This window comes from Nicotiana tabacum, chromosome 3, assembly GCF_000715075.1.
Source record: "Nicotiana tabacum cultivar K326 chromosome 3, ASM71507v2, whole genome shotgun sequence".
Taxonomy (NCBI): Eukaryota; Viridiplantae; Streptophyta; class Magnoliopsida; order Solanales; family Solanaceae; genus Nicotiana; species Nicotiana tabacum.
The window spans coordinates 152,082,891-152,224,278 of NC_134082.1; the positions used below are offsets into that span (position 1 = coordinate 152,082,891).

The 141,388-nt window shown below is 36.7% G+C and overlaps 5 protein-coding genes across 9 annotated transcripts; 2 read left to right on the top strand and 3 right to left on the bottom strand.

The window, feature by feature from the left end:
• Positions 1–32,370: 32,370 nt before the first annotated feature.
• On the top strand, positions 32,371–34,196 carry LOC107830887 (uncharacterized). Its single transcript, XM_016658561.2, has one exon. The coding sequence runs from the start codon at positions 32,383–32,385 to the stop codon at positions 33,820–33,822; it is 1,440 nt and encodes a 479-aa protein (XP_016514047.1). The 5' UTR covers positions 32,371–32,382; the 3' UTR covers positions 33,823–34,196.
• Positions 34,197–37,167: 2,971 nt separating this feature from the next.
• LOC107799743 (putative arabinosyltransferase ARAD1) lies at positions 37,168–54,296 on the bottom strand. 2 transcript variants are annotated; one of them, XM_075250084.1, is made up of 4 exons: positions 53,625–54,295; positions 52,489–52,776; positions 38,983–39,348; positions 37,168–37,812 (listed from the first exon to the last, which is right to left on the bottom strand). In XM_075250084.1, exons 1-4 carry the CDS (start codon positions 54,228–54,230, stop codon positions 37,624–37,626), a joined length of 1,449 nt encoding a protein of 482 aa, XP_075106185.1. In that variant the 5' UTR covers positions 54,231–54,295; the 3' UTR covers positions 37,168–37,623. The 2 variants fall into 2 exon arrangements, with proteins under 2 accessions (XP_075106185.1, XP_075106186.1); XM_075250085.1 differs by lacking the exon at positions 37,168–37,812 and adding an exon at positions 38,240–38,869 and having other exon boundaries at positions 53,625–54,296.
• A 26,431-nt stretch (positions 54,297–80,727) lies between these two features.
• LOC107812415 (14 kDa zinc-binding protein-like) lies at positions 80,728–89,110 on the bottom strand. Of its 2 annotated transcripts, XM_075250088.1 has the most exons (6): positions 88,954–89,110; positions 88,783–88,878; positions 83,109–83,189; positions 81,919–82,066; positions 81,243–81,360; positions 80,728–81,000 (listed from the first exon to the last, which is right to left on the bottom strand). In XM_075250088.1, exons 1-6 carry the CDS (start codon positions 88,986–88,988, stop codon positions 80,933–80,935), a joined length of 546 nt encoding a protein of 181 aa, XP_075106189.1. In that variant the 5' UTR covers positions 88,989–89,110; the 3' UTR covers positions 80,728–80,932. The 2 variants fall into 2 exon arrangements, with proteins under 2 accessions (XP_075106189.1, XP_075106190.1); XM_075250089.1 differs by lacking the exons at positions 88,783–88,878; positions 88,954–89,110 and adding an exon at positions 86,686–86,767 and having other exon boundaries at positions 83,109–83,193.
• Positions 89,111–94,664: 5,554 nt separating this feature from the next.
• LOC107764730 (sulfiredoxin, chloroplastic/mitochondrial-like) lies at positions 94,665–97,187 on the top strand. Its single transcript, XM_016583334.2, has 5 exons — positions 94,665–94,824; positions 95,987–96,141; positions 96,616–96,649; positions 96,765–96,858; positions 96,984–97,187. The coding sequence occupies exons 1-5, from the start codon at positions 94,752–94,754 to the stop codon at positions 96,997–96,999; spliced, it is 372 nt and encodes a 123-aa protein (XP_016438820.1). The 5' UTR covers positions 94,665–94,751; the 3' UTR covers positions 97,000–97,187.
• A 440-nt stretch (positions 97,188–97,627) lies between these two features.
• Positions 97,628–118,179, bottom strand: LOC107825514 (protein NAP1). Of its 3 annotated transcripts, XM_016652374.2 has the most exons (25): positions 117,822–118,049; positions 117,397–117,472; positions 116,810–117,275; positions 116,633–116,707; positions 115,627–115,707; positions 115,319–115,399; positions 115,107–115,189; positions 112,822–112,906; positions 112,153–112,278; positions 111,882–111,989; positions 111,374–111,418; positions 111,136–111,278; positions 105,053–105,185; positions 104,483–104,593; positions 104,289–104,367; positions 103,718–103,911; positions 103,217–103,362; positions 102,597–102,678; positions 102,255–102,365; positions 101,147–101,272; positions 100,925–101,064; positions 100,742–100,838; positions 99,502–100,493; positions 98,768–98,980; positions 97,628–98,376 (listed from the first exon to the last, which is right to left on the bottom strand). In XM_016652374.2, the coding sequence occupies exons 2-25, from the start codon at positions 117,435–117,437 to the stop codon at positions 97,890–97,892; spliced, it is 4,245 nt and encodes a 1,414-aa protein (XP_016507860.2). In that variant the 5' UTR covers positions 117,438–117,472; positions 117,822–118,049; the 3' UTR covers positions 97,628–97,889. The 3 variants fall into 3 exon arrangements, with proteins under 3 accessions (XP_016507860.2, XP_075106181.1, XP_075106182.1); XM_075250080.1 differs by lacking the exon at positions 117,397–117,472 and having other exon boundaries at positions 117,822–118,179; XM_075250081.1 differs by lacking the exon at positions 117,397–117,472 and having other exon boundaries at positions 117,898–118,043.
• Positions 118,180–141,388: the final 23,209 nt, after the last annotated feature.

Sequence of the window (141,388 nt, forward strand, 5' to 3'; positions counted from 1 at the left end):
TCTTTTTTTCGATTTTTGATTTTTGAAAAATGATAAAAAGTGCTAAATCTTTTTGAAGTTCCCATGCTCTTTTTCCTTAATAAAATGTAACAAAAATATAATTGGGCCCTACTCGCTTCATCCTCACACTTCAGCCTCTCTTTTCTATTTTTTTTCCTCTTTTTTTCATTCGCCCTCAATTGTCATTGGTCCGCCAAATGACCCTTTTACCCTTGAAGAAATGCAACATGTAGCACATAGGATGCATCAAAATGGTCTGTTATTTTGGGTACACCTGTCCTAGACGGACCCAACCCTTGTGTTGAGTCCCCTAAGTCAAATGTACGTGATGCAGACAAATGTTGAGTCCCCAAAATTATATACAATTATAATATAAAAATATAAAACTAATTTTGATTAATTAAACTAAACTGTATTAAAAATGAAACTATTTTTGTATTTTCAAGATTATATATAAAAATAAAAATAAGCTACTAGTTTTGTATATTTTTATTTAAATTCATGAAAGATGTGTAAACTAAAATATTTTTTGTAAGTTTCATTTTCTTGTGATAAAATAAGGTAAAAGAGTAAAAATGAGTTGAAATAGCTATATTAGGCCTAAATTAAATATTTACGTGCTAAAATATAAAAAATCTTGGGAAGGGTCAAAAATCACATGTCTACAGGACCCTCAAAATTCCAAAGTGATTTCAGCCAATCGTCGCAAACAACAGTCAGAAGCATCAACCCATTAAACTGGGGCAGAATTTTGAGGAGCGCCCTCAAAATTCTGTGGCAAGAGAGGTTGCAATGTCCTGAACCACGTCACAATCGTCGGTTCATCTAAAAGTTTTTTTTATTATACATTTATGTCATATTTTTTACAAAATCATGCATGTTTATTATTGAAACTGCCTTGTTTAGCAACGCTAACCCAATGATACGTACAGTATCACCTGATCAAAGCCGAGCAGGTCAAGCAAAGCCAGCGGGGATACGAACTAACCTCCCCCTTTACAAAACTCACAATTTTTCTTTGGATACAGGCACTTGAGTTACAAAATCATCAAATATACTATACACTCACGAGACAAACATTGTTCAGGAATACAACTCTCAGAACCATTGCACTTACTCACAGTTGTTATCCGCACAGAATAGTGTCCCCAGCAGGCACAATGTCCCCGACAATCATAATGTCGCGATCTGCTATCAGCTAAGAAAGCGCTATTACCATTTGCCATTTTATTTCTTGCATAAGGATATCATTCTGCCTTCCAAGACTAAGCTCTGTCTCCATCTGCATTTCTGCATTACATAAGGCTACCATTCTGCCATTCGAGGTTAAGCTCTACCTCCATCTGCATCTGCATGGCTGAAAGATCGCCACCTTATTTAAATTTGCTTGGCTGAAAGATCAACACCTTTACATTTGCATGGCTGAAAGATCGCTGCCTCTATATTTGCATGGCCGAAAGATCGCCACCTCTACATTTTCATGGCTGAAAGATCGCTACCTCTACATTTGCTTGACTAAACGATCGCCACCTCTACATTTGCATGGCTAAAAGATTGCCACTTCATTTGCATGACTGAAAGATCGCCACCTCTACATTTACATGGCTGAAAGATCTCCACCTCTACGTTTGCACGGCTGAAAAATCACCACCTCTACACTTGCATGGCTGAAAGATCGCCACTTCATTTGCATGGCTGAAAGATCGCCACCTTCTGCATTGCATAGGCTGAAAGATCACCAAATACTGCATCTCATGGGCTGAAAGATCTCCAAATTATCCAAAGGCGTCATTGTTCGGAGGCACCATTTTCATAGCCCGAGAACACCATGTCATGGCCTGAGGACCCCTTTTAATCTTTTGCATATCATTATTCAAAGGCATCATGGTTCGGAGGCATCATTCGCATAACCTGAGAGCGTCATTTCATAGACTGCGAATCTTTTATTATATGCTTCATGGCCCAGGAAATCATGGTCTGAGGACGTCATCCTAACCGTCCAAAGACAACATTCATGGTCTGACGGGAAATTGCATCATGTTTAAATTTACGCACAATATATGCTTGTGTTACTTATTTGCAGGTGAACCAGCGAGCAACAGTCATCTCGGCAGGAGCGATCCCGCTCCAGTTCCCACAGCCCCATCAGATTTCAACCATTCACCCCATCCTAAATACCGCGTTCGTTCTTTAAAGTCTCCATCGGCTACTCCGCCGACGGATCCTAAACTGCATATGGCATGATTCCTGTAAGACCAGGGATATGTCGGCAGCTCAGGAACCTAGATTACGGCCTAAGTCTCCTCGAACAATTTCGTTCGGTCAAAATTGGCCATCATATCTTTACCCGACAACTCTTTCATCCTCCCCGGGTAAAGAGGGGCAGCTGTTGATACCCAATTTTTTTCTATATATTTTTAATATGCAAAATACTTTCAAAATAGAATAAGTATGTCCAAATATTTTATTATTTTTCCTTAATTTTTTAAAGATTTAAAATCAATTTATTGCCCTATCTTATCTAGAAAAACCCAATAATTATTCCCAAAATTATCATTTGGGTGATTCATTTATTGGACTCTCATATTTATACTAAAATATAGCTAATATAATTTTTGCATATTTTTACAAATTTATTTAGTATATTTTAAGCTAAATTGCATGTAATTGCAATATTAGTCGCTTTTAAGATCTAATTGTGTTTATATTTATAAAATTAACTCCAGTATTTTTAATTTGACAATTATGTGTTATTAATCATTTTAGTACCTTTAATTTATTCCCAGAAATTATTCTACTATTTTTATAAAATAAATAAGGGAAGAGTGGCTATTTAAAATATAGCCCAATTGTGTTTCAATTGTAGCCTGAATTGAACCTCAATTTTAAACCCAATTACCCTGACCCAATCCCTATTTGAACCGGCCCAAACCCAACCCTATTAAACTGCCCCATCTACCCGATTAATCCAAGTTGTTGATCAAAATGATCAACGGCCACCAAACACCCTTTCCTTTTTTAATCCCGACCTACCCCCTAACCCTAACCATTTTACAACCCCAGCCGCCTCTAAATCCCTGTCTCTCTCAATTCTCTCTCCATCCTCTCTCAAACCCTAGCCGCCGCCCTCAATTACCACCTGAAAATCTCCCAAATCTATGGCCTTCGAAGCCATTGAAGGCCTGTATCTACCTCCCTTGGCTCCTACATGCCCGAATACTATGTTTTCAAGGCCAGACCTCGAAGAAGTTTGGTCCAGACCTTGGTGATTTTAGTTCTATGGTTGTCTCCGGTCACTATCGACCTTACTCCGGCCAGCCATGGCCATTGAATCCTGACTCTCGACTTCTCTACTTAAGATCGATGATTTTCCAAGCCTTTCTCACCATTCGGGGTTCTTCCGAAACCCTAGCCTTTGAGGTTGTTCCGATTTCTTTAGATCTGTTCTAGATCTGTGTTTCCTCTAAACTTTTAAACGCTTTTGCAAGGTTTCTTTCAAAACTCTACCTTCAAGAACCCTTATCTTTCCCGATTTGAGTTTTTGTTAAGTTATTTCGAAGCTTTCTCTGATTTTCTAACATGTTCTACTGTGTTTCCTTATGTTGTTCTTTTACTGGGGTCTGCATGTTAAAAGTCTTAGTTTCTTTTGAGGTTTCTGAATCTACTTTTGTTAGTATTTGTCTGATTTACTCATTTTCATCTCTAGAACTCGATTGATGGTGAAAACTCTAAAATTTGGGGTTCAGTCGAGTTCTAAGGCTATTTGCTATGTGATTTACTTGGTTGTCATGCTCTGTATTCGATTGATTTCAAAACCCTAACTTCTTTGGACCTATTCGAGCTACTAAAGCTGCCTCATTTGTTGCTCGACTAGATTCTAAATCTTTTTGTTTCATCCTCTGTTTCTTTATGTGATTTTGACTTCTTTGAAACTAAACTACAGTTTTCAGAAAAGTCTTTTTACTTGACACCTTTGCATGCTATTTGATACTCTCTCTTTTCTCTATTACTGAGTTACTAAGATTGACCTATGTGACTACCATGTTTTGATAGTCCACTACATACTGACTTTGTGATTGCATGATGCTTCTCTTTGTCCTAAATTCAGCCTTGCATGCCTAATACTTATGCACTCTTTTATATGCTGAATTTTCCTCTGAAATGACCTTCAATTTTGGACTGATTTCAAACCTCCTTGTGTAATTTTGATTGCATTCATGTGTTAAGTAATTGGCTCTTTCCTTGTTTCACCTTACTGATTCCCCTATTTCTTGGGTTGATTTGAAAATTTTCCTTAGACTTTCAATTCCCCCATTTATGAATTGGTTTATTTGTTTACTCATGGGAACCCATGTTACTCTCCTTAAATCAGTGATTTTGAAATCCATGACTCCTTGATTTTCTATGTACTGATTGTCTCCATATTCTGCAAACTTATTGTGTTTCTTACCTTATTTGGCTAACCGAGTATTTCAAAGATTCTTCCCTTAATTAAACCTCTATGCACTTATCCCTAATTGTCTACTCTGCACATGATACTTACTTGATTTCCTTCCTTAAATGTTTTCTGCCCATTACCATTTGACTTCAACTCCTTAATTAAAGGAAATCCTTAATACTGATTGATTTTAATTAGTACATAGTTCCATAATTACTGCTAAGCTATGATTCTTGCCTTATTTTCTACTCGTTTTCAAACTATAAATGCCCTGCTCTTTCATTAACACAGAGACACGAATACTCTAAGTTCTAAAATCACTTACACTCAAAAACAATCTCTTTTGCTTTACTACTTGTACTGTGGCATGTTTTTAAAGTTCTGCTACCTGCCTTTACTATATTTTGCTTCTCTGAACTAGTATGTGCTGATTAAGATTTCAGCGTCACAACAATATGTTTACTTAATCCTTTTACCTATTTGTTTGCCTACTACTTGTGTTTAATTCAGTAATTATTTTAGCAATTCTGCCTGTTCTGAATTTATGATGTATCCTAAACCCCTACCCCAATGTGTTTGGTACTGATGGCTTGTTTGAGGCATGACAGTATTGAGTATTGTTGTCTATGACTCAAACCACTATGTTACCACTATAGTGTGTATTCTGGTTGATTTGGTAAGCATAACAGCACCTCTTATTGTTGTGCATGCCTAGAATTAACTAGTGCCTAAGTACATAGGCTCTTTGCAAGCTCCCAATCCCTGAACTTTTTTTATGTGAAGTTATCAATTTTGTAACTGTTCCCCGGCACCTCTTTCCTTTCCTTTACTTCCTCAGTTCTTAAAACTCTGTTTCTGCACTTCCACTCTCTCTTAGACTTAAGTTATGCCCCTCTCTTGTGAGCCTTGCCTTGGGACCCATGATATCCCTCTGAATTTGGACACTTGAGAGCTGGCACCTCCACACTGTATTTGTCCCTATTCTGGTAATATAATTTGGGTGTGAGCACTGCCCGAAGTCCCATTGAGGCTCTTAGGGAACTCTGACACACTCAAATTGGAGAAAGGCTTTGGATCAATAATCTTTGAGTTGGTTTATCTCGTAACTCAGAGAGGAAGTCAAGAATCAAGCCTCCTCCGGTTGTACTTTCTTTTTATTTTTCTGTTTCGATGTAATTTGTTATTCTGGTTTGTAATAAGTTGTAATAAACACTTGGGGCTGGCTAGTGAAAAGGGTTGGGTAACTATGCATGCGAGGGTAGAAAACATGCCTATAGGGTGTTTTAACTTCTGCATATTCAAACTTCACGTAGAAAACCTACCTATAGGGTACTTTTTAATGCTGCATATTCAACTTCCATATAGAAACCATGCTCATAGGACTATTTAATCCTACATATTCAAACTTCATTTAGATGCCATGCCTACAAGATTTAAAACGAGTAATGCATAGAAATCGTGCCTATAGGGGTTTCTTAAATCAATCTGATTCACTGTCATTCGCAGTCAATGTTAGATAACATGCTCTTAGGAATTAAAGTCAGTAATAGTAGATACTACCGCCTGTAGAACCTGTAACCGGTTCAGTTTTTCTTTTATTCTGCTTCTCTTAATAACCTAATTCCCTCGCTTAACAAAGTTTAGCAAGCATACCTATAGGGTTCAAACAATTCATTTCGAGTTTTACTATCTTATCACCTTCTGAATTCAGTAGATACAATGTCTATAGGACCCCGTCTAACACTTAGGCAAGCCTTAGAGTAATAACTATAAACTGAATCTGCTCATGTTAATCATTACAACCAGCAGGCATGTCTGATTTGGACTTCTTATCTGAGTTAGTAAACTACAACTGTCTCAACAATCTCATTTCCCTCGTCTTTAATACCTTAAAATCAGACCTAAACAGTATGTGCAAGTCGTGCTAATTATGTGCTTTCTTTGTTTAAGGAGGTATATATGAGCCCTTGTTTGTGTATATGTTTTCCCCTTAATATGCAATATGTGTTTTGTATGTCGCCTTAGACTTTTTACCTTTGAAACTCCAAATAAGCCCAACACCCCTCCCTTTAGGATTAGTAGTCCTAAATGCCTCCAGGACTGATAGGAATGGGACGGGTAATAGCATGCAATAAGCAATCAAGAACAATCCGCGCTTTAAATACCTTAACGGGGTGGGAAGGGTAGATATGGATATGATGATCACGCGGTAATGTCACGTGTAGCCCCTCATTGAGGAGTGATTACCAGACATTGTGTGGGGTGATCCATATTTTTTAAAAACCTAGGACCCCCTCCCTTTATTCTTTATTTCTTTTCTTTTAGCATTTCAACTCCTTCTTTTAAAATCAGCTTTTCTAATCGTTCTTTCAAACTTTGTTTACTTTCAAACCATTATGTGAAATCCCCTCTTATTTGAGCCTTATTTGCCTATATGTTAATTGCACCTCAATTCACAACAATTGTCTTGTCGGGAACCACACTAGTGGATTCTGAGAGGTGCCTAACACCTTCCCTTTGGAATAATTTTAAGCTCTTACCCTATCTCTGGTTGTTCAAATCAAACCCTTTGGTGTCCTAATGCACCCTAATCATTAGGTGGAGACTCTTCAAATGCAAACCCAATTCCTAAAAGGAATGAATTGTCCTTCCAAATGTCACAAACCCGGACTCCGCGGGGAAAAAGAGGGCGCGACAGAGGTGGGAGACGTTCCAGTTGTTTGGTAGAAGTTTTCCTTCCATTGCTTCTAGTTGGAATGACCCCTTGTTTGTTGTTGCCGCAATTTTGTATGGGCCGTCCCAATTTGTTCCCATCTTGCCTTCTTGCAGGTCCTTGCTTGCTTGTGTTTTAGGTTTGAGCACGTAGTCCCCGGCTTTGAGTAGTTTGATCTTGGCCTTTTTGTTATAATAGTATTTTGCCTGTTGTTTTTGGGCGATCATCCTCATGTAGGCCGTATCTCTCCATTCTTCGGGTTCGTCAAGCTCTTGCCTTCTATTTTCATCGTTCCTGTGCCTGTTCTCGTGGGAATATCTCAAACTGGGTTCTCCGACTTCAATTGGTATTACCGTATCAGTCCCAGTTACTAATGAGTAGGGCGTCTCTCATGTGCTCATCTTTGGCATAGTACGGTAGGCCCAAAGCAATTCTGGCAATTACTCAGGCCAAAGTCCCTTGGCATCATCAAACGTTTTCTTCATGATGTTCAGTATTGATTTATTGGAGGATTCCGCTTGCCCGTTGCCTGCGGGGTGATATGGTGTTGAGAGTATTCTTTTGATATGCCACTTCTCAAAGAATTCGGCAATCTTTTTTCTTATGAATTGGGGTCCGTTGTCGCAGCTGATCTCTTTGGGGAGGCCGAAGTGGTACACGATATTTTTCCATATAAAGGTGAGTACTTCCTGTTCGTGTATCTGGGCGAACGCTCCTTCTTCCACCCCACGTAGAAAAATAGTCAGTTAAACCCAAAAGGAATCGTACATTACCTCGCCCCTCGAGGAAGGGGCCGACGATGTCCATTCCCCACTTGATGAACGGCCAAGGGGAAGTGACCAAGTGGAGGTGCTCGCCTGCTTGGTGGATCATTGGGGCGTATTTTTGGCATCGTTCGCATTTTATTACGAAGTTTGCGACCTCTTTTTTCATAATGGTCAAAGTAGTAACCTTCCCGTATGAGACATCTAACCAAAGCTCGATTGTCGGAATTAGCTCCGTAGTGGCCTTCGTGGACTTCTTCAAGGACGCGCCGCATCTGATTTTGGCCTAAGAATTTCGCTAGGGGACCGCCATACCTTCTCTTGTATAGGTTGTTATGAATGATGTTGTACCTGGTTGCTTTCATCTGAAGCTTTTTGGCTTCTTTTTTATCATCTAAGAGTACGCCATCCTACAAGTATGTAACAATATGGTTGTGCCAGTCCTAAGTTAGATTTATGGTCCTTACCTTGATTTGATCTATCGATGAGTGGAGGAAGGTGACCGCGTTTCTTTCTCCGGTTATGTACTTTTAGAGTCTGCTACTAATTTGGCGAGGTCGTCTTCTTCGATGCTTTGCGCTTGAGGAATCTGGTTGAGATGACACTACTCAAACTAGGGCAGCAGTTTGCAGATCTCGGCGTGGTATTTTGCAACCTTTGTTCTTTAATATGGAAAGTCCCTGTGACTTGGTTGACGACGAATTGAGAGTCGCAGCGTAATACGACTCGTCTCGCCTCGTACTCGGCCTTATTATTAGTCATGTCCGGGCATCTTATGCACTGGCAAATCACTTCGCCTGTCAGGACTTCGAGTACGAGTCCCAGTCCGGACCCCAACATGTTAGAAGCATCGTCGGTGTACAAAATCCATAGATCTTGTTTTTGTGGAGAAGCGTGGGCGACTTATTTTTCGACTTCGGGCATTATTTTTGCACTGAAGCCGGCAAGGATTTGTGACTTTATTGTCATTCGCGGTTGATATGTGATATCATGCTCGCTTAATTCTATAGCCCATTTGGCTAACTTGCCCGATAGCTCAGACTTATGCAAAATACTTCTCAAGGGGAAGGTTGGGACTACCGAGATGGGGTGGCACTGGAAGTAGGGTCTAAGCTTTCTTGAAGCTACGACCAAGGCCAGGGCTAATTTTTCGAAGTGGGCGTGCCTCGTCACGGTGGCGACTAAAGTTTTGCTAATGTAGTAGATGGTAGATTGCCTAACTTTATTTTCTCGGACCCGGACCGCACTCACCGCTAATTTGGATATAGCGAGGTAGACGAGGAGGCGTTCCCCAAGTTCTGGTTTGGACAACAGCGGCGGTGATGATAAGTAATCTTTTAACTCCTTCAAGGCTTGGGCGCACGCGAAGATCCACTGGAGGTCGTTGTCCTTTTTGAGTACATCGAAAAACCTATGGCATCTGTAGGATGATTGCGAGATGAATCTGTCACACCTCCTTTTTGTGCGCCCGCCTCGAAGGGTTGAATGCGCGAGGGAGTTTTTTCCAATTTAAGTGACAATATTCGAAATGGGATTATTTATTTAATTCAGAGTCGCCACTTGGGAAAGGTTTGGCTTTTTGTGTCCCAAGTCACCGGTTTATCTTGAATCCCAATTCGAGGAAAATGTTCGACTTTCCAAATGAAGTCTGCGAACCAGAAATTCTAAGTAAGGAATTCTGTTGACCCAAGGGAAGGTGTTAGGCACCCCCGGATCCCGTGGTTCTAGCACGGTCGCTTAAATTGTTATAATGGCTAAATATCTTATTTTAAATACATGTTATAACTTGTGTGCTTTTATTAGATTTAAACCGCTTTTATTATTATTTATTTTTTATGGAATTACAACGTCGTGAAAATGCATTTCGAACCACGTCACAATCAATGCGCCCGTGGTTGTTAATACATTCCAACTCCGTTGAGATTTGGATTTGGGTCACATAAATGCGCACCCGAATTTAAGAAGGTAAGATTATTAAAATGCGCACCTGAAGCAATTATCGTATTATTATTTCTGGGTAAGGCCGTGGAATTTTGCTAAACGGCTCATCCCGAAGTCTAAGTAATTTAAACATTTATCGAGGGCCCCACAATTTGTGCATTTTATTGGGCAAGGCTCATCTCATTTATTTTAACAGGATAATCCTAAAATGCCTACATTTTTCTATTAAAATTGTTTCTACAAAATGAAAGAGAAAAGGTCTTAATTTATTTACATACTGAGTTGTTATAGTTGAGTTTCGGATATAATTCATAAATTATGAAAATGATGTAAGCAAGGCGGTCCGTTGCCAATGCGGGCCCAGGCCCAACGTGTATGGCATAAAACTAAACCTGGGCCGTCTTATTCACGTATTACTAACTAGTTACATTATACTAGGCATGTTCTCAGTTTGTCAAATTAAAAAAAACTTAGCAATCTAATTTTAATCCTAAACCAATTACATGCTGGAATTAACCAATATTATTTAACTAAACAATATTCTTACAAGTTCCGAAATGGTCTATTCGTTTGATTTTTAACTTAGACGGAGTTACTACACCATTTATTTATTTTTAGGCAATATATATAGATAGTTCATCCGTTAAGCTATCGTCAGATGTTCCACTATATATATATATATATATATATTAAATAGCTACATGATTCTGATTTTTGTAAGCTAAATAATTTATATATACAAATAAAATTCAGAATATAATTTAAAATAAATTTAGAACTTCAATTCTTCATTTTTCGTATTCATGCTTCCTGTTTCAGTTTACAATAATCAGCGTGTCAGTTGTGTACCTGATATTGGAAGCAAAAGAAAAGTGAGATCAACAAAAACTCAGTAGCATACAACAACAGCAACCCCAACAACCAGTAACAACCAGCAACGAGAAACTTAGTGGCAGATTTTAAAATCAAGACAAAAATCCAGAAACACCAACAACAATCAACGGACAGAAGCAAAGGGAATCTTTTCAGATTTTGAAAGACTAGTTAGTGTTTAACCCTTAATTTCTGAACCCGTATATCAGAATATTTGGATTGTATATCATGTGTATACTATTCTTCTTTTGAATTTCCAGAATGTTTTTCTTTTTATTTTCTAAAGTCTTAGTATTTTTCGGAATTTCCTCTCTCTTCAAATTTTCTTCTGTCTTCTCCCCCCTCTAAATCAGTTTCAAGACTTCTATATATATCCCCTCCCATAAATCTTTTAATTAATTAAAATCAACTCATTTTCTCTACCAAACCCATTATCTTCCCACTCATCCCCATTACATTAAATAAATATATCACACCACCCCATTATATTTTGTCCTCCATGCCTAACATAAACAAATACAAGATTCTCCCACACTAAAATTTGTCTTGTCCCCCCTTTATATTAAATAACTATATCACAACCCACCCCATTTCATTTTGTCCCCCATGCTTCACATAAAAAATTACAAAATGTACAATTCCTAAACTACCCCTCCGACCTTACTGAAATTACCAAACTACCCCTGAACGTACTGCAAATTACCAAACTACCCCATCAGCTATAACAAATCAATTAATCACACTCAACCAAAATATAGCCAATATGACCAATTTCTACACAAATTCAAACAACAAATCTCATGAACATGATTTCTTCAACATTTCAACAACAAATCACATGAACATGATTGAACAACAAAGAACAACTAAAATTTGATTGAACAATATTTTTAGCAACAAATCTATTTTCAGATTCAACAACAACAACAAGTATATTTAGATTTCTAAATTCAATAATATTGAACTTAAAATCAACTCTAACAACATTACAACCAACAATTCCTATATTAAACTTTAAACAAGATTATGAGACAAATTCAAGAAATAATCATAAATGATAAACAATAAAACAAGAAATCAAACTATACAAATTTCGGATTCAAGATCAACCAAACAAAGTATGAACATGAATGAATCCATTTTTTTTTAAACAACAAACATGACGGATTAAATGACTCAAACAACATTAATAATTTCTGGAAAATATATAACAACATGAAACAAATTGAAGAAATAATCAATTAAATTTCAATTTGAATCTAACAAACATCAAACTAACAAATTCTTACCTAAACAATAAAACAAACATGAAATAAACATGGAAAATCACTAATTAACTTTCCATTTGAAATCTGAAAATTAATTCAATCAAAACACATGAACACACTAGAAAATTATTTCAACGATGAACAACGAACAAAATAAGAATCAAATATTTAACGATTTTAACTTCGAGAAATATAAAAACGAAATATGGACAAAAATAAAACTCAAAAACAACTAACTAGAGATGAATCAACGACGAACTCGACTAAACAAACGACGAACTTGACTATGTAGGGACTGTTTTGACGAGCCTCGACCAAAGCTCGAACAAATGACAACGAAGACGAAGGCAAGATGAAGTAGCAGCCACAACGTTAGTGAGGCAGTAGCAACTCGTCATTTGCTCGACGCGAAGGCAGTATGAAGCAGCTGCAATGGTGAGCTCAAGCTGGAATGGAGCAGCAACTGGTCGACGCCGAACAACAGCAGCTCGACGAGGCAAGAGCTGGAGCAGTTGGAACGGCGAGGAAGTAGCGACGACAGCCGCGGCGACGGAGTTGGAAGAAGCAGTCGCGACAGCAGCCATGGCGGAAGTCTTTATTTTTTTTGGAGGAGGAAATGATGCAGTGACAGTACGTGAGGAAGAAGAAACAGTAGAGTCAGCCATGGCTGGTCGTTCATGGTGGTTCATGGTGGTTCAAGGTGGTGAGGTGTTGCCTTCGACGAAGAAGATGAAGACATGGCGACCAACGACCATGCAAGCTCATGCTCGAGCTCGACGAGGCAGCGACGATGGTGTTGGAGCTTGTCCTGGGCATGAGGAGGTGGAAAAGCTGCCATGGGAGGTGGGGTTTGGAGCTTTGGGGAAGAAGAAACAAAAAATGGGGGGTGGCGGATCCTTTCTTAGTTTTTAGGTTTTTTCTTCATTTTTTTGTTTTGTTTTGTTTTTGTTTTGTAAAAATGAAAAATGAAAATGAAGAGGGGGAGTTGGGTTATGGACTGGGTCGACCCAGTTCGAAATGGACTGGGTTGTTTGGGAAGATTGGGCCATTTTTTGGGCATGTGGCTTGAAATCGAAGAAGAGGCCCAATTCCGACTTTCTTTATATTTTCGCTCTCTTTTCTTCTTTTATTTTTCTAAAACTAAATTCTAAAAATCCTTAAATTATTATTAAGAACTAAAGTAAGTTATAAAAGCGCAAATTAACTATCAAATAACAATTAACGCACAATTAAGTAATAATTAAGCATAAAATTGTATATTTGGACATTAAATGCTAAAAATGCAAAAGATGCCTATTTTTGTAATTTTTATTTTTTGTAAAACAAACTTGATTACTAAAAATTGTAGAATTAAATCCTACATGCAAAATGCGACATATTTTTGTATTTTTATTAATTTAACAAATAAACATGCACAGACAAATACAAATAATTATCCAAAAATATCACAAAATTGCACACCAAGGAAAATCATTTTATTTTTTGAATTTTTTGGGAGTAATTCTCATATAGGGCAAAAATCACGTGCTTACAGCTGCCTCTCTTTGCCCGAAGACACGAAGGGTTTTCGTGCAAAGATAAAGTGAGCGATTTTTTCTCATCCGAGTACTCCGTGTGAAGCATTTTTTTTGAAAAAGATTTGACCGAACCTTTGCTTCAGAGGTTTCCTACATATCCTGGGCTAAACAGGAATCAGGTCAATGTAGTTCGGGAATTTTGGTAGCTGGGACTACCATGGGATTGCAATGCTTGCTGTTACTGCTGTTGCTGTTGCTACTACCGTTTTACTGACCTCCTTATTACAACCAAAGGAAATTGAAACTGAACTAACTACTTATGCCTGTCAACCGCTAGTTACAAGATTCTTATCTATAATTCTTTTGCAACTTGATCTTGGGTCTTAGCTGATTCTGCTTGTAGACTTCGATCCGAATCTTGATGCTTGCAAGTTGTAGGCGCTTGTTTATTTCTGCAGTATTGAATGAAACGGGATTGGCGGAGCTTGGGAATTTGATCCAATTTTTTTTTTGTTCTTTTCTTCTTTTCTTTATTCTGGATTGAGACTCATCCCGTAGGTCATCTCGATCCATGCACCTCAGGGTCAGACCTGCTGAGACAACAAAACAAACGAACGAAATTTTCTGCCCCAGTTTCTTTAGGAAAATTTCGTGAGTTAATTGTCATGAAAATTTACAGCACTGATGAGGGGATTGGAAAAAACCCTAGTCTACAAAGCACAACTCAGGGATTAGAGCCCTAATGTCGCAAAAGGTAAAAGTGCACAACTCAGGGATTGGAGCCCTAATGGTTGCTAAAGGAAGGTTGCTCAACTCAGGGATTGGAGCCCTAATGTCGGCTAACAGAAAAAACGCTCAGTTCAGGGATTGGAGCCCTAATGCTGGCTAAATAAAAACGCTCAGTTCAGGGATTGGAGCCCTAATGCTGACTAAATAGAAACTTGCTCAACTTAAGGATCGAAGCCCTAAATTGGGAGGATTTCCAGGTTATGCTGGAAAGGGTCCACGGGTTATGCCGGGAAGATTCATCGGGTTATGCCGGGAATATTCATCGGGTTATGCCGGAAGATTCGTCGGGTTATGCCAGGGAAGTCATCGGGTTATGCCGGAAAGATTCATCGGGTTATGCCGGAAAAGGTCCACGGGTTATGCCGGGAAGATTCATCGGGTCATGCCGGGAAGATTCATCGGGTTATGTCGGGAAAGTCATCGGGTTATGCCGGAAAGATTCATCGGGTTATGCCGGAAAGATTCATCGGGTTATGCCGGAAAAGGTCCACGGGTTATGCCGGGAAGATTCATCGGGTTATGCCGGGAAAAGGTAAGAGTCCTCGGGTTATGCCGTGGAAGTCATCGGATCATGCCGGGAAGATTCATCGGGTCATGCCGGGAAGATTCATCGGGTCATGCCGGGAAGATTTATCGGATCATGCCGGGAAGATTCATCGGGTTATACCGGGAATATTTATCGGATCATGCGGGAAGATTCATCGGGTTATGCCGGGAAGATTTATCGGGTTATGCCGAGAGATTCATCGGGTTATCCCGGAAAGATTCATCGGATCATGCCGGGAAGATTCATCGGGTTATACCGGGAAGATTTATCGGGTTATGCTGGGAGATTCATCGGGTTATGCCGGAAAAATTCATCGGGTTATGCCGGAAAGATTCATCGGGTTATGCCAGAAAGGGTCCACGGGTTATGCCGGGAAGATTCATCAGGTTATACCGGGAAGATTTATCGGGTTATACCGGGAGATTCATCGGGTTATGCCGGAAAAGGTCCACGGGTTATGCCTGGAAGATTCATCGGGTCATGCCGGGAAGATTCATCGGGTTATGCCGGGAAAGGTCCACGGGTTATGCCGGGAAGATTCATCGGGTTATGCTGGGAAAAGGTAAGAGTCCTTGGGTTATGCCGGGAATTTGGATAGAAAAAGCTCCTTGGGTGATGCCAGGGAGATCCGTGGTTTATACCGGGATAGTTGAGGAATGAGGTCCTATGTTACCATGATTTGTTTTTCTTCTGGGGATTTTCATTTTTCTTTCTTGTCTTCTTTCTTTTCTTTGGTTTTCCTTTATATATATATATATATATATTTATTTATTTTATTTTATTTTTTTTTTATTTTTTTATTTTTTTTTTTTTATTTAAAAAATGCATGAAAGAATTCCGGGGAAACTTACTTTTGGTCGTTTTCCTGCTGTAAAGCTGTTTCGACGCTCGCGCGCTTCATTTCTTTTGGGCTAACCTGCTTCTTGCATGGTTGCTTTGGATTGCACCTGTCTCAATTTTCCTAAGCAAAGAAAAATTGTCAATTTGAAAACGGTGGTTGATTCGGTGGCCTTGATCGTTCCAATTGCTTGGTCTTGGACTAATTCCTGTTGAGAAACTTTGTCATTTATTGGATTCACAGGCGACCCATTTTAAACTGATCAGACTCGCATTTCCGGATTTGTGATGATTTGTTCGTGTAAGGCTTTGGTTCTTTCATCCCATTCTTCTTGGGGATTCTTTACGAGGCCAACTCAGTGGGGATTTTTTATTGGGGAGACTTTGTGGGGATTTGTACAAGGCAGACTTGTTGGGGATTTGCTGGGCAGACTCTTTGGGGGATTTTTACAAGGGAGACTGGGATTTTTACAAAGGGAGACCCTGTGGGGATTTGTCGGTTTTGTGTCAGGGATTTTGATCCTCAAACCTAAACTGCAGTGGCTAACCGCGTGGGACTTAACCTTTCCAACTTTATTTTGCCTTTGTAGGCTTTTCTTTTCTTTCGAAGTCTTTACTTTGGAAGCAAATCAACTACCATGGTCAGTCGGGATGGGACTGATGCACCACTGAGGCCGCGTATTTTCTTTGACTCTTGCCAGGCGGGGCCCTGTGAAACCGGTCCTGCCACCTTTTCTTTGTAATTGTTACGGAATTAGAGTTAGATCGAAAGGGATTCAAAGAAAACTATGCAAAAGAAAAGCATATGAGTTTAAAGAGAAGTGTCCCTTTCGGGGAAAAGGACTTATCTGGAGTGCATGCTGGCTTAAAACTGACATGACATGCCTTTTGGGATGGATGTCCGATCCGTATCAAAATCCAGCTTCTCATGAACCTATTGATCTGGGTTTCTAAACCGGAGAACCTTTCCAGGACTTTCAGTGATGAAGTATCCTTTTTCCGGTCAACCACGCCCTTTGCGGGTTTTCGCTAATCGACCTCTCTCATTTTTGATTTCTCTACTCTCATCGCCTCATGGTGCCCGAAGGTTTTCACCGATAAGACTTTCTCACTTTATTCTTATCGATTTGATTTCTATCAGATTCCAACAATGATGTTTTCCACTTTCCTGTCTTTGCCGATTGATCAGAAGGACTTGGACAAGGTTTGGGGTGAAAAGAATCGGGATTGAACTACAACTTTGGAACCTTTTGGGCGGGATCATTGCCGAACCATTATAACTTCTACCCTAGTTTCACTTTTGGGGGACTTCTTGGATTTTTATTTTGGTGTGACTGAACCCCAGGGAGAGGTTGCCTACGTATCCTTTCGGAATCAAGTCAGACGTAGTTCATGCCACTTTTGTTTTTTTTGGAATTTCTTTTTGTTTTTCTGCTTTATTTTGTTTTTCACTTCCTTTTCCTTTTCTCATTTTCATTGTATCTTTTCTTTTCTTTTCTTTTCTTTTTTTTATATATATTTTCTTTTCTTTTTTTTTAATTCTTTCTTCTTCCTTTTTTTTTATTTGTCTTTTTCATTTCAATTTCTCTTTTTCTTTCATTTTATTTTTAATAATACTTTCAGGTTCCAAAGAGGGTAATCAAAGAAGAGTAACCGGCTCAAATGGGTTTGCAAAGGGTTGATAGTGTTTGGGTAGCGAGAATGAAAGCCTTCATCATCTCAAACTGTGCGAAGACATCGCCGGAGCGATTTAGGCATAGTACTGCATCTGCTTTCAAAGCGGGGTCGGCGTCATTTCTTTCGACGTCGCCTAGATACAAATGCTCCTCTTGGAAATATTTTTCAATGACGTATGGACCCTTCTTTGTCGGTACAATTGCTCGTGACAAACCGTAGTCATTAAAGTTAACATTCTGTACGGGTCTAAACCCATTTACTGTCCTCAAACTCTACTTTAGTGACGGACATTTTCCAAACCATGAACCAATTTTCTTTAGTTGTCCCTATTTTCTCAAATTCTTTATATTTCAAATTTTGACTCATTATTTGAAGTCTGACGGAGTTCTCGGGATCTGGGCATGAAGTACGCAAGCATGTCATGTTATTTAAAGCTGCATCATCAGAATTGAAGAGAACAAAAAAAAGAAAATATAGCAGATCTCTTGAAAAAGAAAGTGAGCGATGAAACATGATTTCATTTCTTGGAATTTTGGGAAGATAAAAAAAAGGTTGACATTCAGGAAATTAAAAACGGGAATCTAAAGAAAACATCTGAGTCACACCCTGGGGTAGCTCGTGATGCAGAGAAAGTGGCAGGACAGGTCCATTAGGACTTCCGTTTGATCAGGAATGGCGTATCCTTCCAGTTTTGAAGTTTGGCGCTTGGTCCCATGTACGATACCTCAGCGGTGCTAGTGCCCTCTCCTGGCTGGACCATGTGTGTTTCGCATAACTTATTCCTCATCGCCTCACATGTTCCCTCACTCTCTTCGAGCGTGAACACCTTATCATCTTCCTCTTTACTGTACTTTGGCTTATGTGGTATGCGTCCAATAACCACTGGCTCATTCAGCCGAGGTGGTTTGATCGTCCCCCATACCACATAGGCCTGCTTGGATACATCAATTTTCTTTTCCGGTTCAGTCTCGGTGATTTTACTCTTCTTTTCCCCTTTCTCTTGCTTCGGGGTTGCCTTGGGCTTCCTTTCTGTTTTAGCAATAGCAATTATAGCCTTAAGCGCCGGATCAAATTCCTTGTCTTCACAAATCATCCCAATTATCGGTCCGTTATTGTGGGCGGGCAGCGGATTATTGGTCACATTTGGGACATCCTCGTCTTTCAACACAATTTTCCCTTGCTCTAACAAATTCTCTACCGCTTGTTTCAATGTCCAACAGTTGTTTGTATCGTTCCCTTCTACCTATGAATGGTATGCACACCTGACACCCCGCTGATATGATGGTGATTCCGGGTTTTGCCCGTTTGGTGGTATGGGCATCAACAAATACATCTGGACAAGCTTAGGGAATAGGGTGGAGTAGGATTCACCGATTGGTGTATAGTTGGGTCTCCTGGGTGGTTCCCGAGGACGGAAGTTATTTTGGGAAGGTCGAGGATTGTAGCGGTTTCGGTAAGGAGGCTGACTTCTAGGAGGTGGAGCTTGATTTCTGTTAGCCTGTGGTTGCGGTCGGCTGAAAGGTTGAGCATTCATAACCGCATAAAGTGGTGGAGCATAGACCATATCAGAATGAGGATAGTAGTGTTGAGGGGTTATTTCAGAGAACACAGGTCTAGGGGCCCGGTATCTTCTTCCCCATGATGCTGCCATGGTTGTTTCTTCTCTTGTCCTATTCTTTGCCATTCCTCCGGACCCGCCTTGGATGGCTTGGGAGGTTGCTCTAATGGATGCCTGACTTAAAATCCTACCTGTTTTCAAACCGTGTTCTACCATGTCACCAATTTTGATGGCCTCTGCAAAAGGTTTTCCCATGGCCGACATCATGTTCTGAAAGTAATCGGGCTCTTGGGCTTGCAGGAAGACAGTGACCATTTCTATCTCGTCCATTGGAGGTTTCACTCTTGAAGCTTGTTCGCGCCACTTAACTGCATATTCTCTGAAATTTTCTGAGGGTTTCTTCTTTAGATTTGTCAAAGAGTTCCTATCTGGAGCAATATCGACGTTGTACTGGAACTGCCTGACGAAATCTCTAGCAAGATCATCCCAGATGTACCAGCGAGACATATCCTGGTCCATGTACCACTCAGATGCGATGCCAACCAGACTTTCTCCGAAATAGGCCATGAGTAGTTCTTCCTTTCCACCGGCTCCCCGCAGCTGATTGCAATATCTTTTGAGATGAGCAATAGGATCACCATGCCCATCGTACTTCTCGAATTTTGGGGTTTTGAATCCCAATGGCAGGTGCACATGAGGGAACATGCATAAATCGGCATAGGATACATTTTTCTGTCCGCTCGAGCCTTGTATGCTTTTGAGACTCTGTTCCATACTCCTCATCTTCCTCACAATCTCTTCTCGCTCGTGAGTTTTGGTGGTCTTTTCTTGTCCCGCAGCGAACTCAAATTGGGGTGGTTGAGGGTAAGTGCTGGTGGTAAACCGAGTTGGTTCCAGTGAGAATGATGGTGCTTGAAATGTGAATGAGGACGAGTCAGAATTAGGCCTGTGTGTAGCGGGTTGTGCCACGATTGGACAGGGCGGTGCCGCGAATGTACCTGTAGCTACATCTGTTGTTGACCTCCGGGGATAAGAATCAGAGGGTGATCCAGCAGAGTGGGCTGAAATGGTAGGGTACCCGAATGGGATAGTTGGATAACTTATGGGGATGTTGGAAGTCTCACTTGTCCTGGAGAACAACTCAGGGAACCTAGGGATTATACTTGGTGGCTCTTTTCCGTTATTCCAGTCATCCAACATTTCCAACATGCGGAGCCGCAGGATTCTGTTTTCCTCAGCAGTTGCTGACTCGGGCATCAGGACGGCCGAGATTGAACTCTCCTCAGAGACAGGAATTGTCGGCAAAGGGATTTCTGAAGACATCTATATGCTTCCCTTTGATCTTGTGAAGTAAGTATGTGAGGCCAGACTTCCACCGAACCAAACCACCCTTTTTTTTTCCTAAAAACCTGAAGTACTCAGCAGCAAACAAAAGGTTAGTTCGAAAAAAATAACAGATAGGTAACCTCACGTTGGGGCATGATGCACCTATACAGTTAAGTGAATTTCTACATGTTTGCAACAAAGACATACGTCATTCCGGCTTCTCTTAAGGCTTTCCTTTATTTATCGTTTTTTTATTATTATTTTATTATTTCCTATTATTATTGTTTTCATTATTTGCAGTTAAAAATGTGACCGGATCCGATGAGGATTGCCTACGTATCACGATGTCGCGTGAATCAGATCTTGCGTAGTTCGGGAATCGAAAATGGAGTAACTAAACTAACCCCTTTTTTTTGGAATTTTTGAAAGAAATACTTTAAAAGAAGAAAGAAAATATTTTTATTTTTATTTTGATTTTTGTTTTATTTTTTAAAGAAAGACTTCTAAAAATTTATTTGCTTTTGACTTGAACTTTGGAAATTTTTTTTTGTTGTTTTTTTTTAAACAAAAAAGAAAATGTGTTTGGTTGATTTCTTTTCATTTGTTTCACCTTTTTCTACGGAAGAAAGAATATATATTCTTGATTTATGATGTTGCCTCTTAAATTTTTGAAAGAGGGACTTTTAAGAAAATGATGTGGAATTTCTGAGTTTTTATTTATTTACAAAAGCACTTCTAAAGAAAAGCCCTAACATTTTTGGAATTCAATTTTTCAAATATTTTTTTTTTTTGGACATTTACAAAAGAAAGACTAAAAAGAAAAGAGTATTTTTGGATTTTTGTTGCTGATTTTTAATTCTTATTTCATTTTTTTCGTATGAAAGACTTCAGAAAGAAGGAAATTTTTTTTTTTTTATTTGAGTTTTAAAAAAACTTCTATATTATTTTTATTTCTTCTTTTCTTTGTATTTTCTAAAGAAAGATTTATAAAGAATGAACTAAAGGAAAATATTTTTTTGGATTTTTGAAAATTGGGGTCGGAACCGATGAGGTTTGCCTACATATCTCACATCCGGTGAGAATCAGACCCGCGTAGTTCGGTCAAATTAACCGAACTATTTTAAAACAGGATTTTTTTTCTTTTTCAGCAGCAAATAATAAAACCACTTTCAAAGCACGACTCTTTTCATTTTCATTTTGGCATTTTCAGAAACAAATAAAAAACTATTTTAAAAGTAAGACTCTTTTTCATTGTCATTTTTCAGGGGAAGACAAACTATTTTCCTTTTTTTTTTTTTGGAAAATAAGACAGAACAACGACTTTTTTTTTCTATTTCTTCTTTGCTTTTAATAAAACAAACTAATAAGACAAATTTTTTTTTCATTTTCTCAAAATTTCGGCAGAGTTTTGACGGTATTCGGGCGTTGGGTTTTTTTCAAAAATAAACAATCAATTCCCTAACCGCTATTTCTTTTTTTTCAATTTCACAATATTCCTGATATTCAAAAATCGGTCAACACACAAGTCTGAATCGAATAAATGCGCAAGTAGCAGCAAGTAAGATGCATCAGGATGGTCATTTTCAATTTTGGTGCACCTGTCCTAGACAGACCCAACCCCTGTGTTGAGCCACCAAAGTCAGATGCACGTGATGCAAACAAACGTTCCTACTAGGGATCCGGCATGAATCTGAGTTAATCTAAGTTCATAACCTGGGCATTTGTTCTAGACTGTGTACCCGAGCGGACAACTCGAGTCGAGGAGGGGGCTACGTACCGGGGACCCGCGAGATCGTCCGGCTTTGTAACTTGTCCGGCCTCTTTCTTATTTCAGGTATTGACACTAACAGAATGGGGAGTCTCGACCAGCGAGCTTCTCCCCGGAGGTAAGAAGAGAAGGGTTTCGGCACAGTTTATATACAGTTCAGATAATATCAAAGCGGTAAAAGACAACATTTAGCACGTTATGCCAAAACATGTAATAAAGATCAGATAATAAAGCCAAATATAACAATTATTCTAAGCTTGAATTCTTGAACCCTGAACCAGTGGTTCTGGGTTCGAATCCCCAGCAGAGTCGCCAGAGCTGTCGAACCTCCTTTTTGCGCGCCCGCCCCGAAGGGTTGAATGCGCGAGGGAGTTTTTTCCAATTTAAGTGACAATATTCGAAATGGGATTATTTATTTAATTCAGAGTCGCCACTTGGGAAAGGTTTGGCTTTTGGTGTCCCAAGTCACCGGTTTATCTTGAATCCCAATTCGAGGAAAATGTTCGATTTTCCAAATGAAGTCTGCGAACCAGAAATTCTAAGTAAGGAATTCTGTTGACCCGAGGGAAGGTGTTAGGCACCCCCGGATCCCGTGGTTCTAGCACGGTCGCTTAAATTGTTATAATGGCTAAATATCTGATTTTAAATACATGTTATAACTCGTGTGCTTTTATTAGATTTAAACCGCTTTTATTATTATTTATTTTTTATGGAATTACAACGTCGTGAAAATGCATTTCGAACCACGTCACAATCAATGCGCCCGTGGTTGTTAATACATTCCAACTCCGTTGAGATTTGGATTTGGGTCACATAAATGCACACCCGAATTTAAGAAGGTAAGATTATTAAAATGCGCACCTGAAGCAATTATCGTATTATTATTTCTGGGTAAGGCCGTGGAATTTTGCTAAACGGCTCATCCCGAAGTCTAAGTAATTTAAACATTTATCGAGGGCCCCACAATTTGTGCATTTTATTGGGCGAGGCTCATCTCATTTATTTTAACAGGATAATCCTAAAATGCCTACATTTTTTTATTAAAATTGTCTCTACAAAATGAAAGAGAAAAGGTCTTAATTTATTCACATGCTGAGTTGTTATAGTTGAGTTTCGGATATAATTCATAAATTCTGAAAATGATGTAAGCAGGGCGGTTCGTTGCCAATGCGGGCCCAGGCCCAACGTGTATGGCATAAAACTAAACCTGGGCCGTCTTATTCACGTATTACTAACTAGTTACATTATACTAGGCATGTTCTCAGTTTGTCAAATTAAAAAAAACTTAGCAATCTAATTTTAATCCTAAACCAATTACATGCTGGAATTAACCAATATTATTTAACTAAACAATATTCTTACAAGTTCCGAAATGGTCTATTCGTTTGATTTTTAACTTAGACGGAGTTACTACACCATTTATTTATTTTTAGGCAATATATATAGATAGTTCATCCGTTAAGCTATCGTCAGATGTTCCACTATATATATATATATATATATATTAAATAGCTACATGATTCTGATTTTTGTAAGCTAAATAATTTATATATACAAATAAACTTTAGAATATAATTTAAAATAAATTTAGAACTTCAATTCTTCATTTTTCGTATTCATGCTTCCTGTTTCAGTTTACAATAATCAGCGTGTCAGTTGTGTGCCTGATATTGGAAGCAAAAGAAAAGTGAGATCAGCAAAAACTCAGTAGCATACAACAACAGCAACCCCAACAACCAGTAACAACCAGCAACGAGAAACTTAGTGGCAGATTTTAAAATCAAGACAAAAATCCAGAAACACCAACAACAATCAACGGACAGAAGCAAAGGGAATCTTTTCAGATTTTGAAAGACTAGTTAGTGTTTAATCCTTAATTTCTGAATCCGTATATCAGAATATTTGGATTGTATATCAGGTGTATACTATTCTTCTTTTGAATTTCCAGAATGTTTTTCTTTTTATTTTCTAAAGTCTTAGTATTTTTCGGAATTTCCTCTCTCTTCAAATTTTCTTCTGTCTTCTCCCCCTCTAAATCAGTTTCAAGACTTCCTATATATAATCTCATCCCATAAATCTTTTAATCAATTAAAATCAACCCATTTTCTCTACCAAATCCATTATATTCCCACTCATCCCCATTATATTAAATAAATATATCACACCACCCCATTATATTTTATCCCCCATGCCTAACATAAACAAATACAAGATTCCCCCACACTAAAATTTGTCTTGTCCCCCTTTATATTAAATAACTATATCACAACCCACCCCATTTCATTTTGTCCCCCATGCTTCACATAAAAAATTACAAAATGTACAATTCCTAAACTACCCCTCCGACCTTACTGAAATTACCAAACTACCCCTGAACGTACTGCAAATTACCAAACTACCCCATCAGCTATAACAAATCAATTAATCACACTCAACCAAAATATAGCCAATATGACCAATTTCTACACAAATTCAAACAACAAATCTCATGAACATGATTTCTTCAACATTTCAACAACAAATCACATGAACATGATTGAACAACAAAGAACAACTAAAATTTGATTGAACAATATTTTTAGCAACAAACCTATTTTCAGATTCAACAACAACAAACAAGTATATTTAGATTTCTAAATTCAATAAGATTGAACTTAAAATCAACTCTAACAACATTACAACCAACAATTCCTATATTAAACTTTAAACAAGATTATGAGACAAATTCAAGAAATAATCATAAATGATAAACAATAAAACAAGAAATCAAACTATACAAATTTCGGATTCAAGATCAACCAAACAAAGTATGAACATGAATGAATCTATTTTTTTTTAAAAAAAACAACAAACATGACGGATTAAATGACTCAAACAACATTAATAATTTCTGGAAAATATATAACAACATGAAACAAATTGAAGAAATAATCAATTAAATTTCAATTTGAATCTAACAAACATCAAACTAACAAATTCTTACCTAAACAATAAAACAAACATGAAATAAACATGGGAAATTACTAATTAACTTTCCATTTGAAATCTGAAAATTAATTCAATCAAAACACATGAACACACTAGAAAATTATTTCAACGATGAACAACGAACAAAACAAGAATCAAATATTTAACGATTTTAACTTCGAGAAATATAAAAACGAAATATGGACAAAAATAAAACTCAAAAACAACTAACCGGAGATGAATCAACGACGAACTCGACTAAACAAACGACGAACTTGACTATGTAGGGACTGTTTTGACGAGCCTCGACCAAAGCTCGAACAAATGACGATGAAGACGAAGGCAAGATGAAGCAGCAGCCACAACGTTAGTGAGGCAGTAGCAACTCGTCATTTGCTCGACGCGAAGGCAGTATGAAGCAGCTGCAATGGTGAGCTCAAGCTGGAATGGAGCAGCAACTGGTCGACGCCGAACAGCAGCAGCTCGACGAGGCAAGAGCTGGAGCATTTGGAACGGCGAAGAAGTAGCGACGACAGCCGCGGCGACGGAGTTGGAAGAAGCAGTCGCGACAGCAGCCATGGCGGAAGTCTTTATTTTTTTTGGAGGAGGAAATGACGCAGTGACAGTACGTGAGGAAGAAGAAACAGTAGAGTCAGCCATGGCTGGTCGTTCATGGTGGTTCGGGGTGGTTCAAGGTGGTGAGGTGTTGCCTTCGACGAAGAAGATGAAGACATGGCGACCAACGACCATGCAAGCTCATGCTCGAGCTCGACGAGGCAGCGACGATGGTGTTGGAGCTTGTCCTGGGCATGAGGAGGTGGAAAAGCTGCCATGGGAGGTGGGGTTTGGAGCTTTGGGGAAGAAGAAATAAAAAATGGGGGGTGGCGGATCCTTTCTTAGTTTTTAGGTTTTTTCTTCATTTTTTTTTTGTTTTGTTTTTGTTTTGTAAAAATAAAAAATGAAAATGAAGAGGGGGAGTTGGGTTATGGACTGGGTCGACCCAGTTCGAAATGGACTGGGTCGTTTGGGAAGATTGGGCCATTTTTTGGGCCTGTGGCTTGAAATCGAAGAAGAGGCCCAATTCCGACTTTCTTTATATTTTCGCTCTCTTTTCTTCTTTTATTTTTCTAAAACTAAATTCTAAAAATCCTTAAATTATTATTAAGAACTAAAGTAAGTTATAAAAGCGCAAATTAACTCCCAAATAACAATTAACGCACAATTAAGTAATAATTAAGCATAAAATTGTATATTTGGACATTAAATGCTAAAAATGCAAAAGATGCCTATTCTTGTAATTTTTATTTTTTGTAAAATAAACTTGATTACTAACAATTGTAGAATTAAATCCTATATGCAAAATGCGACATATTTTTGTATTTTTATTAATTTAACAAATAAACATGCACAGACAAATACAAATAATTATCCAAAAATATCACAAAATTGCACACCAAGGAAAATCATTTTATTTTTTGAATTTTTTGGGAGTAATTCTCATATAGGGCAAAAATCACGTGCTTACAGAATCTTGACAGGGCGGCGATACGGCCAGTCAGCCTCTGAACATGTTTTTTAGTAGTTAAGTACTCTGGTGTTCCTTCTATGGCTTTGATCTAGTCGGGGTTGACCTCGATGCCTCGATGTGATACTAGGAAGCCCAAGAATTTCCCTGAGGTCACGCCGAATGCATAGTTTTCAGGGTTTAATTTCATTTTTGTATCGCCTGAGTGTATCGAAGGTTTCTTTCAAGTGGTCGATGTGATCTTCTCTCCTTTTGGACTTAACCAACATATCGTTTATGTAGACTTTCATAGTCTTGCCGAGTTTATCCTTGAACATTTTGTTCACCAACCTTTGGTATGTCGTCCCTGCGTTTTTCAATCCTAAAGGCATAACTCTGTAGTAGTACGTTCCTTGATGGACGATGAAAATGGTTGGTTCATGGATTTTTTTTTACAGTGTCAAACTTTAGATGTCCTGATCCATTTCGTTACTTGCATTATTGCTTGTAATAAAATTTACTCATTTTACAACATTGTCGGGTATTTTTATCCAATTTTTCATTTTTGAAATAAACGTGTAATAGTCCATATTTATAGGTCATTTCTGCCATGTTAAAAATACATGCAATGGTTAGTTTATTTTTAATCGCTGATTTAAGATATGAATGGCCATAAGCATAAAGAACCAAAGACAAAATTGTTCATAGTTCCCATTTCATACACTTTTCTTTTCTTTTCTCCTCTTTTAAAATTTATACTCGTTTAGACACTTTTCTTGAATGGCTAAGTTCATATTGTTTGACTTACGAAATAGTTTTCTTTGCCTTATTCCCAATGTTGTTAGGTAAGCCTCTGAATTAGAAGAAGATCATGTGTGTGTGTATATATATATATATATATATATATATATATATATATATATATATATATATATATATATATATATATATATATATATATATATTACAACTAGCTCATTTAATTCTTTTCTTCTTTCTTTTTGCCTTTTGAATGTTTTGAACAGAAGATCTGCTTACGTCCCCTTAGGTTCATCCAACTGTAATTGTATAGAACTATATCCTCCTTAATAGTTCTTTATAGTTCTAACAGAAGCTAACACATCGATGCTCGAAAGTTCTAAGGGATAGAATAATACTTACAATAGAAGGAGAAATCGTGTCAAATAACATAGGCAGAAAATCCTATTAAGAAGCATTACATAAATAATTTTTTGTATATTTAATTGATTCTGTTCTCCATTCTTTAATTCAAAATAAAGGGGGGAAATCAGAAAAAGCCAGATTTGAAACTGGTAATTGAAATAGTCACAGTTTCAAAAGTAATCGAAATTTAGCTACTTTTTCATATAAAGATAAAATCTGAACAAAAACACCCTTAAAAGTTCAAAAAATTCTAGCGTAATATGTTGGAGTTCGAATTTTTTACATATGAGATTTCAGCATAATGCGATGGAATTTAACAATATGCTGGAGTTCCAACATAATATGTTAGAAGTAGGGACGGCTCAAGAACTTTTGTGGCCTAAAGCCAAAATTTATTTGGAGGTCTTAAATCTAAAAAGTAAAAATCTTTTTTCCCCCAATTTTTTTTTATTGTTATGCCTTTTTGAGATACAAAGTTGCTAAGTAAATTTTTTTATTATTATTGATTTCGTCTAATAATTTTGTTATTCGAATGATAATAAAGCCAACCCATTTAATCTTCTTAAGAATTGTTGATCTTAGGTAAGATCTCATTAATTTTAATTTTAAAAAATTTCTTTCCGCTGAGGCAATTGATATAAAAACTGTTAACATTATTTTATCAGAAAGATGAGCATTTGGAAAAGAATAAAGTCTTTTTACTTGATTGAATATGTCTATTAGAGTATTTTCTTTTTTACTTGTACTATTTTTCTTTAACATTAGGATTATACTGAGTATGTTAAATATTTTTTTACACTATTAGTTTCGAAAATAAGCCTAAACCATCAATATCAAAGTGACGATTATATTTTAACGAACATTCAAAATTAAGATGGCATTTTTTCAAATTCTTATCATCTACTAATCTCAAATTTATACCACTAAAACTTTTGAACTATTGAACTCTTAGAGAAAAAAAGAAAGAAAGAAATAGAAGAGAAAGTATGTAATTTTATGAGAGAATGGAAAAGAACGATTGTAAATTAGACAAAATGAGAAAAATTGTACAAAATTGTACAACTATTCATTGATGGTTTATTCACAAATGTAACAAAATCAAATTTCTTTTTATATGGAAAAAATTATTTTTCTACTAAAAGTACTCAATATTGTTTTTTTAAAACCTATAAATCTATTATTGCTAAAATATGGGGGCCCTAAATTTGGGAGCCTAAAGCAAGTGCCTTACTTGTTTCACCGTGGAGTCGATACTGGCTAGAAGTTTATACACAAAAGCTCCATAATCCATCATATTATGCTAGAACTTTTCGTGTGTTGGAGTTCCAATATAATATGTTGGAAGTTTATGCACAGGAGCTCCATAATCCAGCATAGTATGTTGTAACTTTCCGTGTTTCAGCAAAATAGTTGTTATTTTTAAATGACTTTACAAGCACTGGCTATATTTCAATACCCGTCCGAAAACTGGCTAGCCCATTCTATTTGGCTTGATTTGCCCCTTTGTTTCTATTACACTAGTTAACTACCCGCGCTTCGCGCGGTAACACATATATTTTATTTTTTGGATAATTAAGTTTAGTTGATATGGATAAAATAAAACATTTATAATACCCAAATGAATAAGTAAAATATAATGTGACACATATAGATAAAAAATAAAAAAACAAAATCATAGGAACAAATAAATATGTAAATGTAATTCAAATATAAACATAGCTTACCTTTTGTAGATTTATAATCTCAACGTTCTCAAAGGACAATACTCGACATAAAGGAAGAGAAGTTAATACTCAATTATAGAATAAAGTATATATTCAACATAAGTCCTCTAGTGTTGTTCATAAATAAGATTATTAATGTTATTAATAATCTTTATTAGCAATTATATTTACAGATAAATGTGAGTCACTTAATTTTATTTTATTTACATTAATTCTTTGTTAGTCCGTTTTATTTTATTTGGGCATTATTTTTTTATTAGTCCGTTTCAAAATTATTGACACATTCTTATATTGAGCACAATTGGTTGCTCGCAACTTGAATTTTATTATTGCAAATTAAGAATCGACTTGGATCTTATACTCAAAATCTTTTGCTCTCACACTTCTTGCTTGCACTCTTAATTTGCATATACTCCTTTTTTACTTGAGCACGCACAACTAAAGTGTATTACCTCTATTTGTATGTGGTGACGGAAGGATCTAAAGTATAATTTTAGAATCATGCCTTCTACTTATTTCTAGAATTGCTCTTTCTAGAATTATCTAGTTCTCACTGTAGACTCTCATTCTAGAATTCTTTTAACTCTCGTTCTAGGATATTAAGTTGGTGATAACTCCTCTTGGCTTCCATTCCTATATAATTGTTGTGCAAAACTGATATTATTATTGTAGAAAAATATTAATTAGTAACTTTTTCAGAGGCTTTTGAGTTTTAAAATGAGGTGGAAAAAAAAAGAAGAGGAAACTTGAGAAAAAATAGATTTTGTGGTCCTACAAAAATACCAAGTCACCACATGGCCTATCATATTGATATTTTTTTAATCGTTCCCAAAAATAATAATATATATATATATATATATATATATATATATATATATATATAGAGAGAGAGAGAGAGAGAGAGAGAGAGAGAGAGAAGAATGCAATTAGTTTCGGCCGACGGGTCAATATGTATTTTGCCCCCTCCAAGGAATTCTTAAGGATTTTAATAGGGGATTTTCAAATTATCAAAATAAAATGGGCAGGAAAACTGAAATCATGACTGTTAAAAAACTTTCGAAACACAATCGAAAAAGTTGAATAATAAATTAATTATTTGCAACTCATTTCTGTTTAGTAAAAGAGGTCATAAAGGCATAGAAGGCAAAAAGATTATAATCGCAATTAAAGCTAAGGAAGGAATTATAGAAGAATAGAGCGTATAAATTATTAGAAAATCAAATGAATACACAATTATAAAAGAAGGGGAAAGATCACAATATATATATATATATATATATATATATATATATATATATATATATATATGTATGTATGTATGTATGTATGTATGTATGTATGTATGTATGTAGGCAATAACCATATACTTGAAATAGTTGATTTATACATGTCGTAAGGCATATGATTATTGAGATATTGGTTTCACAATCCAAGAAAAGGTTTCTACAAAAAAAATGGAAAATAATTGAGGAGGGAAAGGCATCCTAAAATGAAAAATGCAATGGGTTCAAAACTTTTAAAAAAAAAAAAGAATTATCTGTCACTGTTTGGTTGTTATCTATTGTATTGCATCGTATTGTTACTTTTAATATAATATTTATTTTAATTGTTACTTAAATTTTATTGTATTGAAAAAGTAATGTGTCCATCACATCTCCCACTTACAATAAGAAAATAAAAAATTGGTATAACATAAAGACTTGAATACAATAAAGTATTAATTTTACCATCATAGTCTTTTACATCTGATTTGAGTTCTACCAGAACCGAGAAAACATCACACACCGATAGACACAAAGGCTTTGCAACCAAAAAAAAATAAAGAGAAGGTAAAAGATAGACGTAAGTTTCCATTCATCGAAAAAACTAAGTAAACAATATGGATATGGAAAGTGATTCTTCGGAAGATGAATAGATATAGCGCATGTTCACTATATTTATATAAATCTTTGCTGGACGCATGAAAGAAACATTAAACATTGAAGAACTATGGTTTCCATTTCTTAATGACCTGGAACGTTACCTTTTGGAACATAAAACCTCTTGGAAACAGTCTTCTCTTTTAACTGAGTAATTGAAAATTAATGAGGGAAAAAATAAAATAAAGAGTGAAAATAGGATAAAAACCAAAAGATTTACCAAAAGATCATGGAAATAACTGTCATGGATAATGAACATCAGCAAAACCATGTCATTTATCCGCAAGGCCATGTTACTTTTTGGCCTCTGAAAAGGTTCTGTCAATGTCATTATATTAGAGCAAAAAAAAAATGCTTCCTCATAGATCTCACAATGGTGAATATTACAAAAACTAAGAAGATTTTCTGCAAAATGAAAGGAGTGCAAGAAGCACACGCTGCATAAAACTAAACAGTATAAGAGTAGGAAAAAAATATGAATGAACGAGCAATTTATAGCACATTATTAGAAAGATGGGGGTTATGGATTAGAAAAGTCACAACCTAAGATACAATATATAGCACAATAAATAATTGGGGGTTATAGACTTGAAAAGTCACAACCCTCAATCAAGAGGTGTGAGTTATGGATATGGATATTTAAATTTAAAATAATATAAATGGTTAAAATGAAATCAAAAAATAAAAAAAAATGAGAAAAAAGATAAATAGGATTCCTACACTATGATAGATATACATCATGTTGTCATTCCCCTCCTTTGTATATAGATATATAGATTCTATCTCATCCCTCTATTCTGCAATAGTACAAATCACCATCTTAACTAAGAATTGTGTGGTTAGATACTAATGTTTAGTTAACTAAGGATTCTCTTCTTCTAGTATTAATAATAATTATTCTTCTAGACACAAAATTGAAAAGACAAAATTCAAAAAAGTCTAGTCAAGTAACGCGTAAAATTGAGACATTTAATGTGAACACTTTATTAAATTAGTTTTCTAACAGTCATCAAAACTCGGAGAAAGTAGCCGATGTTGAATTTCAACATATTTAGACTTGTCCTTTAATTTATATAGTCTGGCTAATAATGGTGGATCTTGCCCAGAACCATTATCTCCAAAACACAAATCCTCAATTTTCCTCTCTTTCTTCCTTAAATCTTTCAACAGAAATGGATAAGAACGAATTCATCTCTCTTAGAGATCATCCATTCCCTTGTAGATTCCGTTATATATCAGAAGATAACATTCAACAAACATCGATTTATACTGCCAAAAATCATCAACCAAACCATAAAATTGATGAAATAGAAAGAGTTGGCAATAATGAAAGAAAACATTTCAGCCATCGACATAACTTGTTAATGTACTCGTTACGAGCATCAGATTTTGTTCACTGCTATTTTTGCGAGACAATAATTTCAGGCATGGCGTATGGTTGCAAACGTTGTAGATACTTTCTACACGAATCCTGTTCTGAATTCCCACAACTTATTGAACATTTAGCTCACCCTGGCCATCAATTAACCCTCAAGTACACTCCTACAGTTGATAGTGGCTATATTTGCAAAGCATGTCACGTTGGTGACAATCCTGCTTTGTTATTTAACTTTCATTACTCTTGTAATCTCTGTGATTTTGCTATTCATATGGGGTGTGCTTCTATGCCTTGTAAAGTATTTCACAAGGAGACTGGTCTCTCCCTTTTCTACTCAAATCCTTTGAAAAATGAAGCTGGACCACTCCTTTGTGATATTTGTAACCACTCAATAAACAAGACCAATTCTTGGGTATATTATGACCATAGTCATAATTTCATAACCCATTTTGGTTGTGCTGCTGATTCTATATATGGAAAAGGGAAAGATGATAAATCTTATATTATGGGTGTGAAAACTGGATTGACAAATCTTGATGGAGATGACACTTCTATTGTTCACTATCAAAAATATGATGATGGAAAAAAAGATGAACGATTCTTTCACAGACATGGTTTGCATTTATTGGACCGTTCACAGGATAATATAGTCAAGAATCGTAAATGTGGGATATGTGGATTAGACCTAAGTACAGACAAGAAAAAAGGATGTTCTACTTGTGATTATATAATTCACGAGAGATGTTCTCAATTGCCTGAGAAAATTCAACATCCATTTCATCCGCATACACTTATACTTGTTCCAAAAAAAGATGGAGTTGAAGTTCAGTGTAATGGTTGTCGTCAATCGAATGGTTGTCACACAAATTACACAGTTCTTTATCAGTGCAAGATTTGTGATTTTCAACTTCATCCATCTTGTGCAGCTTGTCCAAGGAGATTGAAAAAGCTTGATTTGACTTTATGCTATGAATTTCCTTATAAGAATGAGGTCTCAAAATTGTTTTGCAGCTATTGCTCAAAAGTTATCAACAAGGATCAGTGGCTGTATTATGGAAGAAGTAAGGACGAGAGGAGACATATTACTTGTCAACTTGCTGTTGGTGTTTCAAATTGCTATGTCACATTACGCGATTTAGAGGTTGAATAATCAATATACTAGAGGTCATCTTTCCTACATAATGATTATGATTATGACCTAAAAGTTTGAGTGATCAATAGCAAGTCGGTCATCATCCATATTGCATTATTGGATACTAGTCCTCTTTGGGTTTCATAGAAATGCTTCATTTGTTTTATTTATGAATAAATTAGAATGAATGGAAATGTATTTAGGAAAATTATTTTTTTTGCCACGAAAAAATATGACTATAATTTTTTCCTTCTCTTTATGTAACCTTTGTTTTCCATGAACCAGGTCCTCTCTAATAGTGTCCAAAATAGAAGCTTCCATTGTAATCTAAATTCGTGTATTATTTTATTTTCTTTTGATTTATTATCTTATCTATATTCATTGTTTTGCTTTGACTTTTTGTTTTTCAATTGTCCTTTTAACACGGAATGCACTTTCTTCGTACTCCTTTCGGTACAAAAACTGTTTTCTTTCAAGTTGACTTCTCAAAACTAAAAGAATATTAACATCAGCAGTTGAACGTTGAATTTAGTTGTATTGTATTTGAAATTAGGTTTAATAAAATAATATATATTTGAAATTAGGATACAGTAGACCGTGGTAGAATGTTTCTATTACGTATCCTATCGTTTTATTTTCTATCAATTTATTGATAGGAAAATTGAAAATTACAGTCTTTGAAAACGTCTCGTACTACAATTTGATTGTTTAAGTGCGATATAAATTTACCCTACTATGGCTTAAGGCTGTATTGTGGGCCGGGGCCGGGCCTAAACAGGCCAGACGGGCCGGCTTTGGCGGGCCGATCTTCACGGTTCCAATGGGTAGAACCGGCCCACGGTGGTCCTAAGCCCACATGGTTCCGGGGCTAAATGGACCGGGCCCACGGGCCTAAAGGGCTTTTTCGTTCCGGACTATTTTTTTTTATTTTTTTTTATCTAAGGCAATTTCTTGTAAACTATATATGTATATACTAATATAAATTGCTTATATATAGCTATATAAATATATATATATATATATATATAGTATGTATAGTATGTATATATAAGGGTGTATTGTGTGTATATATAATTATATATTGCCTTATATATATATATATATAGTTTATATGTATTAGATATATATATATATATATATATAGTGCCTTATATATAGCTTATATAATGCCTTAGATATATATATATATTACCTTATATGTATTAGATATATATATATATATATATATAATTTATATGTATTAGATATGTAAATAAATAGCGCAGATATTGTTCATATTCATGTTTATATTTATAAATATCGTTATTTACTGTTGCGCGAGGCCATCCTTTATAAGTAGGTAAAAACTCTTCTAATATAATGCACAAAATGAGGGTTAGAAGGAAAACTATAGGGTAAGCACATAACAGTAACCATTTTTGCCAATTCTTCACGATCTTTATTTGGATCATAATATAAAATGTCACCGGTAACAGTGTTAATTCCCGGTTGAACTAGATTTGACCCTGTACTAGGGTTAACCTCAGTATCTACACTTGTCCCCTCTTGCGCAGCTTTCATTTGAAAATATCTAGCTTTATCTCTAGGGTATGTCTTTATGTGTCTAGTCAAACTACCCGTACCGCTACGGTCTCCAGTAAATTTATGAACCAATAAAGACCCACAAGTTTTACGCTTAACCTTATTTTGTTCTCTTAGTTGAGTAAAAAAGTGTCAAACAAGAGATGTTTCGGACCGTTTAGAATGTTGTCTATTAAAAGTAGGGGTTACTACAGGAGGGTCAGGCGGGGCATCAGTTGGGTTATTAACAGGACTAGTAGGTGTATCATCTAAATCCGGTTGCGTTTCATCTAAATCATCATTTTCCTCATCATTTTCAAAGATTGTTTGATTAGGATAAAGAGCATTCATAACTTCTTCATTTAATTGTTGACCTGGTGCAACATCATGGCAAAATTGACTATCGAAAAATTGAAAACAAGGGTTATCACTATCAAGAATAATAGGTGGAGGAGGACGGATAACAGGCTTGGGTGGGGGAGCCGGGGGAAGAGTAATAGCTTGGCGACTAGATTCACCAGTTTTAGATTTTCCCTTACCCTTACCATCAAATATTTTTTTCAAAGAAAAATCCATATTAATTATAATTATACTAAATAAAACAAACAAAACTATAATATTAAAACTTAAGAGTTGGAACGACTTTACCGAATTAACGAAAACTTCTTGAAAATTGAATATCGTTGAAGACTTGAATACTTCAATTCACCAACTTCACAATTTTTCACGAAATTGCAATAATAAAGTAAGCAATTATAGAAGAAAATTAGAGAGAGATTGATGAATTTGTGAGTAAAAATGAAAGAATGAGGGGGTATTTATAGTTGAAAATTGGGAAAAGTGTAATTATAAAAAGTTTGGGGTTAAAACAAAATTTGGGGACCAAATGGCTATTTTTTAAACTCCCAAACGGTTGGAAATTGAAGACCAACGGCTAGATTTTAAAAATCTGACCGTTGGTCATTTTTTAAAAAATATATTTTTTAAAAATAGCCGTTGGGGCCCGTTAGGCCCGGTTGAACCGGCCCAAGCCCGTCTGCCGGTCCCGGGCTCACGAGCTATTTGGATTGGACCGGCCCGCTACGGGCTTATGCACCATTAGAGACCGTCCCATTTGAGACCGGCCCGTTTGGCCCGTGGTCTCGGACCGGTCCAGGACTGGGCCCGGCCCACAATACACCCTTACTATGGCTTTTGTGTATTTTTTTTTTCGAGCGTTCTCAAACAGATTACTCCATGTGCTTTTAATCGAAACTACTTGTGTAGCTTTTTTAATTAATATTCTGGATGTGTTAAACCAGTCGTTACTTCCCTTTGAAAAAAAGGAAGATTTTCATTGTATTCGTCATTTTTAAATTAGATACGATATCTATCAAACCACGTCAAAAGATCTTCCATGTTGAAATTAAATATTGATTTTTGTCTTGATCCACATGCCTAAATCAAAAAAAGTAATTCGATTTACGTCTTAGATGTAAAAAATTCTCTTTTGGGAAACTATTGGAATAGCAGATAAATATTTAAGTAACTTTCAAAACTGTCCATTCCAAAATACTTGTCACATCTAGCTTCTTAATATGTATTTTTTCACCATATAGATATGAGAAGAATTGTAAACTATAGTACTTTCATTTAGTATATGAATATGTAAATTTTGATGTAAAATATTGAATTAATCCAAATCAATTTAGATTCAAAAATTGGTTAAATTGACCGTCGAAAAGCGAGACGTGATAAGTATTTTGGGACTGAGGGAGTAACCGACTTCCCCTTTATGGAAATGTTCACAATCCACACCCTGACTTTGTTTGCTTAATCATTGTCCAAGAACTTCCAAAATAAGAAATGAAAGATCAGACATTCGGAAGCAAAAACCTACATATAGCTGTGATTTTATATATCATGATGTACAACAATGTAAATACAGACAGAATTGCTTCTAGCCACAGCAATTCTCGAAACACATGCATATGATGCATCCAGGAGTGTGAAATGAATAAGTAAAACTATGTAAATATAAAAATATACTAGACCGATCCTTATTTCATCATGAACTGGATTTCTACCATTTAGCAGGGATATCAAATTAATGGATGCAGATAGCAGCAATATCCGCAGATACAAGTTAACAGCACAAGACTCTTGATCTATCATCTTCTTCCCCAAGAATCGGGGACCTTCAAGGTATGAGCAGACGTTCTCTGATGATCCGCGAATGTTCAGAGAGGAAGGTGATTGAGAAAATGTCCCCAGTGAGGATCATAATGTTGTCGAGATCCCTGACTGGTTTGAACACAGACAAGAGCAATCTGGTTCAGTGAGCTCCCTTTTCACCAGTCGCTTGTCACGATTTATCATTAACTTAACAAGCGGTAACTTCAAAGAAACCTGACGCCAAATTTCTTTTACTGTTCCATTTGGGTCCTCATATTCAAAGTAATGCTTCACCTGGAGATGCCACAAATTTCAAGAGTACAAATGTAAAACTCTTCATACTAGAAAACAAAAACAGATCCGAGCAAGTTGCTACGAAAATCAAAAGGTTTCTTATGCTGATTAGATGTTAAAGAGTCCACATAAGCTAAAGCATGAAACACTTGAAGTTCAGTCAGGAAAGGTAAGATGGAGGAACAAGCAACACAATAACCTATCCAGAACAGAGCATAGTGTGGTCTACGTGCAAGGAACTATATCATGCATCAACTAGCTGTTTTAGCCACCAATAGTTTCTCCACTTCATGACTAATGAAGCACTAGAATTAGCTGGATAAGAGATCTTATGACTTCGCTTGCAATTGAACGAGTCAACTGTCAAGTACTTAGAGAGCTCATCTATGTAAACAAGATTCATTCAGCAGATATCTCATATCTGAACTTTTTCAAATGAAATTGAACACCTTTAGCTTACAATTAAGGGTGTTTCCATACATTGGCACCATTTTAATACAGCGTTCAAAGGAGTAACATTTAGAAAAGAAATAATAAAAGAAAATGAAAAATTTAAACTAAAAATTACCAAACCTGTTGAAACACGTTTCTACCCAGACTACATTTTAGAGTACCTATTGCTTATGATTTCCTGGCATTTGACCTAAATTTGAAACCGATTAACTAGATGTTTGTCTGTTTGTCTCTTGAAGCAATGGAAGGAGAGCCTTGAAGCAACGGTAAAGTTGTTTCCGCGTGACGTATAGGCCATGAGTTCGAGTTGTGGAAGCACCCATTAATGCTTGTATTAGGGTAGGTTGTCTACATCACACACCTTGAGGTGCGGCCCTTCCTTGGACCCTGCGTGAACGCGGGATGCCTTGTGCACCGGGCTGCCCTTTTTTTTTCCTCTTGAAGCAATGCCCAAACTTCACAAACTAATTTTACAAATTGACAACAAAAGCTGCATCTTTGCAGATTTGAGCATTAGAAGAGACAACTTGAGATGCAATTACACACATAGAGGGCACACTGTAGAGTGAATGAGAATATCTATTGGTTTTACCACTTCTCAATCCTAGCAAGAAGAAAACAAAGGCAAAAAAGAAGAATTATGTACTAGTGCAATATATGCATGACTCCTTTATTTTCTGGCTGTAACAGGAAGAAGAATTATGTACTAGTAAATACCTTTTTCAGCTCCCGTTGGAATTCCAAAATCCTCTCCATGCTTAACTTCCTTAGCTTTTTAACCAAGAACCCCGGCTTCACAGCTGTGTTAGAGTCTACAAAAACTGCAATTTTCCTGTAGTCTATAATATCCTCAAATGGCAATTCAATGTAATCACTGATTATTACAGGGACACACAAGCTCACAATAGCATCAAAAAGTCGGCAAGCTGATGGAGTATCACCAGCTGGATGCAAACAAAATTTTGAGGTGTGCATCCCTTTTCTTGCCTCACGACGGCTTTCCCTAGATTGTGCACCATGTTTTATGATGACATCTTCTTCTTTCTCAAGTAGCTGAAAAAGCAAATCACGAATCTTTCCTCCCTGAAACATTAGCAAAACAAGATTTACGTAAATAACTATGAAACTCTGATGTAAATCATACTATATTTAAAAGTGGGAACCTCCACAAGGGTAAAGTTAAATTACCAAATTGCCCATTAAAATTTGAGTGACAATTCTACCCTTCACTAAGTTCCATCAAACAAATTACTTTTAAGCAGCATAGCTTGAATTAGGGTATCAAAGAGTTGTAACATACGACAATAACGAAGAGTCGCAATAGATGAGGTAACTAACAGTCTCCTTTGTTTAAGAGTTCCTTAGGCTTATCTATATCGTGTCTCTTTCTATTACCAGAGTGTGTTTCTAGCCTATTTTGTCCGTTGGATTTCACCTACTGCCTTCTTTATTCTCATGGCCCCCTGATGGAATGTTTCTCAGGAAACAATAATAGAAATAAGCACAGTTGGAGATACTCCAGTAAGCTTATTTTGATATCTTTAGACTTTAGTTTTAATTTCCTTGTGATGCTGCAATTTTATGGGGACAGATATAGATAGCATTATTGGACATTTTAGGTATGCAACATACATGAAGTCAATTGTTTTTTCTCCATATTGTTAGACATGATTTTCTCAGTTACTTCTTCAAGAATCTGAGGAAGTGGACTTTATTAATTCAGGCATGCACGTTTATGAAGTTTGCACACCCAGAAGATGGGATTATTTTTTTTATCTTCGCTGCCTCAAGAGCAGTTGGATAGAGATGCAAATTATTTACCAGTCAACTTGCTAAGTTATATTGGATGCTACGTCGTAGAAAGTGCCGGGACGAAACAAAAAATAAGTCGCTTTGCATAGATTGTAAGATCTAGAAATTGCATTTGTTATTATTGGAAAATTCAGTTATGAGGACCCTGTGTAAATCAAAATTTTGATGCCTTTGTGTTAAAATATATTTATATCTTGCAATTAATCAAGTGCATAGTCAACTCTCTTTACTCGATAGATATCAATGAATTTTTACAAATAAGAATTTTGAGTGAAACTGATTCTTGAAAGTTTGAGAAAACAGTCCTACTCTCTTTCTTTTTGAAACTATACAACTCTCTATTGTAAACTACAAGGTTAAAAACATTTCATAATTTGAGTTGAATGTCTAAGTCTGACATCTAATTAGCATATTTTGTCCTCTAGACTACAGCTTCGCTTTCTTTAATATCGAATTAGATGAGTTCATAGAGTTAGAAAATACAGAGGATGGCTTCCTCAATTGCCTACCTCACAAAGAGATTGGACTCTCTTATTCTTCATCTTATGGGTCTATATATATCAATTGAATCATTTAGTTCAACATTCTTATGATTTCTTTAACATTCTCTTGCAGGTTTGTGTAAACTTAAAAGACAGATGGTTAGTGCAATGAAACCTGGTTTTATGATTGTTTCTCCTAAGCTCTGTATCAACTGATATCATTTGGTTCGAGATTTTCATGATTTCTTTTAGTTTTGTAGCATTTTGGGGAAATAATTACTCAATAAGTACAAATTGTTAGTGTGATCAGGAGTGGTTGACTGGTTCAAGCTATGATTTCACCAATTACGTTCTAATGACAGAGGTAATTTGCTACTATTATTTTATTCTTAAATTAATTGTGGTGTTCGATGGCCCTTCTAAGCTTCCTAAAAGACTAGGTTACTTGCATTTTCACTTACGATTATGCTTAACAACTACAAATATAGTTCATTATTTTAACTCTAAAACGACCAGGTAAAATATTTTAATTAATGGCTGCTATTTTGAATGTCTTTGATTTCATCTTCAGCCTATACATTTCCTTTTTGAAAGGTTAGTGACTGGACACTAATTGAAGTTATTCTATGTAATTTTTAACGCTTTTAAAATGAGTTTGATCCATGTATATATTAAGCTTTCTGTCTTCAAAATTTTGTAACATGCTGTGAGCACGTGATTTTTGCTTCACGAAAACTACTCCAAAAGAAATCAAAAATAAAACAAAATTCTCTTGGTGTACAATTTTTAGGATTTGCGTGACATTTTTGGATAATTATTTGTGTTTTTGTCCGTAAATGTTTACCTTGTTGTAGTTAATTGAAAAATACAAAAAAAAATAATACATATTGCATGCATATTTAGGATTTAATTATGCATTTAGGAATTAATTAAACCATTAATTGGCTCTAAAAGGAAAATCAGAGTCAACTACCAGGACTCCCTCCAAGTAGGAAGAGGAGTAGCTGTCCAATGTTTCCTTTGCTATAGATTTTGTTTTCCGCCTAAAGTAGGAAGAACATAGGTGTGTTGCGTTCATGATAGCCTTTCTGGGACTCCTGGTGTTTCCTAGAAAAGACGGGAACATTGACATACGAGTGTCCGGGGTTGTCAGCACTTTACTCACTCAGGCCAACAGCACCCTCGTACCCATGATAGTAGCTGAAATCTTCCGCGCTCTCACAGCTTGCAAAGCCGGGGGAAATTTCTTTGAGGGGTGCAATGTGTTGCTGAAGATGTGGATGATCGAACACCTATGTCGTCGTCCTCAATTTATGAGTTATGGATCGACAGAGAAAAAATGCATAGAGGAATTTTCCACAAGAGTTGACGGGATCAGCTTACCAGAGGGGGTCACGGAATGGATAGCCCGACTCCGTTCTATTACTACGGGCCGAATAGGATGGACATTTGGATGGTTGCCTACGAATGAAATCATATATATGCCCGCCACGGGACCCCATTTCCTTTTGATGGGACTCCGTAGTATTCAACCCTACGCCCCGTATCGAGTCTTGAGACAGCTGGGGAGATGCCAAATAGTTCCGAAAGATGAAGATCTTAGTGGCCAAGTAGTCGAGATCGGGCCCAGCGGACAGTTTCCTGAAGCAGTCGTCCGACAAATTTGGAGGGAATGTCAATACCTAACCGCCAATACATGTGTACGTGATCGGTCCAAGGGTGAAGTTTCGTCGGGATACCTTGCTTGGTTTAGGAAAGAAATCGAGTTCGGGAGACCGGCCAAAAGACCCCATCTCCAAGAGTTCGTCCAGGCGTCACAAGAACAGTGGGATTGGTTGGGTAAAGAAGAGAGCTACAGGGCAGAAATAGGCAAGCTGAAACAACAGATTAAGGATCTGAAATTTGAGAACAAAGTGCAGGTTGCTGCCGACGAATGAGAAAAGAACAAACTAGCCAGAGAAAGCGAGATCCTCAAAGCTCAGATCCGGAAGATGAAAATGGATGCCGACAACCAACGGAGAAGCCGGTCCGATAAAAGGTTGATAGCAGGGTTAAGGAATCAGGTCATTGAAAGCCAAAAAGACTTGGAAAGATCCGAGGCTAGCAGAGCAAGAATGCAGGCCAGATGGGCAAAAGGTGCAGCAGCACGGAAAAAGCACCTATGGCAAGTGAGAAGGGATTATGAAGGGAGCATTGCAATATTGAGAGAAACAAATTCCACTCTTAGAGATCGGGTCTTTAAACAAGCCCGAGATGCTAAAACAGACAGGGAGCCTGCTATGATTCAATAGCCCGAATGGAAGAACAAATGGAGAGGTTCCAGGATCAGCTCGTTGACAACACTCAAGTATTGGGATTAAAGAATCAACGAATAGAACAGCTGTGTATGGAAAGGGATAGAATCAGGGGTAGGATCGATGAGATTGGGCGCTACATCACCACGAAGTGCCTAACATGTGAAGAAATGCCCCGTGATACCTTTTTTGCCTCAGTCATGGGTTATGTCCACCGGATCATGGAGGAATTAAAAGGCTTGCAAAGAGGCCTGGCACCAAAACCCGCGGAAAGGCCGAACGATGCCTCGCGGACACCAAAATTCAAGGCTTTAATGTATCCCTAGTTCAAGTCTGCACTTGTTTGGTTTTTAAAAAAAGTCTGTTGTCTACCCCTCTGTTCTCTTTTCATATCAAACAATGTTAATAGTGTGGAGTCTGTATTTCGCTTGTTTGTTTTTCTTCAAATGCGTAGCTTGTAATAACATATTTTGGTAATAAAATGCAAAATTGCGTCTTTATTTTTACTAATGGCAGAACTACGTCCGGTCTGATTCATGCGGGGACATGATACGTAGGCAATCTACATAAGATTCGACCACCACTAAAAAGAAAAGGCAAAGTGAATAAAGAAAGGACATAAGCCGGAATGACGCATGCAGTTAAAGCAAAAACATGTTAGAGATGGTTAACTGCCTAGGAACATTGCATTCCCCAATATGAAATTGCAATGTGTGTTAAACTCTAACGCTAACAAGTTTGTTGTTCTAATACCAGAGAAAGAGATTTCAAAACAGTTAGCTCGTTCTGGCAGATTACCATTACCACACAAGATCAAAAGGGCCCATTCCGGAAAGTATGACTGGTTCGGACAAAAGTGTTGAGGAAGAAAAAACGGAGATGCAAATGATGAAGGAGGAAGTGGACAGGTTGAGACAAGAGATTGCTGGGATGCACCTAGCCTGGGCTAAGGGACAAACACCACCAATACTTCCCCCTAATCCTACCCTTTCACCAGCTCGGACTCCGGAACACCCTTCCACTGGTCCTCAACGAGCTTCCCCATTGCCCAATACTACCAAGGGGAAACTTCCTATAATCCCCAAGCCTCACCACCCAAACAAAACCCTCCTCCACCAGCTGTTCCTGTTTTCGTGGCACCTCCACCCGCCACATTGCAAAAATCACCCGAGGAACCGGTGTTTTAGGTTCACGACAACCAGTCCTATCCTCCTGAACTCACCTTTAAACCACCCGAGCCATACATTTACACCCCTCACCTTCCGCTCCCGACAGAAACTGAGAGGCCAGCTAAGAATCCGGAGCAGGACGAAGTGCTCCGTAAAGTGAAAAGCCGGGAGCAATCCTTCAGGAATATGCATGGATTGGGCAGCCAAGTCAATGTGTCCTATAAAGATCTGTGTCCCTTCCCCGATGTTCAATTGTCGGCAGGTTTTAAGATGCAAAAGTTTGATCTATATGAGGGGCATGGTGATCCCATGGCGCATCTACGAGGTTTCTGTAGTAAGATGAGAGGGGCAGGTGGAAAGGATGAGCTGCTGATTGCTTATTTCGGTCAAAGTTTAAGCGGGTCCGCATTAGAATGGTACACAAGGCAGGATCCTAGCAGGTGGTATACCTGGGACGATCTAGCACAAACGTTTGCAGGTCATTTCCAGTATAACCTCGAGATCGTCCCCGACCGTCTCACACTGTTAAAACTAGAGAAAAAGCCTGGAAAGAGCTTCAGGGAATTCAGATTCCGTTGGAGAGAACAAGCGGCAAGAGTCGATCCGCCAATGAGGGAAGGTGAAATGGTGGATTACTTCTTACAAATTTTGGAGCCAACTTACTTTGGTCACCTGGTGACGTCAGTTGGTAAATCTTTCAATGAAGTAGTAAAAATGGCCGGCATGGTTGAAGAGGGACTCAGGTCCAACAAGATAATGAGTTATTCGGCGATCAAGGCCACAACTCAAGCTATCCAAAGCGGCACGGGAGGTGCGCTCGGGAAAAAGAAGAGAGAGGAGGTCGCAACCGTCGAAGCAGGTACTTGGTCCAGATCAAGAGGTCCAGCCCCTCGCTATCAAACCAGACCCCATTACCCAAACTATCCACACAATCCATACAATCCTCCACAACCCTATTATCCACCGCAAGAGCCACATTTCTCCGTCCATCACGCCCAAACTTACACCCAGCCTCCGGCTCGCCCGCAATGGCGTGCGCCGGCTCCCCAACATACATATCCACCTCCACAAAACACATATCCACCACCAAGGGCCTACGGGAATCCTTCAGGGCCAAGCTTCCGCGGAAATCAGGCTTTCAGAAAAAGGATGCAAAAGCCGAGAACATTCACTCCGTTGGGAAAAACCTATACTACTCTGTTTCACAAGTTGAGGCAGATAGTCTTATTAAGTCCTGTTGAACCCAAATTGCCAAATCCCCTTCCCAAAAATCTGGACCATTCAGTAAGCTGTGAATATTGTTCAGGGGCTCCCGGGCATGATACTGAGAAGTGTTGGAAGTTGAAGACTGTCATACAAGATCTTATTGACACAAATAGGATCGAGGTTCAGGCACCAGAGGCACCCAACATCAATGAAAACCCGTTACCAGTGCACCATGAGGCCCACATGATCGAACTAGTGCACGAAGGAGGGAAACTTAAAACACCCTCACAAACGGTAATGATGATTCGTGCCAGTCCGAACGAAAATTCGACCAGTGAAAAGGCAGTGGTACAATTGGGAAAAGCAGATGACAAGCCATTTGTGGTAATGGGGAAAGGTTCGTCTGTTGCTGCGAAGAAGCCAGAGACAGCCAAGGCAGTGCTGCAGGGAGTATCAAGCACACCAGTGTTGGTGGTAAAAGGGGTCCACGTAGAACCAGTTGTTATCAGGCTAGTCATGCAGTTGCCGATAACAAGTGAGAAAGCTGTGTCATGGAGCTACAGTCAAGTGACAGTGATGCATAAGGGAAAGGAGGTTGTGGAAGAGGTATACGAGGCTCAGGGGTTAACTCGTTCGGGAAGGTGTTTTGTTCCCGCAGAATTGAGAAGGACCAATCTTGTAACAATAAAGTAGCCAGTAACGGAGGAAGAAGCAGAAGAGTTTTTGAAGAAGATGAAGGCCCAGGACTACTCAATTATAGAGCAGTTGAGAAAGACCCCAGCCCAGATTTTGTTGCTATCCTTGTTGATCCATTCAAACGATCATTGTCAGGCCTTAATGAAGATTCTGAACGAAGCCCATGTCCCGGACAAGCTCTCAGTGAACCATTTGGAGAAAATAGTGCACAAGATCTTCGAAGTAAACCGAGTGACATTCTCTGACGATGAGTTACCGGTAGAGGGTACAGAACACAACAAGGCACTCTACTTGACGGTAAAATGCGAAGACTCGGTGGTCACTCGAGTACTAATTGATAATGGATCAAGTGCCAATATCTGTCCTTTGGCCACTCTGAACAAACTAAAGGTTGCTGATGATAGGATCCACAAGAACAGCGTCTGCGTCCGAGGTTTTGATGGGGGCGGTACTGACACAGTGGGTGATATCGTACTGGAATTAACCATTGGTCCAGTCGAGTTCACCATGGAATTTCAAGTGATAGACGTGGCAGTGTCGTACAATCTTTTGTTGGGACGACCCTGGATCCACGCAGCTAAAGCAGTGCCTTCTACATTGCATCAAATGGTCAAATTTGAATGGGATAGACAAGAGATTGTGGTACACGGGGATGACGGCACACATGCCGTCAGTGATGCTATTGTACCCTTCATAGAAACCGACGATGACAAAGGCCCATGGGTTTATCAAGTTTTTGACACAATCTCAGTAGACAAAATTCCTGAGGGTGGGGGCCTTCCACTTCCCAGAATCACAGCTACAACCTTCATGATAGCCTCAGAGATGTTGAACAGCGGGTTTGTACCAGGAAAGGGTCTGGGGATTGATCTGCAGGGAATGGTCCAGCCAGTTTCTTTGCCCAAGAACCTGGATACTTTTGGGTTGGGATTCAAGCCTACCGCAGCGGATGTAAAGCGGGCCCGCAAGTTGAAGAAAAGAGTCTGGGTCCTTCCTAAGCCAATCCCACGCCTGTCCAGATCATTTGTCAAAGCAGGGTGCAGAAAGTTGCCAGTCCCGGAAATTCTTGGACCATTGATCGGGCCAGATGGAGATTTAAATGAGGGCTTTGAAAGAATGTTCGCAGATGTCAACATTGATAGAAGCTGGAGAGGGTTCCAGTAAGGCAGACATACAGTTTGTGGGGCCTAGGGCCAATGTCAACAATTGGACAGCTACTCCTCTTCCTACTTGGAGGGAGTCCTGGTAGTTGACTCTGATTTTCCTTTTAGAGCCAATTAATGGTTTAATTAATTCCTAAATGCATAATTAAATCCTAAATATGCATGCAATATGTATTATTTATTTTTTTTGTATTTTTCAATTAACTACAACAAGGTAAACATTTACGGACAAAAACACAAATAATTATCCAAAAATGTCACGCAAATCCTAAAAATTGTACACCAAGAGAATTTTGTTTTATTTTTGATTTCTTTTGGAGTAGTTTTCGTGAAGCAAAATGAAGTGAAGGAGACTGTTAATCCTTTATCTAACGGTCCTGGAGAATTCGTTTGGCTGCGTGTTGGGGCAACACGACATTACAGGAAGGAAGGAGCAAGCCATCTATTATCTCAGCAAGAAGTTTACAGTATATGAGGTCAAGTACACTCAACTCGAGAAGACATGTTGCGCCCTAACTTGGGTGGCCCAGAAATTGAAGCATTATTTGTCCTCATATACTACTTATCTCATTTCCCGCTTGTATCCATTAAAGTATATTTTCCAAAAGCCTATGCCCACAGGGAGGTTGGCAAAATGGCAAATATTACTCACGGAGTTTGACATCGTCTATGTGACGAGGACGGCCATGAAAGCCCAAGCGCTGGCCGATCACTTGGCTGAGAATCCTGTTGATGAAGAATACGAGCCGTTGAGGACGTATTTTCCTGACGAGGAAGTAATGCATATAGATGAGTTGGAATTACCTGAGGAACCAGGTTGGAAGCTTTTCTTTGATGGAGCCGCAAACGCGAAAGGAGTCGGAATAGGAGCGGTACTTATTTCTGAAACAGGACGTCATTATCCTGTTACAGCTCAGCTGCGTTTCTATTGTACCAACAACATGGCTGAGTATGAGGCATGCATTTTGGGTCTGCGACTAGCTGCAGACATGGATGTCCAGGATGTTTTGGTCTTGGGAGACTCGAACCTCCTGGTGCATCAGATTCAGGGTGAATGGGAAACACGGGATTTGAAACACATACCATATCGACAATGTTTGCACGATCTGAGCAAGCGATTTCGATCAGTGGAGTTCAGACACATCCCGAGAGTGCACAATGAGGTTGCTGATGCATTGGCCACTTTAGCATCAATGTTGCACCACCCAGACAAAATTCATGTTGACCCATTGTACATCCAGGTTCGTGATCAACATGCTTATTGCAACATGGTAGAGGAAGAAGTGGATGGCGAGCCATGGTTTTATGACGTCAAGGAGTACCTCAGGATGGGGATATACCCGAAGCAGGCCACCGGAGATCAAAAAGAGTCATTCGGCGATTGTCAAATGGATTCTTCCTCAGTGGAGGAGTGTTGTACAAAAGAACCCCAGATTTGGGATTGCTGAGATGTATAGATGTCAGTCAAGCCACGACAGTTATGACAGAGGTACATGCTGGAGTTTGTGGGCCACATATGAGCGGATATGTATTGGCAAAGAAGATTCTTCGAGCAGGGTACTATTGGCTCATTATGGAGCGTGATTGTATCAGTTTCGTGCGAAAATGCCATCAATGTCAGATACACGGAGATTTGATTCATTCTCCGCCGACAGAATTGCATACAATGTCAGCGCCATGGTCATTTGTTGCCTGGGGCATGGATGTCATTGGACCTATTGAGCCGGCAGCTACCAACGGTCATAGGTTCATTCTAGTGGCCATCGACTATTTTACTAAGTGGGTTGAAGCTAAAACTTTCAAGTCGGTAACCAAGAAAGCAGTGGTGGATTTTGTTCACTCCCATATCATCTGTAGATTTGGGATCCCAAAAGTGATCATCACGGATAATGGTGCTAATCTTAACAGCAATTTGATGAAAGAGGTATGTCAACAGTTTAAGATTGCACACCGCAATTCCACCCCATATCGTCCCAAGGCGAATGGAGCAGTTGAGGCAGCCAACAAGAACATCAAGAAGATACTAAGGAAGATGGTAGAAGGGTCCAGACAATGGCATGAGAAATTACCATTTGCATTGTTGGGATATCGCACCACTGTCCGGACTTCAGTAGGTGCAACCCCTTATTTGTTGGTATATGGAACTGAAGCAGTAATACCGGCGGAAGTTGAAATTCCATCCCTTCGGATTGTCGCTGAGGCTGAGATTGATGATGACGAGTGGGTCAAAGCCCGGTTGGAGCAGTTGAACCTAATTGATGAAAAGAGATTGGCAGCTGTGTGTCATGGCCAATTATATCAAAAGAGAATGGCGAGAGACTACAACAAGAAGGTGCGCCCCAGAAAATTTGAGGTGGGGCAGCAGGTGTTGAAACGAATCCTGCCACATCAGGCCGAAGCAAAAGGCAAGTTCGCCCCGAATTGGCAAGGACCGTTCATTATAACCCGAGTGTTGTCCAATGGCGCTTTATGTTTAACAGATATCGACGGGAAATGCGCCGACATAGCTATCAATTCTGACGCAGTTAAGAGATATTATGTATGATTTCTTTTGATTGTAATTGATGTTTGTTTGTGGTTGGCATTTATCGGAGAATGAAGTGACGGAGGCAATTCTTTCTTCTATCCAAACACTTTATCCTTTGCTTCCCTTTTTTAGCCTTATTTATTCTTTCATATCCCTCTTTTGGAATCAGTAATTAAAATGAAATAAAAAGAAAAAGGAGAGAAATTTCTGGAAAAAAAAAGAGGGGAAAAAGAGTCATAACTTGCACCAAGTGCATAATTATTAAAATCAGATAAACAAGCCGAATATGACAGTTGAGCGACCGTGCTAGAACCACGGAACTCGGAAATGCCTAACACCTTCTCCCGGGTTAATAGAATTCCTTATCCGGATTTCTGGTTCGCGAACTGTAATACAGAGTCATTCTTTTCCTTGATTCGGGATTAAATTGGTGACTTGGGATACCCTAAATCTCCCAAGTGGCGACTCTGAAATAAATAAACAAATACCGTTTCGATTGTCCCTTAATTGGAAAAACTCCATTCTGCGTCCTTTGCGGGGGCGCGGGTAAAAAGGAGGTGTGACACATGCATGTAATTTTAGTTAAATCATCTAGATGATAGCGCTTACTTTTTGCATTCAATTTAAATTATCTAAGCATTACGAACCACTATTGCCTTGTGTGGGATTCTAAAATTTACACTCCCAACATGTACATACATTTTCTCCTTTTCTATTTAAAAGAGAATGTATCAGCCATCCAAGAACCATGTGAGCACCTCACATTCATCCCCGGCCTTGTGTTCATTTTTCTCTCTATTTCTCCTTTTCTAACCTATTGCTTTCTTCATTATCAACAAAATTCATATGTATATTTTTGTTTATGTTTGTTGAATTATTATGTTAAGATTGTATTTCAATAAGTGTGTTTCTTTTATGTTGTCGAACATGTATAAGGACATTTTCAACATTTTTGAGCCAACATACACATGAGGACACGAAGGATTAATATGGCACGAGTGGAATGAACAAAAATCGTATCCAAGATGTACGTTCAAAAATTAGAGAGCACATGATATGGATCACCTCCACTGCTTATGTTTTGAGGACTTCTGTTGGGTGTGGTTTCATCCTTCATCGTGTTCACCAAATAAGATTAACATTCATAAATTCCGGGATTTGGCTTTTCCCCTTAATTTTTTACTTTGTAACTAAAATATTTTAGCAATATTTATGTCGTTTTCAAAAACAAATCATTATTTGTTGAGGGGTACACGCGCAACGTGCGTGTCCAGAAACTAGTTAATACCAATAAACAGGAGCACTGTCATTTTTCAATGTTTCTTTTTGCTGACAAGTACAGTGATACCAGTTTCGTCAAATAAAGTATCCTAACAGAATAAATTAAGTAGTATCAACTTCCGGAAATGAGATGTCTTAAGGAAAGACGTTATTCTTGTTAAGAAAATAGACTTAATCCTTAGGCCTAAGTCAACCCTAAAGATCACTCATTAGATGAGGATTACCCAAGACCATATAAGGAGACATCAGCCAGTACCTTCAATCAATGTAAGATTCTAACACCCCCTCCCTCTCGTATGCACATGCCTAGACATTTGGAGAGTGGAAAACATAAGATGGAGCCCAAAATGGAGTAGACCAAAAAATAGGGATAAAGAAAGTAGACGTTAGGCCAAAGTCAACCCAAAAAGCTAGCTCATGAGGTGAGAATTGCCGAAGATCAAATAAGGAGACAGCAATCCATACCATCAACCAATATGGGAATCTAATAAATCTCTTCCATCGGTTTGAATCTCTGAGAAAAGATTTACTGAACAAAGCCAATAAAAGAGGCAAAGAAAACAGTTATGCTATAAAAAAGGAAAACAAAATGAGGTAAAGAAAATTTTGTTTAGAGCAGACAGTAAGAATTTAAAAATTAAGACTGCACACAAGCTCAACACATCCATTGACCTCAGATTCCATTGACCATTCATTAATGGGTTGGCCCTTCGATATGCTCTTCACTAGTATTAGCTAAGGGAACTTGAGCACATACACACGTTTTTTTATAGCCGAAAAATCTCCTAGTTCCTGGAGCACGGTTCAAAACTCGGTGGATAATTGACTTGTTTCTCCAATTAAATATCAGGCCCTATGGTAGGGTTCGAAACCACGACGTGCGCCTAACCCACACATCACGTGTTGCACTCGTACCACTAGACCAATGTCGTTCAGCCATCACTACATCAGATTAAGAACCCTATGTCCTAAAGTCTAAACTGTGTGCAGTGATTTCATCATTGCCTTGTTGGCTGTGTAAAATCACAAAATCCTTTCTTTCCCAGAGTTCCCCATTTTTTTTTGGGGGGGGGGGGGATTGGCATGTAGGAGGTGGAAATACTTCTAACCTATAAAAAAGATTTTAAGGCACTCCATCAAGACAGGTTAGCATAGCATACTATTCGGTGAATTTATGGAAGAACATCCCAACTAGCACTTGGTTGATTTTATTCATAGAGAAAGAGAATCTTAGTGTTAGGTAAAACTGCATAATTTTACTAGCTTTTGGTGTAGGTTGGAGTATATAAATGATATAGACACACTCCTAGGTTCTATCAATTCCTTACAAGTTTAAAGAAGGAAAACTTCGATAAAGGCACATTTCTCAGCACCACCTTGCTGTTGAGAAAAAGAATGAAATTCTGAATCTGTTCCCGTCTTAAGTAACTCGACACAAGGACATGCAGGATATCTTAGTTATCAAAAAAATGCAGGATACCTTAGTTCCTTCAAGTGATGTTGGATGGATGACAGTTAATCAGTTAAAAGTGTTTATTCATAGCGAACGCTAGATAATCAAATATGAATAAAGAAAAAATTTCAATCAATTACCTCCTTTCTATATCGATTGCCCATGAAGAAGAGCAAGGAATTCCGATTTTCAACGCCAATATCCCCCGTATATGTATTGATCCGATGTGAGTACGGCAAGATGACATCCTTAACAAGTGATGCTTGATTACGAGCCAATCTTCCAAAATCAGAAACTAACAGTACCCCATTCTTCACCCTATCCACAACCTTGTATAAAGCATTAGGATCCTGGCATATAAATACATGATCCCAGCCGTTGTTGCTTTTCCAATACTCCTGCTGCTCCAACCATTCAATTAAAGATTCCTGAAACATAAGCACTATGCAATCATATGCCATTTTTACGCAGGAATTAAATTCAGAACCAGATAAACAGTAACAAATGCATTTCTGGATTTAAGAAGCACGAGGAGACCAGAATTCTCTCCTTTTTTTGTTTTTTTTTTGTTTTTACTGATTACAATGTAGTCCAACCCAACTTGTGCACTCCCCGGCTAATACATTGAGTACCAGCCAACATAGGTGAATAATTATACCCACCAAGTTTAGCCAGATAGAAAGAATTCATGTGGTCTTCTCCATCCTTGGTTTGCAAGGTTGTCACACCAGCTCTTAAGCGGGCCACCACCTTGAGGGTTGAAAACCATAATTCTCAACAAGACATTTGCAACAAACAGATCAGGGTGCATTAATCTATGTTACCCAAAATGGACATGTTAGAAGCTCAACCAGGATAGATCATTTAAAACACATTGTACTGATTATAGCTAAAGTAGCTAAATTAACGAGTATGGACTAAAAACACAATTAATGACAAAAAAAGATGAAAACTTTAACTGGAAAACACAAAACAAGGCCATTCCAGAAGCCCGAATTATGAAACAAACAAATAGGCATAGAAGGGACCAAGTAAGCTGCATTGAACTCAAAAGAAATGCTAGCATGCTGACCCTGATTGCTAGAATTGACAACATTTTGATAATTTTCACATCTGACAAACTACAAGTTAAAGATATACAAGATCAAAACTTTTAACTTGATGACACCACAATGCAAGAAAATCTGAAAAAATTACAAAAGAGTTCAACAAATGTAATCACATTAACCCCAATTGAAAACAAAAGCTTCCACAGCAAATAGCAGTGAATTCCCACCTGCATTTCCTCATCACTATATACAGGCCTATCCCCGGGTGCAACAACTGTACCGGGTCGAATCGGATTCGCCACGAGACTCAACGATGAGAAGAAAGGCACGTAAAAAAGGTCAGCTTTCTCAGGGTCCATAACCCGAGTCACGGCCGAGTCACCCCGTTCTCGACTCGGCCGGTTCAGGTCGGAAAACAAGTACCACTCAGCAGAATGCTGATTCCCTGGATACTTAAGCAAAGAATCATCACGCTGTTTCTCACCTCCCCTTGCTAATGCATAGCTCTCAATAACCCCATATGTAAACTTCCGAGGCAGATCATACATATATACTTTCACCGGTGGGAAATTGTGGGTATTTTTTTCTCTGAAACCAAATAAAGAGTTTCTTGTAGTGGAATTGTTTGGTGGGTTAGGGAATATGAAGGTGTTGAAGAAAACATATAAAGCTAAGATAGAGAACAAAGTGGTGGCAAGTGTAAGAGTAGTGGGTTTGAGATTTAATTTTCTAGGGGGCATTTTGTTGTTGAGATTTGGGGTTAGGGGTTTGGGAGAGGGCGGAGAAGATGGAGAGGGTAGTGGCGGTGATCTGAGTTTGGGTCTTGGATTCATTGATTACTCGCAAGAAGCTTAGAGGCAGGCCATGGGAAATCTGTAATATTCCATTCTGAATGGAAAATTATAAGACAAAACTTTCTTTTGTTTTTTTGTTTTTTTTGGTCGGGTTTACCAATATTTTGTTCATTATTTTAATTGATATTGAAAAACTTGTTTAATAGTATTTCAAGTGAACTAATAATTTTAATTCACAAAACTTTTAACTTTTTTTCCAACTTCTAGCTTCTTCTTCAACTTATTTTGCCCAAATGGAAAAGAGAGGGGAAGGAAGGGGAAAGTGAATGGTAAAGATGAAAGAAAAGTGATGAAAGGATCAAAAGGAAATTATATTTTCTGAATTACTTTTATAACACTTTGATCATTTTTTCCTTATATTTTTTAGTTTTTGTATAATCATCTAATATGTATTTCAAACAAAGATTTCTCTATTTTTAGAATTCAAAATCGAGACTTCTGATTAAAGATTGAATATATGTTTGGTCATGCATTTTCCATACTTCAAGTGTTGTTGAAGGAAGGCAATATGATGCATATCATACTGAAAGTAAGATTAATCTATAAGCTAAATATGGTAATCACTAGGGTAGTAATTACACAGCCTAGTAATTACGACGACCTGTTTGTTTGTTATAACGTAATTACAATATAATTACAATATAATTACAAGTGTATTATTTGGTTGCACAAGTGTAATTACACGTTTAAATTAAATTAAAATGAAGTAATTATCAAAATTTAAAAGTTAATATAATAAATATATGCCCATAAATAATTTTTTATAAGTATAAATGATATTTTATTTGGTATTTCAAACGCATCTTACTGCCCCCATGGAGGACAAGATGCGGGAAGTAAGACTCAGATGGTTCGGGCACATTCAGAGGAGGAGCACTGATGCACCGGTGAGGAGGTGTGAGCGACTGGCTGTGGTTGGCACGCGGAGAGGTAGAGGACGACCTAAGAAGTATTGGGGAGAGGTGATCAGACATGACATGGCGCGACTTAGGATTACTGAGGACATGGCCCTTGACAGGGGATTATGGAGGTCGAGCATTAAGGTTGTAGGTTAGGGGAAAGTTGTGAATATTTTTACAGCACAATAGAGTGAGACTAGCCAGTTAGGAGTTAGACTAAGATTTCCATACCCGAGAGGGTACAAGGGAGTTTTTTCCAGTTAAAGGACAATCGAAACGGGATTTGTTTATTTATTTCAGAGTCGCCACTTGGGAGATTTAGGGTGTCCCAAGTCACCAATTTAATCCCGAATCGAGGAAAAGAATGACTCTGTATTACAGTCCGCGAACCAGAAATCGGATAAGGAATTCTGTTAACCCGGGAGAAGGTGTTAGGCATTCCCGAGTTCCGTGGTTCTAGCACGGTCGCTCAACTGTCATATTTGGCTTAAATATCTGATTTTTATACAATTATGAGTTCATGTGCAAATTTAGCATTGAACCGCTTTTATCATTATTCTTATTATTATTTTATACAAGAATTGCAACGTCGTGAAAAAGCATCTCGAACCACGTCACAACCAGTGTACACGTGATTTGTTGACGCATTTTGACTTCGTCAAGATCGGGATTTGGGTTACATAAATGCACACCCGTATTTAAGAAAATAACTTTATTAAATATGCGCCAAAATACTACGCGTTATTAAACTATTAGGTAGGACTGTGAAATTTACTAAATGGCCCATCCCGGAATCTAAATATTTTTTTAAAAAAAAAATAAAATAAAGTATCCCGCAAATTTTTGTATTATTTTTATTTATTTATTTTTAGCGAAATCCTCCCTTATTTTATGAATATCTTTTAATGACTACTTTTTATTATTACTAATATAAAATCAATCTCTACATACTTAAAAATAACATATTAAATACTAGTTTAAAACAAATATTAACGGAAAGTAATATTACTAAAATTATAATTATAAATACAGCATGGAATTGTCAAATAATTTTTTTTTAAAAAAAAAACTAATTATCCCATAGTCAATTAAAATCATATTGTTAGATGACTTGAGCTATTGAAATTAATTGTTTACAAATACTGAAAATTAGAAATAATCTTGATTACTAAACCGTATTTCTAAAAATTAAATAATTTAACCTTAACTAACCTTGTTTTAATTCAAATCATGTCCTAATACTTGATTCGCAAAATTAATTCATGTTTTAACTGAATTCAGCTACATGATTCCGATTAACTTAACGTTGGCGATACTAAAACCCTTATGAATAAGGAATTTAATCAATTTTGCCAAACTGATTTAATAAAGCCATTTTTACATTATTTTCTTCTATTTTTATTATTTGACAGTTTAATTAGTAATGAACATGCTTAAATATATACTACCTAATAATCAGGTTGAAGCAAAGCACTATTTAATACATCACTACAATATGCCTAATTATGCCAAACGACGGTGATTTACAGAATAATAATACATGAAATAACCTAAATGCAATTAATAAAAAAACTAAATTAAAAATTTAAACTTCCATTCTTCATTTCAGCTTACAAAAGGCCAAAATTACAGTTGTGTACCTGGTATTGCCAATATAAGAAGAAGAAAGTCAGCCACGTAGTACGTAACACAACAACAACAATAATAACCAACAATCCAGTCAACAGAAATCTCAGTGACAGATTTGAAAATCAAAATAAAATCCAGAAACACTGTCAACAAACAACGGACAGAAACCAAGGGAATTTTCAGATTTGAAAGGCTAATTAATGTTTAACCCTTAATTTCTAAACCCGTATATCAGAATATTTATCAGGTGTGTACTACTCTCTCTTCTAATTTCCAACTCTTTTTATTTGTATTTTTTTTCTTTTCTTTTTCTTTCTTGAAAGTTTTAATATTTTTCGGATTTTTTCTTTCTCTCTTAAATATTCAGCTTTTTTTTCTCTCTCTTTCTCTATCTGTTTCTCTCCTAAAATCTGATCAAGCCTTCTATATATATCACATCCCAAACCCTTTAATTAATTAATAAAACAACCATTTTCTCCTACCAAACCCATTATCTTCCCACTCATCCCCATTTTAATCCCACTAAATTAAACAAATATATCAACCTCACCCCATTACATCTTGTCCCACATGCTTATCATAAACAATTACCATATTCCCCTCCACTACATTATGTCTTGTCCCCCATTATATAAACAATTATATCACATACACCTCATTACCTTTTGTCCCCCATGCTTAACATAAAGAATTATTCAAAATGTTCAATTCCCAAACTACCCCTCCGACCTTATTGCAATAACCATTTTACCCCTGAACGTACTGCAAATTACCAAACTACCCCATCAACTATAACCAATTCACCTAATCAATCTTAACCAAAATATAGCCAATATGATCAATTTCTAATAATGTTCAACAACAAATTCAAACTAAATGATGAACAACAAAGAAACAACTAAAATTATCTTGATTGAACAACATCTTTAACAACAAACAAACCTACTTTCAGATTCAACAACAACAACAACAAACAAATATATTCAGATTTCTAAAATCAATAATCATTTGAACTTAAAATCTAACAACTTTACAACCAACAATTTCTATATTAAAACTAAACAAAATCATGAAGCAAACTGAAGAAATAAAAAATGATAATCAACAAACAAGAAGAACAAACTATACTAATTTCGGATTCAAGATCAATCCAACAAAGTATGAACATAAATGAAAAGATTCAACAACAATAACAAACAAGCTTTATTCAACTTCGAATTAAACTTAAACAAAATAAATAAACATATTCAAATCACTAATCTTCAAATAATCAATTAATCTTTTTAAATTAAATCCAACAAAATTATAACAAAGATACATGATCCAAAAATTAAAAACCAAAACATAACTTCACATTAAATCACTGAATTAAAAACGAACTTCAAAAAAAAATGAATGAATTAAATCTATATTAACAACAAACAACGAATTCAAATGATTTAAGCTAACACTTTTCTATATTAAAACTAAATCCTCTTAAAATTAATAAAACAAACTAAAAAATAATTTAATAATTAATTGAACTTCAACTTAAATCTAATAACAATATAATTAAACTAACAATTTTTAAAGCAAACTTATACTAATTCCAAATTTGAAAATATCAAACAAATTACGGACGAAAATAAACTTAGAACAACTAACCGTAAATGACCACCGACGAACTCGAACGAACTTTAAACGAAACCAACGAAACTTTGACATAAACGAACTTGAAGATGACGAAGCGACAAGCTGCGATGGCAGCCATGGCGGAAACAAAACGAAGATGAAGGAGCAGCAGCACAAAACAGTAGCAGCAATACGAAGGAGAAGATGCAACGGGCAGCAGCACGAAGCTGCCATGAGCAGCAGTACGAAGGCAGCGGCGGCGGCAGGCAGCAGTGCAGCAGACGGGCAGCAGCAACGGCACGGAGGAGCTGGGAGGCGAGGTGAGGCAGCCATGGCAGTCCGCGCGACGAAGAAGACGCAGCTGGTCGTTGACGAGGAAGATGAAGCAGAAAACGTAGCAGCAGCTGCGTGAGCAGCAGCAGCAGCGGCTGGACGCGAGGAGGAGGAAGGAGGAGTCGTTCATGTTGGTGAAGCCGCGGGTGTGTGTGTGTGTTACGTCGCCGTGGTTGTGTGTGTGTGTGTGTGTGTGTTGTCGACGTGGTTGCGTGTGTGGCGTGGGGATGAAGGGAATGAGAGAGGGGCAGCCATGGGAGGGGCTTTGAGCTCTTTTGGAGAAGAAGGAGAAGAGAGAAAAAGAGGGGGGGCGGATGAGTTTAGTCTAGGGTTTTTTGTTTTTTTTTTTGTAAAAATGAAAAATGAAAATGAAGAGGGAGAGTTGGGTTGTTGGTAGTGGACTGGGTCGACCCGGTTTGGAATGGACCGGGTCATAGGGAAGGTTGGGCTATTTTTTGGGCATGTGGCTTGAAATTGAAGAAGTGACCCAATCCGATTTTTCTTTGTATTTTTGCCCTCTTTTCTTCCTTTATTTTTCTAAAATTAAATTATAAAAATACTTAAATTATTATTAAGAACTAAATTAAGTTATAAAAGCGCAAATTAACTCCCAATAACAATTAACACATAATTAGGTAATAATTAAGCATAAAATTGTACAATTGGACATTAAATGCTAAAAATGCAAAAGATGCCTATTTTTTGTAATTTTCAATTTTTGTAGAACAAACTTAATTACTAACAATTGTATAATTAAATCCTACATGCAAAATGTGACATATTTTTGTATTTTTTATTAATTTAACAAATAAACATGCACAGACAAATACAAATAATTATCCAAAAATGTCACAAAGTTCTCAAAATTGCACACCAAGGAAAATCATTTTATTTTGAATTTTTTGGGAGTAATTCTCATATAGGGCAAAAATCACGTGCTTACAGCTGCCCCTCTTTGCCCGAAGACACGAAGGGTTTTCGTGCAAAGATAAAGTGAGCGATTTTTGCCCATCCGAGTACTCTGTATGAAGCATTTTTTTATTTTTATTTTGAAAAAAAAAATAAAAATTTGACCGAACCTTTGCTTTAGAGGTTTCCTACATATCCTGGGCTAAACAGGAATCAGGTCAATATAGTTCGGGAAGTTTTGGTAGCTGGGACTACCATGGAACTATAACTTGGTTATTACTGCTGATGTGTGCTGTTGCTACTGCTTACTGATCTCCTTATTACACCGTGCTAAAAGAAAATAAGAAGCTATACTAAAGTAAGAATTACAAAATCTTATCTGTCTTTCCCTTTCTCTGGTTTCCATGCTTTCTTGTCGGCTTGTGTTCCCTCTGGTGCCTTTCTTTTGAAAACTGCTGGGGATGACACTGGCCTTTTGCCTTTTTGAGCATAAGTTTTATTATTTCGTTCTGTCTGCTGGGGACACTGCTTCCTACATTAAAGATTGTTATGCTGGGGATCTTTGTTGTACTCCCCCTCATTACTGACTTCTATTTGATCTTGAAATGTACTCCTCTGTTCTGCAGGCGGGCTCCTGACTTCAACAACTTCCTCAAAATTTTAACACCTCCATTCTCCAGGCGGGCTCCTTTCTTCTCCAACTTTGAAAATAATTCAGCCTCCATTCTCCAGGCGGGCTCCTGACTTCTCCAACTTTGAAAATAATTTAGCCTCTATTCTCCAGGCGGGCTCCTGACTTCTCCAACTTTCTCAAAATAATTCAGCCTCTATTCTCCAGGCGGGCTCCTGACTTCTTCAACTTAAATATAACGACCTCCATTCTACAGGAGGGCTCTTGACTTCAACAACTTCCCCAAAATTTTAACACTTCCATTCTCCAGGCGGGCTCCTGACTTTTCCAACTTTGAAAATAATTCAGCCTCCATTCTCCAGGCGGGCTCCTGACTTCTCCAACTTTCTCAAAATAATTAAGCCTCCATTCTCCAGGCGGGCTCCTGACTTCTTCAACTTAAATATAACGACCTCCGTTCTACAGGCGGACTCCTGACTTCAACAACTTCCCCAAAATTTTAACACCTCCATTCTCCAGGCGGGCTCCTGACTTTTCCAACTTTGAAAATTATTCAGCCTCCATTCTCCAGGCGGGCTCCTGACTTCTCCAACTTTCTCAAAATAATTCAGCCTCCATTCTCCAGGCGGGCTCCTGACTTCTTCAACTTAAATATAACGACCTCCGTTTTACAGGCGGGCTCCTGACTTCAACAACTTCCCCAAATTTTTAACACCTCCATTCTCCAGGCGGGCTCCTGACTTTTCCAACTTTGAAAATAATCCAACCTCCATTCTCCAGGCGGGCTCCTGACTTCTCCAACTTTCTCAAAATAATTCAGCCTCCATTCTCCAGGCGGGCTCCTGACTTCTTCAACTTAAATATAACGACCTCCGTTCTACAGGCGGGCTCCTGACTTCAACAACTTCCCCAAAATTTTAACACCTCCATTCTCCAGGCAGGCTCCTGACTTTTCCAACTTTGAAAATAATTCAGCCTCCATTCTCCAGGCGGGCTCCTGACTTCTTCAACTTAAATATAACGACCTCCGTTCTACAGGCGGGCTCCTAACTGCAACAACTTCCCCAAAATTTCAACACCTCCATTCTCCAGGCGGGCTCCTGACTTCTCCAACTTTGAAAATAATTCAGCCTCCATTCTCCAGGCGGACTCCTGACTTCTCCAACTTTCTCAAAATAATTGAGCCTCCATTCTCCAGGCGGGCTCCTGACTTCTTCAACTTAAATATAACGACCTCCGTTCTACAGGCGGGCTCCTGACTTCTTCAACTGCTTCCTTCAAAATTGGTGTTTTATTCCTCTGAAAATTGTTGGGGATAACACCGCTATTTTATTTCATCAGTGTGTCATTTTTCTTCCTTAAAGACTATTTCCTTTAAAGCTAGTGCTTTCACTTCCCTGAAACCTGCCGGGAATAACACTGCTGGGGAATTATCTTTCTCCTTTTAACAATATTGGGGATGATATTGATTATCTTGCTTCTTCCAAGATTGCTTTTTTCTTAAAACTTGTATCTCTCTTCTCGTATACTGTTGGGGATTTTTTTTCTTCAACACTTGTGTTATTTTTTCTCTTTCCCAAATGACTATCTGATTTTAAGAAAATTTTCGTAATGAGAGAAAATTTTCTGCCCCAGTTTGATGATCCTCTCTGTGACCCTGTCTCCCTGCGGTCAATAATATTTCCTTTCCCTGTTTCAAATCAAAGAAAAATTTATTAGTTTAAAATGGGGCGAGTGGTCGTGCCATTTCTGCTGAGGATGGCTTTTCCCTTTTCTTTTCCTTGCATTGCTATAAAGCTTGTTGGGGAGAATATTGATTGTTGGGGCTGATATTCCCGCCGGGGATGGTTGTCGTTTCTCTTCCTTTCACGCTCTGTGTCGTCCGACCATCTTGGAATTTGATCCATAACTTCCCTTGGAAATTTGGGCCTCTTGGGATCTAGACCCATTCATCATTTGGTCTTGCGACAAACTTCCTTTCGCTTTGTCGCCTTATCTTTGGCTTGTCCTTTTCGCATTTCGCCTTTCACCATTTTGTCAATTGGTAGTAAACTCTGAAATCCTTTTCAAAGATAAACGGCTGGGGAAATAAAATCTTTTAAATTAAGAAATGAAAGAGTGATAATTTTAAAGATAGAAAAGAAGTCTTTCTGAGCAGACGCTGGGGAAAAAGAAAAGGAAAGAACTTATCTGAATGATATAACCAATCCCAACGATCATGTCATGCATTCCGGATCGATCAAACCAGTCTATTTGTATCAATCAATCTTTCGGATGGCCTCATCTCGTTGGGGATAAATAAATACTCAACTTTTGCCAAATGTGGACCTTTTCCGCCAATCTCGCCTCGTCGCCTCATAGTGCCCTTCGAGGGGTTTTCACTAATAAGACTCTCTCATTTCTCTCAACTCCTATCGCCTCATGGTGCCTGTGAAGGTTTTCACCAATAAGACTCTCTCATTTTATTTTATTTTTCAGTTGGGGACTGGAGCATTTGTCGATATGACGCTCCTTGTTGGGGATTCTTTCGGCTATCAGTTCATTTCCAGTTTATGATCCTCTTCTCTGCTGTGGATCAGAGTGTTGTTCCCGAGTTCTACGTGCATGAACTTGGCACTTCTCAAATACTGATCGGGAGGTCTTTTTTGGACATCAATATGGTTTTTTGTGTATGGCTAAAAGAAAAAGCTATCAAAAATTCAAAAATAACTTTGATGGGTGAAACATTACAACTCTCGGAATCAAACTTTCTTTCCAAAATTACAAACATAAACTTCTGCCCCCAGTTTTCTTGCTTGGGGATTTTTTTTTAGACCACTATGATCGAGCCGTGAGGCGCCTACGTATCCTTCTTTGAGGAATCAGGTCAAACGTAGTTCCCAACTCCTGACCTTTTTTCATGTAACCTTTCTTTTGTTTTATTATCATTTTTTCTCTATTTTTCAATTGTTGATTCCAAAAGAGGGATATGAAAGAATAAATAAGGCTCAAAAGGGGAAGCAAAGGATAAAGTGTTTGGATAGAAGAAAGAATTGCCTCCGTCCTTTCATTCTCCGATAAATGCCAAGCACTAACAAACAATAATTACAATCAAAAGGAATCATACATAATATCTTTTAACTGCGTCGGAATTGATAGTCATGTCGACGCATTTCCCTTCGATATCCGTTAAACATAAAGCACCATTGGACAACACTCTGGTTACAATGAATGGTCCTTGCCAATTTGGGGCGAACTTGCCCTTTGCTTCTGCTTGGTGTGGCAGGATTCGTTTCAACACTTGTTGCCCCACTTCAAATTTTCTGGGGCGCACCCTCTTGTTGTAGACTCTTGCCATTCTCCTTTGATATAATTGGCCATGACACACAGCTACCAATCTCTTTTCATCAATCAAGCTCAACTGTTCCAAACGGGTTTTGACCCACTCATCATCATCAATCTCAGCCTCGGCGACAATCCGAAGGGATGGAATTTCCACTTCCGTAGGTATTACTGCTTTAGTTCCATATACCAACAAATAAGGGGTTGCACCTAATGATGTCCGAACGGTAGTGCGATAACCCAACAATGCAAATGGTAATTTTTCATGCCATTGCCTGGATCCTTCTACCATCTTTCTCAGTATCTTCTTGATGTTCTTGTTGGCCGCTTAAACAGCTCCATTCGCCTTGGGACGATAAGGGGTGGAATTACGGTGTGTAATCTTAAACTGTTCACATACTTCTCTCATCAAATTGCTGTTAAGATTAGCACCATTGTCCGTGATTATCACTTTCGGGATCCCAAATCTACAGATGATATGGGAATGGGCAAAATCCACTACTGCCTTCTTGGTTACTGACTTGAGAGTTTTGGCTTCAACCCACTTAGTAAAATAGTCGATGGCTACCAGAATGAACCTGTGACCGTTCGAAGCTGCCGGCTCAATAGGCCCAATGACATCCATGCCCCATGCCACAAATGGGCATGGTGCTGACATTGTGTGCAATTTCGTTGGTGGAGAATGAATCAGATCTCCGTATATCTGACACTAATGGCATTTCCGCACGAAATTGATACAATCATGCTCCATAGTGAGCCAATAATACCCTGCTCGAAGAATCTTCTTCGCCAATACATATCCGCTCATATGGGCCCCACAAACTCCAGCATGTACCTCAGTCATAACCGTCGTGGCTTGACTAGTGTCTATACATCTCAACAATCCTAAATCTGGGGTTCTTTTGTACAACACTCCTCCACTGAGGAAGAAACTATTTGATAATCGCCAAATGGCTCTTTTTTTATCTCCGGTGGCCTGATCCGGGTATATCCCCATCCTGAGGTACTCTTTGACGTCATAAAACCATGGCTCGCCTTCCACTTCTTCCTCTATCATGTTGCAATACGCATGCTGATCACGAACCTGGATGTGTAACGGGTCAACATGAATTTTGTTTGGGTGATGCAACATTGATGCTAAAGTGGCCAATGCATCAGCAACCTCATTGTGAACTCTTGGGATGTGTCTGAACTCCACTGATCGAAATCATTTGCTCAGATCGTGAAAACATTGTCGATATGGTATGAGCTTCAAATCCCGTGTTTCCCATTCACCCTGAATTTGATGCACCAGGAGGTCCGAGTCCCCCAAGACCAAGACGTCCTAGACATCCATGTCTGCCGCTAATCGCAAACCCAAAATGCATGTTTCATACTCAGCCATGTTGTTGGTACAGTAGAAACGCAGTTGAGCTGTAACAGGGTAATGATGTCCTGTTTCAGAAATAAGCACTGCTCCTATTCCAACTCCCTTCGCATTTGCGGCTCCATCAAAGAAAAGCTTCCAACCTGGTTCCTCAGGTAAGTTCAACTCATCTATATTCATTACTTCCTCGTCAGGAAAATACGTCCTCAACGGCTCATATTCTTCATCAACCGGATTCTCAGCCAAGTGATCTGCCAATGCTTGGGCCTTCATGGTTGTCCTCGTCACGTAGACGATGTCAAACTCCATGAGTAGTATTTGCCATTTTGCTAACCTTCCTGTGGGCATAGGCTTCTGGAAAATATACTTTAACGGATCCAGACGGGAAATGAGATAAGTAGTATATGAGGATAAATAATGTTTCAACTTCTGGGCCACCCAGGTTAGGGCGCAACATGTCTTCTCGAGTTGAGTGTACTTAACCTCATATACTGTAAACTTCTTGCTGAGATAATAGATGACTTGCTCTTTTCTTCCTGTAATGTCGTGTTGCCCCAACACGCAACCAAAAGAATTCTCCAAGACCGTTAGATAAAGAATTAACGGTCTTCCCGGCTCAGGAGGAACCAATACAGGTGGATTTGATAAATATTATTTGATCGGGCCGAACGCCTCCTGGCATTCTGCCATCCATCCTACTGCAGCATCCTTCTTTAACAGCCAAAAAATGGGTTCACAGGTTGCTGTGAGTTGAGCAATAAATCTGTTGATGTAATTCAACCTTCCCAACAGACTCATTACTTCTGTCTTGTTCTTCGGCGGTCGCAACTCTTGGATAGATTTGATCTTTGACGGATCCAGTTCAATACCTCGCCGACTGACAATGAACCCCAAAAGCTTCCCTGATGGAACACCAAATGCACATTTGGCCGGGTTGAGCTTAATATCATACCTTCGAAGTCTTTGAAAGAATTTCCTTAGGTCTGCTACGTGGTCTTCCTGATGCTTGGACTTTATGATCACATCGTCTACGTACACTTCAATTTCTTTGTGGATCATGTCATGAAACACAGTGGTCATTGCTCTCATGTATGTCGCCCCAGCATTCTTCAAACCAAATGGCATTACCCGATAACAATAAGTTCCCCACGGCGTAATGAAGGTTGTCTTTTCCGCATCTTCCTCATCCATCAGAATCTGATGATACCCAGCATAGCAATCCACAAAAGATCCGATCTCACGTCCGGCACAATTGTCGATCAAGATATGGATGTTGGGTAAAGGAAAGTTGTCTTTAGGGCTTGCCCTATTCAGATTGCGGTAATCGACACACACCCTGATCTTTCCATCTTTCTTTGGTACCGGCACCACATTAGCCAACCAATCAGGATATCGAGTGACACGAATTGCTTGCAGCTGCTTTGTTACTTCTTCTTTAATCTTCACACTCATATCCGTTTTGAACTTCCTTAATTTTTGCTTGATGGGAGGGCATGCCGGGTCAGTGGGCAATTTATGAACCACTAAATCTGTGCTTAACCCCGGCATGTCATCATATGACCATGCAAAAACATCTTTAAACTCAATAAGTGTTTTGATCAGTTCCTCCCTGATATTTGGTGCAATGTGGATGCTTATTTTAGTTTCTCTGATATCGCCGGCATCCCCTAAATTGATGGCTTCTGTATCATTTCAGTTGGGTTTGTATTTTTCTTCAAACTGGCTCAAATCCCTGTTTATCTCCTCGAATGCTTCATCCTCATCGTATTCCGATTCATTATCATAATCAACCTCTTGCTTGGTTAATTCGGAATCAGATTGATCTTTTAGACTAGGTTGAAGATCCGTTGTGCATGTCATGTCATTAGAACCAGTATGAAAAGAACTATTCAGAAAAAGAGATGAAAGAAACAAAATTAAGATAATAAAGAAGAAACTTTTCATTTTATTGAATCAAGGTTTCTCACTGTATTTGATATGATAAAAAGAAATCTGGATTACAGCCCTGGAATAATCCAGAAAACAGAAAAGGAAAATCAGAATCAACTACCAAGACTCCCTCCAAGTAGGAAGAGGAGTAGCCATCCAATTGTTGACCTTGACTTTGGGACCCACAAACTGTATGTCTGCCTTACTAGAACCCTCTCCAGCTTCTATCATGTTGACATCGACAAACATTCTTCCACAACTTTCATTCAAATCTCCGTTTGACCCCATCAGAGGTCCAAGAGCTTCCGAGACTGGCAACTTTCTACACCATGCTTTGACAAATGACCTGGACAGGCGTGGGACTGGTTTAGGAAGGACCCAAACTCTTTTCTTCAATTTGCGGGCTCGCTTCACATCCTCTGCGGTAGGTTTGAATCCCAACCCAAAAGTTTCCAGGTTCTTGGGCAAGGAAACTGGCTGGATCATTCCCTGCAGATCAACCCCCAGACCTTTCCCTGGTACAAACCCATTATTCAACATTTCTGCTGCTATCATGAAGGCTGCAGCTGTGATTCTGGGAAGTGGAAGGCCCTCGCCCTCAGAAATTTTGTCTACCGAGACTGCATCAAAAACCTGATAAACCCACGGGCCCTTATCATCGTCGGTTTCTATGAAGGGCACAATAGCATCACTGATGGCGTGTGTGCCATCATCCCCGTGTATCACAATCTCTTGTCTATCCCATTTAAATTTGACCACTTGATGCAGTGTAGAAGGTACTGCCTTAGCTGCATGGATCCATGGTCGCCCCAACAAAAGATTGTACGACACTGGCACATCTATTACTTGAAATTCCATGGTGAACTCGACTGGACCAATGGTTAGTTCTAGTACGATATCACCTACTGTGTTAATGCCGCCTCCATCAAAACCTAGGACACAGACACTATTCTGGCGGATCCTGTCATCAGCAACCTTTAGCTTATTGAGAGTGGCCAAAGAACAGATATTGTCACTTGACCCGTTATCAATTAATGCTCGAGTAACCACCGACTCTTCGCATTTTACCGTTAGATAGAGTGTTTTGTTGTGCTCAGTACCCTCTAGCGGTAACTCATCATCCGAGAATGTCACTCGGTTTACTTCAAAGATCTTGTGCGCTACTTTCTCCAAATGGTTCACTGAGAGTTTGTCCGGGACATAGGCCTCGTTCAGAATCTTTATTAAGGCCTGACAGTGATTGTTGGAATGGATTAACAAGGATAACAACGAAATCTAGGCTGAGGTCTTTCTCAATTGCTCTATAATTGAGTAATCCTGGGCCTTCATCTTCTTCAAAAATTCCTCTGCTTCCTCCTCTGTTACAGGTTTCTTTATTGTTTCAGGATTGACTCTTCTCAACTCTGAGGGAGCAAAACACCTTCCCGATCGAGTTAACCCTTGTGCCTCGCATATGCCTTCTACAACCTCCTTCCCCTTATGCGTCACCGTCACTTGGCTGTAGCTACATCGCACAACCTTCTCATTTGTTATTGGCAACTGTATGACCGACTTGATAACAACTGGTCCCACATGGACCCCTTTTACTACCAACCTTGGTTTGTTTGTCACTCCATGCAACACTGTTTTGACCAACTCTGGCCTCTTCTCAGTAATAGATGACCCTTTCCCTGCTATCACAAAGGGCTTGTCATATACCTTTCCCGACTGTACCACTGCCTTTCCACTGGTCGACTCTTCATTAGTACTGGCGCAAATCATCATTACCGTTTGTGAGGGTGTTTTTTGTTTCCCTCCCTCGTGCACTAATTCGATCATGTGGGCTTCATGATGCACCGGTAATGGATTTTCATTGATGTTGGGGTCCCCTGGTGCCTGAACCTCGATCCTATTTGTGTCAATAAGATCTTGTATAGCAGTCTTTAGCTTCCAACATTTCTTAGTATCGTGCCCGGGAGCACCCGAATAATATTCACAGCTCACTGAATGGTCCAGATTTCTGGGAAGAGGATTTGGCAATTTGGTTTCAACAGGACTTAGTAGGCCTATCTGCTTCAACTTGTGAAACAGAGTAGTATAGTTTTCTCCCAACGGAGTGAATGTTCTTGGCTTCTGTATCCTTTCATTTCGGAAAGCCTGATTCCCGCGGAAGCCTGGCCCTGAAAGATTCCTGTAGGCCCTCGGTGGTGGATATGTGCTTTGTGGAGGTGGATATGTATGTTGGGGAGCCGGTACACGCCATTGCGGATGAACCGGAGGCTGGGTATAAGTTTGGGCGTGATGTATGGAAAAATGTTGTTCATGTGGTGGGTAGTAGGGTTGTGGAGGGTTGTATGGATTGTGTGGGTAGTTTAGATGATGGGGTTTGAATTGTTAATGAGGGGAAGGGCCTTTAGATCTGGACCAATTGCCCTCCTCTACTGTTGTGACCTCCTCTCTCCTTTTCTTTCCGAGCGCACCTCCCGTGCCGCTCTGAATGGCCTGAGTTGTTGCCTTAATCGCCGAGTAACTCAGGATCTTATTGGACTTAAGTCCCTCTTCTATCATGCTTCCCATTTTCACCACTTCATTGAATGATTTACCAACTGAGGTCACCAAGTGACCGAAGTAAGTTGGCTCGAGAGTTTGTAGAAAGTAATCTACCATTTCTCCCTCTCTCATTGGAGGATCAACTCTGGCTGCCTGCTCTCTCCATCGGAACCCAAATTCCCTGAAGCTCTCCCCGGGTTTCTTCTCAAGCTTTAGCAATGCGAGACGGTCTGGGACTATCTCAAGGTTGTATTAGAAGTGTCCTGCGAAAGCCTGTGCCAAGTCATCCCAAGTGTACCACCTGCTCGGATCTTGTCTTGTATAACACTCCAATGCCGACCCGCTCAAACTCTGGCCAAAGTAAGCTATCAGCAGCTCATCTTTTCCCCCTGCTCCCCTCATTTTGCTACAAAAACCCCGTAGATGTGCCATAGGATCGTCATGCCCTTTGTATAAATCGAACTTGGGCATTTTGAACCCTGCTGGTAATTGAACGTCAGGGAAAGGGCATAGATCCTTGTAGGCCACGCTGACCTGGTTGCCTAACCCGTGTATGTTCCTGAAGGACTGCTCCAGGCTTTTAAATTTTCGCATCACCTCGTCCTGCTCTGGGCTCTTAGCCGTCTTTTCAATCTCTGTCGGGACCTCAAAGTGGGGATTATAGGTATGTGGCTCGGGTGCTTTGAATGTGAGTTTAGGGGGTAATATTGTGTGTCGTGAGCCTGAAATAGTGGCTCACTGGATGATCTGTGCAATGGGGCTGGGGGAGGTGCCACAAAGACGGGAACATTTAGTGGAGGAGGGTTTTGATTGGGTGGTGGAGCTTGGGGATCATAAGCCTCTCTTCCCTGATAATAGTGAGGGCTTGGGAAACTTGTTGAAGGACCGGGAGAGGGATATTCTGGCGTGTGTCCTGGTTGGAGAGTAGGAGTAACAGGTAGTTCCTGCCCCTTTTGGGCTCTAGCCAAGGCTATCTGCATTTCATTCATTTCCAGCCTCATTTTTCCATTTTTTCCATGGCTTCCTTCAGCATCTGATTTGCCGTCTTTTCCGACTCAATACTGTTGTCTGATCCAGTCATGCTTTCTGGTATAGGACCTTTCGATCTTGTTTGATAATGGTACGGTGCCAGTACGCTTTAATAACTAACTGATATGATTGGAAAAACAACAAACTTGTTAGTGTTAGAGTCTTAACAGATATTGTAATTGCACGTTGGGGGGATGCAATGCTCTTAGGCAGTTAATCATTTCTAACATGCTTTTGCTCTGACCGCATGCATCATCCCGGCTTATTTTGTTCTGACAAATATATATATATATATTTTTATTTATTTTCTTTTTTTTTTCATAATTACGGTCGAATCCTATAGAGATTGCCTACGTATCGTGACCCCGCACGAATCAGACCAAGCGTAGTTCGTGCCATAAAAATAAAGACTCAATTATAACTTTTATTATTCAAATATGCTATTACAAGCCATAAAAAACAAACAAAAATACAGACTCCATACTTTTCTTTTTAAGAATGTTTGAAGAGAACATAAGGGCAGACAACAGACTCTGAAAAACAAACAAGTGCAAGATTGAACTAGGGATACATTAAAGCTTTGGATTTTGGTGCCCGCGAGGCATCGTTCGGCCTTTCCGCGGGCTTTGATGCCAGACTTCTTTGCAAGCTTTTTAGTTCCTCCATGATCCGGTGGACATAACCCATGACTGAGGCAAAAAGGATATCACGGGGCATTTTCTTCACATGTTAGGCACTTCGTGGTGATGTAGCGCCCAATCTCATTGATCCTACCCCTGATTCTATCCCTTTCTATGCACAACTGTTCTATTCGTTGATTCTTTAGTCCCAATATTCGAGTATTGTCAATGAGCTGATCTTGGAACCTCTCCATCTGTTCTTCCATTCGGGCTATTGACTCATAGCAGCGTTCCCTATCTGTTCTAGCATCCCGGGCTTGTTTAAGGACCCGATTATTGAGAATGGAGTTTATTTCTCTCAATGTTGTAACACTCATTTCGTAGTCCCTTTTCACTTGCCATAGGTGCTCTCTCCGCGCTGCTCTAACTTTTGCCCACCTGACCCGCATTCTTGCTATACAAGCCTCAGATCTCTCCAAGTCTTCTCGGCTTTTGCTGACCTGACTCCTTAAATCTGCTATCAACCTCGTATCAGCCCGGATTCTCAGTTGGTTGTTGGCATCCATTTTCATCCTCCGGATCTGAGCTTTGAGGTTCTCGCTTTATCTGTCTAATCTGTTCTTTTTTCCCTTGTCGGCAGCAACCTGCACTTTGTTCTTAAATTGTAGATCCTTAATCTGTTGTTTTAGCTTGCCTATTTTGGCAAGATATTCCCGCTCTTTGGCCAACCGGTCCCAATGTTCTTGTGAAGATTTGGCAAACTCTTGAAGGTGAGGTCTTTTAGCCGGCCTTCAAGACGACATTTCCCCTTTGTACCAAGCCTGATATCCAGGTAAAACTTCCTCTATTGCTTGATTCAACACACAAGTATTTGCCTCTAAGTATTGACATTGGCTCCAAATCTGGCAGACCCTCACTTCTGGAAACTGACCATCGGAACTGATCTCAATTACCTGGGTGCTTAAATCCTCATCTTTGGGCACTATCTGACATCTCCCAAGTTGCCTCAAAATCCGATACGGCGCATAAGGTTGAATGCTCTTAAGTCCCATTAAGAGAAAATGGGGTCTAGCTGCTGGCATGTATATGAATTCGTCGATCGGTAACCATCCCAGTGTCCAATGTATTTGACTAGCGTTGACGGTCCGGAAATATGAAGTCCATACCGAGACTCCTTCAGGTAGGCGGGCCTCATTAATTATGGTGTAGAACTCCTCTATGCATGTCTTTTCAGAAGACCCATGGCTTAGGAACTGGGCTCGGTGACATAGGTGTTCGGTCATCCACATTTGCAATAACAAGTTACAACCTTCAAAAAAGTTTCCTCCGGCTTTGCAGGCCGTGAGAGCTCGGAACATATCAGATACAATCATCGGTGCCAGCGTGCTATCTTTTTGAGTGAGCAAAGTATTGTCGACCCCAACTATCTTTATGTCAATATTCCCGTCTTTTCTCGGAAAAATTAAAAGCCCTAAGAAGGTTATCATGAAAGCAACTCGTCTATGTTCGTCCCACTTTCGACGGTTACTTTTGCTGCACAACTTGTTTTCTGGCTTGTCGAATCCTCCTATGTGGCCATATCTTTGGTATATGAAGCTCAGAGTGCAAAAACCTTTTGTCAAATCAGGGTTATGGATTGTTCTGACTATCTTTAACGAATCCAGAAACCGGTGCACTGCTACGACTCTTGGAGCAACCAGGTACTTATGCCTCAACGGAACCTCAGTACTGCCGATGTACCCTGCTATTTCCTCTAAAGTTGGGGTGAGTTCAAAGTCCGAGAAATGGAAGACATTGTGCGCATGGTCCCAGTAAGGGACTAGGGCCCTTATAATATCTCCTCGAGGCCTGATGTCCAACAAACTCGTGAGACCTTTCAAATGTTTCTTGATTTCGTCATGCCCTTCTTTGCCTAAATCACTCCATCATAGCCGCAACTGGAGGGGAATTTTATTCATGATTGAAAAAGGTTCATTCTGAATCGTGCTCATTCTGCACATTTATTAATATGATTAAACAAAAGAAAATTTATTTGACTCAAAATGATTTGATTATTTTCCTAAAAAAATAGATCTTCCGAACACGACCTTTCAGCACTTCAGGGACGAAGATTTTAAGTTTGTGCGAGTTAAAAAAAATGATAGAAGTGGCCATTTATACAAAGTCAGCCTTCCGGCGTTCCTTTTGGGAGCATTCGGCTTTTGATAAAAACGGCATCACCCGACTCTGTGACAGAAAATTAAAATTTTGACATATATTTTTTCGATTTTTTACAAAATGGGAGGTTGGACCCGAAGAGGGTTGCCTACGTATCTCACGTCCTGTGAGAATCAAACTGGCGCAGACATAAACTAAACTTGTAAACAAAACTCCTTTCTTTTTCTTTTTTTTTTCAAATAAATTAAACTAAAAAAAAAACATTTTTATTTTTATTTTTCAAAATTTTGGCAGGGTTTTGATACTTTTTGAACTTTTGGTTTTATTTTTCTAAAAAGTAGTTATCTCCCTACACTGCTATTTTTCTCTTCTTTTTTTCACAATTTATCTTAAAAATTGATGATTTCAGAAGCCGGTCAGCATGCAGATCTGAAGCAAATAAATATGCAAATCAAACAGGATGCAGCAGGATGGTCTTTTTCTATTTCAGGTTGCTAGTCCTAGACGGACCCAACCCCTGTGTTGAGCCCCATAAGTCAAAATGCAACATGATGCAAATAAGCGTTCCTACTAGGGATCCGGCATGAAGTCACGTTATTCTATGTCAAAACCTGGGTCTATGTTCTAGACAGTGTACCCGAGCGGACAACTCGAGTTGAGGAAGGAGTTCCTTTCCGGGAACCAAAAGGCCAGCCGGCTTAGAAACTTTCCGAGCCTCTTTTATTTTAGGGTATGACACTAACAGAATAGGGAGTCTTAACCAGTAAGCACATCCCCGGAGGTAAGAAGAGAAGGTTTCAGCACAGTTTATATGTACAGTTCAAATAATATCAAAGCAGTAAAAGCATCATTTTGCATATTATGCACAAATCATACGAGAATATCAGATAATAAAGCCAAAATATAACAATTTATCAAGCTCGAATTTCTAACCCTGAACCGGAGGTTCTGGGTCACCAGTTCCCCAGCAGAGTCGTCAGAGCTGTCACACCTCCTTTTTCCGGCACCGCGAGGGTACAAGGGAGTTTTTTCCAATTAAAGGACAATCGAAACGGGATTTGTTTATTTATTTCAGAGTCGCCACTTGGGAGATTTAGGGTGTCACAAGTCACCAATTTAATCCTGAATCGAGAAAAAGAATGACTTTGTATTACAGACCGCGAACCAGAAATCCGGATAAAGAATTCTGTTAACCCGGGAGAAGGTGTTAGGCATTCCCGAGTTCCGTGGTTCTAGCACGGTCGCTCAACTGTCATATTTGGCTTAAATATCTGATTTTTATACAATTATGAGCTCATGTGCAAATTTAGCATTAAACCGCTTTTATCATTATTCTTATTATTATTTTATACAAGAATTGCAACGTCGTGAAATAAAAAGCATCTCGGACCACGTCACAACCAGTGTACACGTGATTTGTTGACGCATTTTTGACTTCGTCAAGATCGGGATTTGGGTTACATAAATACACACTCGTATTTAAGAAAATAACTATATTAAATATGCGCCAAAATACTACGCGTTATTAAACTATTAGGTAGGACTGTGAAATTTACTAAATGGCCCATCCCGGAATCTAAATATTTTTTTTAAAAAAAATAAATAAATAAGATTGGAGGACCCTGCAAATTTTTGTATTATTTTTATTTATTTATTTTTAGCGAAATCCTCCCTTATTTTATGAATATCTTTTAATGACTACTTTTTATTATTACTAATATAAAATCAATCTCTACATACTTAAAAATAACATATTAAATACTAGTTTAAAACAAATATTAACGGAAAGTAATATTACTAAAATTATAATTATAAATACAGCATGGAATTGTCAAATAATTTTTTTTTTAAAAAAACTAATTATCCCATAGTCAATTAAAATCATATTGTTAGATGACTTGAGCTATTGAAATTAATTGTTTACAAATACTGAAAATTAGAAATAATCTTGATTACTAAACCGTATTTCTAAAAATTAAATAATTTAACCTTAACTAACCTTGTTTTAATTCAAATCATGTCCTAATACTTGATTCGTAAAATTAATTCATGTTTTAACCGAATTCAGCTACATGATTCCGATTAGCTTAACGTTGGCGATACTAAAACCCTTATGAATAAGGAATTTAATCAATTTTGCCAAACTGATTTAATAAAGCCATTTTTACGTTATTTTCTTCTATTTTTATTATTTGACAGTTTAATTAGTAATGAACATGCTTAAATATATACTACCTAATAATCAGGTTGAAGCAAAGCACTATTTAATACATCGCTACAATATGCCTAATTATGCCAAACGACGGTGATTTACAGAATAATAATACATGAAATAACCTAAATGCAATTAATAAAAAAAACTAAATTAAAAATTTAAACTTCCATTCTTCATTTCAGCTTACAAAAGGCCAAAATTACAGTTGTGTACCTGGTATTGCCAATATAAGAAGAAGAAAGTCAGTCACGCAGTACGTAACACAACAACAACAATAATAACCAGCAATCCAATCAACAGAAATCCCAGTGACAGATTTGAAAATCAAAATAAAATCCAGAAACACTGTCAACAAACAACGGACAGAAACCAAAGGAATTTTCAGATTTGAAAGGCTAATTAATGTTTAACCCTTAATTTCTAAACCCGTATATCAAAATATTTATCAGGTGTGTACTACTCTCTCTTCTAATTTTCAGCTCTTTTTATTTGTATTTTTTTTCTTTTCTTTTTCTTTCTTGAAAGTTTTAATATTTTTCGGATTTTTTCTTTCTCTCTTAAATATTTAGCTTTTTTTCTCTCTCTCTTTCTCTATCTGTTTCTCTCCTAAAATCTGATCAAGCCTCCTATATATATCACATCCCAAACACTTTAATTAATTAATAAAATAATTATTTTCTCCTACCAAACCCATTATCTTCTCACTCATCCCCATTTTAATCCCACTAAATTAAACAAATATATCAACCCCACCCCATTACATCTTGTCCCCCATGCTTATCATAAACAATTACCATATTCCCCTCCACTACATTATGTCTTGTCCCCCATTATATTAAACAATTATATCACCTACACCCCATTACCTTTTGTCCCCCATGCTTAACATAAAGAATTATTCAAAATGTTCAATTCCCAAACTACCCCTCCGACCTTATTGCAATTACCATTTTACCCCTGAACGTACTGCAAATTACCAAACTACCCCATCAGCTATAACCAATTCACCTAATCAATCTTAACCAAAATATAGCCAATATGATCAATTTCTAACAATGTTCAACAACAAATTCAAACTAAATGATGAACAACAAAGAAACAACTAAAATTATCTTGATTGAACAACATCTTTAACAACAAACAAACCTACTTTCAGATTCAACAACAACAACAACAAATAAATATATTCATATTTCTAAATTCAATAATCATTTGAATTTAAAATCTAACAACTTTACAACCAACAATTCCTATATTAAAACTAAACAAAATCATGAAGCAAACTGAAGAAATAAAAAATGATAATCAACAAACAAGAAGATCAAACTATACTAATTTCGGATTCAAGATTAATCCAACAAAGTATGAACATAAATGAAAAGATTCAACAACAATAACAAACAAGCTTTATTCAACTTCGAATTAAACTTAAACAAAACAAATAAACATATTCAAATCACTAATCTTCAAATAATCAATTAATCTTTTTAAATTAAATCCAACAAAATTATAACAAAGATACATGATCCAAAAATTAAAAACCAAAACATAACTTCACATTAAATCACTGAATTAAAAACGAACTTCAAAAAAAAAATGAATACGAATTAAATCTATATTAACAACAAACAACGGATTCAAATGATTTAAGCTAACACTTTTCTATATTAAAACTAAATCCTCTTAAAATTAATAAAACAAAATGAAAAATAATTTAATAATTAATTGAACTTCAACTTAAATCTAATAACAATATAATTAAACTAACAATTTTTAAAGCAAACTTATACTAATTCCAAATTTGAAAATATCAAACAAATTACGGACGAAAATAAACTTAGAACAACTAACCGTAAATGACCACCGACGAACTCGAACGAACTTTAAACGAAACCAACGAAACTTTGACATAAACGAACTTGAAGATGACGAAGCGACAAGCTGCGATGGCAGCCATGGCGGAAAAAAAACGAAGATGAAGGAGCAGCAACACAAAACAGTAGCAGCAATACGAAGGAGAAGATGCAACGGGCAGCAACACGAAGCTGCCATGAGCAGCAGTACGAAGGCAGCAGCGGCAGGCAGCAGCGCAGCAGACGGGCAGTAGCAACGGCACGGAGGAGCTGGGAGGCGAGGTGAGGCAGCCATGGCAGTCCGCGCGACGAAGAAGATGCAGCTGGTCGTTGACGAGGAAGATGAAGCAGAAAACGCAGCAGCAGTAGCGGCTGGACGCGAGGAGGAGGAAGGAGGAGTCGTTCATGTTGGTGAAGCCGCGGGTGTGTGTGTTACGTCGCCGTGGTTGTGTGTGTGTGTGTGTGTGTTGTCGACGTGGTTGTGTGTGTGGCATGGGGATGAAGGGAATGAGAGAGGGGCAGCCATGGGAGGGGCTTTGAGCTCTTTTGGAGAAGAAGGAGAAGAGAGAAAGAGAGGGGGGGTGAGTTTAGTCTAGGTTTTTTTTTGTTTTTGTTTTGTAAAAATGAAAAATGAAAATGAAGAGGGGGAGTTGGGTTGTTGGTACTGGACTGGGTCGACCCGGTTTGGAATGGACCGGGTCATAGGGAAGGTTGGACCATTTTTTGGGCCTGTGGCTTGAAATTGAAGAAGTGGCCCAATCCGATTTTTCTTTGTATTTTTGCCCTTTTTTCTTCCTTTATTTTTCTAAAACTAAATTATAAAAATACTTAAATTATTATTAAGAACTAAATTAAGTTATAAAAGCGCAAATTAACTCCCAATAACAATTAACACACAATTAGGTAATAATTAAGCATAAAATTGTACAATTGGACATTAAATGCTAAAAATGCAAAAGATGCCTATTTTTTGTAATTTTCAATTTTTGTAAAACAAACTTAATTACTAACAATTGTATAATTAAATCCTACATGCAAAATGTGACATATTTTTGTATTTTTTATTAATTTAACAAATAAACATGCACAGACAAATACAAATAATTATCCAAAAATGTCACAAAATTCTCAAAATTGCACACCAAGGAAAATCATTTTATTTTGAATTTTTTGGGAGTAATTCTCGTATAGAGCAAAAATCACGTGCTTACAAGGAGTTAGACTAAGAATGTCATTGGTTGTCTATTGATGTAGGGCTTTACTTGCTAGTTTTACTATACCAGCCATATATTTCGTATTTCGTATTTCGTATTCTGTATTTAATATCTCTTATATTGTGGTTATTTTATTACGCATTTTTATGGTACTAATATATCATCTCCTATTGCTTTTTTGAGCTGAGGGTCTCCTGGAAATAGCCTCTCTACCCTTCGGGGTAGGGGTAAGGTCTGCGTACATATTACCCTCCCAGACCCCACTTGTGGGATTATACTGGGTCGTTGTTGTTGTTGTTGTTGTTGTATAGTTCTTTGAAACACTATAGCTAGATTTGAATAAAACGAAATTCTTTTAATAAATATAATATATAGGCTACACGTCTATGTTTATCTAAATAACTATAACAACTAAAAATATTTTTTTTGTAAGAATATCATGGAATGCATGTTTGATAAAATAAATTAATATTTATAAATATAATGTCATAACATTATGCAAATATTCGACAAAATTAATCAATAAAGACCATTCAACTTGTCATGAAAAATTATTTACACCCCTAAACTTTACGGGTGTCCTAACACCCCACTATTGTTAAAACAGTTGTATTTATTTACTCCTTCCTAAGCGCTGGCCTAGCTATATTAATTTGAGTGGGAAACACGCGCTTTATTAGTAAGCCACGTAATTAACATGGACGACACTCAACAAACTGTCTTTCCTCTATCTAATTTTCATAGCACATTATATATGTCCTTGTCATCTTCCTATCTTTTCTCCTCAATTCAAGAATTCTAAATATCAATTCATTCCCCACTGAAAATTCAGAAAAAAAGCATTACATAAAAACCAAGAAAAAAACAGTGTTCAATTCAATGGAAAAATCTAGTGAAATAACATTATATTTCATGACAAGTTGAATGGGGTCTTTATGCATTTTCTCTAAATTCTAACTAAAAAATGAACAACATGCAATGTGAAATAACAAGCCAATACTACTAAAATAAGTAAATTGGAACCATAAATATAACACAATTTCAAAATCCAAACCCCCCCCAAAAAAAAAAATTTAACATATATCAAATTCCAACATAATAAAAATAAGTTCCAATACAACTTAAAATAAGGAAACATAATAAGTTTATAACCTCATTCAACAATGAAACTCTATTTTAATGACATCACTCATTATATGCACAGCTTGTTAGTGACTCATTATGTCTAATATTAGGATGAGTAATTTCAAAAACTAGAATAATAACGTAGTTACGCTAAATAAAGAAAATATAATATACGAGCAATTATATGGAATCACAAGAAGTAAAGGTAGAGAAATAATAAATAAATAATATATAAAAAGATATTTTTTAAAATTTAAAAAGAAATTAGAAAGTAAAAATAAAAAATAAAAAAATAATGGAGATAAATATTTATAAAGAAAACAAATTTAAAATAAACACAAAAAGGAAATAAATTAAAAAATAACCTTGTAATTACTACCAATTCTCACCTCACCTTTGAGAATTGGAGAGTGTAATTACACCTCTCCAATTACACCCAATTCCTTGCCAACCAAGTAATTACTTGGCCAGACAAACCTGCGAAGTTGTGTAATTACACCCAAAAGTGGTTCATTAATACATCGAAAATGAAATTAAGGAATTTAATGTGAACAAGGAAAAGTTAAATGTGTGTCAATTTCAAACTAATAAAAGTCAAATACAGTCAAACATCTCTATAACCGTCGCGTTTGTTCCGATATTTTTTTGATGCTATAGTGAAATATTGTTATAGATGACATATATTATAACATAGCATAAACAATTGGTTCCGACAAATCCTTGGCTTTATAATAAATGACTGTTATATAAGAATGATGAGGTCTGACTGTAGTTACAACTTGGAGAAACAAAGGATTATCAATGCCTTGTATTCAACTTTGGGAATTCGATGTTTTTGTTTGATGCCGATAGTAGCGTCCAAATCAGCTCAAACGCTCCTCGATTATTCCACTGGGTAGCAGTTACTCGGGAAGAAATCACATAGTATTTTTTGTCTTTGCTTGGAATTGAATGTTTAATACTTCGTTCTTTATGGCTATTCTAAAATGGGAGAACCAAATGTCTAGCTACTTCAAGAAGGAGCTTTGAGAAATAAATCATGCAGAATAGGGGTTCAGCATAGCACATACATAGATTAATACCAACAGCAGAAATAAACCGCATTATGGAGAAGGAAAACAGTCGGAATCCTTCACAAAATCCATGCAATGAAGAAAAATGTCTGTGTCATTCACCAAATATACATACTTGAATCATTTTTAACAATAGTACTTTAAATAATGGCAGGCCACAGAAGTTGAACATCAGTTTACATGCGATGTTTACATCAATGCGGAGAAATGAAAAACTTGCAGGCAACCAAGCTTGATTCTAACCGGGGGGCCATTTCAGCTGTCTCCCACCAAGTACGTGCAAGTGAAGATGGTACACGGATTGACCTATGCGAGAGAGAGAGAATAAGTAATTACTTCAGTAACTCTAAGTACTTTTTTTTCTTTCTTCAGTAAGTGCTGTTATGCTTTTTTGGATTCCTAAAGATGCAAACAAAACTTAAGATGCATATGAGATGTAAATAGCATGGTATTCTCTTCATTGTTTCATACAGAAAATTCCCCTTTTAGCACTGAGGTTCACATGTTTGGAGGAGAGTGGGGGAGTATTTGAAGGGAGATAGACTTACATGCAGAGGCACCACTATTAATGACAACACGAAAGCCATCGACAATGCCTTCTTTCTCCGCTACTATCTTGGCAGCATAAAGGAGGTGACCCAATATATCTTCATGTCTTTGTTCAGCCTTCAAAGATTGGAACAGAACCAGTTGCAAGACATCAATTACCAGAGGAAATGGCACAGAAATGAACATCAGCAAAATTGACTTTTTTCCGGATGACAACTGCTAAGTTGCTAACCTATAAGGTTGTTCACAACCCCTAGATTACACTCTTTCCCTAAATACTTCTATTCTTTATTCAGTAAAATCATCACTGCAAACTACAAGCACTTTTCACATACAAGAGCCACCACTGCATAATATCATGCAAAAATCAATGCAAGGTGGCTGCATTTTACATCCAAAATATGTGTCTTGTCTTAACAAACAGGACTCTATATATCTCAATTACAGGGGCAAAAGCCAGTACAAAAAAGGGATATCAACTTATGGAGATATTGTGGTCATCTATTTCTGATGTGGGACAATAAGTTTAGATTCTCACACCCCAAATTTTAGTAGAGACCATTTGTGATTTGTGGTATACCGAAAGTCAAGATGCACATTCCTTGAAACTAGGCAGGGAATGTGTTCTCACAGTAATGATATTATCAGAAAAGTAGATGAAGAAAAAAACACCACCTTTCCAAGCTCTGTTAATCCATCCCTCGACTTCGGGATAACTAGAACATGAACGGGAGCTTGAGGATTGATGTCGCGAAAAGCAAGAACTTTTTCATCCTCATATACTACAGAGGCAGGTATCTCCTTTGCGATGATTTTATCAAATCTGAATGCAGAAAAAATTTAATCAGAATGCGGTGAGCCTAGATGATCACTCAGTCACCATGTCTGACAGAAATTATGCAAGTCAAGCTGTGGATGTTCATGTCAAATGTACAACTATGAAATAAGAGCTTAAGCAGCTCGTCTAATTAACCAAGATCAGTATAATCATTCTTTCTCAGGGAAGGCAATCAAGAAGCATATAAACAAACTATTCTCACGACAAACACTTGTTACCTTGTAAAATTCAAGTGTCCAATTAACTTTAAATCTTTTTTTTATAGTACAAAATGTATTAGATGGAACAGTTGGAGGCCAACTATGAGGTAACATCTTGAACAAAAACTGAACGATGATATTTAATGAGAATTGAAGTACTTATTTTTTTGATAAGGGACAATTGAAGTAATTATTTGAAGAGTCTGAATATCTGATTACTATCTAGGTCACATCCTTCTCAAAAGTAGACATCTGTTGTTCTTTTTTTTTTTTTTTTACAAGGGACATCTGTTGTTCTTAGAAATGCATTTCTAGTTATCATCTACCATAAGTAACCAGGAATTCATGGGAAAAAAATAGCAGATGTTGTAGCAATCAGCCTTTTTATTTTTACTGACTGCTATGTGCGTAAGAAACCCTATGTACCAATGCATCTGATTCCAAAATCCAAACTCCAGTTCTTGAGGAACCTATACACTAGGGAGGTTTTTGAAATGAGAAATGCAAGTGAAAGGACACCTATCCAAAAGAAAAGCACAATACACAAAAGGATGCAGAGTTCAAAATAATGGTATTGACTTAAATTTTTAGCGCCAATGACTTCGACCTTTTACTTAAAAGATAACTCTACAGTGTGATTCTTCTTCAATAATTATCTCCAGTAGTCAATAAAATTAAAGGACTTCTATTTCCATAGTAAGGAACACTTAAATTCTATAGTCCAATCAGAAAGACTGAAAGAGTGATACAAACATCCTGTTAATTTGTTTCAAGTTTTGACAATCTAAACTTATTGAGTAATAGAACTATCCACAGGAAAATAGTACATGGTTGGAGCTCCAGTATCAGCATTTACGGCAGCTGTCCTGGCAGTTGCTTCCTCATCATGTGCAGCAGCTACATAAGACCTGTCTTTAACAAAAGAAAACAAATTTCAATGAGAAACTTGAAGAGGAACTCTGGGAGCAGAGAAAGCGCATTCTAAATTACAAATATTCCTATAAGTAAGCTCCTGATTTGCATTTGTATTAATTAAACATAGAAAACGTTTATCATAACTTTTTACGCTCAGGGGCTACGCTAGAAACTTCTTTTCTAGTGCAGAAATAGTTTTTATAAGTATTTTATTGCAAAAGTAGTTTATAAGATAGTGACGAGACTATATCAGATTTTTGCCTGAAATTGTTTGATAACAGTGATCTAGTGTAGAACGTGAAGATTTAGGATACGACTTGATTGCTACTAATTGGAGTTTACATAACATGTAAAATCAACTAATCTATGTAAGTAGTACAAATTCATAACTGAGCTTGCGAGAATAATCAAGCTCGTATTCCATAGGTTAAAATTAAACAAAGTAGTTCACAGCTCTAGCCTCTACTGATCTACTCGTAAAGGCACTAAAGTTCCTATCTCGTGAAGTCCGTCCATGCAGTTGATAAGAGCTCATCACTACCAGCAATAGAGAAAGCATATGAAAAAAAGAAACTTCCATGCCAAACAATACCTTTCCAATTACAAGATAAGGCTCTACCCAGTAACCACATAGAAGATTATCTCCCATGCACAAGTTACTACAGGTAACACAAACTCACTGACAGATATAGACCCTTAAATAATGTATTCCTGATTATAATTTTCCTCGCAAAGGATTTTAAACACATCAAAAACAATTAGGAAATCCTTATGAGAATCAAAGTATTATCTCTATGATATGTTGGAACAGTCCAAGTCTGGTTTAGAGCCTCAGTTACAGCTTTAAAGAAAGAGAATGACAACAATGAAGAGAATTTGCATTCAAATGACAACTGACATGACTACTGTGAGCACGTGATTTTTGTTTCGCACGACAATCGCTCCAAAAGAAATAAAAAATAATAATTGGCCCTGCTGTACAATTTTCGGATTTCTGTGCGGCACTTTGTTGATTTATTTGTGACTTTTGCCCATTTTTATTTTTTCTTATTTATTTATTTAAAATACAAAATGTGTGTGTCAGGCGTAATTCGAACCGTAATCCGGTCGTTAAAAAAAAGAAAATCATAAATAGGCATCTTTGTCCGTGATTTTGATTTGTTTGATTTTACCTGTTTTGAAATATTTTAGTGTGTGTGAATAATTGTATTGAGTGTGTATTTAATTTTTAATTTGATTTTTTGCTTAATTTTGTTTTTAAAATAAAAAAAAAAGAAAGAAAAGAAAAAGAAATAATCTTCTTCCGGATTGGGCCAATTTATTAAAATTGGCCCAAAACAAACAACGTCCAAACCAGGCCTGCCCGGTCCAAGTCCAGCTGATGCATAGAGAGTCCAAACGACGTCGTTTCAATCCAGTGTGGTCTGGGCCGTTGATCTCAGATTGATCAACGGCCAAGATCACATTTCCCATACCCACGAACAAAACCCGACCCGTTCCACACGGACCAACCCAAACCCCCATTAGTTGAAACGACACCGTTTCCCCTAAGCCCTTAGATCCAAGCCATTGATTTCAGTTGATCCAACGGCTGAGATTAACCCACTCATTCCATATATAAACCCTTTAACCTTACCCTGCCCCCCCCCCCCATCCGACACCCCAGCCTCCGTCTTCAACTTCATCCCCATCAAACCCTAGAGCCGCCCCTGTATCCCCCACCATGAAAACCGGCGGCATGAACGCCGGTGACCTTCACCTCAACACCATAGAACCCCCTCACCACCCTGAACATAGACCTGTTGACCGCTTAGTTCGAATCATCCCCTAGGTCCTCGAATCTTCATTTGAAGATTCGAGTCAAAACTCGGTTTACACCAACCAACCCCAGCTTCACACCAGATACTCCCCAGACCCCCCTCGTGACCAAACCATACTTGGTTTGGTCCGAATCTGACCAGGGAAGCATGAATCCCAGATCTGAGTTTTGGAAATTTTGTAGTTCTTCGTCACTGGTTCAACCGAAGAGATTAAGGTCTAATGGACGTTAACCAAAGTGTTTCTCATCTGAGAAACACTTCGATTAAAGTCCGTTCAGCCTTAAGAAAGGTCTGTCCAAATCCGATTTTAACTTTTGATTTTTCGAGTTTTAAGGTGAATTTGCTTTTTTCCTTTTACTTGTTTTAGTCCGTGTGATTTGTTTTAAAAGTCTGTTCATATTTGTTTTAATTTTATCAACTTTTGTTTGTCCACTTTATCTGAACCTCTGTGTTTGTCTAAATCCCCCCTCCTATTCTGATAAGGCATTATGTATTTGTTGTGCAATTAGTTTGAATTTCAAGTTTGGACTGACTAATTGACTCCTCGAGTGCATTTCTGCTTAGTCAGTATAATTCGAACCATGTATCGATACTGTTTAAATGTCTGATTTTTTGCTACGATTGTGTATGTTAATGCTAATATAGTCGAGTCGACATGTGTCGTCAATTAGTTTCAACTGTCCGAACAATAACAAATCGACTTACTTCTGCTAAGCATTTGTTGAATCAATTAAGAACCAGTTTTGTTTACTTATAGCTGTTGATTTGGATCAGTAATGTAAAAGGGATGTTTGGTTTAAATGCTGAATTGGAGGGCATGTGCACTCTTGCACAGCATGTGCATTGGTGCACCTCATGTGCTTTGTGCACAACCTGTGGCCTGCATAAAGGTCTTTGTTAAGTTTTAAATAATTTGACAGCATATGCTGTCAGATATATTCTACTGCCCATACCTTGCTTTAGTTTAAAAGTATTAAACCTTTTAAAAGTTAAGTCTGCCAGGGAATGTTGATGGGGGTTAATACTTAAATAACTAATTGGAATCTGAAAATGAAAAAGGCACATGGGAGGAGTACTGTGATATTAAAAAGAGGCCGTTAAAAGGAGTAGTGTTGAGGCTTATAAAAAGGGGCACATTGAGAGATATAAAAGAGGGATATAGATATACAGAGAGGGGGATACACACTGGACCTTGAGAGCTGAAAAAGAAAAACACACACACAGAGAAGAGAGCAAAAGAGAAAAGGATACCACCTGGCATTAAGGAGAGGGATACAGAGTTGGAGAGACACCTAGAGGATTAGAGGCTAGAGAACCCGGAAGATTTGAGAAGAGAAAAGACACACACTGTGAGGAATTTTTGAAAGAGAGAGTGGAAATACATACAGATATATACACACAGACAGAAATAGATAGAGGGAGGATAACACAGGAAAGAGGAACTGCATCTTTCCTCTTTGTCTTGATTCTCATCTGGCCGGATTTCCCTGTTCCATATCGATTTCTTTTGAGTTCTGTTTGAGATTTTTAGTTGTGTGTAGCATCAGTGCATCCCCAGATCTGTTTTGCCTAAATTCTGATTCATATTACCGGGAACTTGCCACACTCTGTCATCTTTCATTGGTTCCAGCTGCATCTTGCACTGGGATTTTGCTTTCTATTTGGTTACCTGCTGTTGCTGCTGCTATTTGGTTTCCTGCTGCTGCTGACCTTTCTGCTTCACTTCTTCTTTGCATTTCAGTATTCAGTGTTTTCCAGGTACACATTTCAAATCCAACTTTGGTGTTAACTGTAACAGTTCAAAAGCATGAAATGAAAGGAGTTCTTGAAGAAGATTCAGATGTCTGTTTTGTACTGCTTGTGATATACTGATTTCTGTTGTATAAATTGATTAGTGTGATTCAGTAGTGAAAGATTAGTTAGACTATACTTAATCAAGTTTAGTTTTTTTGCATCTTAGTTTCTAGTTGTTTGCTAAGTACAAGATGTAATGGTATAATATATAGAAGGTGTGGATAATTGGCATAGAACTTTCGACTGGATTCCCGTCAACTAATGACATGTATAGGATAGAATATTTCCACCTACACAATAATGTTCTGTGTTATTTTCTTTCCATTTATCAGGACCGTTAGGCAACATATAGGTACATGTTCGAATCCCCATTAGTAACAATGCCTAGCATTCAATTTCCTTAACCTAGCTTAAATAAGTCTAGTTAAGCTCGATTCGAGAAAATGTTCGGATTAAGTATTGCATTCCATCCACCTCCATATAGCTTCTTTGTTCAACCAAAAATATTTCATAAGGTATGGCGTCTTTTCATTTTATAAGTGATTAGAAATTGATAGTAATCCGTTTTTGGTCAAAACATATATTTCAATTAGCATACATCTTTCCTTCTTCTATTTCTGGAAACGAAAACAATAAGAAATGTAGTCATTGTAGGTTTTATCCTTTTTTAAAAATAATGAGACGAGCCTCGCCAAATAAAAGAAAAAAAATGCAAATTGCGGGGCCTTCAACAACTAATCATAATATTTAGAATTCGGGCTAGGCCGTTTAGTGAATCTCATGGCCTTCTCAGAAAATAATAACGCGTTAGACTCTTTAGGCGCGGCTTAATTAAATTACATTCTTAAATTCGGGTGCGCATTTATGTGACCCAAATTCAAATCTCAACGGAGTCGAAATGTGTTAACAACTACGGGTGCATTGATTGTGACGTGGTTCGAGATGCATTTTCACGACGTTGCAATTCTATAAAAATAAATGATAATAATAAAAACGGTTTAAACTTAATAAAAGCACATAAGTCACAACATGTATTTAAATCAGATATTTAGCCATTATAACAATTTAAGCGACCGTGCTAGAACCACGGGATTCGAGGGTGCCTAACACCTTCCCTCGGGTCAACAGAATTCCTTACTTAGAATTTCTGGTTCGCAGACTTCATTTGGAAAAGTCGAAAATTTCCTCGATTTGGGATTCAAGATAAACCGGTGACTTGGGACACCAAAAGCCAAACCTTTCCCAAGTGGCGACTCTGAATTAAATAAATAATCCCATTTCGAATATTGTCACTTAAATTGAAAAAACTCCACCCGCGCATTTAACCCTTCGGGGCGGGCGCGCAAAAAGGAGGTGTGACAACTACAATCACTTATTATGCATGTAATGTAGTACTAAAAGAGATTAAGAGAAGCAACACAGAAAAAGCATTCCACTTTGAAATGAAAACAACAAGGACTCAAACTACCAAGAACAGTTATCATCCCTCGATGAAGATGACCTATTCGAAACCTTCAGTAGCTCCACCACACTGTACAATCTCAGACAACCAGCACAGGAACTTTTATGAAACACTTTTCATTTGGCAACAACCCGTAATGTTTTGACACCATTACATTTCTATATACAACTGTCAGTAACTCGAAATTTGACATGTTGTTTTATCTATCAAATGAACTGTCAACCACTACTTAAATATATTCTTCAACTATCACTAATATAATTTTGCAAGTCAAATTAATATCTTAAACACCATAATTAAAATAATACAAGAAACCCACTTTGCAGAAGCATGTCAAGAAATGATAGATTCCTCAGCAAAAACAAACAGAGTTAATAGTACAACAGCTCCAGCATGCAGTACAAGCTCACCCCCACGAAGAACAACACATAAGCAATGTCAGTTTAATCGAATATGGATATAATTATTGAACCGCTAAAGAGTCAGGTTTTCAAGAGAAATTTACAAAACCTGAGAGAATGAAGGGGATGACGCAAGGCTGGTGGAGTTGTAGCTATGAAATTTGATGCCTTTATGAAACCCAAAGCTTTTACTATTGAAGGGCCTCTGCAAAATCACATCTTTCAATGAGTAGAGAGGGAAAAAAAAGGAGAGAGTGGGAGTGGGGAGAGTAAAATGTACCGCAAAAGGGTGAGAGAGTTTATCATAGCAGCCATGGAAGTGAGAGAAAACGAAAACGCTGCAATTAATTGGTCTAACAGATGAAATTGAAGAAAATCTAAGGGTCTCTGAGCAATTACTTTTATTGCGTAATTTCCATGATTATAATTTTATACGTTTCACAGCCGTGGATCGTACGGCAATTTTTTTTTTTAAGTAGTACTAGTATGGCGTAATTATTTTGGATAGAATTCGTAAATACAATTTTCAACTCATAACATTTTCTTTTTTGGAAATTTAACTAATTGCAGTTTTTGTTATAAAATAAAGACTATAAAGTAAAGACAAATATTAAGAGAGACTGATATATTATTTGAATTCAAACTGATGTACATACTAAACTGAAATCTATTCTATTTATAGAAGAAAGGAAGCTGCTGTGTAAGCTGCTACTATACCAGATATGGATAATCTTCTACTGAGAGCAATGTTTATCCATAACGGAGTACTGAAAGGATAAGCTTATTGTACCCGATATGGATAATCTTCTACCGGGGTAATGTTTATCCATAACTGGGTACTGAAAGGATAAGCTTATTATACCCGGTATGGATAATCTTCTACCGGAGATAATATTTATCCATAACTGGGTACTGAAAGGATAAGTTTATTATACCCGGTATGGATAATCTTCTATCGGGGGTAATGTTTATCCATAATTGGGTACTGAAAGGATAAGCTTATTATACTCGGTATGGATAATCTTCTACCGGGGGTAATGTTTATCCATAACCGGGTATCGAAGTGATAAGCTTCTTCAGGAAGCTTATTTCCAATAAAGTACTTAAATAGATAAACATATTTACGGTGGAGTCCCATATGGATAAGCTTCTTCAGGAAGCTTATTTACAACGGAGTACTAAATGAACATCCATAATATAATATATTTATAACACTCCCTCTTGGATGTTCATTAAAAGATAATGTGCCTCATTAAAACCTTACTAGGAAAAACCACGTGGGAAAAAATCCTAGTGAAGGAAAAAGAGTACACATATTTAGTAATACGCATTGCTGGCTGCCTCATTAAAAACCTTATAAAGAAAACCCTGTGGGAAAAACCTTAGTAAAGGAAAAAGAGTACATCGCGCATTTTACTCCCCCTGAAGAAAACCTTATTTCAAATATTTGAGTCTCCGAATTCCAATCTTGTATACCATATTCTCAAAAATTGATGTTGATAAAGACAATCTGTTGGATTGTCACTTGAACTAATTTGATGCACATCAATGTCACAATTTTCCTGAAGATCATGTATGTAGAATAATTCTGGTGAAATGTTCTTCATTCTATCTCCTTTTATAAATCCTTCCTTTAATAGTGCTATGCATGAAACATTGTCTCCGTATAATATTGTGGGTCTTTTATCACATTCCAACCCACATGTTTCTCGAATGAATCACTAATCTTAATCATATGCACTCCATCCTCCTCATTATGATCATTTTGATCATTAACTCCTACTATTTTTCAAGGATTGTTACCTTTGGAACCGATTGGTCTACCACGCTTCATGCGTACAGTAAACTCTATCCTTCAGGGACTTTAATTTTAATAGGAGCATTTGCAGCTGAAATATGATATTTAATTTTGGATCAGCAAATGCTTCTGGCATTCGACTTGAATTATCTTCTAAGTGAGGATCATGATAATTCGATTCATATAGCATATTTTTCAACTGTTTATTCCATCCCCCAAATGTTAGAAAAACTAACATATATCCCTAATCATCTTTGGGAAACATATCTTTGTGTATTATGGTAGAGAAATTAATCATATACCACGCAACAAAAGATAGTAAAAATATTTGGTTTCTGATCCTAAATCAATTGTGAAGGGAGGACTTATCATATATTGTTGATCTGATGCATACAAGTGCTGCTATATGCAATTTAGAAAATCTTAGACCAACACATGAAGCTTTGTTCTCATAAGAAATGGTTTAGCCATTAATAGGAGGTATTCAATGCTAAACCAGCTTGGATATAAACCAGCATTATCAAGATGAACTGTCTTGATTTCATAATCTGAAAATTATGCTCTTAATCGGGAAAAGCAATTCCAAATGCCAAATTGCAGGTTGACAATAATTACACATGTAACCATCTCATATATGCACCTATAAGTGGTTCACATGATAGGCGAACGAGCCCATATTCACCTTTTATATATTTCAGAATCAGGGGTCTTAATCCCAACTTTAGCTGGTATAATCAATTCATTATGAGAACAAGCAACACATGAGAATTCCTGAAGAATCTTCTAGTTCTTTAGTATATGCTTATCTGAATTCTCAAATAGCTCATTTAAAAATGGCAAATGAAAACTTCAAGTTTATCATGTCATGTGCTATCTCTTAGTAAACTTCTGGTTTACTATGGCATAAACTTTTGCTTTAGTAAACTTTTGGTTTACTGTGATACATGATATAGTACAAATTAAAGAATAAGGCGGGTAACTTCTCACATACATATTATTTTACCCCCTATGATTGTGGAAACATGAAGATTATCAATCTTCCAATCATTTGTAGTCTCAATATGATAGCCATTTGTATTAGTAAACTTCAGGTTTACTACAACATATGTTTTGACCATAATCATATAATATGAATGACATATTTGTATATAAGCTCTTCGAGAGCCTTCATTTATTATCCACAATCTAATATTTATCTGGCACTACTGGTATCATGTATTCTTTAGGCAAACATTTAGCTCTTCAGGAGTTGTTGATACATTTTGTACTATCAAATATTGCTCAGACACTGCTGGTGTCATGAGAGAAAATCACAATCAAATAAACAATGTAAAACAATTGTTTAAGCACACGAAAACTCCTCTTCATAATATTTTTCCACTTCATGAGGCAATTTCAATTGTGTTACTTCTTCAGGAGCAAATTTAAAATACGAAATATTGAGTATATATTCTCTCAATTATATTAACTCTTCTGGAGGTGAATTGTAATGTATTCACATTAAGAGCGCGTTCATATTTACCCGACTTATTAGTATTGTCACATTCACTTCAGGGAATGGATTAATATTATCAAAAGTTCCCATCCTTCAGGAAATCGAACATAATTATCTGAATGCGCATTAATCATATCAAATTGTGATGCCTCAACCTCTTTTAAAATATTTACTACTTCAGGAGCAAATCGAGGCGTGCATTTAATATAGAGAATATTTATGTAGTTTATCTTCAATTGTAACCATAGAAAGCCTAAATTATCACTTCTGGTGATCATAGACATATACCACTTCTGGTAGTTAACAAAATATAATTACAATGAGATATACGAAATATAATCACTTCTTGTGGTTGTATATTTCTTGCAAACTCTGCTAGAGTTTAAGTTGATCTAATAATGTTATCCATATTCTTCAAAATGACATAAACAAGATATATTATAGTAAACATCATTATCAAATCATAATTTTTCTTTATGTACAACAATTACATAACCATACTATCTATTACAAATAACAAAAATTAAAATATTTACATTTTTACAGATTCACCACCGATTACATGACTTGTTTCTCCTTCTGGGAGTGCAAGGTAATCAGTTACATCCAAATGCATGAAGTCTAAATTATCTTCAGAAATAAAATTTGCTTCAACATTTTTCTCTGTTTTCTTTAGGGAGGCTTGATAAAGCTCAACCGGGTGCTTTGGCGTACGACAGGTACGTGACCAGTGCCCTTTTTCTCCACATCTATAGCATGTATTTTCTGCATTTGGTGTTTGCACCGCTTCATGCTTTTGTTCCTTCCTTTTCCACTGCTGGTGGTGAAAAGTGTTCTTTGGTGCATTATTATTACCATGATTAGAGTTTCTTTCCCGACCACGACTGGGGCCACGACCTTTTCCACGTTTAGCCTGGTGGAAGTTCGTCTCATTCACTTTAGGGAATGGACAAGAACCAGTAGGTCGGCTTTCATAATTTTTCATTAATAGCCCATTATGTTGCTCCGCTATAAGAAGATGTGAGATAAGTTCAGAATACTTTTTAAATCCCATCTCTCGATATTGCTGTTGCAGGAGCATATTCGAGGCATGAAAAGTGGTGAAAGTTTTCTCCAACATATCATGATCAGTAATATTATCACCACATAACTTCAATTGGGAAATAATTCTGAACATAGCAGAATTATACTCACTGATAGATTTAAAATCTTGTAGCCTTAGATGAGTCCAATCATATCGTGCTTGTGGAAGAACGACCATCTTCAGGTGGTCATATCTATCTTTCAAATTATTCCACAGTATGACTGGATCTTTAACAGTAAGATATTCCATTTTCAGGCCCTCATCACGGTGATGGCGTATGAATATCATTGCTTTGGCACGGTCTTGGTTTGATGCCTGATTTTTGTCTTTGATGGTGTCTGCCAGACCCACCGCATCAAGATGAATTTCAGCATCAAGTACCCAAGACATGTAGCTTTTGCCCGATATATCCAGGGCTACAAATTCAAGTTTAGAAAGATTTGACATTATCTAGGAAAAGAAAGTTCTTACCTCAGATACTTTCAAAATATTTGCTCGAGATGGCAGAGTCTCGTGTTGATAACGTGTTATAAAATAAAGACTATGAAATTAAGACAAGTATAGAGAGAGACTGATATATTATTTGAATTCAAACTGATGTACATAATGAACTGAAATCTCTTCTATTTATAGAAGAAAGGAAGCTGCTGTGTAAGCTGCTACTATACCAGATATGAATAATCTTCTACTGAGAGCAATGTTTATCCATAACGGAGTACTGAAAGGATAAACTTATTATACCCGATATGGATAATCTTCTACCAGGGGTAATGTTTATACATAACTGGGTACTGAAAGGATAAGCTTATTATACCTGGTATGGATAATCTTCTACCGGGGATAATATTTATCCATAACTGGGTACTGAAAGGATAAACTTATTATACCCGGTATGGATAATCTTCTACCGGGGGTAATGTTTATCCATAACCGGGTATCGAAGTGATAAACTTCTTCAGGAAGTTTATTTCCAATAGAGTACTTAAATAGATAAACATATTTACGGTAGAGTCCCATATGGATAAGCTTCTTCAGGAAGCTTATTTACAACGCAGTACTAAATGAACATCCATAATATAATATATTTATAACAGTTTTTTCTTTTTTTGCCTTTTTCTCTTTCTTTTTTTCTCCCTTTTTTTTGGTTTAAAAGATATATATATATATATATATATATATATATTAATATTAAGTATTGCGTTTTTTTCTCCCCTTGTTTTGGGAGAATGTTAATACTTTATATTTTATATCTTAGGTTAAAACTTTTTTACCAATTCCCCTCAGGTTGGACAATTAAAGTTTCTCTCCTTTTGGGGAAAAGAGAAATGTGGGACAATTGGGGACCTCTTTATATTTTTGTTTACTATTTACTCTGCTAAAAAATTTCCTTTATAAATTTTAAGTAATACTTTGTTACACAAATAGGCAGATTTAATGTTTATTTTTTATATATATTGATTATACATAGTTATACATATATTATACATGTATTATATATATTATATATCCGTGGGCTATTTCTAATTTAAGAGATTAGGTTTGGGTTAATTCTTGAAAGATTAAATTTTTCTTCTTCTTTTTTGTATAAAAAATGTGGATTCTAATTTCTAATCCACAAAAAACACGTTTGCGTCTTTTTTTCTTTTGTGTTCAAATATATATGAAGAAGTCGTGTCAGCTTCAAACACAAGAGGTCTGAAAATGGCAAATTTTGTAGTGCAACTTCCAAATAACCTGCGTTTGCGGAGCTTCACTGTCTCGTCCTCCTCTAACGGTATCCATGTTCATTCTTCCTAAAATACTACTATGGTTATTGAGAATTTCTGCTCAAAATGTGTACTTAGAGAAAAGATTTATATGTTCTCTTAGTAGAATTTAGCCAAAAATAGATAATTATGGGTTCTGCTCAAATCAACTGATTGTAGTATATATAACTGTTGTCTGAGCACAATTTAGATAATACCACTTTTGGCGGTTATCAAAATTCTTTTTCTATATTATTCAAATGCTATTTCTTTGCTTCTAAAACTGCCAAAGATGTGTGCTTTTGTTTGTTTGTTTGTGTTGTTCTTTAGAATGAACCCCTATCAACCAAAATTGTTCTGATTGAATTGCCTAAAAAATTGAGTTATTTTAATGATACATATCTTGCTTCATGTATTTGTTTGGATTATTTAATAGTGTTTTAGAGATTTATGCTGGGAATATTTTCTTGGTATAGACTATATATTGGTTATTCTGGCAAAACCAGTTATGGGTTCTGCGTAATACAAACAATTAGTGTATCCATAATAGTCAAATTGGTTAAAGGCTGTGCTCTTTGAGTTGAGCTTAGCATAGGCATTTCTGGGTTCTTGCTCAAAATTGTTAATCGTTGCATAAGTAAATAAAAGCAGAGAAGAATAATGGTATAGAATTTTAATCTTTATATCATTGTACAACATACGGAGGGAAATGCATCATGTTTTCGAAGGCGAATACTTTACCTTCAAGGTAGGGATAAGGTATGTGTACACACTACCCTCCCCGGACACCACTTGTGGGTGGGTTTGTTGTTGTTGTTTCCGAAGTCGAATACCATAAAGAATGAAATAAATAACCTACTTCAGAGAATTAGGAGATCACCCCTAGTTTCTCTCATTGCAACCATCCCCATCTGCAATCCAGGAAACAGAAACTGAAAGCATAATTACAGGAACCATTTAGTTGATGAATCCGGTTTTCTCTCCTGTTCATACTAAATATTCAGTGAGCCTAATTTAGATTTTTCAATGTTTTCTTTGAAATGCAGTCTTTACTCCTAAACCTACCAGTTGTGTGTGCTTTTGTTGGTCATGTAGACTTGTTGTGAGTGAAAGAACAGCTTCGAGTTCTTAATGCTTTTTAACGTATTTCTTAAGGTTAATGCTTCTAAACTATTCATAATATGGTTTCAGGGTCAACTCCTGGTGTGCCTCAATCAGCGGGGCCAGTGATTCTTGAACTTCCCCTTGATAAAATCCGAAGGCCACTCATGCGTACCAGAGCTAATGACCAGCAAAAAGTGATGGAACTGATGGATAGCATTAAGGAAATCGGGCTTCAAGTACCTGTAATTACAAATCCTTTGTTGTTATTTACTTTTCACATGATTTGATGTTACTTTGTCTTCAAACATAAGTGCAGATGAGAATTTACTCGCATGCACTCCCATTGTCGTGAATGAATTTGTTTGTCCTTATATTCATGACTTAGTTAACTCCCACTTCCTAATTTCCTATCTGATGACTTATAACCTCAAGAAAATAACCGAGTCCTAAACTTTCCTGTAGGGCATAAGCCATAGATCTTATGCCCCAGCTTGAACTAAATTTCCGTCAATCCTTTGCTAACAGAGAGGGTCACAGCCTTGACATCTGAAAACATTGTCCTTTATCAGCTAATTATGGGAAAGTCACTTTTGACACTTCTATTCCTTCTTGTATATGCATGGTTAAAGTACTTACCAATAGAAGTTTTGCCTTAGTTCATGTCAACCCATCTGCGGGTGAATATTAGGACTCAGACAGTTCTTTATCTTATGCAGATTGATGTGCTTGAGGTGGATGGAGTTTACTACGGTATGTCCTCTTTTCAGTTTCTTCCCTAAGCATTAAGCTATCATTGTGATCTTTCAACCATTACTTGATCTTTAATTGCTAAAGAGAATTAAATAATGTCTCTTGTCTTTTCCAGGGTTTTCTGGTTGTCATCGCTATGAAGCTCATCAGCGGCTTGGCCTTCCAACTATTCGTTGCAAAATTCGTCGTGGAACAAAAGAAACCTTGAGGTGCCTCCCCTTTTTTTTCTCCATCTTCTTTATTTTAATATCTAATATCATTCTATTGATTTTACCTTTCATTGCTTTTAGTTCTCTCCGCTGATGTTGCACCATCTTTGATATCACCTTTGCAGGCACCATCTTCGATAAGATCCTGCTAAATTACTCTAAATGGGAGATACATGATAATAGATTGTCTTCCAACACTGATGATGTATATGTAATGTATATGCATACAAAATTTGCCAATGTTTGATGTATTCAGTACCTAAAGTTGGAGTTTGTACATTAGACATGGTTGATGATGCAAAAGAAGATAATGAGTTTATGCATTGCTATACAAATCCCAGGCCATAACTACACCAGTAAACCAAAGCAACATTGCACAATTGTTGTTTCACTTTCCCTGGAAGGGATTCTCATCTTTCTCGTTCTTCCCCTTTGCTATGGGCTACTATTTGGTAAAAATGCCCCCTTATGTTTCTCTCATGGTAAGAAAAACTTCAAATAAAGGCTCAAGCGACATATTGCAGTTCTTCAAAAGGATAAGAACCAGTGACAAATCACCAGACCATGCTGGTTTGTTTGGTTGGGTTGAGGTTGTCGATCATTGAAGAGGCAGAGGCTGGATATTAGAAATTTATGATTCTTGTTCTTCTTGTATTGGTTTTTTCCCCCCTCCCCTTCAATTCCATTTATAGAGCAGAATAGTCAAGGAAGGTAATTGTGCCAAGGCGAAGACACTAGTGCAATGGTGAAACTTAGAACTCGAGGATGCTACATGAGACAAGTGGGATTACATTATGTAGCGATGTCCGAATTCATTACACAACAAATGCAAATTGAGATATTTCATACTTAGCTTTCACAGCCTGATTATTCGTTTCCTACAGCTTCTACTGCTAACCGTCGAGGAATAAATAGAGGGATTTTATGTATAAATACACCAAAATTTTGTATGAACATCGAAGGCAGTCCACTACTGACTAATAGTTGGCAGGAAGACGGAAATTTACATATTTCAAAAGTTCTGTATTTTTTCACTTATAAGATATAGGACCCGACCTAGACATTGCAAACCTTGGCAATGGACTGGGACCTGTGCTTGCCGAGGTTGAGCTGTCCACATGTTTTAATTTGCGAGTTGCACTGTATTCCAACGGTCCAGATCGCCTAATATTTCGAGGTTTATTTTCAAAGGTTGCACTTTCTGTATCATATAGTTGATCCTGGGCATGGCTTGAGGATGGCTTGAAATAACCCGAATCATAAGAATTTGACTGAGGAATGGAATCACCGCGAGGCTGCCTCATTGCAGGGGATGAATGTGCCAGCGATACAGCCGGAGAATGGCGGGGTGAGCCACTAAGTAATGCAAGTGGCGCTGGAGATGAACTTCCATAGTATTGACTGTATATTGAGCGGATAATAGAGTAAGGAACGTAAGCGTCCAGTGTGCTCCTTGGTAGGTAAGGGGAGATCTCACAAAACTGGTCCAGGAAAATGAGCTTTGACACCAGATGGGATCTGAGCAGAAAAGGTATACACACATTTCAGATTTTTGAACATTATAAGACAAGTTAAAAATCAACCCATGTTTATGCATGACGCTACATGAAAGAAACAATAGTCAATTAATATAGGGTTGTCTCTTCGTGCTCATCAACTTCAGTCAAAACAGAATTCTAGTTTTAACCAAGGTTTTAAGCTCAAAACTAGACCAACCAATGGTTGATAAACTGCCAATGGAGGTGTGGTGCGACTTAATTGGTCTTGAATTATTTTTCAACTTTGCACAGGCTGCCTATATGATTTTATTAACAGTATTTCTAACACTTAAGTGAACAAAAAAGAAAGGAGGTCGATTTTCACAATTTTAAGATGACCTTATGTAGACACATTAGAAACATGAACATACCTGATGTTCTCACCCCAAGAGTCGAGAATAATTCCAGATGAGAACTTCACAAAGAGCTGCATTGTGGATTTTATGTTTGTCTCAACAGTTATTCGGTTGTGTGTTTCAGGATCCAATGTCTCGCCAACATGGCCATTTGAAAAGGATTGTTTCATCTGATGCTCTCTTTCAAGTCTAACAAATTCACTTCCTGCGATTACTGCAGAAATACACCTGCCAGAAGAAAAACCAAGTTACAGAATGAGAATAATGGATCAATCAGAAAGACAAAGCACTTGTGAAATGTTTTTAAGCATACTTCATCCAGGGAAAAAGGTTTATAAGTATGCACATGCATTGCCCAGTACTAGTCACATGATGATCAACTTTGCCATCCATGGATGGATTTTCAAGAAATAACTGTTAGTTCACTTGATATAGGCATAAAACTAGAGTTTACCAAATAGGTCACACTGAGACAAGTTAAGCTTCTTTTTTCTCCCCTAACTCCAAAAGAACCCAAATATTACTCTTTGAAACAGAAAAAGGTTTAGCACCATAGACAGCGAAAACTACCAAAGGTATTATATAAAGTGTGCAACATATGATCACAAGACTGAAAACGGGGAGCAAGGGATGCACAGCAAAAAGAGAAAAGAAAGAAACCCACATAGCTAAGAAAAATCTGTAGAAAGATGGAGGAGCAAAACGTCCCCATAATATAACACACAAGAGATTTTAAGCAAGAAATGAACCTTGCCAAGCAATAGATGTTGTTGCTGAAGCTCCCAGTGTCGACATTGAAGCCACTACTGTTCCATATATTAGATGTCATTAGAGTGGCAAATAAATACGGCAACAAGCTCCAGGAAGCATCATTTGCACCTCCAACCTCTTCTAGTATGGACCTGACCCACTCAGCGTCATGGTCACCAGCTATATTAAAATTGTTTGCTACTCTTTTCAACCTTCTAATCTCCTTTTTCTCAGGTATTTCATCAGGTAAATGCTTAGCAGCCGCTGTCAGTAATGAATGTATCAGAGGAGCACCTTCTTCAAGCACAGCTGTACCGGCTTCTGCAAGAAGGCGGTCAAAAGCAATGGCCTGTCCAGCTTGAATACAGAACCCGACCATAGTGTCCAAATCAACTATCTGCTTGATATTTGTGTCTCTGTCTATCCGATCACCACAATGCATGCTTCCAGCAACAGCGTCCAGATTCTCCCTGTTTGCCCGTAATGATGTGTCAATACAGTTCAAGAGCGCAGCTGTGTGCTCTTTCATCATTCTGTCTAACCTGTCAACTCCATAACCACCAAAAACACGGACAAAGGCTTTCAATTCCCTGAGATCCGTCGCTGACTCAGCAAAATATCCGCCAACTGGCCTCGTGCTCTTGAAGCATCTGTGCCGAGGCGCAAAGAGGATACCTGCGCCTGAGACGTCCTTGACCACGTTTTCAATGTACCAGTTACATACAGTTTCAGTAGCTGATCCTGTATGCTGCTCTGCAGCTTTCTCAAACAAGTGCAAAGATGAAACTGGACCACAGAATGTCTCCGCAAGTAATATCTCTCGGATACCTTGCGTCAGGTCCATGCTAATGTGTTGTTCTGCTAGATGAACAATAGCTGTATGTCTGCGTATCAGTGATTCCAAGACAGTAGGACGCTGAAGATCATTATCACTTTTCAGAACAGCAAGCAGTCTCCTTCTGAAGTTCCCTAGGATACATTCTCTCATGTACTGCAGTAAAGATATTTTTTAAGTATGAAATATTAGTAAGAAATTTTTTAGAGAGGGTTAACTTAAAGTTCGTCTCCATGGACCAAAGATAAACCCGATTCAAGTATATTTAGTCTCAGTTTATTAATCCACTCTTTCTTGAACTCCGTGTCCAATGAAACGGAAGGAGTAAGACACATTAATGATTCAGATCTGGACATCTCTCTGACACAATCATTTCAAGGGTGGAAAGATGAGAGGTTTCTTACCTCCCTCAGAACAAAAACGTGGTTTAGAACACAGATAGGCTCCATGTCGTTTAAAACTGAGCAAAGGTTGGTCAACCTCTGCATTGCAGCTTCTAACCTATCATTAAAAAGTACAAGGAAGTCAAGTGAGCAAAATTGTAAGAAAGATGGTTGGTTATCTAATGTAAGATTAATATGACTTACATTTTTATGGAATTATCATTTTCAGGGTAGCTCTCATAGCCTGGTAGATGATAACCAGATATGGCTCTTGGGGATTTCCCAGAAGGAGCAGAAATTCTGGAAGTCAAATTCATGAGATGTGCTGCCTGCTCTGGGAAAAGCTGAAATTTCACTTGAATTAGTCTTGAAAAGACAAAATCACCAGTCTTTCAATGTGTTGAGAACATGATAAAGGATACTAACCTGCATCTCTAAAGAGCCAAATCCCCCTTCCGAGTCAAGAATATTTATCAACCCTTCCAAACCTCCCATGATAGACTCAATGAGGGATTCAACATAGAGAACCGCATCACGACCAATTTTAGTTACCTGCAATCAAAAAAGTAGCTATCATTGCAGTGACTCTTCAACTCAAAACATTCCAGATCAACATTTAACGATTAAAGAATTTTATATTACTATACAATGTAAAATGGCAGCATGGAATTATCTTTTGGTGTACCCTTATTAGTTACTAATACACAGGAAGACATTGTGGCGGAATAAAAGGCAAGTGAAACTGCAAAAAATCATTGCCACATCTGAGCAAGAAACAATAAAATTATGCTCAATTTTTTCAAAACTTTCATTCTGCAATTGTACTTTTGCCAAACTAAGAAAGAGATCCATCACGAACACAGTTGGGAGAGAACAAACAATCTGTTAATGATGTTACAGAAGAGGGCCACTAAGATAAGCTATCACCTGAAAGCTCTCCAGGCTGTTGGCCAGTTTAGAGCCCAGAATGCCACGATCCATTACCATCCATACATGAAAATGAACATGTTGATGATGCTACCGAAATAATCAAGAAGTCATGGGCAGCAAAGAACTCAAGACAGTCTTAAGCATTAGTGATCTCTTCACGGATCGACATTTCACTCTAAACACTTAATTGAACTTCTCCTAGCTTTTCTCTCCTCCTCTCTCAATTTTTGTCAGATTGACTTCTTAAACGCATGCTAGAGCATCCAATGTCAAAATGTCAACTGTCAATGGAAGGTTCGAGAATTAAGAGGTTGAGCAGAAGCGTTAGGTTAAAGAAGGTTCTCCTGAATCTAAACCCATCCACTCATTCACATCTAACAGTTTGAAATTGGAGGAATCATGTATTAAGAAGTTGAACATAATTTAAAACAGTGATACCGCAAAGTGGAAGATAAATATAACAAATTAGATCATGATTAACCCATAAAAAGATTAGAAGCATCAAACTACGTGTGCTGTAATCCTTCTGATGAAACTAATCATGCCCCCAGTGAGTTGAGTAAAACATTTACAAGCACCTTAAAAATTCAAGTTACCATAATACCTCTTCAGGGACTATTGAAGAAGCACATTCAGGAAAACTACTAGCGACACCAAGCCATGCACAGCAATGTTGTGGACGACCTTCTGGACCAAACATGGTATTACGGAAAACCTGTAATACAGTTGAAACTCAAAATAAAAATACAATTTCGGAATGACAAGAACTTACACATGAAATAACTCTTTTTTGATTGATAAAGTCAGAAAGAATATATGTTTAAGTCAAAGTCAAAGAGTGCAGAAGGATCGACAAGAGATATTCATCAACACTCCTAAAATTATGGAACAAAAGAGTCGATGAACGGCACAAGCTCTTCAATCTCTTTTGCAGAGCATAACTTACTGTTGTAAGGTGTTGGTGATAGAAGTACAGCTTCTTTAGACTCCCATGTTTAGATAACAGGTATTCTAGCTCATCAACACACCTGCCCTGACACAGACAAAAGTCATTTCACACATGTATTGCACAATCACGCACACAGGTCATCTGAAATAAGTGCTGTCTATATCCAGATTCCAGACAATTTTACAAGGAGAAACACCTTTTTTCAAGTTTTGGTAACAAGTGTAGATGAAAAATCAAGGAAAAACTCATCAATTTTAGAAGTAAAAGAAATTTAGTTCCGCACTGCCAAGAACTTTTGGCTTTTGGATGTCATAAAATACTATAGTATCCAGAATTCACCATCTAACTATATAGGTAAGATGACAAATGCAATTAGCTTCCCAACAAGTCAAGTTAAGAAATGAGAAACCTAATAATATGCATGTTACATCAAGAAGGATCGTCATTCTCCTAGACACCAGTAATCAAGTTCAAGGGCAAAGTTCCTATCCACGCCACATGTACATTTGGACGAGATAACTTTAAGGTCACGAGATAAGCAAAAGTGACTTCATGATTGCAAAATATCATGCAGAAACTTAATTTGAAGTCACAATTTTCAAGGTAAAAGACAGAACCTGGACCAGTTGTATGCAGAATTTCCTTCTGATAATAGGCCTTCCTTTCCAGTAGACACTGTAGCCTTTTCCAAATGTCGGATGTTTATAGACGAACGAGCAGAAGTAACAATCATCAAAATAGATAACCAATCTTTGCGTAACTCCTGATAGACAAAAGCATGCTTTGCTGTCAGAAGAAGGCACAGAAATAGAGTAAATCCAATGATGAGCGTAAAAATGAAACATGAAACATGCATTAGCTCATACATGCTTTATTCAGGAATGTTCACAATGTATATATTAGCTTAACTCATTAAGAACTGAATCAAATAAAAAAAGGAAATTTCTCTTTTTTGACAACGGATTATTCAGAACATGGCTTCCATCTGAAGGCAAAACTATTGAAGCTGTGATTGATAGTTCTTCAGAACTGAAATACTAAACTACAAACTAGCTGTCATAGAACAATCAAACAGAAGACTGCATGGAAAAAAAATTCAAATCTGATGAGCTGCTTACCGATAAATCACATGTGATGGCAGAAGTATTTTCACCCTGTGGCTTGGGTATATTCTCAAGATATTGAACTATCTTCTGGAAAAGTCCTTTTAAAGTTGCATCCAGGTCAAGAGCCACCATGCCTGGCGTACCCAACAAAAATCGGATTCTACCAGCACAGGATGATAGATATGATAGAGCATATCCTCTAATAGCTGAAGAAGCAATAAGAGATTTTGCAGTTTAACTACCAGAAAGAAATTAATGGACAATGTTCTAGCAAAATAAACGAATAAAAGCTAAGAGGATGCAGGTCCCCAGCGGAATTAGTCGAGGCGTGCGCAAGCAAGCCTGGACACCACGGTTATTTAAAAAAAAAAACTACATGAAGTTCATCATCTCATTTCTCAGTATTTTTAAAACTATAGCAAGGAGAATTTTGCTGCATTATTTTCAGTTAATATAGAGCCCAATCCAAACAATATCAGTCATCTGGTTTCATTGTAAGGCCAAGAGATTATGAGACCTCAAGTATTTGATCTATGTCATTACAGTATGATTATATAATTTTTTTATACAAATTAAGTCTAACCTGCAATATACTTGCGCACTAGGCAGCAAAGGCGATCCATGCCATCCAACAAGAAGCCAATGGTTGGATCACTTGGATCCTGCACCAACATAAAAGAAATCTAATCAAACACCCACAAGAGCAATCAGTAAAAGAAGACATGCATAACAACATATCAGTTTTACGCACAAAAAGCCGACATGAAGATCTCTTACTATTTCTACTGGAACCATTCTAGCCGCTCTTGACTTTGATGAAGCTATTCCTAAATGTTGGAAATACCATAGCATCTCACTTTGAGCGAAGGCCAAGGCCGAAAATACCATCTGCGGAAGCATTCAGAAATGAATGTGGAGAGAAATATATTTGACTACATACACATCTAGAATTGTGCAAATAATGCAATTATGTCATTCAATCACAGACCAAGGGATACAGAAGCAGTGATTTACTCATAAACTAAAATACTCATTACAAGACATGCATATGATATAAGCCGAAGATACAAGCACAAATATATAACAACCTCTATGCATGACCTAAATAATTAATGCACCAACAAAATGAGCCAAGTACGAAATAAGGTTCCATCTTAGTAAACTGTGTAGAAGATGGAGAATGGCTGGTGGCAAGTGATCTCGAATATGGCCCTGAATAAGGAAAAGCAAGGCTGGTAGATGAACCGGGTTAGGGTGGTGGGTGGATGGACAGGCAAAGGCAAGGCCCATGGCAACAAGCTGAATCTGAAACACGAAGATTAGTCTGATTTTTATGGCACAACATACCTGGATATTAGGTGCCAACAAACTGGGTTGGTCAGTGAAAAAAAGTACCATTCTTCCGATTTCCTGTTTTAAGAATATCCTTCTTTCACGGTGTATGGCATCACAGGAAAATAATGCTTGGTCATGCACTTCACTACAATCATTAAAGAAGTCACTGAGTAAATTCAATGGCTCTGCCTCAAAAAACATTAAGGAAACAATCAACAATCTGTTAATATCTAAAGGCAGCAATTGACCTAAATTTCAGGTTAATCCACAAATTAAGAAGGGAAGTGAAGCAAAAAGAGTTAGATGACTACATAGTTATCAATGACAACCAAGGTGCACAGAAATACTTTAGACAAGCATAATGCTGCTCGGTGGGCCGGGCCTGAACCGGACCGGACCGGGCCCGCGGTCCTAACGGGCCTGGTGGGCCTGGTGGGCCGGTCCTGGGTGGGCCGGTCTTGGTGGGCCTCTGAGCCCGTCACGGGCTGGTCTCCATGGTTGAGCCCACGAGCCCGGGACCGTTTGGCCCGGGACCGGCAGGCGGGCCTGGGCCGGTCCTGGCGGGCCTGGCGGGCCCAACGGCTATTTTAAAAAAAAAAAAAAAAAAAAAAAAATCAAACGGCCATATTTAAAATCTAGCCGTTTGGGCTGAAAATATGACCGTTTTTTAAGTTAAAAAAATGGCCATTTGGCCCCCAAACTTTATTTTAACCCCAAACTTTATATAATTACACTTTTCCCCATTTCTCAACTATAAATACCCCCTCATTCTTTCATTTTTATTCACCAATTCATCAATATCTCTCAATATCTCTCAATCTCTCTCAATCTCTCTACTACAATTACTTAATTTATTGTTGAAATTTCGTGAAAAATTGTGAAGTTGTTGAATTGAAGTTTTCAAGTGTTCAACGATTTTCAATTTTCAAGAAGTTGTTCGGCAATCCGGTAAACTCGTTTCAACTCTTACGTTTTTATAATATATTTTTGTGTGGTTTAGTTTGCATAATTATAATTAATATGGCATTTACTTTGAAAAAAATGTTTGGTAAAGGAAAAGATAAAACCGGTGAAAGTAGTGGCCAACCAACTACCCTTCCCCCGGCTCCCCGACCTAGAAAAGATAAGCAAGTTGAAAGTAGTCGCCAACCTAGACGTCCTCCTCCTTCCGTAATTCTTGATAGTGATCACCCTTGTTTTCAATTTACCGATAGTGAATTTTATCATAATGTTGCACCAGGTGATAGATTAGATGATGAAATTATGAATGCTCTTTATCCTAATGAAACCATCTTAGAAAATAATGAGGAAAATGAGGATGATGATGAAACTCAAGCACCGGATTTAGATGATACACCTACTAGTCCTCTTAATAACCCAAGTGATGCACCGGTCGACCCACCTGTAGAAACTCCTACTTTTAATAGAGAACCTGCTAAACGCTTAGAAACATCATTAGTTTGGAATTTTTTTACTCAAGTAAGAGAAAAAAATAAGGCTAAGTGTAAAACTTGTGGGAAATTAATGTCGCATAAATATGTAGGAGACCGTAGCGGCACAGGTAGTTTGACTAGGCACATAAAAACACACCCTAGAGATAAGGCTAGATTTTTTCAAATGAAAGCGCATCTAGAGGGGACAAGTGTAGATTCTGCGATTAACCCTAGTACAGGTTCAAATCTAGTTCAACCAGGAATTAACACTGTCACTGGAGGTATTTTATATTACGATCCAAATAGAGATCGTGAAGAATTAGCAAAGATGATTACTGTTATGTGCTTACCTTATACTTTTGCTTCTAATCCTAATTGGGTTCATTATATTAGAAGAGTGTTTAATCCTACTTATAAAGGTTGGCCTCGCGCAACAGTTAAGAGTGATATTTATAAATTCAAACATGAATATGAACAATATTTGCGTTATTTATTTACTCATATACCTAATCGGATTTCTATTACTACTGATATTGGTAGAAGTGGTAATGATTGTGATTACCTAACTGTTACAAGTCATTGGATAGATGAAGAATGGATAATGCAAAAACGCATAATTGCATATAGAATAATTAATTCGCGTCACACAGGTAAATTTATAGCTAACACTGTTGCAGATATTTGTAGATATTTTTGCTTTAGCGATAAAATAATGGCAATTTCAATGGATAATGCTTCTAGTAACACCAGTGCTATAGGCATGCTTACAACAACACTAAATCCTGCATTTACTAATATTTTCCATGTTAGATGTATTTGTCATATTTATCATTTAATTGTCGGTGATGGTATGCGAATATTAAACATAGAAATTGAAAAGGTTAGAATGGCTCTTAATTGGCTTTTTTATTCAAACCGTAGAAGTAGACTTAGAGAGTATTTTAAAAAATGTGATGAATATGGCCTTAGAGAAAGAAAGGTTCCTAAACCTTGCCCGACTAGATGGAATTGTATGTACGAAAGTTTAGTAGTAGCATATGAATATAGAAACCCAATTAATGCAACGTTTAATTCTCGGGTAGGTGGTGAAGATGATGATGAAATGCTTACCACTCAAGATTGGACTAATGTTAAAATTCTTTTAGATTTTTTAGAACATTTTCAAATTGCAACAAATGCATTTTCTGGGCAATATTATCCTACTATTTCAAACTGTTTAGTTTATATTGCAGCACTATCTGATTTGTTTGTTGAATTTAGTGAGGGTGGGGATATTTATGAACTTGCTATAAATGAAATGAAACAAAAGTTTAAAAAATATTTTTTCCTATCCCTCCTATTTATGGTCTTGCTGCAATGCTAAATCCTACAATGAAATTGGGAGGTCCTCATTTTTGGTATTCAAATATTTATAAGGCTTTAGATCTTTCAAATGAGGAAATTGCGACACTTGCAGATGCAAAAGCTTCAATTAAGATTAACGCTCAAACAGTTTATAATGCTTATCAACTTGCCTTAGAGCATGCTAGGCCAACTATTCCAACCCCTACTTCGTCTAGCTCACAATCCTCTAAAAGAGTTGCGGGCTTAAAAGCTCTTAAATCTTGGACGGAGTTCAGGGGTCTCAAGGTGAAAATTATGATGAAACTTCACATCTAAATGAGCTTCAAGTTTATTTGTCTCAGGGACTTGAAAAGGAGAATCCAGACGGCTCTTTTGATCTTTTGGAATGGTGGAAGGCAAGGGAAAAACATTTTCCTGTTCTTGCAAGGATGGCTCGGGATATTTTATCAATTCAAGCTTCAACTGTTGCATCAGAGAGCGCTTTCAGTCAAGCAAGACTGCAAATAGGTGATCATAGAGCGTCTATGAGGGATAGCTTGGAAAAATCAGTATTGTTTAGAGATTGGATCCGCTCGGAAAGAAGAAACTTTGGAATTGCAGAAGCACAACCGGCGATAGATGAAGCTTATGAAGAAATGATAGCGGAACTTACGGAGGATTCGGCTTCGCCCGGAAGTGGTGATGAACAAGCTTCTTTTCCACCACCACCAACGCAACCTCCTCCGAACCTTGAAGGATTTATGAGATTTGTTAGAGATAATACATAGAATAATATGTAACTTGTATTTTGGCACATCTTCCTTAGTTTTTTCCTTCTAATGGTGGTATTAGTACCTTGTTGTGCTCATTCCATTGGGGGAAGGATGACTAAGAAAGATATGTCATTTTTTGGTAATAAAATTTATTGCTTCTACCCATGAGCTTCTTTTCGCAATATTTCTTTGTCTATACTTAGAATTATTTATATGCTACAATATATACATAATATACAATATATATACTACAAGAAAATATATTTATAAGATACAATATATACATAAGATACAATATATATACTACAAGAAAATATATAAGAGAATATATATACATAAGATACAATATAATATACTACAAGAAAATATATTATGCTACAATATATACATAATATACAATATATATACTACAAGAAAATATATAAGAGAATATATATACATAAGATACAATATAATATACTACAAGAAAATATATTATGCTACAATATATACATAATATACAATATATATACTACAAGAAAATATATTTATAAGCTACAATATATACATAAGATACAATATATATACTACAAGAAAATATATAAGAGAATATATATACATAAGATACAATATAATATACTACAAGCAAATATATAAGAGAATATATATACATAAGATACAATATAATATACTACAAGCAAATATATTATGCTACAATATATACATAATATACAATATATATACTACAAGAAAATATATTTATAAGCTACAATATATACATAATATACAATATATATACTACAAGAAAATATATAAGAGAATATATATACATAAGATACAATATATATACTACAAGAAAATATATTATGCTACAATATATACATAATATACAATATATATACTACAAGAAAATATATAAGAGAATATATATACATAAGATACAATATAATATACTACAAGAAAATATATTATGCTACAATATATACATAATATACAATATATATACTACAAGAAAATATATTTATAAGCTACAATATATACATAAGATACAATATATATACTAAAAGAAAATATATAAGAGAATATATATACATAAGATACAATATAATATCAAGAAGTGATATTTATGCATGACAATTTAGTGTTTTACTATTGTTTTGTTATTTTCTTTTTCGTCAAGCACTTTAATAATTAGATATACATATATACTACATATTAATATAGCCATGATACTACAAGAAATTGTCTTTAAAAAAAAAAAAAAAAACCCGCTAGGCCCGCGAAGCCCACGAGCCCGGCCCGTTAAGCACAGGACCATGTGGGCTTAGGCCCGTCACGGGCCGGTTCCACCCATTAGGCCCACGAAGACCGGGACCGCCAGGCCCGGGACCGCCAGAGCCCGGGACCACGAAGCCCGGGACCGCGAGGCCCGGCCCGTTAGGCCCACTAAGGCCCGGGCCCGGGACAAAATACAGCCCTAGACAAGCATAAAGAAGAGTAAAATAGGATATCAAAGTAGATATAAACAGTCATCCATGAAACCAAGTGCATTAGGCCTTTTTTAAATAAAAAGGATGACAGTGATTGTCATTTGGTGTCTTCATTATACATGACTCTTTAGTGTGCATTCTCGCCTTATTTCTTGGTGTGGTTTTAGGTCCCCAAGCCCTACAATTACCAAAGTAAATATATAACAGAGGAGTTGATTGCGTAATGTACGATTTATATAGCGGAGTGGTTCCTGCAGGAAGAGAAACTAAAAGGTCTTGCCAAGAAGCCTGAGCTATGATAGCCTTCTGTAAGTGTTTAACTCAGCTTAGTTTCCATTTCAAAATCCCCTTGAACTTAATTTTAGAATAATAAAAGTCTTGGAGATGCAGCAACATCTACTTTCTCATCCCCGTAGCCATGTCAGTGGAAAGCTTGAATAGCTTAGAGCTCTGCAGTAAAAGTACATGTTGAAAGTACCATAGAACCTCACTTTAAGTTGTTCTTCCTTTTAGGGATTTTTTATCGCTATATCACAATTGACTAGCCAAATAGAAGAGTGACTACAAGAGAGATTTTCAAACGCCAAAGGCGCTTACAATTTTTAGTGCCATGGAGAGATTTATTCAGATCAGTTACTAACTTATTTTTCCATATTTTGAAAAGCATTTTCTTCAATTTCAAATTGCATCATGGATCTCTCCCAATCACGACTAGCTTGACATCATAGGAAGTTATTGTTAAAGCATTTCTTTTCCTATAAGATCATTTTTTTATATGGTAAACCTCACCTTCACCCCCCACCCCACCCCAAAACTCCACTATGAAGAACCCCAACAGTGGATTTTTCTACTTTGCTCCCTTGGTAACTCGAACCAACAATCTCATGTGGGAAGTAGAAGACCCTTCCCTCCCTTATCTTCACTACAAAATTGTGTGTCCTTGCTTTTTCACATACCTATTCCACTGTTTTGCTTATCCTATATAATCAAGGATATGCCGCTTGCTTACACAGTTCAGTCATATTCAGTATTTAAGCAATATTACTTTAACAAATAGAGAAACCTATCATTTTTAGCGTCCAATCTCAAGTCAGTACCTTATCATTTTCTCAACCTGCTTGGCTACACTATACTCTAGATCTGCTTCTTTTTGTTTCGTCCGTCCAGATTTTGCCATCTTCTTTGACTCCAGTATTCGTGGTAAGACGTATAACTGATAATCCTCATGCAACAATATATACTGTGGATTGAAAATACAATTATGTTACACCAGTCCAGATGAAAGCATGTTTACACTACTGTCATAGATAACCTGCAACTATGTGAATAACCCACCTCATCCCTGAACAAAGGAAGGACTAGATTTTCCTTGAGTACAATCTGCAAGAAATAAAACCGAATAAAGGTTAAGAAAATTACTAGCTACATTTAATTATGGGTAACATGCAACTGACTTCAAAATGCCAAAAAAAAGACCACTCGTCAAAAGAGTTGAACATATGCAAGATAAGGAGATGTAAGACATAACACTGCAAAGAGTGTGTGTGTGTGTGTGTGTGTGTGTGTGTATATATGCAGTGGCCAGTAAATATGGGACAGCGTTTATCCAAAATCAATATTGCAACTAGGCTGCAGATTAATGCACCATTTAAGTTCTTTATTCTTTATTTAAATGCATCACCAGTTTAATAAACATGGTCATATTCTTCCAGAGACGCAACATCTTTTCCGTATCAAAGCTAGAAAAAATGCCCTCGTTCTTTATCATGTTCTTTGATATTACCAGCACTCTGAGTTTCAACAGCTACACACATAATATAAAACAATTGTCTTTGGAAGGTACCGAAGCAATATCGATGCTGGTGACCCTGAGAAGTTCATCAGGACAGACAAGATAACCAAATAACACCCACTCCCGATAAGATGTAACATTTGCTAGGTCTTGGGCTCTCTGCAAATAAGAAAAGGATCACAAAATGTGAGTGGAGCTGTGAAATCCGTAGATCATTTCTATATAAAGTAGGTATCTGGAGTGTAACTTCTGCTCTGATTGTCATATGTTCATGAGACGACAAGTTGCAGTGCCTGAATATACAGCAATAGAAGATACTTACCATTGGATGAGCTGAATTTGTGAGTATATCAGGGTACCGAGGATGGAAAGGACTTAAAAAACCCTCATTTCTCAGCTTCCTTGTATCAGTTGATAAGAATATAATGGGACCTACAGCCTCTAAAACCTAAAAGAATAGAAAGACCTTTAGAGCAATATCTCACATAAACCAGTACCTACTATTCATGCTTAAGGCATATGAAGTTCAATGTGGAGACTTTAATGTACTTGCAGAATGTAACCACAATTTAATGCAAAAGCCATTTGAAGCAACGAAACTCATAGCAATAATGAAGTGCAATAATAGCTGAGAGCTGATCTAGTTTTCCTGTAACTGGGAATTGGAAGATTTTGTGTTTCTTGTTTAATTTATTTTTGACTGGATTTCATCCCCCAGTAGTAAACTACAAGAAGCCGTTTAAAAGGATCTCAAATTATTGAAAATTGAAAAACCCTTTTTTTTCTTTCCTAGATACCTACATCTAGCTGAAATAGGTTAAAGTACAGAATATATATCCAGAAAGTAACTTACCAATAAAACAAGTTTTTTTCTTTTCCTTTTTTATTTTAATGTGCAATAGCGACACAAGTTAGACACAAGAACACCTTTTGACGTTGTAAATGAACAATTTAACTTCTCTACAAGATTGTTGTATTCAGGAGGAAAGACCTCTCCGATACGAGGGCTGACAAAATTCAGGTCTTCATGCAGACCCTTCAAGGGTGGATCGTAGGAATCGACAAACTGGATTAACCTGGAAAAGGAAAACAAGAAAGAAATTCAGCGACTTCTTATAATTCTTTTTATTATATAGAATCACTTTTATTCATAGTACAGTGGTCAGATGATACAAAGTTACAGAATTATCTCATCATAATCGACTATAGGAAACTGTAATTTTATCGGGTTATCTATGCCATGTACAACATTTAAGTTACACCATAAATACAATGTAGACAAGCATATGTCAATCTGCATAGATCCTTTTCACTTCCTTTAAAGAACCTAGTGTTGATCCCCCCTCCATTTAAGCCATAAAACACAGAGGTATGCCAATCCAGATCCTTTTTTTTTTCTTCGACATTTTTTTTTGTGGGGTGGGGGTGGGGGTGGGGGGGGGGGGGTTATAAGTCGGTGTAGTATAGCATTTCAGGTTTTCTGATGATCCTTTGCTGCTTTCCTCCACTTCCAACTACAAAATGTTTCTCTCAGAATTGTAGGCATCACCCATTCAGCCAAAAAGATTTAAAACATGCACTACATCTCTGTCGTCAAAGCACAATGCAAAACAAATGATTAACATTTTCCAATTGTTTTTCACACATAGCATAGGTTACAATAAAGAAAACTTCTTTCATCAAATTACAGTTAGGAATGTTTCATGATCCGCAATCCACCCAAAAATGCAACTCTTGAAGGGACTCTGGTTTACCGTAACATTTTCCATGAAGTACGAATGTAACATTATTGTTATCTTGGAGAGCATTCCATAGCCATCTGTCCCTGCATATATTCCTAACTGCTTTCACAATTCCATCTCTGTGTCCGCCCCATTTCCCACCCATTCCTTCTCCTCCAATATGCTAATTAGCAGGATTAAACTATCCCAATCCACCAACTTCCTTCTGAACCTGATATTCCAGTTGTTGTTATCGACATTGGGCTCTGTGTATCTTAGGCAAACTGAATAAGGCTAAAAATTACTCCCCCAGAGGTGTATTCCCAATCCCTGCATCCTGCCAAATCTAATATTCCGACCATCTCTGGTTAAAATGTCCGGAACTCTACCCATAAATTTTCTGAGTTTCCATGGACCAAATTCAGATATGATGGAGACTTACTGCACATAAGCATTGTGTTCCTGATTGTACCTCCATAGCTAATGAAAAAGATCCTCGAGTTTCTTAATATTTTTAGATTGCATGACGCTCTTCCACCCTCTCTGTTTGATATCAAGTGGGTCTTTCCCAAAACAGTGGCAGATATACAACTAGTTCGCTGACAAGTAAGCTGGGAACTAGTGTATTTCGGTTCATATGGTACGTATCCACTTTGTCCCAGCAAACCTCACATATTTGTTCCGTGGGCATGTCATACGAGTCAACAATGCGCGTACCATGTGAACTTGAGTTTTGCCTTATATAGTACTACTATTCTCTCCCTTTCATATGCAACCTTTCTTCGGAAACTTACCATCCTAAAGGTTTGTCCGTCTTCTAATTGAGGGATCTGACTGTCCAATAGGTTCGTATGATGATTTTGGACTTGAGCGTATGTTTGGATCGGGTTTTGAATGACCGGGGAGCGTTTCGGCGCTTAATATTGATAGTTGGCACCTTGAAGGTCTTAAAGTTCTTTAAATTTGGTTTGGAGTAGATTTTGGCGTTATCGAGGTCCGTTTGAGATTCCGAGCCCGCCCTCATAAGCCCTCCCTTTTGCATGGTCATAACGGATAAACCCCTCCTTAAGGACTCAGTGTCCTTGTTTGAGGATTACCCGACCATTGTATTGCAAGAGTCCGACTTTGATACCATATTTGTCATACGTGAGCTATGGCACGTTCTGACCGTTTTGGGCCTTTGGCCCAACAGACCTCACATATTTGTCCCTTGAACTTGAACTACGCCACATCGAGTCTAAAAGCACATGTACCATGTGAACTTGTGATATGTCTTATATAGTAATTCATTTTCCTCTCCCATTCCGATGTGAGCTTTGTATTATATAGAATCACTTTTATTCATAGTACAGTGGTCGGAAGATACAAAGTCACAGAATTATCTCATCATAATTGACTGTAGGGAACTGTCAATTTATCGGGTTATCTATGTCATGTACAACATTTAATTTACACAATAAATACAATGTAGACATAAATTCTCGTAGACCTCTGACGCCAACCTCTAAACCCAAAGAGAAGAGAAATGAGAACGAGCCCCCATAAGAAATCTGACCTATGATAAAAATCGCAGTCTCTGTCATTTCTTGCCATGGCATGAAGCAAATTGTATGTTTGCAGCATCATTTTCCTTGGTATCTGTGGTGGAAGTAAAGAGAAGCACAGTTTACAAAGGCATTAATACACTAAAAATAACACTGCATAAAAGTTCCAATTAACCATATACAGAGCAGAAAATAGTGAACAGAGAATTGTTCGAATACTTGCCTTTTCTGAAAATATATTTACACGAACAAAAGCACAAAAAAGGTCCATAAATGCATGCAGTATGAGAGAGTTCTGGTGAGGCTGCAGCAAAAAAAAACATGTAAAATATCACATACAATATCGTTATAAGAAAAGATTCAGCATTACCCTTTTAGTCAAGACAGAAACCGTTCCTGCTGTAGCATTCCTTTTTTTATTAAAAAAGAGTAAGTTGAGCTATAAAGTTGCTCTCTTGTGCTGAATCAAAGACCAAAGGTTGTATTAAGAAAAAATTTAGTTGGAGGTAAAAAGTTGATATCATCACTCACCAACAAGGTAATCACTGTACTGCTTAGATCCAATATAAGACGCAAGGCATGTTCTCGAAACGCCATCAGGTCAAGAAGTAGCTGATCAAGACAAGAAAGTTTGAATTAAGTGCACATACTCTCCATATCAACTTTTGATAACAAATAATCCTTTTTCCACAAATAAGTATCAAAACTATGATAGAGAACACCCAACAGGTGATATCCTGGACAAATTCTGCACCAAATTACAAGACTGGATAACAAAATTCGACCCTTAACATATCCTTCCTGTATTTGATTTCCCACACACTTTTCGCTTCATAATTGATGTTGCAGTCCAACCTACTATCAAACTGATGCACCAATATACCTCTCCCACACCCTTTTTACCCTATTATAATTTGTGCAGGTATCAATTATAAACTTATTATGAATTATGCAAGACAAACAGGTGCTGGAAAGTCAGTTATCCACTGGAAAAGTAATTCTGTTGAAATCAACTCTTTTCTCCTACGAAACGTCAGTTACTAATGGCTTTTTTCCAAGTCCAACCAATACTTCTTAAAAACAAATAGAACCTCTTAACACTGCTCAAAAACTAGTTGGTAGAAAGTTCTTAACATTTACTGATGCCATCTTACTACTCGGCCGTCAGGGAAAAAATCAATGTCTAAAAGGCATACAGCCTCAACTTTTTCTTGCTTCAAAATTTAGTTGCCATCCTTGCTTTACTTCTCAATTCTCATTGCTCTAGGGTGCCAATATTCCCTGGTTTAAATCTAGTTAATTTCTTGATAAGTTTTTGATAAAGGAATTTCTTGACAAGATATGGGCCTTTAACTCAATATGTGCCTTACATTTCAGTCCTGCCCAAATAAATTTGATGCTTCAGAAATACTTAAAAGCTTTTTGGTAGTTTCAGTATCATCGAATTATGCAGCTATACTGCATCTAAAGTATCATCGAAAGCACTGGAATATGGAGCGGAAAGAAAGAAGAAGAAAACAAAGCAGAGCTAACTTACTTGAATCCATGGTTCCAAGCTTTGCAAATGGACTTCAGCGCCGTCATTCATAGCATCCAAAGCAAACTTATCAATCTATATCAGCATTCACAGTATAAATCACACAAACAAAAGAATATACTTTCCATCAGGAATAACAAAAATACAGTCTATAAAAGGACGGCCATATTTTCTTACTCTTTCGAGCTGCAACTTGCTGTGGTGCTCCGGAAACTTCTTTGATAGTAAAACACAGATTTTTGGATGATTTGGAAACACACCAGACTTCCAAAATGCTTCAGAGAATCCATGTCCACTGACATCGGGGTAATCTAATATCTGATTAAACCTATACATTTTTGCCATCAGCCCTTCAGCTACTTGAGTAAGTTGGTTGACCCATTGCATGTTCAAGCCTTTATTAGTCGAACCGCCTGAGCTATGGGCAGTACCATCAGAGCTACCATTTCTAGAAGCCTTATGACCTATAGTTGGAGAAATATCAGGACCCAAGTACTCCGTCCACCTAGCTGGTCCTTCCCATTCTCTTGAGCGCACTGCAGTTGGCGATGTTGACAACACATCTTCTGCTTGAAACTGCGGCCTTGATTTAGCCATTGTGAGCACCCAAAGGAAACCCTCACCCCGAGTATAGCTCCTTTTACTGCATACAAGACAGAAGATTTCATAAATTCTCACCTGAAACTCCAGATTCTAACTTAAAATACTACCAATAAGTTCATGAATCCTTCACAATAACCGCTGGAATTAGCAAAAAAACCCACAAATTCTTCTCAACATCAGCATTTCTCCTCCAATGCAACATACACTGCTAAAATGTCCATAATGCTCAACTTATTTCTACAAAGAGAAAATTAACCGCAAGAATTTTCAAGAGAATTCAACAACTTGAGGATAAAATAAAACCTAAAACTTCAAAAACTGAAATAGTCCAACAAGTAACCAAGAAAACAAGAGAATAAGTACCAGAGTCAAAAGAGATTTAGCTAGAGACTATCAAACCTATAAAAAAAATAGCAGCAAATAATTTTACATAAATGCACCAACTTTAAGCTAAATGTCTGTAATTGTCAACTTAATTCTGATCATAAGCATGAAATCACACTAACAATTTTGCCCACAAAATGAAAACTTACACCTACTCAAGTACTACAAAAACTGAAAGGATAATAAAAAGAGAAAAAATTACCAGAGTCAAAGGGAATTTGAGTTAGCAAGAGAGCATAGTGTAGCTGAAAATGGTGAACAAGATTCAAGAAACTTACAAATTCAGATCTGGGTATACTCTAAAAACAACATAAAAAGGGGTAATCGAGTAGTTGTAATGTGAGGTAGTTATTTAACAATAAAGAATTTCTAAGTCTTGAAAAACGTTAAAAGGGGTTTAAGAGAGACAGTAATTATAATGGAGACTAGTTTGCTGGCTTTGGTTGTTATATTAAGACAAAGAAAAGGAGGACCCTCCTCTTGTTTGCCTTTTTCAAGTCAATTTCTTTCTTTTTTCTTTTTCTTTTTCTTCCTTTCTATGTTTGAGAGAAATTGACGCACAAAAATAATAAGACCAGCTCTGCACGATCTTCGTTTGTTGCCTTTTTCTTTTATTTTTCTTTCTCTTCTTTTTTTTGGTGTGTTTGTTTTAGGACAAGAATACTTACATTAGATGATAAATATTTTATTTAAATATTAATTACTATACAGAAAGGATAATCTAATTGGCACGTTTTACTTTTACAGTGTAAAATTTTACCATTTTCTTAAATGAATTGAATATACATTGATTTTTTAAGTTTAAATTCTGGATAATTCTAATACTAAGACGTTTCCTTATTCTATACTAATATTAGTACCCGCGCAGATGCACGGACACTAATCATGTCAAATATTTAAGTTATTTGAATTGTATGTAAATAATCTTAAAATTTACATTTTTTCAGTAAATATAGATAATTATTGGATATTAAGTACATGAAAAAAATTAACCATTTCTTCTATTTTTCTTTTTTGATATCATTCTTTCCGGTGTCATTGGATCCTAAAAATAGTCAGGAACTAAAATAATAACTCATATTTATGGCAAAACAATCAAATGTTGAGTTGAGACAATGAATGACTCTTTGGATAAGACTTAACTCTTTTACTACTACTTGAACTCTTATTTAGTGTGTTAATATCTCTTAAAAAATATTTCTTTCTTAAAATTTTAGTTTCTAAAATATTATTTTTCAATAATAATTATTTTTATAATAATGTAATTGAAAATATTATTCTTAATTCAAAACTCATTTTAGTTGGCTATCTAAAAATATAAAAAATTCTTTAGCTAGTGAATTTTTTTACTCCATTTTGATATTTGATATTAACCATGTTAAATATCCAAGTTATTTGAATTATATGTAAATAATCTTACATTTAAACCTTCTAAATAATTATAGATAATCGTCAGATATTAATTAAGAAACACTACGTGAAAAAAGACTAACATTTTCTCAATTCTCGTAGTTATAATTTATTTTTGCACTATTCTCATAGGTGTCATTGGAACATAAAGATAGCCACAAAGTGAAATAATAACTTATATTTATGGCAAAACACAAAGGTTGACACGATATAAACGATTTTTTGATTACGACGTAACTCTTATACTATGACTTGAACTCTTATTTGGTATGATTTTATCTTTCAAAAAATATTTCTATTTTGAATTTGCAATTTCTAAAACTTTATATATATTATAATTATGATTATCTTTATAATGATGCAAGTGAAGATATTATCCTTAATTTAAAATTCACTTTAACCGGCTATCTAAAAATTTAAATGATTCTTTAGCCGGATTTATTTCAGTATGACTCCACTTTAAGTTTATCGATATCTCTAGCCCCGGAATTTAAATTTTTAATATCCTATATATATAAAAAAAAATTGTTCTTTAAATCACTAAATATTAAATTAGTTGATTATTATTATAAAACATTGCACATATTGTCTTAAAATTGTCAAGTATTTTTATTTTTCGACACCATACTTGGCTTAACCTCAATGCAAACTACTAAAATTGCATTCCAATTCAAATTCAAATATCATATAAGTTTGTTAGTAATAGTGATTTTTTAAAAATGACACATAATGTAAATTAAAAAAAATATTCTAAGATATCCTTATTATCTTATAATCTATGTATTTAAGTTGAAAAAAAATATTTGAAATCGATGAGATTAACTTTCAAAATTTTTATACTCAACAAAGATGAAACATAAGAAGAAATTTGTTGTCATCTTTTATTTTTCGTTTTTAGATATTTCTAATATTTTTTCAATATATATTTTCTTTTATCTTATTTTTTATATCATTATTTCTGTTGCTACAAAAAATTGATTTATTTCACTATAAAAGGATGAGTTTTAATAAAAATTGTCTACATATGAACTTTAATTATATTTTAGTCTTTGGTTGAAATTATTTCATATTTTTATTTTGGCTTTATCTAATCAACCTAAACAGGTGCTCACCTGACCACTTAAATTAGAAAATTGAATGCTGTGTAATTTATATATAATTCATATATAATATGTGTATAATCATGTGTTGTCGGTATATCATCTATTTATTATCTATAAAAAGTAAACAATAAATATGATCGGATATTATGTAAATATTCTATAAGATTTTCCGTTTTTGAGTTTATCCATTATATAACTTCTATTATAATAATTTTAGAACTCTCTACTAATGTTCAAAAATATCTTATCTTTTTATTATCTTTGAATTAAAAAAAACAAAGAGTTTTTTTGAAATAATTTGTTTATATTTTAAAAAAAATATTTTACGTCATACCAATTTTTTCTTTATATATACTATTTGTTACACTTAAAAGTTGTTATAGAAACTATTAATTAGAAATCAATATATCTCTTGTTGAGTTTGAAAAAAAACCTTTCACATAATCTAATGATTCAAAACTAATATTCTTCAACGAAAAAAAATATTATACCCTTGCAATATTGGCTTGACTACAACTAAATGAAAGGGTTTCAGCTTATACTCTTCAATTCCTTGAATGTACTAAATTGAAATTAATGATAGCAATTGTATAGCCAAAATTTTGTTATTTGTTTGATGTCCATTTATGCAAATTGACTCTTCAAATAAATATTCTTTAAGAAGAAAAAAGAAACAACTTTTTTTGATTTAAATTTGAATTTTAGAACTTTATCTATAAATTTAAAATTATCTTTTAATTTAAATTCTGTATATATATATAGAATATATATATATTTAACTAAAATAGTCAAATATAGAATAAAGTTACCATATATTATTGACATTTATTAGCTTGCCACTTGGCTTAACCATAATGTCAATTATATATGATAAATTTCTTGCTTTAATATATACTAGTATTAGTACCCGCGCGATGCACGGACAAATTATTTCAAATTGTGATGTATGATGTTTTGAATCATGTACAAATAACCTTAAAATATATATCTCTCATATAAAAATTATATAACCTGAGAATTTAATTATGAAGCAGGATATGAAATTATTGATCAAATCTCGTAGTAGACAACCAATCTTTTTAACATAGATTTGTAGCAACCTAGCCCCTTGATTTTAGTAATTGCATTTCGTTTCATTGTCGATATTAAAGAATACTAAACATGTCATATTGTGATTTGTCTTGTTCGAGCACATTAGATCATATTATTTTAACAAAATTCTTACAATCACTTTATTTTTATCAGGAAGTCAAATATGTCTTATTCATCACATCATTTTTACGTAAATTCTTTTTTTGTTCTTTTCTTATAGTTATTATATTATTTAATATTTCATATTATTATACCATCATATAAATTTTTGTTAGCTTATAATTAAATTAATGTCTTGCTTATTATCCTTTTAATTAGTATGTGATAAAAATAAATATTTTATTCTCGAAATTTGATATATTTTTATGCTTTATCCTCTTATTCATAATATTTTAATCATTTAAATTTGTCAGTAATATTTTTAAATATAATTTAATTAATTGATTTTATCTATATTAAAATTAATTTAAATTTATCAATATCCTCACACTACCTATATTTTCTTTTTAATATACATTCTCTTCCCTACTATAAATGTTAATTAGTTTTATATTAATATTTTACCTATAACCAAAATAATGTCTTGTTTTAAATTGTAACTTTTAATTAGTCTAAAATATTAATACATAAGTTATTTGATTATCATATTCCAAATGTATTGAGTTCTCTTATAATTAATTTTGTATTAGATGCAGTTAAATTTTCTTTCTTTTTAGCTATAAGATAAAATTTAATTTTAATTTTCATTATTAAGATTATCAATATTAGAAATTTATTTTGTATTTTTAAAAATTTACTTAATCATAGGAAAAAAACTTTCTTAATTTTATGAACACGTTATTTTTAAATATTGTAATAATATTTTTACTATCATTTTAATTATTTACGTGATATTTTTTTTAAAAAAAAAATTATCTCAAACTCAAATAATTCTTATCATTTTATTTTCTAAACTGAACCATATTTTCAAAAAATTATGCTATGCATTCAAACTCAAACTAACTGCACTCGATTCAGATATTAATCATAAGTCTAAAATATTAATACATAAGTTATTTGATTATCATGTTCCAAATGTATTGAGTTCTCTTATAATTAATTTTGTATTAGATGCAGTTAAATTTTTGTTCTTTTTTAGCTATAAGATAAAATTTAATTTTTAATTTTCATTATTAAGGTTACCAATATTAGAAATTTATTTTGTATTTTTAAAAATTTATTTATTCATAGAATTTTTTTTTAAATTTTTTGATCACATTATTTCTAAATATTGTAATAGTATTTTCATTATCATTTTAATCCTTTATGTAATATTTTCAATAAAAATCTCATCTCAAACTCAAATGATTCTTATCATTTTATCTTCTAAACTGGACTGTATTTTCAAATAATTATGCTATACATTCAAACTCAAATTAACTGCACTCGATTTAGATATTAATCACAGAAAAATATTTTTTAAATTATTTGAACATATTATATCTAAATGTTGTAGTAATATTTTCACTGTCATTTTACTTCTTTACATAATTTTTTTTCTTTTTTAGTTTTAAGATACAAATTTAATTTTTTATAAAATTACCTATATCAGAACTTTATTTTATAATTTAAAATTTTATTTTTTATTATTATTTTATTTTTCATAAATAAGACTTCAATTTCGTGGTATTATTCATAATTTGAGCATTCACAACATAGTTTTAAGAACTTTCTAATCTCAAATTCAAATAGTCTTTTCTTTTCATTTCTAATAGTAAATTTCTAATAAGTTAACATAATTTTCCTAGTTTTTTTTAATCTAATATATAGTCTTATTACGTTTTATGTGGCTTTTCATTAACTCATAACTTTATTTAATATCATTCTCAACTACTTTTCTTTAATAATATAAGATAAATATATAATTTTTTAATTATAAAATAAATATTTATTTTGTTTCAAAAATATTGCTCGAAAATTTTAAATTATTTAAAATTTAATAATATTTTTAAGTATTGTATATTTACTTTATTTTATTTTCTAAACTTATGATTTATAAATGTCCTTATATTATCTCTAATTTATTTTTATTGTTCAAGATTTTTAGTTTTTGATTTTACTATTAGATTTGAATTATGTGGACTTATATTATGACTTTTCTTATCATAATATAAAAAACTTTCTCATCTCAAATTTAAATAAGTTTTACACTTTTTCCTATGATAAAAAATCTTAGTTTTTTTCTATTTATTCTTTATTATTGATTTTATATATTCAATACCTAATATTATTACATTGTCATGTGAATTTTTATTAGTTTGTTTGAATTTAATATCTATTTTTACCACACTCATTCTAATATAATATAAATAAAAATTAAAATACTTTCTCATCTCAAATTCAAATAATTTTTGTCATTCTATTTTCTTAGTTGGACCATATTTTCAAAAAGTTATGGTATGCTTTCAAATTGGTATGATTTTTGTGACTTTAATTATATAGATTTACATATCAGTGATCATATATCTTTATGCCATAATAATTTTTTCTTTTAGTTATTATTGGACTTTTAGTCTATCACATCTTTCAAAAAGAAATTTTTTCTTTCATTTTTACGGCAATGTCAATAGAATATTTCATACCTTTTTCTCCTACCTATATTTATTCAAAGTATTAATTTAAAATTTTTGAAGAATGTTTATTTAAAAGGAAAAAAACTTTTGCATAGATTCTACTTAAAGAAATAATATAGAAGATAGAATATTTTACTATGATATAAAATCTATATTATATTAACTATCAATTCTGCCTATGTTTAATACTATTTTCTTATATTTTTTTCTCCAATTAATGCTTGCTTTATTTTCTCACTTTGAAGAAAAAAATAGATTTTTCTAAGATCTATTTAGATTATGTATATGATTCATTCAACTACTTCCATTTATTATGTTCCATTTATAATTTATAATTATTAGTGTTGTCTTAAAATTGCCAAATGACTTCATTTTAGCTTGCCACTTATGTTAACCACATGCTTCACTACTCTCCTTTTAATATAATATAGAAGATATAGATAATCGTGTGTTGTCGGCATATCATATATTTATATTATCTATAAAAAGTAAACAATAAATATGACCGGATATTATGTAAATATTCCATAAGATTTCCGGTTTTTGAGTTTATCCATTATATAACTTCTATTATAATAATTTTAGAACTCTCTACTAATGTTAAAAAATATTTTATATTTTTATTAAAAAAGTAAAGAGCTTTTTCGAAATAATTTGTTTACATTTTTAAAAAAAATATTTCACGTCATACCAATTTTTTCATTATATATACTCTTTATTACACTTAAAAGTCTCTATAGAAACTATCAATTAGAAATCAATTTATCTCTTGTTGAGTTTGAAAAAAAAAACCTTTCACATAATCTAATGATTCAAAACTAATATTCTTCAACGAAAAAAATATTATACCCTTGCAATATTGGCTTGACTACAACTAAATGAAGGGATTTCAGCTTATACTCTTCAATTCCTTGAATGTGCTAAATTGAAATTAATGATAGCAATTTTATAGCCAAAGTTTTATTATTTGTTTGATGTCCATTTATGCAAATTGACTCTTCAAATAAATATTCTTCAAGAAGAAAAAAGAAACAACTTTTTTTTTAATATTGACTGCTTTTGTGATGTTTCTTTCTCTAGCATGTATGTTTACTTTATTCTTTATCTATAAATTCAAAATTATATTTTAATTCAAATTCCGTATATATATATATATTTGTATTTAACTAAAATAGTCAAATATAGAATAAAGTTACCATATATTATTGACATTTATTAGCTTGCCACTTGGCTTAACTATAATGTCAATTATATATGGTAACTTTCTTGCTTTAATATATATATATATATATATATATGGAATTTGAATTAAAAGATAATTTTGAATTTATAAATAAAGTTCTAAAATTTGATAGATAGATGGATATATATATTTTTCACAATACTTTCCACTTTTCTTTTTATCGTTTCAATAATACATTCCACTCTCTTGAAATAGCAGGGTACTTGAAATTAGTGGAGAGAAGGAGAACGAATAAGGAAGGGTATAAGAAGGGTTAGAGAGAGGCAAATTTAGTTGTTACGGAGGCCAAGATTGCAGCGTTTAGTCGATTGTACGATGAACTTGGGGCCAAAGGCGGAGACAAAAAATTGTACAAGTTAGCATAGGTAATAGAGAGGAAGGCCCGTGACCTGGACCAAGTGAAGTGCATTAAAGATGAGGATCGCAAAGTATTGGTGGATGGCGCACATATTAGAAGAAGATGGTAGACGTACTTTCACAAACTCTTGAACAAAGAGGGGAATAAGAGCATTGTGCTGGAGGACTTGGAGCACTCTGAGAGTTGTCGGGATTTTGGGTATTCATGGTTGAAGAGGTTGTAAGGGCCATGCGTAAGATGAGTAGAAAGCGACCGAGCCAAATGAGATCCCGGTGAAATTTTGAACGAACGCGGACATGACATATTTGGAATGGCTTACTAGGTTATTTAATGTTAACGATGAAAGTCTGAGATAGGGTGGTGGAAGCAAGGGTGAGGAGGACTGTATCTTTTTCTGAAAATCAATTCGGAATTATACCGGTGCAATCGACTACTAAAGCCATTTACCTTATTAGGAGGCTAGTGGACCAGTATAGGGATAGGAAGAGAGACTTGCACATAGTATTCATTGACCTAAAGAAATCCTACGACAAAGTCCGGGGGAGGTGTTATGGAGATGTTTGGAGGTTAGAGGTGTGCATGTAGCTTATATTAGGGTGATCCTGGAATAAGACCCGGGTTAGGACAGTGGGAGGGGACTCGAAACATTTCCCAATTGTGATGGGTTTGCATCAGAGATCCGCTCTTAGTCTGTTTTTATTTGCCTTAGCGATGGATGTTCTAACGCGACACATTCAAGGGGAGGTGCCATGGTGCATGTTATTTGCAGATGATATATTACTGATTGATGAGACGCGGGCTAGTGTTAATGCACGGCTAGAGGTTTGGAGACGAACATTGGAGTCAAAAGGTTTCAAGTTGAGCATGACTAAAATAGAGTACTTAAAATGTAAGTTCAACAACGTGACTCAGGAAGAGGATGTGGAAGTAAGGCTAGATTCACAAGTAATTCCCAATAAAGGGAGTTTCAAGAACCTCTGATCTCTAATTTCTAGTAATAGAGAGATAGACGAGGATGTCACGCATCGAATCAGAGCGGGTGGATGAAATGGAGGCTCGCTTCCGGGTTTTTGTGCGATAAGAATATACCACTAAGACTCAAATGTAAGTTTTTTAATGTAGTGGTTAGACCAACTATGTTGTATGGAGTAGAGTGTTGACCAGTCAAGAACGCCTATATACAACAGATGAAAGTAGTAGAAATAAGGATGCCGAGATGGATGTATAGGCATACCAGGAGAGATAAGCTTAGGAATGAAGTTATCCGAGACAAGGTGGGAGTGGCTCTTGGGGAGGATAAGATGCGGGAAGCTAGACTAAGATGGTACGGGTATGTGAAGAGGAGGAGTATAGATGCCCCGGTGAGAAGGTGCGAGAGGTTGGCCATGTCGAGGTTAAGGAGAGGTATAAGTAGGCCTAGGAAGTATTGGGGAGAGGTGATTAGACAAGGCATGACACACCTTCAGCTTACTGAGGACATGACCCTGGATAGGAAGACGTGGAGGTTGAGAATTAAGGTAGAAGGTTAGTTGTTAGGCGGGAGTGTCTCGTTTGCATGTCGGTAGCATTAATATTAATCTTTTATTTTCTTACCTCTATATCCGTAGGTTTCTTTTACCTTATGTTGGTGCTTTCACTTCGATTATTCTATCTCCCTACCACCTTACCTTGTTGATGTTACTATGTGTTATGTCTGCTTCTTTTACGTTTATTTTGAGCTGGGGATCTATCGGAAAAAACCTCTCTATCTTCACAAGGTATATGCATGCACTTTACCTCCAAACCCTACTTTATGTGATTACACTGAATTTGTTATTGTTGTTGATGTTACTCTCTTGAAGTAGCAATCTTTAGTCATCTTACGTTATATGTAACGTGGGATGGCACAAATAAAATGCCATGATAGAGAGGGAGAACCTAGTTGGATCCAGATTATACATTAAGTTATGTTGATTTTACTATGGTCAAATATTAATTTAAGATAAGAATACACACTAAATAGTCACGGTTAAGTGATAAACCAATGAAAAATACACATTATTACTTTGGTGTAGGGGTGGCAAATGGGCGGGTTAGGTTGAATTTGGACGGATCAAGATGGGTTAGGTCAATAAATGGGCCATTGCCCAACCCAGCCCAAAATGTACTTGGGCTAAGATGGGCAGGGTCAAGATGAGCTAAACAATGGGTCATAACCCAACCCGTCCAACTTGACCAATGTTTTAGAACCATGCTCATCTTGCATAAAAAAAAGCCTTTTACCTTAAAATATGTAAGTCGAAAAATATTTTGGGGGGGGGGGGTGTGATGCAGAAAATAGAAAATTAAAAATAAAAAAAAGTAATTTTTTTTTGAATACAAAAAAAATTTTTTTTTAGGGGAGAGGGTTTTGCTGGGGAGGGGGGGGAGGGGGGAGGGGGATTGCAGAAAAAAATAGAAAATACAAAAAAAAAGTAAATTTTTTTTTAGGGAAGGGGGGTTTTGCGGGGGTGGTAGAAAAAAACAGAAAATTAAAAATCCAAAAAAAGTAAAAAAATTTTTGAGGGGGGTGGGGGTTGGTGGTGTAGAAAAAAACTAAAAACTGAAAATACAAAAAAATAGAAAATAGAAAATACAAAAAAAAAGTAAAAAATTTCTTTTTGAGGGGGGCGGGCAGGGTAGGTGGATGGTGCAGAAAAACAAAAGAACATAAAATTAAAAATACAAAAAAAAAGTAAAATTGGGGCAACTAAATAAAATTCTATATAAGTTGGGTTGAATACCTTTTGTTTTGGGTGAGTTTCATGAGTTGTATTTGAGCTGCTTAATGGGTCAGAATGAGCTATAAAATATAATGGGTTAACTTAGGCTCAGCCCAAATTGGCCCATGAGCTAAAATGTTTGTAACCCAACCCATTAATCTTTGGGCGGGTTGGATGAGTTTGGGCTCAAATTGCCACCCCTACGTTGGTGCATGTAGCGGTGCACATAAATACTTTTCGAAATTAAAATTTTGATTTTTTTGAATTAGGATAATATATTTTATCATAGCAGTGAAATTCAATTTGACCAAATACGTTAATTGTTCTTGCAAAATAAAGTTTTTTCTACAGTATTTTTTCCCTTTTTCTTTTCGGCGCTATGACAAGTACTACTATTTTTTTTTTTTTTACGTACCATGAACAAGTAGTAGTACTAAATATCAACAAAAATGTAATTTTCATTTTGAGAATAACACCTATTTATTTTTTACTTCACAAATATTATCAAATATTTATTTTTATATTCAGTACAACGCAGAGAGGTGAAATAAGTAAAATTATACTAGTAACTTAGATATGTTGAATTACGTGATTGTCAAGCGCATCAATTTATTTTGTTTTTGGGTGAAAATAAATGGTAGTGAGACGTGAATGTGATATTTAAGAGTTAGATAACTAACCAAATAATCTATTTCATGAGCAAGCTGTTATAACTATTAAAGGTGGCTCTCATTATATATTGCCTACATAATTATCTAATCAATCTGACAACATATATAATGGTAGTTATAATTTCATAATCCAGAGTATTATGATTAATGACTAACTGTATTCTTTACATATTTGTAGAAAACGTTGATTAAACCATGTGCTAAAAAGCCACAAATGGATCTCTTCTTTTCCGATAATTGATTGATTAAGTAAATTCTACTTGAAGCTGTAATACAATATTAGTAGTAAACTGTGTCATCATGAATTTCTTCTTAATATAAAATAATTTGCACGTTAAGGCAAAGAAAAATAACAACTTTCGTAAATCGCATGTCTTTGATCCTATTAATTATTAGTAAGATATATTTAATGAAATTATATTATTGGTATTGTATCAAATGCTAATTTTTTTGTACCAATTTTTAGCTTAAAGAAAATTCTGTTGACATTATTAGTTTTCACACAAAAGCAAAAGGGGAGTATGCAGTGATAACCAAATAAAGTCATTACATTAACATCCACGAAATTGGATATTTAAGTTCTACTTTTAAATCTAATAAATTAAGAACGCAAGTGATTATCATCCTTTACTTTTTATTTTATAAAAAGAGAGGGAGAGAGGAAAAGAAAAAGGGACACATAGCAAATTATTACAAGGATATGATGTAATAAATTCAAAAGAAATATATTGTCAAATGGATAGGAAGTGGGATGCAACATATCTCTGCGTATTTTAGAAGTTTTCGATTCATAAATCCAATTGTGGAAGACATACTTAGCTTTGACATTAAGCTTGCATCATTTCCATTTTCCTTTTTTTCTTTTTTATCCCTTTTTACTGTAGTACCCACTATAACCATATGGTTATTGTTTTAAAATTGAAACAAGGGTCACATTATGGCATAAGTTGATTTTCTCATGAGTTTAATTGTTAAATGTTAATGCCATTTTACCTTATATTAAATTTATTTTGAAAACTACAACTCAAGAGAATCAAAAGTTTGATCAGAAATTTAAGCATAACAGTTCCTCAATTCACAAATGCGCAAGATCAATTTGAAAAGAAGAAAACGAATATATTAAAAAGAAGAAGAAAAGTTGGGAATATTTAATAGTAACAATAATTATTTAAAAAAATTAGGAATATATTGTGAAAATATATGAACCAACTTTGCTGTATAATCACTCTTTAACTCTTTAATACCTTTCTTTTTTAAAACATCTTCTAATGGTTTCAAACGAGTGATAAAACAATGAGTAAAAATAATAGAAATGTAAATAACCCCTCGGATAAAAATATGTACCATAAACTGCCCATCGAGCATAATATCAACAAAACCAGCCCATCGGGTATAACATGAATCAAGAACTACCCCTCGGGCAAAACATGGATCAACAACATCCCCTCGGGCAACAATATGAATCAACAACAGCCCCTCAAGCTACATCACATCACTCACATTGGGTACCCGCACTCACTGGAGGTGTAGAGACTCCGGAGGGGCTCCTACAACCCAAGCGCTATAACAAGCCATCTAGTGGCATAATCAATCAGGCCCTCGGCCTCACATAACAACAAGCCACCCCGTGACATAAATCAATCAGGCCCTCGGCCTCACAATATCATAAATCAGTAACAAGCTGCTGCGACGTGCAGCCCGATCCCATAATATCCTCACAACACAGACCCTCGGTCTCACTCAGTCAGAAAGCCTCTCAACCCACTCGGGCTACCAGTAAAAAAAATAGGTTGCTAGCCCAAAATATCATTTAAAGTATCAAAACGGAATAAATACGGTTGAGTTATGAAATCAGTAAAATACAACATGATTGAGTACAGATATTAAGTCAAAACAGTGAGGAATAGTAGAAAAAAACCCTAAGGGTCCAAACAGTTGGCAGTAGGCCCAAATATGACATTCAACCCAAAACATAGTAATACTTTCCAAAACACAATGATATCAAACAATTTTCAATTAAATACACGACTTAATAGTCGTACGGGACGAACCACGTCACAATCCCCAATGGTGCACGACCCCACGCTCGTTATGTAACGTGTGCGTCACCTCCAAGTATCATAACGATGTGAAATCCAGTATTTCATACCCTCAGGACAACGTTTACGATCATTACTTACCTCGAACCAAAAGAAAATCGACTCCGCAATGCCCCTGCCGCTAGACTCGGCCACAAATCACCCCGAATCTATCCAAAATCAATATTATACATCAATACAAGCCATAGGGGCAAAGCCCACAGGAAAATTATCAAATTAACTCAAGAATCCCGAAATTGCTCAAACCCGGCCCACGTCTCGAAATTCAACCAAAGTCTCAAAATTCGACAACCCATTCAATTACGAAACTATCCATACTAGTTTCACTCAATTCCGACTTCGAATCGGCTTTTAAATCCCAAAAATTTATTTTATGAAGTTTCATAATTTTCCTCAAATTTTCATCTCAAATCTCTACTCAAATGATGAATCCAACGTTATAATCATGTATTTTAGCCAAAATTGAGTTAGAATCACTTTCCCTGATGGTTTTCTTGAAAATACCTCGAAAAATAGCCAAAACCCAAGCTATCTAGGTCATAATATAAAATAAAACCCCAAATATCGTATTTATAATGCACCTTCCGGATTCCCTCACCGCTGACTGCGGTAAAGCACCTCTGACCGCACTTCAGGTGGCTGCACAGACAGGCCGTGGTATTTTGGCCATAACATTCTCTAAAATGTCCAAATTATGTTTTCTTTATTTTTCTGGAAACTAGACACGAAGGGCTACAACTTTTGTTTTTGAATTATCTCAAAATTCCTTGTAGATCAAAAGATATAGGCTTCCGAAGTTGGACTAGTGGCCTTGCGGATTCTTCATGACCGCGGTCGCGGACCATTTTCCGCCGCAGCGGAAGTTCCACCGCTGCAGCGAAATATCACAACTTACAGCGGTCCTTTTGGCTGCTGGGGCGATGATTTTCCGCAGTCCGCGGCCCCCCAGGATCCTGAACAACTTTCAAGTGCCGAAATGTCCGAACTCGCTCAAAACTCACGCTGAAACTCACACAAGGCCTCCGGGACCTCAACCAAATGTACCAACACATCCTATAACATCATTAAAATTTAGTCGAGCCTCCGAATTACTTAAAACAACACCAAAACACCAAATCCACCTCGGGTTCAAGCCTAAGGACTTCGAAACTTTCAAATTCCACAAACAACGTCGAAACCTATCAAATCAAGTCCGATTGACTCCAAATTTTGCACACAAGTCATAAATGACATAGTGGAGCTATTATAATTTCCGGTATTGGATTTTTATCCCGATATCAAAAAGTCAACCCCTCGGTCAAACTTCTAAACTTAAATTTTCATTTTTAGCCATTTCAAGCCTAAATTTACCATGGACCTCCAAAATACATTCCGAACACGCTCCTAAGTCCAAAATCACCCAATAAAGCTAATCGATTTATAAAAGTTCAAATCCGATATTGAGTACTAAAAGTCAAAGACTTGGTCAAACCTCTCAAATTTTAAGCCTTAAGCTGAGAACCATTCTTCCATATCTGTTATGTTCCACCTGAAAATCCAAACAGACGATTTACATAAGTCATAATATATCATACGAGACTAGTCATGCCCGAAAACTGACGAGTGAAATGCAAATGCTCAAAACGACCGGTCGGGTCATTACATATAGTTATATGAAATAGTTTTTCTTTCTTTTTTGCCGCAAGCGAAGTAGTATTTAAATAATCAAAAAAGATAACAAAAGTTCCTAGCATGATTGCATATTATCATTAACCGAATTAAGTATGATAAATCGACAAAAAAAAGATAAATTTCTTTTTTATTTTAATTCAAATTTAAAAACTTTACCTATAAATTCAAAATTATCCTTTAATTCAAATTCAGTATATATATATATATATATATATATATATATATATATAGAGAGAGAGAGAGAGAGAGAGAGAGAGTCAAATATAGAATAAAGTTATCATATACTATTTGCATTTATTAGCTTGTCACTTGGTTTAACCACAATGCCACTTATATATGGTAACTTTATTCCTTTAATATATATGTAGATGGTCTCCTGAACTAAAATAGGAATACTTCAGATCTCATTATATTCGAAAAAGCTTGAAAAGAAAAACTAAATAAAATTGACGGACACATGAATGTGATGCTAGTAAGGGGCTTGTAGTTAATACTTCTTTTGCTTATAGTTAGACCGTTGCTGTTTGTATTAGCATTTTCCCTAGGCTACCATAAGTATAATGGCTAGGTCTGTAATGGTGGAGTAAGGGCATATCCTTGTGGGGGGGGGGGAGGGAGAAAGGGCAGGAGATAGGGGAAGGGACGGGGCCCAAAAGGGGTAAGGGGACCAAATGAGCATATAGGTTGAGAAATGGATTGTGGAACATAGGGACATTGACGCGTAAGTCTATAGAGTTGGAAAGAACTCTCCAGAAGAGGAAGGTCAATATAGCTTGTGTTCAGGAGACTAGGCGGGAAGGATCGAGGGCAGGGAATTCAGACGGGTATAAACTATGGTACTTGGAAGGCAGGAAGGGTAAGAACGGAGTGGGTATTTTGGTGGATAGAGAACTTAGAGAGTCAGTGATTGAGTCCAGGTGGGTGAATGATAGATTAATGGCGATTAAGTTAGTAGTTGGTGGGATCACCCTGAATATTATTAATGTCTACGCGCCGCAAACGGGATTAGATGAGAAGGTTAAGAGATGCTTCTGGGAGGGGCTAGACGAGGTGGTGCGTGTTGTGCTGCTTACGGAGAAGTTATTCATATAAGGGGATTTCAATGGGCATATAGGGTCGTCTGCTGGTGGTTGCGGCGAGGCGCATGGCGGCTTCGACTTTGGGGTTTGGATCGGAGGAGGTACCTCACTGTTGGATTCGCTAGAGCTTTTGAGTTGGTGATCACAAACTCTAGTTTTCCGAAGAGGGAAGAGCATTTGGTTACTTTTCGGAGTACGACGGCTAAGACTCAGATTGATTACCTCCTCCTCAACAATCTGAGTGAGACCCTCGCAACACAATATAGGCTCTTAGTGATGGATGTCAATATATTATTAAAGAGGAAGAAGCGGTTTGTTAGGGGTCAACCGAGGATCAGACATGGAGCCTTGACGAGGGATAAAGGTCAGGAGATTGAGGGGAGGTTGATGGCTATGTGATCATGGAGGAGTAGCGCATACGCTATCGAGATGTGTACATCGACAACAGACTGTATAAGAAGGCGGCGAGATAGGTGCTAGGGGTCTTGAAGGGTTACTCTAGCGGGCACCGAGGCGATTGGTGGTAGAATGAAGTGGTCGAAGGTAAAGTGGAAGCAAAGAAAGCGGCCTATCTTAGGTTAATGGAGAGCACAGATAAGGAAGAAAGGAGAGGGAATAGGGAAGGTATAAGGAAGCCAGGAAGGAGACGAAGTTAATCGTCACGGAGGCTAAGGATGCAGCGTTTGGTCATCTGTACGAGGAGTTGGGGGTCAAAGGAGGAGAGAAGAAGTTATTTCGGCTGGCCAAGGTGTAAAGCCCCAGAAAATTTTGCTAAGTAATTTAAGATTTCGTGGAGCCAAGGTAGGCTAATTATTTTATTTTGTGTGCAAGTGAAGATTCATGACATTATATTATGGATATCAATTGGATATGTTAATAAGCATAAAAGTCATATTATAAGTGATTTGGGGTCTAAGGAGAGGCCTAAGTCTAAGCCAAGTTGGAAAATTTCATAATAGACTAAAGTTGTAAATGAGTGCGCACAAGGCCTCACTTTGGAAAACCATATATCTAGTTATATAAGGAGTTGTGTGATACACAACCTATCAAATTAAATCCCTTTGAGTCTAATTTCCAACACATCAAACCGTTCGTCATTTGGATGTGTATACAAAACGTTACAACCATTTTACTGGGCATGTGTCATTAGCGCGGCCATTAGCGTGGCCGCACATATTGCAAAATATTCTGCCTCTGAACGCGCTAGTAGCGCGGCCATTAGCGCGAGCACACTAGTATCAGGTCTCTAAATACCCCAAGACCGGGTATAGAGAGTCCCTAAGTCATTTTTTGAGCAAGGGCTTGCTCTATCAAGGGGAATCCGTCCCATACTTCCCTCCTATGATCCAAGGTAAGGTTTTTGGAGTATTTTGAGTTGATTACTAATCCTAAACACTTATATTAACAAGGATTGATCTTGAAAATCCATAGTTTTCCATTCAAATTCCTAAATTGGTCAAGAACACTACAAGTGGGGATTCTCAAATTCTTACTACAAAAGTATGTCTATCATCTCTAACTACTTTATGGTAATTATTTATGTATGATATATACGTTAGAATCATGGGATGGTGACTGAAAGCCATAAGTGCCTAACCTAAGTTGTGTTGGTGTTGTAGAGATTGTGAAATGGGTTAATTAAGGAGGTTGATGGTTGGGTGTGAATGGTTGATCACACATATGATGTTAGGAGTATAAATTGTTAAAGAATAATGGTGGGATGAATTGTTGGTAAATTGTAGTAGTGGGATGAACTAATACTACGGTTATGAGATGTAAAGATCTATACCTACAAGGTATTTGATAATATGCCTAAATGGCTTAAGTTATGAAATTTATTACTAATATTGACCCTATTGAATATTGTATTGTAGATTGAAGTTGCTTAAGTGTAATGGATCATTGGAGTATCTTTAAGGGGCAAATTTCAGGTATGTATGGCTAAAACCCCGTCTTTTAGAAATCGATTTTCATCGATGTTTGTGTGAATATGGTAAGATTAAAGTTGAATTGTTGCATCGATTGTTATTTTACATGAGTTGGTGTTGTAACCTTATATTTGTGAAAGATGCATTCCAATATGATGAATGTGCTATTCTTGATAACTTAAAAAGGGTGCAAGGAATATGAATCATGTAATGAAATGCTAAGACCTTAAATTGAGATTGGAGCTGCATATATTATGCCAAACTATGTGAAATCCTCTATGTATAGAGATATTGAAGTAATCAAATGAATTTGGGAAATAGAGTGTGACCAATGTGCCGAGAACTTGAATTATAATTGTACCTGGTGATGCCTATGACATGAGAAAAATATGAAACAGATTATGAAATGAGCCCCGACTTTGCTTCCCATAAATGACTTCAATAAAGAAGTGCCCAAAAGGCTTTGTACACAATTTCTGCCATAAGTGGCTGTTCGAGATAATGTTTTGCCTTATGAGTACATCCAATGTGATTCGAGTTGTTACATACTTCTGTTGAAATTGTATATTGTCATGATTGGAAAAGAGTAATTCAGGAACAATTGGTGTAATTGCTTGTTTATGCCTTTGATGTGTGTTTTATTGTGGTTTGGTGTGTCCCCTCCTTTTTGGGAGAATTCGTTGTGTTTAAAGTTCTATTGTTAATAAACTTGAGGTGTATGACTTCCAAATTATTGTATATGCCCAAGATTCATGATTCCTCTCATGTATACTTGACATCTTGAATTGAATGGCTTGTTGTTGAAATTGATATTGATGTGAAATATGTGAAAATGATGTGAAATGTGGGAAAGAAGAGATTGAGTTATGAAATGCGGCCTAGTGCCAAGAATGATGTGAAGAGTTGTGGTCCCAAGTGCCGATGAAATGACATATGTGAAATGAAATGATTAATGAGAAGGGAATAATGCCTTGGTAAGGCGGCCTAGCTAATCGGGTCGAGATCGGACTCCGCTCAAGATAGCGGTGGTATTGTGAATGAATTCTGGAGAAAGGGAAAATGAGATTGTGATTGAAATATATGTCTCAAATGAGGCGACCTAGCCGATCGGGTCGAGATCGGACTCCGCTCAAGATAGCGGTGGTATTGTGAACAATGTTGAACAGTATGAAATGCCCCAAACTAAAAGTTATGGGAAAATAATGTGAAAATGGCATGATACTTTTATTTGATAATGTTGTGATCATTTAAAGTACTTGAGTTGCACTTGTAATTTTCTTATTATTGTATGAAAGTTCTTTCTAACTAGATGGTGTTTAGTTATACATACTAGTGCTATTCGATGGCACTAACGTCCCTTTTGCCGGGGGAGCTATATCTTTAAATGATGTAGGTGGTTCCATAGCAGGCAGTGTTGGACGTAACTAGTGACGCATCTTCCTTTCAGCTGATTTGGTGAGCCCCACTTCATTTCGGGGTCTTGTACCATTGTTTATCATGTACTTTGTATTTAGAGGTATAGTCGGAGCCTTGTTTACGATATTTACATATTATTCTTCAGTTGTATTTAGAGGCCTCGTAGACAGTTGTGGGTGGTGTTTGGTATTGGGAATTAAAGTAGAAATATTGATGTGTGGCAAAGATTTATAAAACTTGTAATATTTTGATAATTATGAATGAAGTTGCTAATAGAAATGAAATGGAAGTCGTAAATGATATATGTACAAAGTATGATTAACGGAGTCCATCTCCTCCTTATTCATGGATTGGTTTGGGTAGAATGAAACCTAATAGGCTTGCTCAGTCGGGTTTACTCGGTTGAGCGCCGGTCGTGCTCATCGGTTTTTGGGGCGTGACACAAGGCGAGAGAGAGGAAGGCTCGTGACCTGGATCAAGTAAGGTGAATCAAGGATGAGGAAAGCAGTGTACTAATGGAAGATGCCCAGATTAAGCAGAGATGACATGATTACTTCCATCGGCTTATGAATAATGTATGGAACAAAGACATTGTGCTAAGGGAATTGGGGCACTCCGGGAGTCACCAATACTTTAGGTATTGTAGGCGTATTAAGGTTGAGGAGGTCGTGGGAACTATGCTCAAGAAGAGTAGGAGCTGAGCAACTGGGCTGGACAAAATTTCGGTGAAATTGTGGAGGTGTGTGGGTAAAACAGGCTTGGAATGGCTGACTGTGATGTTTAATGTTATCTTCAGGACGAAGAGGATGCTAGCTAAATGAAGGTGGAGTACGATGGTACCGCTGTACAAGAACAAAAGTGACATTCAGAATTGTAACAACTTGTGAGAAAGCACGGGAGAAAATATTATTGGTTAATATTCTATGTTACAATGTGCCCTATTTATATGTATACATAACACATAACCTACTCCTATTACATAAGAGACTAGGACTATATACATTCACATAACTACTCTAACACTCCACCTCAAGCTAGTGCATATAAATCATATGTACCGAGCTTGTTACATATGTAGTTAATACGAGGACTAGTGAGGGACTTGGTAAAAATATCTGCAAGTTGATCATTCGACTTCACAAACTTTGTAGCAATATCTCCCAAGAGTATCTTTTCTCTAACAAAGTGACAATCAATCTCAATGTGTTTAATTATCTCATGGAATACTAAATTTGATGCAATATGAAGAGTAGATTGATTATCACACATAAGTCCCATCTGACTAATCTAACCAAATTTCAACTTCTTGAGCAACTGTTTGATCCAAATTAGCTCATATGTCGCCATAGCCATTGCTCGATATTCTACTTCTGCACTAGACCGAGCAACCATATTCTGTTTCTTGATCTTCCAAGACACCAAATTTCCTCCTACTAAGACATAATATCTAGACGTAGAACGTCTATCAAAAGGTGATCCTGCCCAATCAACATCTGAGTATCCAACGATCTGCTCATGGCATTGATCCTCAAACAATAAGCCTTTGCCTGGAGCTGATTTTATATACCAAAGAATGCGGACAACTGCATCCCAATGACTATCACAAGGAGAATCCATAAACTGACTAACAACACTCACAAGAAAGGAAATGTCAGGTCTAGTCATTGTGAGATAATTTAATTTACTAACCAACTGCCTATATCTTGCAGGATCGCTAAGAGGCTCCCCCTGTCCTGGCAGAAGTTTAGAATTTAGATCCATCGGAGTGTCAACAGATCTACAACTTGTCATTGTTGTCTCCTCAAAAATATCTAAGGCATACTTCCGTTGTGAGATCACAATACCTGAGCTAGACTAAGCAACCTCAATACTTAGAAAATACTTTAATCTGCCCAGATCCTTAGTCTGAGAGTGCTGAAAGAGATGTTGCTTCAACTTACTAATGTCATCCTGATCATTGCCGGTAATAACAATATCGTCAACATAAATGACCAGATAAATATAGAGATTTGAAGCAGAATGTCGATAAAATACAGAGTGATCTGCTTCACTACGAGTCATGCCAAACTCCTGAATAACTGTGCTGAACTTACCAAACTAGGCTCGAGGAGACTGATTTAGACCATATAGGGACTGGCGCAACCGACATACAAGGCCACTAGACTCCCCCTGAGCAACAAAACCAGGTGGTTGCTCCATGTAAACCTCATCCTCAAGGTCACCGTGAGGAAAATCATTCTTAATGTCCCACTGATAGAGAGGCCAATGGCGAACAATAGCCATGCATATAAAAAGGCGGACTGATGCTATTTTAGCCACGGGAGAGAAAGTATCACTATAATCAAGTCCAAATACCTGAGTATACCCTTTGGCAACAAGACGAGCCTTAAGTCGATCAACCTGGCTATCTGGACCAACTTTGACTGCATACATCCAACGACAACCAATAGTCGATTTACCCGAACGAAGAGGAACAAGCTCCCAAGTACCACTCGTATGTAAAACAGACATCTCATCAACCATAGCCTGTCGCCACCCGGGATGAGACAGAGCTTCACCTGTAGACTTAGGGATGAAAATAGAGGATAGAGATGACACAAATGCACAATGGGACAATGGCAGACGATGGTAACTTAAATTGACAAAATGAGGATTATGATTAAGTGTGGACTGTATACCTTTTCGTAATGCAATCGGTTGATTAAGAGACAAGTCCGCAGTAATAGCAGGGTCAGGTGCAGGACGTGAATCAACTGGGCCTGATGCTGGGCGCGGACGACGATGATAAGTCAAGAGTGGTGGAGCTGTAGAAGGTTGAACTGGACTAGGTGGTGGCACTGGAGCTATAGTTGGTGGAACTGGACTAGGTGATGGCACTAGTGATTGAATCTCTAAAAGACGGAACTGGTAGCACCTCAGAAATATCTAAATGATTAACTGGACCTGTGAAGTATGGTTGAGTTTCAAAGAAGGTAACATCAGCAGACATAAGAAACCGCTGGAGGTCAGGAGAATAACATTGATATCCTTTTTGCGTTCTCGAGTAACCCAGAAATATGCACTTAAGAGCACGAGGAGCTAACTTATCTTTTCCTGGAGTAAGGTCATGAACAAAACACGTACTCCCAAAGACACGGGGTGGAAGAGAAAACAAAGGTAAGTGGGGAAACAGGACAGAGAATGGAACTTGATTTTGGATAGCTGAAGATGACATACGATTAATAAGATAGCAAGATGTAAGAACTGCATCCCTTCAAAAACACAACGGAATATGAGATTGTATGAGTAGGCTACGAGCGGTTTCAATAAGATGTCTATTCTTTCTTTCAGCTACCTTATTTTGTTGGGATGCGTACGGACAAGATGTTTGATGAATAATCTCATGGGAGTTCATAAACTGTCGAAATGGGGAAGATAAATACTTTAGGGCATTATCACTACGAAATGTGCGGATAGAAACCCCAAATTGATTTTGAATTTCAGCATGGAAGGTCTGGAAAATAGAAAAAAATCAGATCGATTTTTCATCAAAAATATCCAAGTGCACCTGGAATAATCATCAATGAGACTGACAAAGTAGCGGAATCCCAAGGTAGAACTAACCCGACTAGGACCCCAAATATCTGAATGGACTAAAATAAAAGGTGACTCTGCTCGATTATCAAGACGTCGCAGGAAATGGGAGTGGGTATGCTTACCGAGCTGACATCTCTAGAGTGGACAAGTGAGATAAGTTAGGTACCATTTTCTGAAGTTTTGACAAACTGGGATGTCCCAACCGTTTATGTAATAAATCGGGTGAATCAGTAAAGGGACAAGTTATTTAAGGAAGACAAGATACGAGTCCATGTTATTTTGCAAGGATAAGGTAATAAAGTCCATCTGATTCACGTCCGGTACCAATGATCCACCCTGTACTACGTTCCTGGATAAAAACAAGGTCATCAAGAAATAAAATAACAGATTTAAGTGATTTGGCTAAGCGACTAACGGCTATGAGATTAAAAGGACTATCGGGAACATAAAGAACTGAGTCTAAAGGTAAGGAAGGAAGTGGGCTTGCTTGACCTATTGCAGTTCCCATGGTTTGTGACCCATTGACCATTGTGACTGTTGGAAGAGATTGAGAATATGAAATACTAGTGAAAAGAGATTTGTTACCAGAAATATGATCAGATGCACCTGAATCAATGACCCAAGACTCAGAAAGTGAAGATTGGGAAACACAAGTCATGCTACTATTTGTTGGAACAACGGAGGCTAATTCTGAAGATGTTTGTTTACGTGCTTTGTACTGAAGGAACTTAATATAATCCGGTAAAGAAACCATCTGGATTGGATTCAAT

Excerpts from the sequence above, each read along its gene's own strand:
- LOC107812415 (XM_075250088.1), bottom strand. The coding sequence starts at position 88,988 with ATGGCTGCTATGATAAACTCTCTCACCCTTTTGCG. Across the intron at positions 82,067-83,108 it reads GATACTGGAGCTCCAACCAT|ATTTGATAAAATCATCGCAA; the intron begins GTACTATTTTCC and ends TTCTGCATTCAG. Across the intron at positions 81,361-81,918 it reads GATTAACAGAGCTTGGAAAG|GCTGAACAAAGACATGAAGA; the intron begins GTGGTGTTTTTT and ends CAATCTTTGAAG.
- LOC107830887 (XM_016658561.2), top strand. The coding sequence starts at position 32,383 with ATGGTGGATCTTGCCCAGAACCATTATCTCCAAAACACAAATCCTCAA.
- LOC107825514 (XM_016652374.2), bottom strand. The coding sequence starts at position 117,437 with ATGTTGCATTGGAGGAGAAATGCTGATGTTGAGAAGAATTT. Across the intron at positions 116,708-116,809 it reads GCAAGTTGCAGCTCGAAAGA|ATTGATAAGTTTGCTTTGGA; the intron begins GTAAGAAAATAT and ends ATGCTGATATAG. Across the intron at positions 98,377-98,767 it reads TCTTGGGGTGAGAACATCAG|ATCCCATCTGGTGTCAAAGC; the intron begins GTATGTTCATGT and ends TTTTCTGCTCAG.
- LOC107799743 (XM_075250084.1), bottom strand. The coding sequence starts at position 54,230 with ATGAATCCAAGACCCAAACTCAGATCACCGCCACTACCCTCTCCATCT. Across the intron at positions 52,777-53,624 it reads ATAGTGATGAGGAAATGCAG|GAATCTTTAATTGAATGGTT; the intron begins GTGGGAATTCAC and ends CTTATGTTTCAG. Across the intron at positions 39,349-52,488 it reads GCAATCGATATAGAAAGGAG|GGAGGAAAGATTCGTGATTT; the intron begins GTAATTGATTGA and ends CTAATGTTTCAG.
- LOC107764730 (XM_016583334.2), top strand. The coding sequence starts at position 94,752 with ATGGCAAATTTTGTAGTGCAACTTCCAAATAACCTGCGTTTGCGGAGC. Across the intron at positions 94,825-95,986 it reads TGTCTCGTCCTCCTCTAACG|GGTCAACTCCTGGTGTGCCT; the intron begins GTATCCATGTTC and ends ATATGGTTTCAG. Across the intron at positions 96,142-96,615 it reads AAATCGGGCTTCAAGTACCT|ATTGATGTGCTTGAGGTGGA; the intron begins GTAATTACAAAT and ends TATCTTATGCAG.